This window comes from Oryza sativa, chromosome 7 (assembly GCF_034140825.1).
Source record: "Oryza sativa Japonica Group chromosome 7, ASM3414082v1".
NCBI lineage: Eukaryota > Viridiplantae > Streptophyta > Magnoliopsida > Poales > Poaceae > Oryza > Oryza sativa.
In genome coordinates, this window is record NC_089041.1 from 2516160 (window position 1) to 2657909 (window position 141750).

The window sequence follows — 141750 nt, forward strand, 5'->3', positions numbered from 1 at the left end:
GGTTGTTCAGGTGCAGGGCTTAATGAATCATGATGCGGTTTTGTAGACTGTTGAGTTATGTCCTCTAGAAGATTCAGATTCCTCTCTTGAAATACCAGCCGAAATTTCTCAGCTCCTTCATGAGTCAATCTTCATCCCTACCGTTATAACCCAGCCCAGAAGGATGAGATTGAACGGCAAGTGAAGGATATGCTGCAGCAGGGAGTTATTCAACCAAGTTCAAGTCCCTTCTCTTCTCCGGTGCTGTTGGTGCAGAAAAAGGACCTCACTTGGCAGTTTTGTGTTGACTGCCGTCACCTGAATGCTGTTACAGTTAAAAATCGCTATCCCCTTCCAATCATTGATGAATTATTGGACGAATTGTCAGGTGCTAGTCTGTTTACCAGCTTGGATCTGCGCGCGGGGTATCATCAGATTAGAATGCGAGCTGAAGATGAGTATAAGACGGCGTTTAAAACGCATAATGGTCATTATGAGTTTCGGGTTATGTCCTATGGACTTACAGGAGCCCCGGCCACTTTTCAAGGGTTGATGAACATGATTTTTGCACCGTTATTGAGGAAGGGAGTTTTGGTGTTCATTGATGATATATTGGTGTACAGTCGTAATTTGCAGGACCATGTCATGCTGTTGCGTCAAGTGTTCTAGCTATTGACGACTCACCAGTTAAAGGTCAAACGATCTAAGTGTTCGTTCGCTCAATCCAGCCTTACTTATTTGGGTCATGTGATCAGCGCTGCGGGTGTAACTACTGATCCGAAGAATGTCAGGGCTGTTCAAGCTTGGACAGTGCCGCAGAATGTTAAGGAAGTCCGGAGTTTCTTGGGACTTGCCGGATATTATCACAAGTTTGTCAAGTCTTTTGGGATCATCAGTCGGCCCTTAACTGATTTGTTAAAAAAGTAGGTGGTCTTCGTTTGGACTTCAGAACATCAAGCTGCATTTGAAGCTCTTAAGGCTGCTTTGGTTTCTGCCCCAGTGTTGGCGTTGCCCGATTTTTCTGGGACCTTTGTAATTGAGACTGAAGCTTCTGATTTGGGGGTGGGTGCGGTGTTAATGCAGGATGGACATCCCTTGGCTTTCCTTAGCAAATCCCTGGGTCCACGCAACAGAGGCCTGTCAACTTACGAAAAAGAGTGTCTCGCTATATTGCTGGCTGTTGATCATTGGCGCTCTTATCTGCAGTTTGGTGAGTTTATCATTCGTACGGATCAGCGCAGCTTGATTCATCTTGATGATCAGCGTTTGGTGACATCTTGGCAACAACGAGCATTAACCAAATTACTTGGCTTATCTTACCGGCTGGTATACAAGAAAGGTCTTGAGAATAAGGCAGCTGATGTGTTGTCTCGTTGCAGATCCAATGAGGTGTATCAATTGAGTACTGTGTCATCTTGCGTGCCCTCTTGGTTGGAGGAAGTTCAGAAGGGTTATGATTCTGATATTTGCACTTCTCAATTGCTCGCTAAAGTGTTGCTCTCTCCTAGTCAATTTCCTTCTTATTCTCTGAAGAATGGTATTCTCTATTATATGAGGCTCATTTGGCTGGGTGCAAACTCTGAATTGCAACTTAAAATTCTGTCTGCTTTCCATTGCTCTGCCGTGGGTGGGCATTCTGGTATACAAGTTACTTACAGCAGAGTGCGGCGCTTGTTTGCATGGCCGGGTTTGAAGCAGGCCGTTCGCCAGTTTGTGTCCAACTGTTCGATCTGTAAGCAAGCAAAAGCTGAACGTGTGCGTTACCCCGGTCTTTTGCAACCTCTACCTGTGCCGGAGCATGCCTGGGTAACTGTTTCACTTGATTTTATTGAAGGGTTGCCTTCTTCAGCAGGTTTTGACTGCATACTGGTGGTCGTTGATAAATTCAGTAAGTATGCCCATTTCCTGGCTTTAGTGCACCCATTCACCGCTTTTGATGTTGCTTTGGCTTATCTGAACAATGTTTATAAACTTTATGGATTGCCACATCATATCATTTCGGACAGAGTCCGTATTTTTACCAGCGCCTTGTGGACAGAGTTATTTCAGTTGACGGATACTCGTCTGAAGTTAAGTACTGCTTATCACCTACAGACGGATGGGCAAACGGAGCGTGTCAACCAGTGTTTGGAGACATTTCTCCGCTGTTTTGTGCATGCCTGTCCAAAGAAGTGGTTCCGTTGGTGGGCTTTAGCAGAATTTTGGTATAACACTGCTTATCATTCAGCGCTTGAGAGGTCTCCATTTGAGGTACTTTATGGGCATCCTCCTCGTCATTTTGGGGTGTCGAGTACAGCTGAATGTGCAGTTCCAGATCTTGACAAGTGGCTGAAGGAACGGGCAGTAATCTCCAGTTTGTTGCGTCAGCATCTTTTACGAGCTCAGCAACGAATGAAATTTCAGGTCGACAAGAAGCGTTCTGACCGCGAGTTCGCTACGGGAGATTGGGTTTTTTGAAGGCTCAACCTTATGCACAGAGTTCTCTTACCGGGCATACCAATCACAAACTTGCTTTTCGCTATTTCGGACCTTTTCAGGTACTGAATAAGGTGGGAGCAGTGGCTTATCGACTACGATTGCCGGATGATTGCTCGATTCATCCCGTTGTTCATGTCTCCCAACTTCGACAAGCTGTGGCACCAACCACTGCGACTGATGTTCGTGCTCTTCCTACCATGGCACCAGAGGAGGTGGTTCCTGTTCAAGTTCTCGCCCGGCGAGTTTCGAAGAAAGGAGCTGGAGCTGTGGAACAAGTCTTGGTTCGTTGGACAGGTCAATCATCAAGTGAGGCTACCTGGGAAGATGCTGCGGCTTTGCGTCTTCGATTTCCGGATGCGCCGGCTTGGGGGCAAGCCGCTTTCGAAGGGGGAAGGAATGTTACGGGTGCTGCTACTGTATCTGAACCGGTAAGGGAGAATAATCCTGTGAAGTCTGGGAAACGACCTCAAAGGGAGAGAAGGCCGAATGTCCGAGTCTCTGGGCCGGAGTGGTCTTAGGCCAGCTGTATGCCGTGCATGTATATAAGCACAGGTAGAGAGAGGAAAGGATATCAAATATTTGAGCTGTAAACTTGAAACCAAACTCTGTCTCTACTGCTCTTTCCTCTGCTCAAGTATTTCTCTCTCGTTCTGTTCTCTGTCATCCTCTTCCTTCCAAAATCCCCAAAATCTCTAGCCCGATCGTAACACGTGGCCTCCGCATCCCGCGTCGCCGCCGGCTCTTCCCACGCCGCCGCGGCCTCAGTGTCCAGCGCCGTCGCGGCCTCCGCATTCCTCTGTGTCCCACGACGACAACGCTGCTGTAACCGCCGCTCTCTGTGTCCTCGCGATCTCGCCGAGAGAGTGAGTGAAGAGAGAGAGAGGGGAAGAGGGGAAGGGTAGGTATGACACTTGGGTCCCTCTATTTTTTTAAAAGAAAATGTTGACTGGATGCCACGCGTACGCCAAGTAGGATAAAACCGCTCTGAATTGGGTCCAGGGGGGTAATTCGTCCAGTATTGAAAGTTCAGGGTGAGTAATGTCCGGTTTTGTGGTTCAGGGGGTAATTCGGTCGACCACGATAGTTCGGGGGGTAATTCGTACTTTTTCCTTAAATAAATAACGATTTGCTATATATTTGTCGACAAAATTTTCCTCAAAAATTTGACAGATGTAATTATAGTACAATCGTAGTGTAATTACACTGTAACTTGTATGTAATTACATTGTAACTATAGTGTAACTTGTATGTAACTTTCAAAAATCTCTCCGTAACATGTTATTTCGGTAAATTGGAGGTCGTGGGAACAAATTCTTTTATATGTGTGTGCTATGATTTGTTTTCTTCCTCACCAAAACAAATCTTGTAATAGATCTAACGATTCAAAATTATGTGAAACTTATATATAAGTTACACTGTAGTTACATGCAAGTTACAGTGTAATTACACTACGATTGTACTATAATTATATCTGTAAAATTTTTAGGAGAAAATTTATCGACAAAATGTATAGGTAGTCCCAATAAATAAATGTTTCTCATGTGGTATATGAGTTTTCTTAAAAGAACGGCTTGGAATTGGATCGAATCTGAGAGAATTGGCCATCGATTGGACAGCATAACAAACGGGTAACTTTTCTTTTCTTTTCTTTTTTCTTTTTGCTTTTTCATTCCTTAATTAATTTGTTGTGTACGTTCGAGCTTTTCGATCTGCGAATTATTTTTGGGGGTCAGTTGGGACATAGCTTTCAGGAGTGATAGGCGAGACTGCCAACTATGAACCACATGAAACAATTAAGATATAGTCTCTTTGATTCTTTTTCATATTATAATATTGAGAAAGAAATATCTAAACTAGAGACATGAATATTCAAAACATAGTTAGAAAAAGGTACTTGCGTACCCTTATAAATTGATGGCTCAAATTATTTCTTTGCTGACACTAATAAGTACACACCAAGTGATGTGGTGATAAAGTTATCTATCACACACGCGTGTGTATGTTTAATTTCCAACTTATTCACTCGATCTAAATATATATTTCATAGAGTCGCTCTGGTGATAGAGCGTGCCATCTTACAATAATAATCTTTACATACCTCTTTACATACACTTCAGGAACTTCGTCGATGTTGTAATCTTTATTTATGAGAGTTTCAACTAATTAACGTGTTGATCACGAGAAAGAGATGCCTGTTCCATGGAGCTTCTCATTCATGATAGCGTCCAAACGTCGAGCCATCTCTGGTGTCATGTGGTTCGTCCAGTCTCCTGCTCCACCTCTTCTAAAGAAAGAGTCATTCGCAAATGTGTTGTTACGAGGCACATGTACAGGAGATGAGTCTGCCTTGTTGACCTTCAGATTTTTCATCTTCTCAAAGCTGCACAACCTCACGATGTCCATGAGTCCATCACGACACCAGCCTCCTCCTCGTCGGGCGAGAATGGTTGCCCGACGAATCGAGCCAGCTTCCTAAAATTGTCGATGGGGTACTGCAGCATCTCTTCGTACCTCAAGAACAACACCGTCTCCGGCCTCGCCTTGCTCGCGTTCCAGTAACCGACGATGTGGTTCCAAATAGGGCCGCTCAAGCAGCGACCCTCACAAGCAAAGCTCAAACACGTCATGGAATTGGAGCTCAGGTAGTATTCTTCTGGCGAACTGCCACATACTCCCTCCTTCCCAGAAAAAGACAAATCGTGGTTTCCGTGTCTAACGTTTAACTGTTCGTCTTATATGAAATTTTTTTTATAATTAATATTTCCATTATTGTTAGATGATAAAACATGATTAATACTTTGACTTACCTTTTTAATTTTTTTTATAATTTTTTCAAATAAGACGGACGGTCAAATTTAGATACGGAAACCCAAGGTTTGTCCTATGATATGATACAATCATGTCGTATATGAGTACTAGATAATGTTATTGTAGTATATAGTGGTTCTTATTATTATATACTCCCTCCGTTTTAGGTTATAAGATGTACGTTTTAACTTTGATCAAAGTCAAACTGCTTCAAATTTAACTAAGTTTGTAGAAAAAAATATTAATGTTTTTTACTCAAGATAAATTTATTATAAAAATATATTTAATTATTAACTTATTAAAAATATTTTGGTAATTTAATTATTACTATACTTGGCTATAAACTTAGTTAAACTTGAAACAGTTTAACTTTGAACGAAAGTCAAAAACATCTTATAACCTAAAAAACTTAGTTAAACTTGAAACAGTTTAACTTTGAACGAAAGTCAAAAACATCTTATAACCTAAAAACGGAGGAAGTAGCAAAAAAATCATTCACCTGCATATGTATATGATTTCGCAGTCAAGGTTGTCGCTGATGGAGGTGGGGAGAAGCGAGTGGTGCATGTGCGTGGCCATGAGCCTCGGCGACGGCAGCGCGTCCATGATCTTGCTCCCCAACCCGGCGGCGAACAGCTTCTCCATGAACGGGACGCAGTCGTGCGGGTTGAGCCGGAGGAGCGGGTGGTGCAGCAGCTGCGCGTCGCCGTCGCCGACGGCGGGCGGCGGCGGGTGCGCGCGGCGCGCCATGGAGGCGAAGGCGAGGGCCTTGAGCCACGTGGTGCCGCACTTGGGGAGGCTCGCAATGGTGGACAAACCCTTTTTAATACCGGTTCACAACGTCCCTATAGTCCCGGTTATACAACCGGAACTACGAATCCGGAACTAAAGATACATATTTTTAGCCCCGGTTAAAATAACCGGGACTAAAGATGGATCTTTAGTCCCGGTTAGTGTTAAAAACTGGGACTAAAGATTTAGTCCCGGTTAGAATTAACAACCGGGACTAATGTTTTTTTTCTTTTTTTTCCTGCTTTCATGATTTCGAGCACCACCATTCATATTATCCACGAATCATTTTAACACCACAGATCATTCGCAAAATCCCCAAATACATCAAGCTACATTTTTATCCCCAAATACATCACAGATCAATCACAAAATCCCCAAATACATCAAGCTGCATTTTTATCCCCAAATACATCACAAATCATTCAAAAAACATCTCCACAAATTCATTCACACATCACACATCACACAGATCAGAAAAAAAATCGACATCGCATAGATCGGCCGCACATATCACACAGATCAGAAAAAAAACCATATCACAGAGATCGGGCGCCGGCCGTCCACCGCCTCACCGGCCTCCCGCCGGCCGCCTCGGGCTCCGCTGCCGCCTGGGGAGCGCCGCCGCACCGGGAGCACCACCACCCGCCGCCTCGCCGCCCGCCTGGGGAGTGCCGCCACGCGGGTCTCACCGCCCGCCTGCCCGGCCGCCTGCCGCCTCGCGGGCCTCGCCGGACTCGCCCGCCCGGCCGCGCGCCGCCTCGCGGGCCTCGCCGGCCTCGCCCGCCCGGCCGCCCGCCGCCTCGCGGGCCTCGCCAGACTCGTCTCGCCGGCCGCCCGCCGCCTCGCCGGCCTCGCCTGCCGCCTGCTCGGCTGCCCGTCTCCCTGCCGCTGCCGCCCGGCCTCACGTGGTAGGAGGAGGAGGAGGAAGAGAAGAGAAGGGGGAGGAAGGTGAGAGGAGAATGGATGGAGGAGGTTGAGGCTGAGAGGGATAAGCTAGCTAGCGAAGGGATGGAGAGGACGGTGGGATCGAAGGGATAAGGGATAATTAATGAGAGGGGAGAGGACTGTGGACTGGCGCGCGCGGCTCAGTTGATTTTTAGTCCCGGTTGGTATAAACAACCGGGACTAAAGATCTATGTTTAGTCCCGGTTGTTTATACCAACCGAGACTAAACATGAGCTGGGACCTAACTCGACCCGACAACTTTTTGAACCGGGACTAAAAATGATCTTTAGTCCTGGTTAATGTTACCAACCGGGACTAAAGGTCAAAAAGTTTTTAACTGGGACTAAAAATCATCTTTAGTCCCGGTTTCTATTCGAACCGGGACTATTGTGAATTTTGGGTGACCAAGCAAAGATGGTTTCTCCACCAGTGTCGCGAGGACGATGTCGCCGCCGCGCTGGATGGCGATGATCCCGGGCACCCACGTCCTCTGCACCCACGCACCTTGGTAGCAATTCAGGTGCATCTTGGGGTTGCTAGGGAGCCACCCGTACTCTTCCATCAGGCCGGGATCCACCGCCGGCGTGTCGCCGGCGGCGATGGCGTCGTTGAACGGCAATGGCACTGGCCCCAAAAGAGTAGGTTGGTTGGTGGTACTAGCCAATGTTTTAAATAGCGGGCTAAACCATTTAGCGATTAGCTTCTTAAACAGCTATAGCGGCAGCTATAGCGGGCTAAATGAAGCTATAGCTGTTAAATTGTATATGAGAGCAAATAGCTAGAACCCTTCTCAAATAGTTATAGCGGTAGATAGCGGCAGCTATAGCGGGAGATTTAAAACGCTGGTACTAGCCATGGTTAAGTATAATAATGGCAGCCTCCAGCATGTGTGATATATATATATATATATATATATATATATATATATATATATATATATATATATATATATATATATATGCTTGCTGGTTATTATGCATGCGCGAATAGTCGTTATCCACCTAGCTAAGGCTGTGTATGGTAGGTCGAGTTTCCGTACTTAGAAGGTAATTGTTTATTAATGGACGTGTCTACAACTAAACCGTTCTCTGTATGTTCATAACTAGCTACCTCAATTTTATATCTAGTATACTCAAAAGTGTATGTTTTTTTCTTGTTATGAAATTTTCTCTTAGATTTACTCATCCGATTTACGATCCGATTACACCATTGTGTTCATAACAATTAAATCTTTATAAAAAGATCTCACATAACTATATTTTTATGAAAAAAATTCAAATTACTTATATATTATATCTAAATTACTTTTAGATTTCATTAAATTACTTCTTAGTCATAAAAGTAATTTAATAAAGCCTGAAAGTAATTTACCTATATTAATATAGAAGTAACTTAAAACAAAAGTGAAGTAACTTGTTACGGCAAAAAGAAATCAATACATTCATGTTGTGTGTTGTTTATTTTATAATCAGTTTTAGTCAATGACGTAATTTGTGCTGATTAAATTAATTTCTATATAGACTCATGTTTTTACCTCCGTAACGGATTTACTTTTAATATCGTGATAAAGTTACTTTCTTTTTTTCTAAGTTACTTCTATAATATATATATATATATATATATATATATATATATATATATATATATATATATATATATATATATATATATATATATATATATATATATATATATATATATATATATATATATATATATATATATATATATATATATATATATATATATATATATATATATATATGTGTGTGTGTGTGTGTGTGTGTGTGTGTAAATTACTTTTAGACTTTATTGAATATACTTTTATGGGTCTAAGAAGTAATTTAGTGAAATCTAAAAGTAATTTAGATATATTATAAAAGTAATTTATAATTTCATCAAAATATAATCATGTGAGATCTTATTATAAAGATTCAATTCTTACGAATACAACGGTGTAATCGGATCGTATATCGGATGATTAGTTTAAGAGAAAATTATTTTTGAAGCCGGCGTAGTGTAGAGCATCACATGGCTTCTAATTTGGATTCATCTCACGTCCGTGGATCACCAGGCCATGTACGGACGCACCAGCGCTCGTGGGATCGGACGGCCGATGAACATGTCGCGCGATAGGGCAAAACAGAGAGCGCGCGCGAATTAGATTTTGCCTTTATTAATGTATAATTAATTTAAGTATTAGCTATAAATAACTTAAAAATATATTAGTATAATTTTTTAAAACAACTTTCGAATAGAAATTTTTTTAAAAAAAATGTACCATGCATTTAGTGATTCGAAAAGCATGCACGCAGAAAACGAGATAGTTGAGCTAGGAAAGTGAAGAAAAGAATTTGGTCTAAATCGGTCTATCTCTCGAAATATGCAAGGCTTGTCTATTTTAGCATTACATTAAATGTCAATAATTTTTTAATGACACGTGCGATATTTGGAAAATGTAGCTATATTGGATAAAGATGTGCATTGTTTTATTTATGACCACATGCATGATAACTGAAAGCAACAGATAAACAATAACAGTACTGGTCATAATTAATCATCAGACAGTACATATGAGATTTATAGATAGCTAGAGACTTGATCTATTGTGATTGAAAATAACGAGATCCATTGATTCCGGTCAATCTAACGATTTGAAACACAAAGTACCAATTAGAAGGTAGTACTACTTGATATGTGGGCTGGAGTAGCTAGGGTATTAATTTAAAGATTTAGTGGAAGGTTAAGTAGGTTATTTGCATCATTGCCACGTCAAAGTGTGAAGGGCAAAACAGTAAAAAGATATTAACAGTAATTTAAAGATCATCTACCAAAACTAAGTAATTGATAAGAATTACGAAATTAATAGTACAACTAAGCAATTGATTGGCTGATAGGTCATGTAACTATTAATATAATAAGTAATTAATCAATACGTAACTAAATATTAAAGAAATCATTGATTAATAGTCACTACTAGAAAAAATTTTCTATTTTTGCTGGCGGCCTACGGCACTGTCAGTGTCTAAAGGCCAATAATAATATAGTATTTTCGTTGGCGGTAGCCGGCCGCCAGCGCCAATTCATTTTCTCTCGCGGTTTTCTTAAGATAGCCACCCATGAAAATTTATTTTCACAGGCGGTGCACTATACCAGCTGCCAGTGTTAATATTGGCCAAGGTTAAAAAAAATGACGGAGCGACACCGCTCCATCCGTCTCTGTCAACGCTCGATCCACAAATCCACAGAAATTTACATCAATAATTTCCAGTAAAAAATTTCCATTCACAATCACAATTTTCCGTTAACAAAAATTTGAAAATGGATATTAATAGAGCATTCAAGCATCCATATTAAAAAAAATTGAACATCATTCAAGCATCAATCTAAATACGGAGCATCACAAATATCAACAATTCAACACATTAACAGCAACAGAATAGACGAGAACCATCGTCGTCGGCGTTGTCGCACTCGAGATTGTCGGCGTCGTCCTTGAAGTGGCCAACAAGAACCACCGCCTCCTCCTCGACGCCGCCGTTGTCGAGCCCCACCGCAGCCTCCACCGCGACGATGCCGCTACCGAGCCCTGCCGGCCTCCGCCTCGCCACCGCCGCTACAAAGCCCCGCCACAGCCTTCACCGTGGTCCGCGCGCTAAATCTGAGAGAGGGAGAGGGGGTGATGGTGACAGGGGAAGGGGAGGAGAGAGGAGAGGGGGAGAGAGAGCTGGGACTAGGCGGCGGCGGATCCGCCGCTAAATCCACCTCCGAACGCCGCCGTGTGGCCCGTCGCTGGATCCGCTGCCCGCATCATCCTCTTCCTCCACCACGCTGCCACCCCGCGCCGCCGCCAAGCCACCTCCTCCCCGTGCCGCCGCCCACCGAATGGAGAGAGAGAGGAAGAGGGATTTTGGGAGATAGGCGGAGAGACCAAGGGAGAAGAGGGAGAGAGGCACGGTGTGGGGGCGCGCGGTGGATTTTATTAATTAGCCTAAAAAATTTTGTACAGCGGTCCTTTTTACGTACCGCCATCGAAAACACTATTTTCGCTTGCGGACACTTATGAGCTCCGCCTTGAAATTTTCTAGAGCAACGCTATGAAAAATCGCTTTTTAGTAGCCAGTCGTTCAAGATGCAATAAATCTATAATGATTAGGTGAGCCGGAAGATGAGAATCAGGGATAAGTTAGTTGTGACACTGGATAAATTATTATATTAGAGACGCTTAGAAATTTTTGTAGATTGAGCGTCCTTCAAGTAGAGAACAGAAGCCTCGCCACGGGTGGCACCTTCGGTGATGGCTGTGGTATTGGCGTCGAGAGCAGTGTGTAGATGATGGTAAAAGTTCTTCTGTGAAAACATCACACGTTTTATGTTTATCTGATCGGACAATGTAAGTTTTCTACCCATTTGGGGCGGAGCCCAATGGGCTGGAGTGGGTTCCAAGGCACCTGGGTCCAAAAAAAAAAAACAGCCCTTACCACCCCAATTTGACAAAGAATAAGTTTACTTTTCCTACCTCAACTGTTGCAGACCAGGCATGAAGGATCCCTCGACTATGAAAACCGAATCAGTTTACCTCCTCAAGTAGTTTGAACAGCGGTTTTATCCTACGTCACTGCGTGACATGTAGACTAGGTCTTTATCCAGCATGGCGCCTACGTTTTATCGTAGTCAAGAAAAAAAAAGATGGGGACCTACTAAGTCTCCATCTTCTTCCTCCATCTCTCCCTACTCTATCCCTTTCTCTACGCAACACGCCGTTTTCGCTCCTCTCACCGTGCACCCTCCCAGGCTCCGTTTCTGCAGTGGCAGCGGCTGGTCGGCAAAAGTCCCCGGAGAGCTTTCACGTGGGCTGTAGCCACCTGTGTCACTGTTTTGTGGTACAAAAGGAGGCCACGCACTGCGCACACCACACAATGGATGCAAATTCTACGCAGTTCACATGTCAGCCACATGTCAGCCACTGCTACTGCATCAGCACTTCAGCAGTAATCCCCACTGCCACGCGACTGATAATCTGAACATGGTCTTTTTATTCATCTATTCTCTTTCTTTAGTATGCACATATTTTCTTTTCTTTTTTGGGCTGTATGCACATCTTTTTGACCTCGTAAGTGTGTACACAACTATCCCACGGCTACACCGTAGGGCATATGATAAGGATTGAAATCTCCCATCAGTTGATCGTCACTTGTTGGTGCTATAGACTTAATTATGTGTGTAGCAGTCCCACACGTACTTCATCACAAATTAAGGCGCAATAATACATTTTCATTATGTAATCAAGGCATTGTCCAATAAAAGATAGTATTACCTCTGTGTTTTAATATATAACACCGTTGACTTTTTGATAAATAATTGACTATTCGTCTTATTCATTTTTTTCAAATATAAACAAATTTTATGTCATATTCAAAGAATATTTGACGATAATCAAGTCACAACAAAATAAATGATAATTACATAATTTTTTTTAATAAGATAAAATGGTGAACTGTATCTTAAAAAGTCTACGGAGTAATATTTTAGTACTACATTTAATGTCAATATTTTTTTCTAGCATGTGAGATAAAGGTAGCTATTGGATAAAGATATGCATCGATTATTTATGACCACATGGATAATAACTGAGAACAACATAACATAGCTAGATAAACAACATATATAACATGGAGTATTTAGACAGTACATACGAGATTAACAAATATAGCTAGTGACTGCACAACGGGCATTTTATTTTTACATGATTCCTTAGTAGATGGCATAATCTTTATTTACGAGTCATAAACTAGCATGCCGAGATCATGAGAAAGAGAGGCCTGATCAACGGAGCTTCTCTTCTACGATGGCGTCTAGCCGCGCGTTCAGCCATCTCTGGTGTCATATGATTTGCCCAATCTCCTGTGCCCCCTTTCCTGAAGAAGGACCCATTGGTGTAGGCGTTTTGCTGGAGCGCAGGAGACAGGCCAGCTGCCCTGTTCACCTCCAGGTTCTTCATCTGCTCGAAACTGCAGAGCCTCACAATGTCTTCCACGTCGCTGGCTTCCTCCTCCTCGGGCGAGAATGGCTGCCCGACGAACCGAGCCAGCTTCCTGACGCTATCAGCCGGGTCATGTAGCAGCTCTTCGTACCTCAGGAACAACACCGTCTCTGGCCTCGTCTTGCTCGCATTCCAGTAGCCGAGGATATGGTCCCAGATTGGGCTGCTCAAGCATCTGCCCTCGCAAGCAGACTCGAACAGTTCGAGGAATGGGATCTCCGGTAGCCTTCTTCTCACGAAGTGCCACAGGGAAACTATCATGTCCTTTGGATCCCTGTCGTTTAATTTGATACATAGAACCATATATATATATATATATATATATATATATATATATATATATATATATATATATTTAGAGGATGTTGTATTACTTGGTGGTGGTTGTTATAAGAATACAAATACTAACTTTAGTTTTATACGTAGCGTTGTAGATATATGGACATGGGTTGTTTGACCTTTTATTTTATTAAAAAAATACTACGTATAATTTATTTTAATAACTTGTTTGATCATTAAAAATATTTTAAGCATAATTTATCTATACTATTTATAAAAGGGAGTAGTGGTGGTGGTTGTTCTCCCACCAACCCCACTACCAACTCCTAACTTTCTTTTAGAGGAACAATAACATGTGGGGCTAGAAAACTCATATGTCAACCATTTCCACCAACTCTGTACCTTTTAAAGATGTGGGGCTAGAGAACTCACATGTCAACCACTTCCACCAACTCTTTATTTTTAAAGGAAGAAAAAATAATAGTGTAGGACTAAAAGGTCCACATGTCACTAACAAATACATGCAACAATTAATGTATGATAATAACAAGTTAATGGTAGTTTTTTAAAAAAATTTAAAAAAAATCACTATTTTTTACTAGATTAAAAGGACATAAAAAGCAAATACTTATATTGGATGTTCATAATAAAAAGATGATTCACCTGCATATATAGATGATTTTACAGTGAGGGTTATCGGTGATGGAGGCGGGGAGAAGCGAGTGGTGCACGTGCGTCGCCATGAGCCTCGGCGACGGCAGCGCGTCCATGATCTTGCTCCCCAACCCAGCGGCGAACAGCTTCTCCATCGACGGGACGCAGTCGTGCGGGTTGAGCCGGAGGAGCGGGTGCTGCTCATCCCCGGCGGGCGGGTGCGCGCGGCGCGCCATGGTGGCGAACGCGAGGGCCTTGAGCCACGTGGTGCCGCACTTGGGGAGGCTCGCGAGGACGACGTCGCCGCCGCCGCGGCGCGGCGCGAAGCCGCCGCGCTGGATGGCGATGATCCCGGGCACCCACGACTGCAGCAGCCACTTCCCCTGGTAGCGCAGCAGCTGCAGCTTGGGGTTGCTCGGCAGCGACGACACGAAGCTCTCGTACTCTTCTTCCTGCGGCAGTACGACGCCCGGATCGGCCTTGTTGGCGACGGCGCCGCCGGCATTGTCGACGACGACGTCGACGAACGGCACTGGCCCGGCCATGATGATGGGTTCGTCGCCGGTGCTACCCATGATAGGCTAGCTGTGCTATATATCGTCCGCGCTGACTATGGCGAGTACGTATATATAGCAGAGTTTTAAATATCTAGTTAAACTGCCGCTGTCTTCCGCTATAGTTGTTTGAGAAGGGTTTTAGCTATTTGTTCTCATAGTCTCATGTATAATTTAGCCGCTATAGTTGTTTGAGAAGCTAACCGCTAAATGCCTTAGTCTGCTATTTAAAACATTGATATATAGTCATCAGCCACGAGCCTAGATAGCTAGCTAGCTACTCCCTCCGTCCCAGACTAAACTGATTCATGAGACCGAGCGGTTGTCCCAGAAAAAAAACGACTTGTGCCCAAAAAACGAGGGAATTTAACTATTTGCCACTTTTAGGTTTGCCAATTATCCAAATACCCCTCTTAGGTTTGCATAAAATAATTTGCCACTGGAGAGAGGTAATTTCTTAACTATTTGCCACTTTTGCCAACGTGGCGTGCCACCGTGCGTGCCAGCGTGGAAAGGGCCCCACCCGTCAGCCCCTCTTCTCACCTTCTTCTCTACCTCCAGTCGCCGCCCACCTCCCTTCGGCCCGCGCCGTCGTCGGCCGCCAGCCCGCGCTCGCCCATTCCCCCGCCGGCCCCGCTCGCCCCACGCCGTCGACAGCGTCCACCACCACCACTCCCCCGGCTCCCATCCGGCGCTCCTCGCCAACCCACGCGGCGGCGGCAGGCGAGTTCACCGAAGCCATTCGGAGCTCACCGAAGGTCTTCTCCTCGGCGACCAACTCCTACTGCGCCAAGCTCCGCCGCCTCCTCTCCACCCCGGCCTTCTCCGCCGCCTGCCTCCTCTTTGGCCTCGCGGGCTTCCTCGCCGACGCACTCTCCATCTCTTGGTCACCAGGGAGCACGTCGCGTGCCCGCTGCCCGAAAACCTCCCGCCTACTCTCTGTCTCCATCGCATGAGACTGCGTGGGGCCGGCGGCCGACGATGGCGCAGGGCTGCGGGAGGTGGGCGGCGACCGGAGGTAGAGAAGAAGGTGAAGAGAGGGCTGACGGGTGGGGTCCTTTCCACGCTGGCACGCACGGTGGCACGCCACGTAGGCAAAAGTGGTAAATAGTTAAGAAATTACCTCTCTCCAGTGGCAAATTATTAAGTGCAAACCTAAAAGAGATATTTAGATAATTGACAAATCTAAAAGTGACAAATAGTTAAATTCCCTAAAAAACCGAGAAGCAATGAACGTCTGCTGCATTGGTGTGATCGAGAAGGACAAGTCCTCTCTCTCTCCCCTCACGTTCACATTGATTCTTACTCTACTGGATGGTCTCTGGATGTACTGTAGTACTACTACTAATGAGTGGGTACAAAGAACGATGCTGATGAATTGATGCAGTAGTAGTAGTTAATAAGGTCACTTTGGTATTTTCACTTGAATCCTAAACTTGCATTGGGATGCTAGCAATCAGTATTTTCCGGGACGGAGGGAGTACTTAATTGGAGTTTATGGTTTTTGCTTTCAGAATTTATCGGATCGATCAAAGCTAGGTTCCCTGTTTACGTCTAACATTTACTCCCTGGTCGATCGATATATATATATGTATATGTATACATGTATATATATATATATATGTATATATGTATATATACATATACGTATATGTATTATATGTATATGTATACATATGTATATATACATATATACATATACATATATGTATGTATATATACATATGGGGGGCAATTGTATTCTTGCCCCTACTTTCATTTGCAATTATGATTTTACCCTTACTTTTTAAACTTTGTGATTTTGCCTTTACTTTTTGATGTTGAATGGTCTGTTTGCCCCTGTTTAACGTCTGTTAGGTGGACTCAGATTAAATGAGTTTAAGAAAATAAGAAATTGACTTGCAAAATGTAAAAAGACATCTCTATCCCAAACCTTTCAACCTAAGCCACTGCTGACTCCTCCCGATCCCCATACCCCATTCCGACCTCCGTCCCCGATTCCTAACCCTCGCGAGCGGTGGCGGCACACGCGGGCTAGCGAGAGCGAGGAGCGCGCGGTCGTCGCGGAGGAGCGCGGGGTGAAGCAGGCTGGGCCGGCGCGAAATGGCGATGTCAAGCTGAGCTAGCCCGTCGCCGTCCGCCGTGGTGGGCACTGGGCTCGTCGGCATCGGCCTCGGCTATAGTGCCCGAACCGCTGCACAGCAGATGATCGAGTACATACGTACTGCTGCATATGCGTAGCTAGCTAGGCTGCCTTGCCTCCATTAGCATGGCCGCGAGGAGCTCGCCTGAGGCATGATGGTGACAAGGAGGAGAAGAACAGCAAGGAGAGGAACATTTGAGTTTTATTGTCTTTTACTTTTTCTTCTTTGTCACTCCCCCTTTAGTTTTTATTTTTCTTACTGCCTTGGACTATTGGTTGGTTCCTAAACTGGATAGGGCCAACAAAGCTATTCTGTTGTTGAAAGAAAGAGATGAGAGTAGTGTTTCTTGTTTGCATATTCATAAATCCCTTGATTGTTAAAATGATTAAACATGCAGGGCAAGTTCATACGTCAGGCATTGAGGCATTGAATTCATACCTCAGTCCATAGCGTTTCTTAATTAATAAATCCCTTGATTTTTTTTAAACATATGCTGGAGAATCGCATTTCTTGTGTAATTACAAAGTTGGATTTTGTTGTTAAAATAATTAAGCATGCAGGGCAAGTTCATACCTCCGTTTTCTACTGTAATCGTGAAACACAGCCAAAACACAAAGTCCTCACAAGCCAAATCTGCAAGGGCATAGATGTCCTTTTACCTGTCAGTTAGCACCATTAAGTCCTGCTAACGGAACAGGGGCATACCTGAGCTTCAGTTCAAAATAGTGAGGGTAAAATCACAAAGTTAAAAATACAAAGGTAAAATCACAATTGCAGTTGTAAATAGGGACAAGAACACAATTACCCCTATACATATATATATATATATATATATATATATATATATATATATATATATATATATATATATATATATATATATATATATATATATATATATATATATATATATATAGAGAGAGAGAGAGAGAGAGAGAGGGGGGGTTCATACATATGTTGTTTTGCGATTAGCATATCGCAATCGAGCCCACAATTAGGCGGTCGGCATTTCATTCCGAGACAATTTGGTATAGTATAGTAGGTGGTATAGTATAGTAGGTATTATGATAGGAGCTAGCCTGTAATATAATGTGTGCTCTCTCTGCTTATTGCTAATATAATTATTTGTCACCTAGCTACTTAAATTGTAGTTATTTCGTATTAAAATATAGCATTATGGAATATGATAAATTCTAGTAGTATGAATCTGGATAGAAAGCATTTTCAGATTTACAGTATTAGCAAATATATTTTTTGCCGGATTGGCGTGAAAGCCGGTCGAAGTTTATTAAGAAGGTATTAGCAAATATCTCATCCAATACTATGTGCTATATATATATATATATATATATATATATATATATATATATATATATTGTTTGGGACGGAGATAGTATAGTTCTGCTAGTTGAATCCATATATATTTCTCGCATTGAAGTTGTGCCTGCTATTATTTATGTCCAAACATTTATTTTGTGGTCGATCGGTTGTACTAATAGATTCATACACAGTGTTTAACGGGACCACGGTGTGATATATTGGTGTATCACAAATTCACAATCGAGCTAACAGCTGTATGGATCGATCAATAAATGCAATAGTGATCTCTCTTGGACTTACTATAATAAAATCAGTATGAATCAACAAACTGCTTAGTAAACAAATGGGAGTAGTATTTAAAACAATTAAATTTCCGATAAAATTTATCTGAAATTCACTGGTTTCAATTGGGAACCAAGTGGTGAACCATAATTATTAGCAAAACCGTTCTAGAGTTGAATTCGATGACCTGGCGGTTTTCTATACCCTGCCTTGAAAAGAGAGTGAATAGAAAGTTGCTACGCATGCATGCAGCTTACAGTCGATCATCCCATTTCCAATTCGTTGAGCAAATCTAGCTAGGAGCAGAAAGCAATAGCCATGGTGGCCGCTGTCCACCAAAAATACTTGGTTAGGATGAAAAACGAGCCGAAGCAGGCTTGTCTTGGCTTGGCTCGTGAAAGCTCGGTAGAAGAGGGGCTTTGACTCGGTTTGGCTTGATAGGTTCAACGCGGATTTGAACCTATCAAGTTGAATTAAAACTGAAGGTTCGGCTTAGATATTTAACTGATTTGAACAAGCTGATCAAGTTGTCTCGTGAACCTGGCAACAAATAGACCAGCGTCCAACACGGAGAGTGGGAGGAGTCGAGGAGAAGAGAGACCAAAGGAGCCAAGGAGGAGAGCAACAAGTCGGTGTTCGAGTCGAGACTCATGAGGCGGCCAGCCACCAGACACTAGTTGTGTCACCCCATAAACGCCACGATAAGTCGGCAACACAATGAGTGGTGATTCTTCAGTCTGCTTAGGGAGAGGAGGACTGTGTGATAAGTTTGTGGAGGTGATAGGCATCGTGAATTGCTGACGATGGCATGCGACATCATTGTTTGCATCGTGTGTGAAGCGGTTGGGAGGGAATGACGGGATGAAAACTGGTAAGGAGGGAGGGGTGAGGATTGGCTACAAAATGGGCTATGCTGGCTAGGCTAGATATGCGAGCTAAACGAGCCAAACGAATGGCTCGCGAGCCAGCTTGGGCTCAACTCATTTCGAAAACAAGTTGGGAAGAAAGCTGGGCTTGTCTTGTTTGAGCTTACGAGCGTGAGATTTTCTTTTCCGCCCATATTTAGAGAGCTTTCATGTCCGATGTAGCCACTGTGTCACTGTTTGTGGGCCAACCTTTTCTTTTTTTTTTCTTTTTGGTAACACACTAAACACAACATGGCTGACATTGTATCTCGTTCCCATTTTTTTCATTCGCGTGCTCGCTTGCTTTAGTTCTGAGCAGAAATAATCCCAAAACTTATTAAAAGTGGATGGATGCATACATATGAATATACAAATCTTTGATGTGTTTCATAAAAAAGAATATTAATCTGGTGTGTTCGCGAGTTAGCGTGATATCAAAATATTCAAGTCATCTAAAAAAATCTTATTAAATTGCTAACTACTAAACAATTTTCTTTTGTTAATTTATTCTTCTACTTTTGAATGCACATCTTTTCAAAGTCGTCATTGTGTACACGACTATCTCGCAGCAACACAATGGGGAGAAAGGGCCCTGGAGCTCTAGAAGAGAGAAGAGGCACCGACGAAGCATCAGTAGCAGAAATTTATCGGCCTTGCTGCTTGGTTCCCCTCTCTCCTACGGTCCTACCCCAAAGCTCACCGCCCCGTGGCCTACTCGGCTGCCGCCATGTCATGGAAAAGAGGGGAACTGCAGGAGGAGATGAGGTGGAGAGAGAATTGAGGGAGGAGAGAGGGGAGGAGAAAGAGAGAAGTCACTGACATATGGGCCCTGCGTGCTGACTCAGCAGGTTGTGATGGAAATAACATGCTTGGAGACATTGATCATTTCATCAATTTAAATGCCTAATGCTTAGCCGCACGATCAGCATGTGTTGATGAAAAGATGCTTGCATACAACAACCTCTGCTGATCGAGTCAATCACTGAAGACTTGGTTCTCACGTGAAGAGAGAACGTGCGCTTGTGGCCGTTTGGCGGCTGCGTTTCTCACGGAGCCGATCCGGCTTTGACGCGGAGGAGCAACGGATTGAGCATGGACTGCCGTTCAGTGTTAGCTCTATATAGGAGTCAAGGAGACGTCTTTGAAGGACACAGAACACAACAGCCATCTACTCTGAAATTCCTCAACTGCTGCCGTGTTGCGTCGCCGTTGATCCAAGCCGGCCGTGGTGCTCGTCGTGCAACGAGCATTCCGGCGAGCGGTGTCTCCGAGCCTTCGCCGCATTCGCACCTGCACGGGGGCGGTGTAAAGGTTTCTGGACAGCGTATTTCTACGCTTCCACTCGACATCATCGATTGACTGCACTGCTTCGACTCGCTGATCTCCGTCGATCCATTCAGTGAGTGAATTCTTTCGTTTACAAAGGAAAGGAACCAGTGCATTTCTAATCTAGTTTTGTTCGTACCTGAGTTTTGTATATGCATGGTACTGTTCATCTAGATTAAAATATTGCGGCTAGATTACCATTGTGATTAGCCTAATGACCTACTTGGCTTGGTTATTTATATCTTGTTTGATATCTAGCATGATAGAATTTATGAGTTTTTCTTGTCCTATCATGTCGCAAGTAGGTTATGCTTACTGTATATGCTCTCAAATAATAATGCTTGGAATAAAATTAATGGCGAAGTATGCACTACTTCCAACAGGTTGGACTTTGCCAACTAGCCACGTCAGCAAAAGAACACCTAGGAAGTTAGTTTGCATCAGTTCTAATAGTTCAGGGGTCAATATATCTGCTACTATGAGGGATTCGAATTAGATTGGACATCTCTAAAGGATTCAAAGTGGACTTATTCCGCTTGAGAAACATTGACCTTTCGGCCCATCTACGGCCATAATCCATCATCACTAGTACGTGTACAGTGGGCCCTTGTGTGGGCCGGTGCCACAGTTAGTGTGTGGGCCTGGCCCTTTTTGTTTTATAAAAGGCCCAAACAAAAGTCACTCAAGAAGTCACGATATGGCTTACCTTTCTTTCTTTCTTTCTTTCTTTTTTCCCCTCTGAGCAGAAATCATCCCAATCTATCTTGATTAAGCAGTCGATACATACCTGACCATTCAATTTAGATAATCAAATTAAAAGAAACCACCATCTTGGATCACACATTCACACCAACATAATGCCGAATCGGATTCAATTGCTCTTTTCTTCTTATGCGTTGTCAACTTTGTTCTTTCTCTTCTAGCAAAAACAAAACAAAAAGAAAGAAAGAAAGAAAGAAAGAAAGAAAGAAAGAAAGAAAGAAAGAAAGAAAAAGATCTTTGTTCTTTCTTATCTTCTTTTTGGAACGGACTACACGTATATACTAGTACCATGCATGCATGTTTGTACATATGCAACAACCTCTTAATTTGATCTTTTCTCAACTGTCATCATTGATTGGTCTCGTCTTCTCATCGTGCCACAAGTTGGCTAACCACTTTAATCCGTACGAACTTGTAACTAAAAACAAACGAAAGCTAGACTAATCGAGGTCTAATTTAAGTTGCAACATACTTTGCTCTACCAGATACTAGTATGATTAGTAATATACTAATATTACATATATAATGTTTGTGTATTAGTGGTCATGACTCATGAGCTGGCCACCCATAATACCCAAAGAAAATCTTGCAAGTTGTACACTAGAAAATGCATGGATTAATTTAATTAGCTATGGAGACTTGTATATATATCTGCTTGATGGTTGCTGCAACGTCTAGCTCGTGTGGCCCATTCATAAGCATGTATCAGGAGAGAGCAACCATATCTTTTCGCCCTAAGAAGAGACTAATTGATGCGTTGTGTTGATGGTTACTAGCATCCTACCACCCTTTTGCATCACAACTTTGCAATTAGCTTTTGTTGATGGAATAGTTAATCAGACAGATAGTTTAATTATCTGTTCTTTATGTTTCTAGCTTCCTCTTCACTTTTGTCTAGCTCTCTTTGCTTCTGAGCCATCCTGATTCTTTCTTAAAGGGAAATCTTAGGAGTAGATTTATTTGACTTAACTCCTTTTCCTCCTTTGATTTGGCAGCCCCTTTTTATCTTTATGTGTGCTGGGTATACATGACAGTTTTGTAGGTGAACTTTCTGACTGATCAGTGGATTCCTGCACTTAATTAGGTAGCTATAGCCACTCTTGCATATGTTACACTTAACTTTACACATGCATTCTTCAGACAGCCATGAACACTGCTAGCTAAACTTATTTATATGTATGTGCACACCCACTATTTCTATTTCCATATAGTTACATATTAAAGTTGTGTTTAGAAGGAGGGGTTGGTCTCCTCTCCGGTATACAAAACGAAGCACGTATTAATATATGATTAATTAAGTATTAACTAAAATAAACTTAAAATATATTAATATGATTTTTTTAAGTAATTTTCTTGTATTCTTTTATAAAAACATACCGTTTAGTTTTTTGGGAAGCGTGTAAAAATCAAAAGATTTGAAGTAGATAAAGTAGACTGAAAAACACGACTACCCAACCAGTACTGCTATATCATTAATTGCCGTAAAAGAACTCTTATGTTTAGCCATGTCATCAAACTACGCCAATCATTATGAGATTGAAGTGTTGAGTTAGACCCATGCTTTTTTCTGTAGAGAAGTTCTAAAGTCCCACTACAACGCGAGGGTCCAAGATATGCACTAGTATGCATATATGGACATGTATACAAATATCAGTGTTGCATCTCCCAATCCGAGGGCTATAGCTGATAGAATAAGCTCTTTAAGAGGTGTGTCTCTTGAATTGTTGAAGCCTCTACATCGTGACAAGGATGCTGGTCTTGTCACGTACTCCTACTCATATTGGAGAAGAGTAGAGGCATCGATATCATGCAGCTATAGCTAAAGCTAGTCACCTGCAAATGCTTATACAGTTATTGTGCACCAGTAGCAAGGGACAAATTAATAATGCAATATGTACAGCAGCATGATACTTTGTCTAGTACTATCTGACATGGTACAGTGGTACTACACTGGATTCATGCATGAAGAGTAAATACTGAGTTGTACTCCCTCCGTTTCGAAATGTTTGACACCGTTTACTTTTTAGTATATGTTTGTCCGTTCATTTTATTCAAAAACTTTTATGAGATATGTAAAATTATATGCCTACATAAAAATATATTTAACAATGAATTAAATGATAGGAAAAGAATTAATAATTACTTAATTTTTTTAATAAGATAAACGGTCAAACATGTGATAAAAAGTCAACGGCGTCAAACGTTTTAAAACCGAGGGAGTATAATTTTAGGTTCCTCTTTGAGCATAGTATGAATAGTACTTAAATAAATACCATAAGGACAAGAGAAATGTAGCAGTGTATATTTGTTTGGGGGGTAATTAAGTTACATATAGGCATTATAGCTTAATTGGATTAGTGTAGCTAGTCTGGAATTTGGAGAATAATTGTCTTGATGATTAAATTTGTGTCAATAAAATTAAACAAGCTCCTAATAAAGCCCTAATCAACATAAATAAATCTATAGGCACATCTGATGATATCTGAAGAATGCACGTACTGCATAATAATTTAGCGTGCTTAACCAATCTACTCCCTCCGTCTCAAAATAAGTGCAGTTTTACACTGTTCATATCTCACTTTTGACCGTTCGTCTTATTTATAATTTTTTTACGATTAATATTTTTATTGTTATTAGATGATAAAACATGAATAGTACTTTATATTTGACTAATTTATTCTAATTTTCTCATAAATTTTTAAATAAGACAGACGGTGAAACGTTGGACACGGATTTCTACGGCTGCACGCATTTTGCAACGGATGTAGCATGGTTCATAAAACCGTGCAACTATATTTATTAATGGTTTGCACACGCACGATTATGCCGTGATCAGACGGTGGCACTGAGCTATATATCCAGTACACAAGCTTAGCTAGGACGACGGTGATCGAGTTAATCATCATTGTCATTTATTGCACTTAATTAAAATTACCCACATCAATCGATCGATCCATTCAAGGCCGTGCATGATCCATCAAGGACAAATTAAAACCCATCATTATTTAGCACACAAACCTTTTAATTATCCTAATCCAAGGCCATCCCAACAATTAATCTTCTCCCTGTTCATCGCCGTGTCGGCCCCGTTTCCCACGGGCTTTGCCTCCTAGCTACTGGTGGGCCCAGGATGATCGCATCAGGATGACAGGTGGGACCGGGCCCACATGTCAGCGAGAGGAAGGGGAGGTAGGTTTCGTTAGTACTAGTGCCTTGATTGGCTTTCGATGGAGCGGTCGCCGGCACGTCGCTGGCGATGGCGAGCTTATCCATCGCTCCAACGCTAGCTCGTCTGTCTCACCTACCACTTCTACCTGTAATTAACCAATTTTTGTGATTTGATTACTCTCACGTAACTTCTAGGGGTGCAAGCGGGCTTGTCCGTGAACCTGCTTATAGGTAAAATTAGTACGTAACCCGCTAGTTAACTACTCCATTCATTTCAAATTGATCTACATATTTCAAAGGTACACCAATACCAAGAAAAGCTAATAACTCTCTTATACTATATTTACTCTAGCAACAAACTCAATGCATGCACCATCCCCACTATTTCATAGCCAATAGCAAATCAAGATATTACATATGGGCTATAAATGCTTGTGTGCATAGATGCATGCGTCAATGTCCATTTACTCTAATACACAAATAATGAATAGACCTAATGGATGAACACAAATATGTAGACCATTTAGGAATAACCTCAAAAAAAAACTATATGTAGGTCAATTTGGAATGGAGAAAGTATTAATTTGACCTATAAATAGGTTTATGGATTGACCCACTTGCATATCTATATGCGGTAAACTGGACCACAACACAAAAACTTATGAATTATCATTTATTTGAACTCGCAGGTTTACCTGCTTGCATCCCTAATAATTGCTAGATTTATCTATATCTATCTGTCCATGTGTTATGCATCCTCCTGTCTCGAAACAAAAATCTTCGATGCAATCGAGGAGGGTTCAATCAGCTGGAATGGTCGATTTTGTTTGCACTGCTTGTTGCATTCCGTTTGCAAACCTAAAGTTTTGTCCATACGTACATAGCAGTGGACTTGCACATTAGAATTTAGAGCCAAGGTTTTACTAGTTTTTAACTTAGGACTTAATTAACTTCAAAGTTAGTTCAAGGCTGCGGCCAGTATTACATTTTTCCAACATTTTCTTTCTCTTTTTCCATGTGCACGCTTCTCATACCACTAAAGAGTGTTTTTTTTTCTAGAAACTTTATGCAAATAAAGTTACTTTAAAAATCATATTAATTTATTTTTAAATTTTTTAATACCTAATTAATTTATACGCTAATTCACCGTTCTATTTCACTTGCTGGTTGCCAAACACTTTAAAAGAACACAACTGTCTTCGTATATTTTCTCTCTTATGTTTGCCTTTAAAGTAGCTCAAAGTAGATGTGTAGTAAAAGTTATAACACGATAAACTCAGTGCTCGCGATGCACCTCTTTATCATCGAATTTGTATGATATTTTGGCATTTATCTCTTTTAAGCGTGTATTGAAGGCTGCACTCGTGTGCGTTAGTGTGTAGTACGAGCGTAGCTTTTGTGTTTAGTGCGATCAGCGTTAATTACGGCACTTAATCTCGAGATTACCCTCACGAAACCAAGCCAAACAAACAAACAAACAACGGTAGAAGCGAACTCCCCGGGTGGGTGGGCCCCACGGCGATTCCACGCCGGCGACGTGTGCGCTGCCTCTGCGCACCGACCCCCGGCCCTTCCCGTCACATTTCCACAAAAACCAAGGGCTTAAACGAAAAAAACCCCTGATATTTCGTTTTCTTGGAGTTTGGACCAAAACCGAAACTGCAAAAGCGCGGGCGGGAGCGAAACTTTGGCGAATTTACACCTAAGCCCCTAGGAATTCCGGTAATTTACCAAGTGCCCCCCCGCCTCTCGGATACTTGTGCGCGTTTCGGTTTCTCCCCCCTTTCTTCTCTGCCTCTTCTGCTGCTGCTGCTTCTGCTCCAGTGTCTGGTTGGCTTCCACTCCTCGCGCGCGCTCGTAGCCCGCATTGGTGGAGGCGGCGGAGGGGCTCGGATCCGGCTGCCGCGGCGGGGGGAGGTGAGGGAGATGGGAGGCGAGCCGGCCCCCCCGTGGCTGCGCGATGTGTTGATTTCATTTTTTTTGGGCATTTTTGTTCTGGATTTTGTTTTGAACTCCATTTCGGATCGATTCGAGTTTGGAGAGGGTGTATGTGTGTGTATTTGTGCGCGTGTGGGTGGGATTTCTCCGGTGCTCGTAGTGTGGCGGTGGCGGTGGGTTCTCGCGGAATGCGGTGGGGTTTATGTGCTGGATGGTGCTAGGGTTTTACGAGCATTTTTGGGGGATTTTTCGGGTGTGGTTTTGATCCTCTGTGATGAATTCTGATCCGTGGTGAGTTTGCCTGTGGGTTTGACCGACGACTTTGCTGGAATTTTGGTTTTGAATTCCGACCCAAAACGATGGGTTCCTGCTCTGTTTCTACATTTGACAAAAAAAATTATGATGAAATAAATTTTTTGTGCTTATTTTGTCAAGTTTTAATGCTTCGCTTTTTTGTACGGGCCATATCCACCGGCTTCGTGCTTCCGCAATTCCGTCTGATTTGGTACCGCCTCGCGTTGTACTTCCCTATCTAGGCGTTGACGAATTCTGCGAGCAATTCAAAAATTCTGTACAAGCGTTGTTGGTTGCTCAGTTTTCGTATGAGGCTGCAAATTCTGAGAATTTTTCCTTTGCATCGAACTTTTGGTGATTTCCCAAATATTTGTAAGTGCTACATTGATAATTTGGTTTGTTTACCTGGCTATCCAGGTCAGGCATGTGTGCAATCGTCAAGAGGTTCCTGGTTTGACTAGAAAGCAAAGACTGGCGGTGTACGGCTTGAGGTTTTGATTGTGGTTGTCAGGAATGGAAGCACCACCGGAGACCTCAAAGCCGGCGGAGGCTAAACCGTCAAAGACCCGGCTGTCTGTGCCCACCGGCAGGTTTGCATTGGGGACAGCTTCTTCAATCAAGAAGCGGACTGATGTTGCTCCCTCAGCCGAGTTGGGGATGTCAAGGTCATCGTTGACGAAGTCTACCTCGTCTATGAATGCTGCTCCAGTTCAGAGAAGAAGCAGCACAGGAAGTGCGGGGAAGCAACAGGATAATGGGAGCTCAGTTGTTGCTAAGAAAGCTAGTCCTTCTCTGTCAGATGGGGTGAAGAAGAGTAAACCAGTGACAGCCTCCATGGTCAGCTCAAAATCATCACTGGAAAAGAAGTCATCTGTGCAGTCTGAGAGGGCCAAGGTGGATGCGATGAAGAAGCCTGCTGTTAAGTCATCACCAATTTCTACTCTGAAGAAAGTCCCATCACTGACAGAGAACTCCAGCAGTAGCGCTAGCAGCAGCTTCAGGAGAGCAGCCTCAAATGCTACTCTCAACTCACCACGGTCACCTTCAGTGACAAGCAGCGTCACGAAAAAAGTGGGTTCTCGGACATCGTCGATGGACAAGGGTTCTTCCATGCCTATTCGGAAGAAGAGCTCGACTGCTGATAGCCGTGATTCACGGTTTATGATGCTGCCCCAGGTGGATTTGAAGGCTAGTGATGAAGTGGTTAGTGTTGAAAAAGTTCTTCATTTATGTGGATGATCTTGATGCTTTCATCATGTGGTGGTTTTTCTTCCATTCAATATAGTTTCATGCTTCTGCAGAGACTTGATTCAAGAGGTCATAGGGTACGAACTCTGAAGCAGTTGAGATTAACACCTGTACTTGAAGTAAGTGCAGTCAGGTTCTCCTTTTATCTATGCAGTTCTGCAATAACTCAAGCCACATGACACTGTTAATTTTTTTGCAAGTTGCAACACCTAAGATTTTGGGAAAGATATATACATCCAGCATAGCCCATGATTAAGAAATATTGGGAATGACATGTCTGCTGAAGTGCTTACCATAGTTTCTGTCTGTAGTTTGTTTATCTCAGGGACAATCGTCTATCAAGTTTGGAGGGTATTGAGATTCTCAAAGGGGTTAAGGTATCACCTCTCTCCTTTTTATTGGGATGTATTCCATTTTGGCACTTCCTGTTCTTGTGGCCTAGCTCTGTTGATTATGTGTTTATTTTGTTTTTTCTGCCTTTTGTCCTCCTTCATATTTGCAGGTTCTTGACTTGAGTTTTAATGAATTTAAGCTCCCTGGGTTTGAGCCCCTTGAGAATTGCAAACTTCTCCAGGTTTGTGCTTTCCTCATAGTATTGACTATGCTCATGGAGGTTTTTTTTATGAACTATCTTTTGTATTCTGACCTGTGTAGCAACTTTATCTCGCTGGAAATCAAATAACATCCCTTGCTACCCTTCCCGAGCTTCCTAACTTGGAGGTATGCTAATGTTACCAAACTAGTCTTAGCAGTTGATCTTTACTTATGTCAACAATGCTAAATCTATTTTTCTTATCTCTCTTGCTGCACCAGTTTCTCTCTGTTGCTCAAAATAGGTTGAAATCACTCTGTATGGCTAGTCAGCCTCGACTTCAAGTGAGTATGCTGGTTGTATCTGCCTTGAGCATAATCAAAATATCAGTTAGCCCTTAACTTGCTTTGCATTTTTTTTTGTGTGTGTAGGTACTAGCAGCCAGCAGAAACAAAATATCAGTTTTGAAGGGATTTCCGCATTTGCCTTCTCTGGAGGTCTGCTTTTACTCATTATGTTTCTTATGTTGTTGAACGATGCTATTTCTAAAAGCATTTGAATCTCATGGATGGTGCTTAACAAACAATAGATTATTTTTCTAGATAATGAACAAACAATAGATGATGTGCAGTACAAATAATAAGTATTTTGGTAATTGGAAGTTTGAAGCTGGTAATAATCAATTGCGTTGCTCAATGTCTGATGTTACAGAATAGACCTTATATGCATGAAACAGGCAATTCATACCATCCATGATCAGTTATTACCAGTCCACTGTGGCATATAGATATATTTGAATTTGAAGAGATATGTTAAATTAATGAAGGCTATTGACACATGAAGTGTTAACGCAATTTGCTCACTGATGGCAAAACTAAAATGTCTGCAGCATTTACGTGTTGAGGATAATCCACTTCTTGAGATGCCACACTTGGAGGCTGCTTCTATTCTGCTTGTAGGCCCTACCTTGAAAAAGTTCAATGACCGGGGTATGTTTAACATGCTTTTCATTGCATCGCTGATCACTATTTGATTTGCTGAAATGGTAGTATAGAATAATATCCATCACAATGGCTTATCTTAAGCTTATCGCTGTTGAAATATCATCGAATCTGATTACTTTCAGACTATTAATGGGATGGAAATGAAAATAACGCCGGTACTTGATATAGACAAGCCGCATTCTGGTCTTTCTTTCGGCTTACCTATTAAGGTTCTGATAGGACTAGAATGACTTTCCAAATGCTCAGAAATGAGTGAGTTCACTTTAAATACTTCACCTGCACATATAGTAAGAATTGAGAACAGGGCCGGCCCAAGGTTTTGGTGGCCTAGGGCGAAACTAAAAAAGGGCCCTTAATGTTATATGTAAATAAGAATTAATACATACATGTATATGTAAAATGCTACCAATAAATATTTAAAGTGCATTCAAAAGCAATATTTAGATGTAGAACTTTATGAAAATTATCTTAAATATTTCTTTGGACTTTTCTAGATACAAAGTAATTGATGATGGTATCAATATCAATCTCATCTAGCAATTCTTAATGCATAAAGTTGTCAAATTCAACCGTTTAATTTATTGATGACATGATATCAAAGAGCTAAAAATTGAAAATATTAGCATATTATGGTCGAACTCATAGATTACAAAAAGTAAAAGCATGGATTAGTTCTAACAAATCTTTCTTCTGCAAACGTGTAAATAGATTGCATGTTAATGTATGAGACATTAGTTCAGCAGGAACCCACAACAGAGAAGAGGCAAGAAACCGGCCAGGATAGCAGCAGATAACAGAAAATTCAAACAGATATGGATCATATACCAATTTAATTTGTTGATTACGAGTGAGGAGTAACGATAGGTGGATGGATTGTGGCGGATCGATACTCATACTCGTGGAGGCAGCACACGGTGTCTCAGTGGACATGACTCGCGTAGTGGTTGATTGATCGTGGAATCGGGAACATTGGTTGCTAGCTACGTCCACGGCGGCAGCTCTAATCCTAACTGCCTAATCCCATCCGTAATCACTAGAGGGTAGGTGGGGGCTCCAACATTTTGGGGGCTCAGTGCGGCCGCTCCACCCTCAGGGCCGGGCCTGATTGAGAATATGAAACAGGAGCGCATATTCTGGAGCTTTACAGTATCTACACCATCATAATGCCTAGATTTTATTTTGGATAAATTAATCTATCATGTGAGTTGATACTGTTGATTAATAGGTCTGGTCAGATAAATATACTGAATTGTTTGATGCAACCAGAATGTAGTATCTTATTACTTTATGGTTTTGGATATTTCTTAAGTGGGAACCTGTTGCAGATCTGAACCCCGGTGAGGCTGAAGTTGCGAAGCAATATCCTGCTCATACAGCTATTTGCATTCGTGATGGTTGGGAATTTTGCTCTCCTGAACTTGCTGCTGGTATGGTTTTAATGGAGAGAAAAAAACTGCTATTTTGTGTTGACTTCTTTTATTGTTGTTGACGCATTTCCTACTGATTACATGTTCGTAAATGAATCTGCTGATGTATTACTTCAACAGTATTAGATTCTTTTAGTTCTCTTCTCATATACAAACATAAAGTGATCGCATGAACTAAAGTGAAGTTGAATGATTTGTTTGTTTCCTGGTTCTCGAGTATCCATTTGAGTTCTAAGTGCACACTTATGGTCCTACTTGCTTGGACAGATTCAACATTTTCCTTCCTACTTGAGCAATGGAAGAATAAGTTGCCGCAAGATTTGATAGTGAAGAAAGCTCATGTTGACCATCCATTTGAAGAAGATCCCTGTCATTGCCATTTTAGCTTCACAAATCAGTGTGATGAGGGTGAACTAGTCCTCAAATATCAGTGGTTTATAGGTGACAAGACACCAACTGATTTTGTGCCTCTTCCTGAAGAATTAAGTGAGGTAGAACACTCCTTTGACTTACTTGAACACACTTTTAACTGTACTTAAAGAGCTTTTGCCTGGTTAGTTATCTATCTATTTCTTAGAACTACTTGAATTTGTGGTTTGCATCACTTGCAAGTTTTTAAGTCCCTGCTGTTATAATTTGATGAGTTTTGCCACATCCTTTTGCAAGTTATAAACTTTGGTTATTTGTAAATCAAGGTATACTGGCCAAAGCGTGAAGATGTTGGAAGATGTCTGAAAGTTGAATGCACTCCAATATTGAATGATGCTGAATTCCCGCCCATCTTTGCTGTTTCCTTACCTGTTTCTCCAGGTATTGAACAACTGATTGTATATAAAGTATAAATAGTACTTTGTAAGCCGGATTTATCTTTGTCTAGTTAGTTGTTTGATGTATGCCTACATTGCAAGCAGTAGGTAGGGATAAAAGATATATTCTAAAATTATGGTGCCTTTTCAGTGAAACTTTATTTGCCTTCCCATATGTTTTCTAGCCCTACTTTTATGCTGGGGACTGGGGAGGTGATAGATACAGCGCAACATTTATTTTTTATAGTATATATGGATATTTCACCCATTTACCTAAATTAAATTATGCACTAGAATGATATAGCCAAATCCTTTAGTCCTTGATCAGTTTTTGTTTACCAGGTACTGGTTGTCCAAAGGTCATCAATCTGACGGTCCATGGTGATTTGGTGGAAGGAAATGTACTCAGGGGTGTTCCTGAGATTGCCTGGTGTGGTGGGATGCCAGGAAAAGGTGTTGCAAGGTTTGTTTATCCTAATAACTTCCATCATGTTTCATTTTGCAAATGAATATTCATTCTATCAGATGAATTAATTTCTTTTATGCTAATTTTTGTATCTAGTGAATACCATTGATTTTGTTAAACCTTCTTTTGAGGCTAGTTGGTTAAGGAGAAGATGGAACGGCAATGCTGTTGTAATAGATGGAGCTGACAGGATGGAATATCAGCTAACCCTAGATGATATCGATTCAAGTTTGGTATTTATGTACACCCCTGTTACAGAAGATGGTGTTAAGGGAGAGCCCCAATGTACAATGACAGATTTTGTAAAGGCTGGTAAAGTACTTCATCCCATCAAATTATCTTAGCTTCTGTTCAGATATATTTGTGAAAGGGTTGCCAATGCCCATTAGTTTTGGTCTTAAATTACTTTTATTCATATACTGGGATTGCACCACCCTGTAGATAGAATATAGACCATCTGGTCTATTGTTTTTTGTAATGGCCTTTCAATTAAAAAAAGTAACCAATGATGGTTCATCCCCAAGCTGTTTAAATAAAAGAACATTGTCCATTTGAAATAAATTCCAGAAAACTGTTCATAAGTTGTTTCTTTTTTTCTTTTGAAATATTCAAAATTCTCAATAATTGTTTGCCTATGGCATCATTTCAGCCACACCATCAGTCAGCAGTGTACATGTTGTGGGAGACATTGTTGAAGATAACACAATCAAAGGGAATGGAAAGTATTTTGGTGGCAAAGAGGGATTAAGCAAATTCCTCTGGTTTAGAGAGAAGGAAAATGGGTATGACCGTATGAGCCATACTGCCATTAGTTTGTCATCTTTGAGTATTGATAAAACACCTTTATGGTATGTTTAAACATTTCATTACTAGCTGGGCAAGTGAGCATTGCAGTTATTAGAAGTTTGAAACCATTCTCGGTCTGATATACAAGTAATGTGAATTCTGAACACGTGATTAATCTATTCTCTATCATACACTACTATGCAAACAGTAGATCTTAAATTCTTAATGGGTTGTAAGAAAAACAATTTGGTCAAACGTTAATCTTGGGTACAGATTGCCCTTCAAGTTTGATCCTCCATACATTTATTGTCCTCCTTGAAGCAATTATATTTTGATAGTTCCATGCATTACCTGTCCATTCTAGGTGAAGTACTTAGTTCAGTAGAACTTGCCAAACTTAGCTGTTCTGAGTCTGTTACTCAATAAGTTTTATCTGGTTTGTTATGCGATAGCACTATGATAAGTTCGTAATAGGTCTTACAGTGCACTTCCATAACCAAATATTAAAATATTAGATAGTCCTATAGGATATCGGAGCTATCACTTATGTTGTCTCCAGAAAAGGCTTATTTACATCCACTTGCCATGTTTGAATAACTCCTGATTTATTTATAGAATTGTAGTCCAAGTGGATGGCTAGATTCCTCAAGCACTGTAGTTTGATCAAACTTCGATGGCCATACCGACTTAACAACTTGCACCAGGATTAGGGATGCAAGCGGGTTTTTTCAGACCGCTTATCTTACTTCTAGTTCATTTTTCCTTCTAAATTTTGTACTACCATGTGGGAAATGAACTAGCAAGTGGGTTTTTATGTGGGTAGCGGGACTACCCACTTGCATCCCTAACCAGGATAGCTCCTGGCAGCAATATAAATTCCTGCCATTTTAAGAAGGATCATTTTGGGCTTTGGTAACTGAACTTAACTCCAGGCCTGCTAAAACTCAATTATAAACTGAATATCCTGAACTAGAGCTACTAGACAATTGGATGAACTATTGCTGTAGTCTACAACAAACGGTCAATAGTTTTATAGTGTGGTAATTTGGACAATACTTTTTTTTTGTGCAGCAAGTTTCTTCTATACACTGTGGTAATTATGGACAAAATAATTTCATTTTATGCAGTGAATTTCTTCTAGTGCTATCAAATAGCACGGAGTACACGCTAACAAAGGAGGATGTGGGTCGGCCCCTCAAATTTGTATATGTTCCCATCAACCTTGAAGGTTTGTCGAACCATCCATTGCTTGCTTGCTTGCATCAGTATTCTATTCTATTGTATCAACATCAGTCGGTGTCTTCTCCAGGTCAGGAGGGTGAAGCTGCTTATGCTATGACAGATGCAGTTAAGAAAGGTTAGTGGAGTTTGTGCCCATTGTGTTTCAATAGTCTCGATATTTTTCCCATTTGGGATAAAGTTGCCTGTATATATTTTTTTGGAGTATGCTAATAGAAATGTTACCACTTTGCTTTAACTTTTTTATCAGCACCTCCAAAAGTCTTGGATTTGAAGATAGTTGGGGAAGCAAGAGAAGGAAGCAAGGTGTCTGCTACTGCTACTGTCAAAGGTGGCACTGAAGGGTTCAGCAGGGTTCAATGGTTCATAGGATCTTCATCCAAATTTTTAAATGAGAATGAACTCAGAGTCCTCACTACATCTAAAGTTTCTAAGGTATGATAAGTTTTGCTCTCTATTACTGATAAATCTACCTACTTTTTATTTGGTGTATTTGTGTCATGATAATATGGCTGAACAATTCTCCTTTTGATTTTGCAATAGACATTCCGCATTCCTCTCAGTGCTGTTGGATATTATATTGTTGCAAAGTTTACCCCCATGGCACCTGATGGTGAAACTGGTGAACCAGCCTATGCTGTGTCTGCTGATGTTGTGGAAAGTAAGTCTATTTTGGTTAACCATAAAGCTTTTGAGCTAAAGAAGTTCTTGCTTTGCATTCATCTGTCCAGTCTTTTACCAACTTCAATTACTTGTGTCCTCTTTTTCAGTGCTACCACCCAGCCTGAATTTTTTGACAGTCACTGGTGAATTCTCAGAGGGCCAAATGTTGACAGCATCATATGGTTACATTGGGGGACATGAAGGCAATAGTTTATTTAGTTGGCATCTTCATGAGGTACAAGCCATATTTGTCTTGTTTCTAAATTAAATCCTGGATACCCAGTAAATAGCAATATAACACTCACTGTACATATTATGCTTTTGCATAAGTGGAGATTTATAATAATTAGTGAATTGCCGAATTCATTTTTCTTTTCTCTAGAACGCAAGAGAGCTGTGTTTCTTTGTATTATAGAAAGGAGAAAAAGAATGCCAAATTCTGATCGCTAGTTTTACTCAGTAGCACTTTGTGTTCTTTATGTCACACTGGTTCTTAACTGGCATAAAGTTTTGCAGACTGAGGATGATGAAGGCAGTCTGGTTTCAGAGGCATCAGGTCTGCTACAATACCAAGTTACAAAGGAAGCTGTTGGAAAGTTCCTTTCTTTCAAATGCGTACCTATTAGGAATGATGGTATACTTGGTGAGCCAAGAGTTTTCACAGGAAAGGACAGAGTCACACCAGGTGTTTTGTTTTCTCTTTTTGCCTGAACAACCTTGACAGTTATATATTTCTTTCTTCCTTAACTGAAAGACTGTAGATGTTTGTTTACTGGCTGTCTGGGAAAATGAACAGATAAATGAGGATTCTGTCTGAATAATTCATATACTCATGTAATACGAACCATGAGGTTACAAAGATGTATTTTTTTTAAAAAATAATAATTCAAGTACACCTTTTAACTCTCTTTTGTGGTCTAGCTGCCCATTTTATTGCTGGATTTATTTTCTTTGTTTGTGGTTATGACATGTCCTAGATGCTTGTGGTTATGACATATTCTAGATGCCTGCTGATTGAAATAAAATATATCATATTTAATTTCAATTTCACTAACTGTTAACAGGAAGGCCAACAATACTTTCTCTTGAACTAACTGGTGAGGCCATTGAGGGGACCACAATGGTTGCCAGCAGAAGATATTGGGGAGGAGAAGAAGGGGAGACCATATTCCGTTGGATATTGGTAGGTTCCTCTTATTAAAACACTACTCTTCCCTTTCACGTAACAATGGCACAGTGATTTGTAACTGCCTGGATGTACCAAGTTACCAGCTACATCCTTATAAACTTTTTTTGTGTCCACAGACTAGTTCAGATGGATCACAAAAACAAATTGAAGGGGCTGCAAGTTCATCATACACCTTGAACTGTAATGATATTGGCTTTTACATATCTGTCTTGTGTGAGCCTGTTAGAAGTGATGGAGTTCATGGTTCTTTGGTGTCAACAGAAGAGTCTGGTCCTATCTTACCTGGTAGATAAACTGATAACTTGACCACTTTGGCAAATAAGTGTTCTTATTTGGTTGTGTGGTTCAGCGTTTGTTCTTAATTTGAAAAACAATAAGTGGACTAAACGGAGGACTAACATTTTCGTAATTTACCTGTTTACAGGACCACCTACATGCTTATCTCTTGAGTTAGCTGGCCCTATGGTTGAAGGTGGCTGTTTGACCTTTCATGCTGAGTATACAGGAGGGTGAGATACATTACCTCCGTTTTAGATTATGTCTAATGCCGCACATTTGATGACATTATTTTTTTTTCTTTCTTATCATTCTAGTTTCAAGGGAGACTGCATCCAAGAATGGTTCAGATTACATTCTGATGGCAGCAAAGAGAAATTGTCTACTGATGGTTAGTTTACATTAAGCATTCTTTCATGGCATGCGTATAGTATCTATCTTTCACACACAGCTGCAATGTTTGTTTGTTCTTTTCTCTTTGCATAGCAAACTAATGGTTGATTGTTTGTATCTTAATAGAATGTCTAGATCTTACTCTAGACGATGTTGATTCGCGCATTGAGCTTATATTCACACCTGTACGAGATGATGGATCACAAGGGTCACCTAAGAGTGTTCTATCGGATACAATTCTACCTGGTTAGTTTTCCTCAGAATGTTATATTTTTGCGCTAGGACCTGAATATTTTATGTCAGTATGTATCTTGTCCACCAAAGCAGATAAGATGAATATAGTTTTGGGCATATTTCAGCATAAGCATAAGTGTGCTGTTGCGGGTCCTAGTTTTTTGTGCTAGGACCAGAACTAAACATAAGCATGGATGCCTGCTTATGTTTGCTGTTGCGGGTCCTAGTTTTGTTTTGACAAGCCTGTAATGGTCCAGGGGTAGCATTTCGTTTGTGGAATCTTCTGAACTAGGGCCGGCAGATTCTGGAGTGACCCTCATGTTTAGTTTCTAATCTTTTCTCTTTGCTTTTGTAAAGACTGCTGTTACTAGCCTATCATTTCTAGTAAAAGAAATGGGAGCCTTCTGGCTCTAGTTCAAAAAAAAAAAGTTTTGGGCATATTTCATCCATAATTTAATAATATTATTATAATCGATGTCATTAATTATTTGTTGGTCCATCATTGGCACAGGGGACCCCAAGGGTGTTGATCTTGTTCTACCAGAGTGTTTTCAAGACAATGAAATTTCTCCAATCAAAACCTACTTTGGTGGTAAGGAAGGCACTGGAAAATATACATGGTACCGAACTAAAGAGAAGCTTGACAACTTGGAGGCTGATCTGGTGGCTTCATGTTCTGAAGTTGGAGTAAATTTGTGCGTTCTCCTACTGATTTCATCAAGCTTGTTACTTTTGAATGGTTTAGGTTAAGAACTAATCCTCTTTGATCTAATGGAATGCTGTCAGGATGTACAAACCTTCGTTAGATGATGTTGGTTTCTACTTGATTCTTCACTGGGTTCCTGCACGATATGATGGAGAGATCGGTGACCCGTTGGTGGCTGTTACCAGTGACCCTGTCATGGCAGGTTGCCCATTGATCTTTTCCTTGCCAGTGTTGTGTGTTTACTACTACTGCCTGCACATCCTCAGTCCTTTACCAACCTTGCAGCATTTCCATCTGTTTCGGATGTTCACTTGAAGCAGAAAAGTTCATTGTTGTATAGCGGAACAGGAGTCTATTATGGTGGATATGAGGGGTCAAGCTTGTATAAGTGGTACAGGGAATCTAGTGATGGAACCAGGCATTGTATAGATGGTGCTGATTTAATTATATATGAAGTGACAGATGCAGATTATAGCCGCCGTCTACTGTTTGGGTAAGGCACTTTAATTTTTCTATTTTGAACTGGTCTTGCTCACATTTAAAATGACTTGGTTACATTGTGTTACTGCATAACCGATCAGGCTTCCATTTGTGGAATATGATATTTTGTAATTCTTGATAGGTACATTCCCGTTCGTTCTGATGGGATCATTGGAGAAGAAAGGCTCTCTGAGCCATCTGATATAATTCTCCCTGGTAATTTTAATATCTGAACCTATTACATACTGTTCTATGTTCACATTTTCCATGCAACTACATGTATTAATTCTCCTTTTCTTTCCAGAACGACTTAAAATCGAAGCACTCTCTTTCAAGGGAAATCAGGTTGAGAGAGAGACACTGACTGTTCTTGAACAAATTCCAAGCACTGCAGTTCAACAACATCTATGGAGTAACTACAAGAAAGAGATAACATATCAATGGTAATGCAAAGAGGTGTATGTCGTGAGTCATGACTTTGTCACATTGTTCAATATGGCATATAACACTTGCTGTGGATCTCTGGATGCAGGTTTGCTTCCAGTGGATCTGAAGTGGATCAGACTTTTGAGCCACTGGCTAACCAGTGCTCTCGCTCATACAAAGTACGTTTCGAAGATATTGGCCGATGCCTGAAATGTGAATGCTCAGTCTCTGATGTATTTGGACGATCCAGCGAATTGATATCCATTGTGACTGCTCCGATCTTACCAGGTTGGTTGTCTACCGCTTATGTCTTATTGATTAAATCAGCATGCGTATTGTAACTTTGTGAAACTGATGGATATTTTAGTTGAGCAAAATATTCATTATTTATTTCAAAATGGATAGGCCTGTAGAGGATCAGTCCATAGGCTTGCACTTCTGCATCTTGACTCCCTCTTTGCAGTTGGGGTTTGGATGCATCATGTTGTATTAGTTCAATTGGTGCATAAGTGTGTACTTCTGTCATCTTCATTGAACTTCTTGTGTATATACTACTAAAAGAGGCTTGGCTAGTTGGATTAATCTCTATTGCCAAGTTTGCTTGATGACCGTACTGATATCCATCCTCATGCAAATCATTAAAATTTGCAATACCACTGAAGCGTGATGTTTGATTTTAACAGGAAAACCTAAAATTGAAAAACTGGAGATTGAAGGAAGAGGTTTCCACACTAACCTGTATGCTGTTCGGGGTACCTATTCTGGAGGCAAAGAAGGCAAGAGCAAAATCCAATGGCTCAGGTCTATGGTTGGAAGCCCAGATCTTATCTCTATACCTGGTATGATTATTTGAATTCTACATTTTTTTTAAATGATATAATATTTACCACTTTTAAATCCTAATGGGCACAAGATGATGCCCACTTATTTTTGCTTCAATTCTTGGTACTTATATTCTTATATTGCAATTAACTTCTTGTGCAGGCGAAATTGGAAGAACATATGAAGCCAATGTTGATGATGTAGGTTATAGACTTGTTATCATTTATACACCTGTGAGAGAGGATGGAGTTGAGGGACAACCTATCTCTGCTTCAACGGAGCCAATTGCAGTTGGTATAGTCCATTCACCTATCTTGTCGCCTACTAACATTTATTATTATCATCATCTCAGTTTTTTATCCTTTTGGTGATCCGGCAGCGGTTAGCTAAACAGTTTCTTCTAGCCTCAGTTTACTTTCTGCGATAGTTATATTTATTCACTATTAAGTTTAATCTTCAGAGCATTACTTAAGGTTGTCAGCCTGGTCTATTAACTGCTTGGTTTTTTCTTATGCAGAGCCTGAAATTTACAAGGAGGTGAAGCAGAAGCTTGATGATGGATCTGTCAAGTTTGAGGTAATATTCATTTCAATACTGATGTTAGTTCCTTTTTGGTAGTATTAGACTACTGGACTGTCTCACTGTCATGGATAGCTGGGCCTCTTATTCGTCAAACTATGGAGAGCATACTTGTTTCCTATTTGCACAGCTAATGTTTCCAAATTTGAGTGCTGAGCAATTCTGCAGCAGAGTGATTATTTCAGTCAATAGTAACTGTCTCAAGCATAATTACATTTCTACTTGGGCTATCTTTATTATCTAAAGAAATGGGCTACCTTCACAGTAATGTTTTTTTTATTGTTATCATTGCAACAATTAATACTTTGTTTAGTAACAAGTGCATAAAATTTGCATTGAACAGGTTTTGTGTGACAAGGACAGAACACCAAAAAAGGTATTTCCTCCTACATGTAATATATTTTTTAAATCACAATTCACCAGGATAATAAGCGTTGCAATCTACAAGTTACATTCTTTTCTTTTCTTTTTTTGGAAAAACAAACAATTTAACAGGCACAAGTGATGGGACATTTGGAGCGAAGAATTTTAGAAGTGAATAGGAAGAGGATCAAAGTTGTAAAGCCTGGATCCAAGGCATCATTCCCAACTACAGAAGTGCGAGGAACATATGTTCCACCCTTCCATGTAAATTCTTGCATGAACTTGGAAAATAAAATGTTCATTTTAGAATGTATAATCCCTGTCCTACGCAAATTTATAACTAAAGCTAACTGTTCATTGAATCTTTCAGGTTGAGCTATATCGCAACGATCAGCACCGCTTCAAGATTGTTGTTGATGGTGAGAGCGAAGTTGACTTGATGGTGCAAACTCGGCACATGCGAGACGTCATCATTCTGGTGATTAGAGGTCTTGCTCAAAAGTTCAACAGCACATCTCTCAACTCACTCCTCAAGATAGAAGCATGAAGATCGAGTTGCCAACCTGATATAACTTACAGTATGAAACCGATTAGAAAAGGTTGTTCAGTATCGATTCAAGTTGTTTAGTTTGGAGGATGTGTAATATTTATAGGATTTGGAGCGTGGCAGCTTTTGTGTATGGGTGTGGTTGAGTGTGTTAAAGTTTTTCTTTTTCTCAAATCAGGAGCGGGTTGCTCTTCTGACCCTGGTTTTCCATACTCATGAAATGTACATAGGAAAGGGAGGGTTGGTGATATGGTGTTGCATTAATATACAAGTTGTGTATGCAATTCTCATATTAGGCTATATGATTGATTGGGAAGATTTTCTGTTTTTTTTGGCTCGTCATCGTTGGTTTCATATACAAAATTCGAAATGGAAATATGTACGAGTGATGGTTATTGAAGTGTCCATTCTATTTTAATTCTTTGCGCGTTGTGAGGTAATCTCATCGTGGTGTAGGCTTACAGCAGTAAGATGCGTCGCCACGTTGTTTCACATTGCAAAATCCATTTCTGCAATTGCAAGCAATGGGCTTCAAGTTCTTGATTATTTCAGTTCATGACTCGGCATAGCACCAGCAAAGGAGCAACTGGTAAAGTGGCACATCCACTTCAGTGTCGATGCAAGCAACTCATTCCAGCCTACAGGAACAGTAAATCCAGGTTCATTTACTCATTTTTCTGTGGTTGAAAAATACCAAGATTTCCATTTTTCTTACTGCTCCACATAATTCCTATTTCCCATTCTCTTGCACTTATTCCAGCCTACAGGGACAGTAAATCCAGGTTCATTTACTCATTTTTCTGCGGTTGAAAAAATACCAAGATTTCCATTTTTTTTTACTGCTCCACATAATTCCTCTTTCCCATTCTCTTGCTCACTATATATGCCTGTCAATTTTTTTGACAGAACATGCATCAAGTCACCACCAACAACATTTGCAGCTGCATCCAAGAACATTGCATGCAGAGGTGAGCATCTTATCCACATTGGCAGGCTCTAACCAGGAGATGCCACATCAGCAGCAAGGATCTGTAACCTATCCATGAGTGGCCACTGCAGTCCACAAGCTCCCCTTGTGGCTCCCATTCCACATCTCCTCCAAGAATTAAAGCCCAATGCATCTCCATGGTGGCACTTGACATTATTTTTTTCCTCGAAACTCAGCTGCAAGGAGAAGGAGAAGGTAGGCTCCAGCCATGGCTTCCCAGCTCTCCGCCGCCACATCCGTGCCGCAGTTCCATGGCCTCCGGACCTACTCCTCTCCTAGGTCCATGGTCAGTTCCTTCTATGATCCAATGCTATCAAATTATTTTCCTTTGTAACGAAAAGTATAACTAGAGATGCATACAATTACACATTCCTAATTGTCCCTGGTTCTTGATTAATCACAGGTGACGCTGCCATCGTTGAGGATGAGCAAGAAGAGGTCCCAGGGCATCCGGTGCGACTACATCGGCTCAGCCACCAACGTTGTAAGAACACACACACTGAATTAATTTATCAGTGTGGTTAATTAGCTGAATTCAACGACGTGATTAGGCTTGATGTGAATGGAATGTGATGGGCAATTTATTTGGGGGGGCGATGCAGATCATGGTGACGACGACGACGCTGATGCTGTTCGCGGGGAGGTTCGGGCTGGCGCCGTCGGCGAACAGGAAGTCGACGGCGGGGCTGAAGCTGGAGGCGCGCGACTCCGGCCTGCAGACCGGCGACCCCGCCGGGTTCACGCTCGCCGACACGCTGGCCTGCGGCGCCGTCGGCCACATCATGGGCGTCGGCGTCGTCCTCGGCCTCAAGAACATCGGCGTCCTGGACCAGATCATCGGCTAATCAAATTCATTAAGCTAGTCACACGAATCAATACTCCTATGTGTAATCGATGCATGAGTGCCTGTGTGATGGACGATGTAATGATCATGTAAATTGTGCGTGGAATCAGTGCTTATCTAGCTTAATTTTGTTTCTGTCAACCAATGGAATGTTTCTTGATGCAGAGCTTTGTTGTTGGATCTTCGAGGAAGAAAATGTTTTTGATTGCTTGGTTTTAAAGTTCTAAACACGAAACCTTTTCCTCTTAATGTTTATTTTGTACATCCCTATGCCATTTTTTGTCACCTGAAAGTTGTACATTTTTGCAACTGCAAAATTACATGAGCTTTCACATAGGCTTCAAGAGGCAAGAGCTAATTGGTTTCTTTCTGCTGAGCAAATCCTGATTAATTTGGATACTGAAAGATTAATCAGCAAAGATGAAAGGAAAGAGGAGGACAACATGCATGATTCCACGAAATAAATCAACAAGATACTGAAATAAACAAATTTTGGGAGGAGTCAGAATTGGAACGACATTCAGCAGTGTCCCTAGACACTGCATGCACGGATCCTCATGACTGGGCGTCAGTTTAGTATCGATTCAAGTTGTTAGTTTGGAAATCACCAAAGAAGAAATGAAAGAGGAGAACAGCATGCAAAATTCCACGAAATATAACAAGATAATAAACAAGAGCTGCAAAAAGAGATGAAGTGCAAATTTTGGGACGAGTCAGAATTGGAATGATATTCAGCAGTGACACAGTGTATCTATCTTCATCCTCCTCCCTCAAATTAACCAATGTTATTTCATACAAAAACTATCTGACAGAACAAAAATCACATCATCGAGAAAAAAGAATTGCATAACAACTACTGACACCAAGAAAAAAGAGCAGACCAAGGAGTAGAGAAAGAAAGTCTAAGGGTAATACGGAACTTTTTCTAATATAAAAGTAATGGTAAAATTAAGCTCCAAAAATTTGAACAAGTCTTATCGTAAACATCAAATATATATCTACAATTGAAGCGAGGTGTGATAAATATTGTCAAACCCTGTATTTTATTTTATTTCGATCGGGAGGGTTACTGGAATTTGCGTCATCTTTATGCAGGTTAGAAATTCCGATTTAGGTTGTGAGATCCATGTTTGAAAACATGGCGGTCGAACGAGGGAGAAAATTGAATGTACTTGTTCTAAGTACACATGGCATTTCTTTTTAATTTCCATGCATATATATATAGTCTACTCTCTCTCGGTTTCAAAATAAATCAACCTAAGCTTAGGATGAGATATAAACCTACCATAGTAAATTTGGAGAGATGCCTGAATCTATCACCACGCAATCTATACTTTCTGTAAGAGTTTGTGTCGGTTATATGTATAAAGTCGGTTACAATTTAGGACTTGGAGTTGTAATAGGTATTAGGACTAAAGTATGAGTCGGACTCTATCCTAGGATCTCTCTCTTAAATACAGAGGTGTGCCTGTTATAACCGCATGGCGACTTAACATAGCGAGAGGGAGCGGCTGCCGGCGGCGTCTGGCCGTGAGTCGTTGTAACTCTGATATGTTATATATGCTAATCAGGGAGGAGCGCCCGTAATCAGTGCCCCGGAGATGTAGGCCTCAGCTGAACTCCGTGCCAAATATCGTGTCTTGGTGTCGTCATTGTGTTTGGATCTCCTATGGCATTTCTTCTGCGTTTAGCTACTGATGTCAATTTCGGGGTTGGTTTTATAACAAGTGGTATCAAAGCATGCGGGAGATCCATGGTAGAGGTACGAGTGAGGTGCTCCATGCTGCGACAACTACACAGGGTGTCAAGAAACGGACATGGACGCTAGGTGGAACATGGTGGCGATCAACGGAATTTGATCGATGGAATCGGATACTTCAGACGGCAGTCTGAACAGTTTGATGGTTGCTTTCAACAAGGAGACGACCAGATGTGGTGCTCGGGTTGATGGCGGCGGAAGCGATTGGTGAACCAATCTGTGGGTCGGACACTTCGGGCGGGTGGCTCGAACTTTCCGGTGAGCTACTCTCAACAGGGAGACATGTGGCCACACGCTCGGGGTTGATTGAAGCTGGAGGCAATCGACGTTCTCGGTCGGTGGAATCGAACACTCCGGGAGGGCTGGCCCGGGTCTTTCGATGAGTTGTGTTCGACAGGGAGACGGCTAGACGTAACGCTCGGGTCATTCGGCGACTGGAAAGACGACATGCGATTTGTCGGCTTCCGCTTGCAACTAGATTGACGGTGGTCAATCGGAGGTCAGAGCGGATTTATTGGTGACGAAATCCGGACAGCAGGAACACGGCATGGTGTGGTTGTTGTGTAGGTGCTGACAGTATTCGGCGCGGGCCGGCTCCGGTCAGCGGAGGCGGCGACGGCACGCAAAGGAGCAGCACACAGAGGAGGCCAGAAGCACAATTGGATGGCACGGTGATATGCTGTCATGCATGATTAGCGATGCATGGTTAACTAATTTTGCATGCATGCATGCTGGTACATTAGTTAAATGCATGTAATGATCCATAGGTGCATGCGCGCGGCAGGGAGGCCCATTGTGCTTAGGTCCATGCATGGAGCAGCAAGTTCTTGGTATCGGATCGAATCAGGGTCGCGGATGATGTACAGTTTGTGTAGCTGTTGGAGGTCGATTCGGTTGCGGAGTTGCTTCTCAACTTGGAGTCGTGATGGACGTGGAGATCAGCACGGAGGCTAGGTGGCTGGGATTGGACACGTATTTCAATGGGACTCGTTCACCAAGCCGAGTTGATCACTCACATGGACATTTCGTCTAGGGCTAGATTGAGATCATGGATTGACAACAAAAATAACTGTGCATCAGGGCTTCTGCATTATGATTCGAAGGCAAGGCTGTGGTGGGGCAGGAGTGTGGCAAAGGTGTGTGAAGGAAAAATCCTGGACAACAACGGGTGAAAACGTTAAGGGTATCAACGGACTGTTTGGCAGTACAGGATATATCCAGGATCTGTGGGGTTTGCATGATGGGGATATATGAAATATGCGTCGCTGAAGAGGAAGAGTGAGCGCTATGGTGGTAATTTCTTCGGATGATTCAAAGCAACGGTGATTTTCCCAGATTATTAGGAATTCAGTCTACGGATGCGGGAAAGCATGGATGTTAGATTTATTAGCTCGGTTCATAAGACGACAAGGAAGAAAGGGTTCTCTTCAAGTCTGGTGAGTTTGATTTATCTATTTGGTGGTGACGTGGGTTATCTGGCCATGGATTAGATCAAGTCAAATTTAAGACGGTAGATGGAGTTGAACATGGTCTTTAAGAAGTCTATGATGTGAAAGCTAGGAAGGAATTCAATTTCGCTTGGCAAGACAACTGTGGTGATACGAGAGAAGGTGGAGCACTGTTGCAGGTGGAGTCAAAAGGAAGAAATCGCAAGGATAGTGAAGTCTCTTGTTTACGGTGAGCCTGGTAGAGGCTTGTCGGGGTAGAAATGCGTGAGTGGCGAAAAAGGATCGACTCAAGTCCGGGTACACGGAGGTTCGCGCAAGGAACAAATTCAGGTTGGCATGGCATATTCGCCAAGGTGGAGTTTGTTAGAGTTTGTGTCGAATATGTGTACAAAGTCAGCTACAGTTTAGGACTTGGAGTTGTAATAGGTATTAGGACTAGAGTAAGAGTCGGACTCTCTCCTAGGGTCTCTCTTAAATAGAGAGGGGTGCCTATTGTAACCGCATGGCGACTTAGTATAGCGAGAGGGAGCGGCTGCTGGCAGCGTCCAGCCGTGAGTCATTGTAACTCTGATACGTTGTATATGCTGATCGGGGAGGAGCGCTCGTAACCAGTGCCCCAGAGATGTAGGCCTTGGTTGAACTCCATTACCAAATATCGTGCCTCGGTGTCGTCATTGTGTTTGGATCTCCTATGGCGCTTCTTCCACGTTTAGCTACCGATGTTAATTTCGGGGCTGGTTTTATAACACTTTCTATAAAGCTATAGCCCGCTAAGTCCAAAGCTTAACATGCAACCATGCCACATCATAACCCACTAGCAATAATTACATATTTAACCTCATGCAAACATACATCATCTACAATTTATTCAATTCTACAAATCAACATGCAAGCATACCCAATCATCTCTAAAGCTCAACATGCAACCATGCCACATCATCATCTACTAGCAATAATTACATATTTAACCTCATGCAAGCATACAACATCATCTACAATTTATTCAATTCTACAAATTAACATGCAAGTATATCCAATCATCACCCCTCATATCATTTGCACAATATTTTAACAAATTTATTTTTTATTTCTATAATATTTAACATATAATTATCAATATGCTTCACATTAAAGAACGGGTATCATTTGTTTGTTTCATGATATGTATGGAAAAACCCTAATATTTATTTTTTTCCTTTTTACTTCTAGCTTGATTGTTGAAAAAATATATTGAGAAATGGTTAGTAATTCCTGCAGTAAAGCACGGGGAATCACCTAGTAATAATAATAATAATAATGGTTGTCTCCGTTTGGGGAGGTACACGAAGATTCAAGTAGAGGAACGGGAAATTCTATGCATGTGCAATTAATTAAGCAGTACTCCCTCCGTTTTATATTATAAGACTTTCTAGCATTGTCCATATTCATATAGATGTTATGTCTAGAACTTTCTAGCATTGTCCATATTCATATAGATGTTATGTCTAGATTAATTAACATCTATAGAATATGGACAATGCTAGAAAGTCTTATAATATGAAACGGAGGAAATACTAATTAATTTGTAAATCTAGACTAAAGTTAAGGGTATGAAACTAATTGGGAAAAAAGAAAAAAAAAAGAGAGAGAACATACTACTACTAACAAGCTGGTAGAGTATGGATACTAGTCTGTATATGCATGGAACTAGTTGGAGTAGTAGTAGACTAGCAGTACCTGTAGATACGGCCGATTTTATTTTTATTTTTTTGGATGGGTGGGGGGAGGTGGCCTATAGCTGCTGCTAGTACTCCTCCGAAAGCAGATCTTCTGACTTACTGCATATGCAGTTGAGTCACTGATATGTGGGTCCCATTTTACTATGGTCCACATGTAAGTGACTCAACTGCACAGAGGATCCCACCACGTACTCCTCCTGTCCTCCCCTAGGTAGCCCTAGAGTACGAGGAGCAGACTATGTATGGCAGCTTGTTTCTGGCCGAGGCCAGCCACGCTAGACGATTGCTCAATAGCTAAAACTTAAACTTTAAAAACATAATTTTAGTATATGTTTTTTCTCTTTTTGATTCATTTTGTAGCATTTTTAAGTCATTTAACGATTCACCATGTTTAATGATTATAAGGATATGCCTCCTACAAGCTAGTTTTAGACATGTAGGGCTCATTTAGAACACGGTATTCTAAAAACAAAGAAAGATAAAAGACACGGGGAAAAAGTGTTATGCTAATTGAATTCTTATGGACATTAATAATATATATAGGAATGCTTCGAAACTGTTGTTTGGATGACACAGCGAAAAAAGTTACAAAGTTAACTTTGTGCCATAGGAATAAGAAAATATGATAATGCTAGTTTTCTTTCGAAATTCCTACATATGAAATGGCCCATTTCATAGGGACTTTAAATGATTTGGAAGACATATTCTTTTGTTCCAAAGGAGCACATACGAAATTTTTCCATAGGAATCTAGTTCTCCAAAATTCCTTAGTTTCCCATTGTTCAAAAGGAGCCCCTGATGACATTTTCGTGAATACGTGACTTCACAAATATAGAGCCAGAGAATGGAGAATTAAGATGCCATTTTCAACCAAGGTCCTTTTTTGATGGAACAAGATAGGATTGCAAATCCCATAGGATGTTTTACTGTTCATGCCTTTGGATGCAGGAATTGGCCATAGGCAAATCATAGGAAGCAATTCCTTTCCTTCAGTGGTTACTGAATCAACATCCCAAATCATAAAATCCCCACAAAATATTCACAAATCAAATTGTTGCCATGCTGGTGAGAACCACCGTCGGCTCCATGTCAGGGAAGGGGGGGAGCAGCACCGCCGGGAAGGGAGAGCAGTAGCAGCTGCCATCGCCACGCTGGGGGGAGGGGGAGGGAGGAAGCAGCACCAGCCACCGCCACGCCAGGGAGGGGGAGCAGCAGCAGCCGCTGCCGCAACACCGGGTAGGGGGAGCAGCCGCCGCCTCCATGCCGGTGGAGAGAGAGAAGGCGGAGAAAAAGAGAGGCGAAAAGACAAAGATGTGTGGGTGAAGAAAAGGAGGAGATAAGGGAGACAAAAAAAGTAAGGGTGGCGAAAAAAAAGGTTCGTTTGATTCGATTGGATAAGATTGGCTCAATCCGCATAAAAGTGTCGATTTATCAGCTCGGAACAACACCTATGACTGACAGTCATATATGTGTCGGTTTTTAGCTGGAACCAGCATCTTTCTCTGACAAAAAATATGTGTCAGTTCCAATTAAAAACCGGCACCTATTTATATACAAAGGTGCCGGTTCTTGCTATTGGTGTCCTTGTGGGCTCTTAGGTGCTGATTCTTGCCATTGGTGTCCTTGCGGGCACATGTTTAGGACGAAGGTTATACCATTTCCATCACCTATAGTGCCGACTTAATTATATGTCCCTTTCTGTAGTAGTGACCGCTTTACATCCACAATCTTACCATATTCGTATGTTTTATCTATTCCTGTTTTTTTTTTCAACCCTAGAGCCCAGCGTGAACATGGAACACCGATTTTTTTAAAATAAAAATATCCTAGGGAATTGCTAGATTTCATGGGCGGGCTAGCTAGCTTCGGTTCTTTTAAGTTACAATTTATCTATTATATATGGTTTTATTTTATTGAAATTCTCTTTTCATGTATTTTTAAAGTTTTTATGAGTGACTATAAGTTTATTTCATGTATTTTTTTATTCTTTTTGTTAGGATAATTTATTTAGAGAAGAGACTTCGCCTAAAATCTAAACACTCCGTAATAGATAATGTACATGTTTGAGAGCTTCTTTGTAATGCATGATTCACAGGAACATGAATAGGAAAATGTAATTTTTTTTTATAAATGATGTAAGTCGTAAATTTGAGACGACGATCATGTAACTTTTTGCCAACTTTGGATGGAGGTTCTCTAATAAAATTCTATAGTTATAGGATCTTTATCTTGTGTTGGTGTCTACTAGTTTGTGCTTGCCATTTGTTTTGTTTTTGCAATTGTGAACTTTAGGTGTGAGTTTCTTTTGTGTGAATTCTGTAATAGTTGGCTGTAGCTCTTGAGCAAAGGCTGACTCATTCCATTATTAAAAAAATGAATAGAAAAATGCAGGAATTAAATGCCATGCTTTTTTGAATACCAATGTCCTCGTTGTTTTGCTTTCTGCTGCTTATTCCAGAATATAAAGATTTTTAGAGTTGGATATGGTATTAAGAAAGTACGTAAAATTAAATAGGAAAATGTTATAAATGTATGAGAAGAGGAGGTAGGTGAAAAATAGGTTGTGATTTGGTGGGAAGAGAATATTGTGAATAATTTATTATATTTAGGACAAACCTTAAGGGCTACAAATTATAATATTTTGGGATGAAGGGAGTACTTATCAGCCGTGGCTAAAATTTAAATTTTAAAACTCGATATTTTTAGTTGATTTACAAAATTTACCCTGCAATTTTTTTTAATTGTGTACATGCTGTTTTTCTGCAATTTGAGTCACAGGCAAAACGATCAGAAGCCCACATGATTTTTGAAACACAAGAATATTTGAGGTAATGACGCTGGATGGTTCGCACGAAATAAACTTTGTTTTCCTTTGAAATGAAAGGGTAGGAAATTAAACTATTTCATAAGCTTTATCAAGCTTAGGCCCATATTATTTACCGAATTATTACATCGGATTATCTATTTGATAATAGAGATAAATTATATATTTTTGTAAATAAATTTGTATAGTATAGAAAAATTAATCCCAACGATACGGTAGAGAAAGTTTTTTTTTCTAAGAAAACATATTTCTAGAACTGTGGATAAAATATAATCCGACGAAATATATAGAAAGAACAGGGCATTATTCTTCTAGTCCAAAAGAGCGTGCATGCAAGTATAAAATCCTTGTGAACTCCAATAATCTAAAGTTTTCATGAGAAATCCTCCAAATCCAAATTAAGGAACAGCTAGAACGAGCTTCGCTACTAGTATTCGTAATTTCGTACGAAATCTATTGCTAGTTCCTATAGTCATGACGCATTGGAGCATGGCGAGCCACATAGTAGAGTAGACTCTAAGGAGTAAGGGTGTGTTCACTTTTATTCGGCTTAAAGTTTTTAGATATATGGACACATATTTAAATTATTAAACGTAGACTAATAATACAAATTACAGATTCGCCTGTAAACTGTGAGACAAATTTATTAAGCCTAGTTAATCCGTTATTAGCAAATGTTTACTGTAGCATTACATTATCAAATCATTGCGTAATTACTAATTAGGCTCAAAAGATTCGTCTCGTAATTTACATGTAAACTGTGCAATTGATTTTTTCTCACATTTATTATCCTATGTATATGTCTAAATATTTGATGTGATGTTTTTGAGAAATTTTTTTTTATATAAACAAGGCCTCACTAGCGCGATAGATTTTTACACGAATTGTTGCTTGCTCGCTCTCGGAGTAGAGTGACTAGCAATAGGCATATGCTTGGGCAGGGCTAGGGCATGGTGTAAATCAATCATCCGACCGAAGCAAGCAAGCAACAACTCCCAAGGGAGCTTATAGCCACTGTGGCACCCATATCAGATCCACTCTTGTCTGCCACACTCATCATCATCTAGGCCCTGTTTAAATCCCTCTCAAATTTTTTTACCCTATCACATGGAATGTTTGAATACTCGCATAAAATATTAAATATAGGCTAAAAAATAACTAATTACATAAATTGCGACTAATTTACGAGACGAATCTTTTAAGCCTAATTGTTTCATGATTTGATAATATGGTGCTACAGTAAACATTTGCTAATAACGAATTAATTAGGCTTAATATATTCATCTCACAATTTACAGACAGATTATGTAATTTGTTTTATTATTAGACTACGTTTAATACTTTAAATATGTGCCCGTATATCTGATGTGATACTCCAAAACTTTCCACCCCTAATCTAAACACCCCTCTATTACTCCAGTCACCATGCAGGGCAGGGGGCAGCTGCTCAAGGTATGCATGTCTGACTAGATTACTGTGCGTGTGATGAGTATAAACTTGACATGAACATTCATGCAATATTTTATTGCTACTGTGAGCATTTGAAATGAAAGATTTGGCAAAGGTCCTGATTTCAACTTTTTTTTCTTCAAACTTTTATTTTTTTCATCACATCGAACTTTCTACGCACACAAACTTCTAACTTTTCCGTCACATCATTTCAATTTCTTTAAACTTTCAATTTTGATGTGTAACTAAACACAGCCAAAGGATTTTGAGTAGATTTAAATTTTCTGGTCTTTTTTCTAGATACACCTAAGATTCATAGAAAACATGCATGACAGAAAATTTTTTATTGGATCGTGTTCCTACTCAAATTCATAGAAAAATAAGCAAGAGATTAAACCCTTATGAAAACTTTCTTCTAATTCAATTTGTCAGTGATGCAACCAAGGCACCTCTTCTCGTTTTTTCTGTGTTTTTAATTAATATTGTAGAGTTGATGAAACACACTCATGCTAGTACTTCAACTCTGTGTGTTTTCGGTGTTTTGATATGGATAAAAGAAAATTTACGATAATAGTGTGGGTTACACATCTTTTTCCTATTGGGAATGATTACTTCAATTCGATTTTATATGTCCCATTTAGATTTGATTGATTCTTAGTATTAAAAAGTTGAAGAGGTGAGTTGTAAAATTTGCAATGAAATTAGGTGGAATGGCAGATTCGCTCCCACCACAAATTACTGATTTTAAAGGAGTATAGATCATGCATTTTAACTAGGCCTTAATTAATGTGTGCTAAACCAAATTACTATAGCAAATAAGAGTAGGTGCTATGTCAGTACTTTCTCCATCTAAAAGTCTTAAGCATTTTTTTTCTATTTGTTTCAAATGAGATAGTTATATTTATAGTCTCCATGCACCCAATACTTAGGCCCCTGTTAGTTTCTAACTAAGATATATATTTTACCATAGTTTTCATTAGCATGTTATTCAAACTACCATGCGAGAAAGAGCAGGTGATGAGTTTGTGAGCAGGAGAGAGAGAGGAGCTGAGGATATAAGTATGGGTGACTTATTAACTTTTAAAAATATTGAGAGGGAAGAGAGGACGAGAGGTTGACCTTGCAGCTAGGCGGGCCTCTTAATAGGTTCACCTGAGAAAAAGAATTTTCATAATTGGTCTTTATATTACTGGGAACCAAAAAAAAATTTTTAGCCCCGCCTGGCACCTACGAAAAAAAAGGTTGTCCATGATAATCTCTTTTACTAGTGAAAAACAGAGACCAGATCCTCCGGTCAGTATAAGTAATTATATGCAGGCATCTCTCTCATTAATATTGTATGTCGTTGCATCAGACGTAAAGAAATTATTCGTTCGAGAGGACAACGAATTAATTCCTGAACGACGCCGAGCGACAGTATAATATTAACCTAACGCAGGACAGTGCGTGCATGGGAAAAAAAACTAATTTAATTATCGACAAATTAAAATTCAATTTGATTTTTAAAGCATAATCGCAAATTAAACCAAGTGATATTTGGCTTGGTAAGTCCGATTTACTTTTTTTAAAAAAAAAATTTCGTAAGGTCTGGTAAACCCTACGTCAAGCTAGACGGTGACTGCATGCGGGCGTGAACTCAAGCAGATCCTCGATCGGTGGTTCTTCGCCAGCTTACTACTCCAGTACTCCTACGTGCTTGATGCTCAAGATCATATGTTACTCCCTCCGTTCCAAAATGTAAATGTTTAAATTTATAGCTAAAAATGTTTACATTTTAGGACGGATTTAGTATAAAAAACCAATATACGAGAGTGTTTAGTTCACGACAAAATTGAAAGTTTGATTGAAATTAGAATGATGTGACGGAAAGTTGGAAGTTTGTGTGTAGGAAAGTTTTGATGTGATGAAAAAGTTGAAAGTTTAAAAATAAAAGTTGGAAACTAAACTAGTCATTTATCCATATTCATTGTATATACAAGAATATGTCACATCCAATTTTTTTTTTACCGAGGGATTAATTAGCTTTTCGCAGGAGACGAGTCCGAGGTTTTGTCGGTCGGGTAGTGGCAGTTGGAGGCTGGAGACCCGAGTCGCGCGGCGTCGCTGGATCGCCGTGCACCACAGCCACCAGATCGACCGCCGATCAGGGCCGTCGATGGGGGTGTGCGAGAACGGCGGAAGTTTGCAGTCCGAGGCGTCGCGTCGCGTCTCGCGAGCGTAGTTGCCTTGTTTTCATCTCAAGCGCGCGGTGATTGGTGATCGCTCGCAGCATGCATGCGTTAGTCGAGGCGTCGCCGCGATTCACCGACTCCAACTCGCGAGCGTTTAGTGTTAAGTTGCTGTGTTGGTCTGTTGGATGGCCATGGAGGCGTGGACAATGGACTGAGCAGCCGAGGCAGGGAGGACGCGAGGCTGCAGCGCACGCGCAGGCAGACAGCACAACAATCGCCGGCCAATCGAGCGGGCGAGCGCCGATCGAGCGGCAGCGGCGGCGTGGCTAACTCCGGCATGCGGTCGCGCGCGGCAAGCCGGCAACCAGCAAGCGCGAGCCGGCGAGGGCGCCCCTGGCAACCAGACTGAGGGCCCTTTGATTCGCAGGATAGAAAAAACACAGGAATAAAAAAAAACACAAGAATTAAAGTAGTAGGTTTCTCAAATCCTATAGGAATTAGCGAACACAAGAAAAACAATAGGAGTCTTTGATAGTGCTATAGGAAAAATAAAGAAAAGTTCACAAAGAGGTCACATCTCTTGCTATTTTTCCTATGAAATGGAAAGCATAGGATTGTAGTTTCCTTTCTTTTCTATAAATCAAAGGGACATGTAGAAAAAAGATCCATAGAAATTTGAATCCTATGAAAATCCTTTTCCAATTCTATGAATCAAAGGGAGTTTGATCATCAAGTAATTTGACGAACGAACTAGACTTTCATCTGATCTCATCTTATCTAGTCATCTCTGATTCTCTAATCAAGTGTGTATACTGTATGTATGTATGTATGTATGTATGTATGTATACGACATATGTCTTTTTCTTTATTTTGTTTATAAAACAGGAACTCAGGAAGGCTTTTATTTCCTCAATTGCTTTAATTCCTCATCACTTCATCACTTCTAGAAACAGAAAGTATGATTCAGGTGCTGAAAAACGTAGGAAGAGACAGGCTAGATGCAGCAGCTCAATCTCGATATTAATTATGAAGATATAATTTAAGATTTCATTCCAAGAAACACTAGAAGGATGATGCTTTTCACTTTTCAGTACAACATGAGATCAGTAGTACTACCTTTTCTCTTTTAGCATTAATATTTGTATAAAATAACACATATTAAAGTTATATAGTTGATTGAAAGTATGCTTTGTTTATATTAGTTATATAAAATTTTCAAAATTTAGGATCCAATTAGCATTTCGTTCGGTGGCCCCAAATATCTGGAGACGGCCTTGCCGCCGATCGATATATCGTCGCGGATGGCACTATGGCAGAGACGTCGGTCAGCTCGGCAAGGGGCGATTCAATTCAACAAAATAACCGCCGCCACCCCGTACGCGTGCACGGTGCACATGCACGAGATCATCTACTACTAGCTGTTTGCACGGGGTCGGACTTTGATCGACGTCCCCTGACATACTCCATCCGTCCTATAATATAAGAAATTTTAATTTTTTTTCTTGCACTGTTTGACCAAATTATGCAAATATAAAAAATAAAAAGTTGTGCTTAAAATACTTTGGATAATAAATAAGTCACAAATAAAATAAACAATAATTCTAAATTTTTTTTAATAAGACGAATGGTCAAACAGTATAAACAAAAAGTCAAAATACCTTACATTATGAGACGAAGGGAGAATATATGAGCGGCTTGCACAGCCGCACCAGCCGGCATCTCAGCGAATTGCATCGCATTGGTTCACCTCCATCGGCACACATCCACACGACCAAAAAATAGCACATCATCCGCCGCCCACGACCCGAGCTCTGCTACCGCCAACTGTGGGAGAAACTCTGCCCACGGGCTCCCCTTGCCGCGGCCGCTACCCCTCCCGTCGAATTGAAAGAGGAAGAAGATGTTGAGGGAGAGGGGAGAACTGGATCTAGGAGGAGGGGAGAGCTAGGACATGAGATAAGAAAGAAAAAGAGAGAGGTATTCCTCTATTCCTCTCACGCTAGTTCGGCTCCATGTGTGACCTCGCTCCCGCCTCGCTGTCTCTGCTGGAGAAGTCCCAGGGGCAGACCGCAGACCGCGACGAGAAGCAATGGCAGGGCGGCGAGGACGTGGCGAGGCAGCCGACGTAGCGGCAGTTGCAGGACTCGCCTGAGGCGTGTGCGGCCGCCGTGCCGGCGGCCGTCGAAAGAACCGTTCCTTGGGCCCCGTCGTGGTCGCACACCTTCACCACCATCACCGCCGCCGCTGCCGCCGCCGTCTCCGTCGGAGCAGCATCATCACGAACTGGGGGAAAAAGCGGGGGATTGGGAGATGAAGTGGGTGGGGAGGCGATGCGTCGAGGAGAACAAAGGGGTAGTTGGGGAACATATTCCTTGGCCTGGGATATCAATGCTAACCTTGGTAACTTGCATTGTGCCAAAACAGATAACGCCCACTGTGTATAAGCTGTGTTTAGATTCCAACTTTTTCATCACATCAAATGTTTGGACACATGTATGGAGCATCAAATGTGAACAAAAAGAAAAATTAATTGCACAGTCCAACTATAAATCGTGAGACGAATCTTTTAAGTCTAATTACATCGTGATTAACCATAAGTGCTACAGTAACATACATGTGCTAATGACGGATCAATTACGCTCAAAAGATTCATCTCACAGTTTACAGTCGAAATCAGTAATTTGTTTTGTTATTAGTCTACGTTTAATACTTAAAATATGTGTCTGTGTACATAAAAGAAAATTAGCCAAATTTTTACAGCATCTAAACACGGCGATAGTAGGGAATAACAGAAGACACAGAAGGATGGCTTTGCATTGCTACTGCCCTAAGCGGAGTAGGCGGAGAGCGAAAGAGGAAAGGGTGGGTGGAGACGGAGCAAGCACTGGTGGAGAAACCATCTTTGGTCGGTCGGCCGAAATCCACAATAATCCCGGATCCATTTAAAACCGGATCTTTAGTCCTGATTGGTGGCTACAACGGTCATATGTGATCTTTAGTCCCAGTTGGTATAGATCATCTTTAGTCCCAGTTGTAGAGATGTCAGACGTTGTCAGGGCCCCCGGGATCTTTAGTCCCGGTTGGTGTTACCAACCGGGACTAAAGATCCCCCCCTTTATATATGCCTTCTTCCTCCTCCAGCCCGAGAGCAAGCTTCAAAATTTCTCAAAGAAAGAGGGGAGGTCATGCCAAAATATGTTGTGAAATTCTTTTAGTGATTATATACAAATCGGAGGTGTCTAAAAGGTTAGTAACTTCATCATCCAAGATTTTTTTTTGTTGTTATATTACTTTTGGAGCTATGTTTCACACATTTTTTTTCTCCAAAACTTTGTTGTAAGTTGATGAGAGAGAAAATTTGTGTGGGGAAGAAGAATATATAGAAATTTTATTCTCATAGTTTAAAATATGATGAAAATTACTTAAAAAATAGAAAACAAACTAAATTGAAAATTAAGAGAAGTACAACATTAATATTAGTTTAGAACTTCAAAAATTGTTAATAAGAATTGCTTGTCGAAAGAGTTTTTAATTATTTTATCATTACTGTTTGACTGTCATTATTGTACGAAAATTTATTTATGTACAATTTTTTTTCATTTCATGTAGATGGATCGGCAATGGATGTACGTTGACCGGCGGTCCAAAGAGTTTATCGAGGGCGTGCATTATTTTTTGAGAGTGGCCGAAGCTAACAAGCGTAACGGTTTTATTTGTTGTCCATGCAATAAGTGTAAGAACCAGAAGGAATATTCTGCATCCAGGACTATTCATTTCCACTTGTTTGAGTTGGGGTTCATGCCAAGCTATAATTGTTGGACATCCCACAGTGAGCAAGAGGTTGAAATGGAAGAAGGTGAAGCGGAGGACGAGAACATTCCCGACTGGGCTCAGTACGCTGGATTTGAAGAAAATCAAACGGACGAGGTGGACAGGGATGCTGGCGATAATGACGCTGCAGATGATCTTGGTCAGATGTTGCAGGACGCAAAGGAGGACTGTGAAAGTGAAAAGGGGTCCCATAAATTGGAGCGGATGTTAGAGGACCACAGAACGTCGTTGTACCCAGGTTGCGAGCAGGGGCACAAAAAGTTGGATACCACTCTGAAGTTCTTACAATAGAAGGCAAAAGATGGTGTTAGTGACAAGGCATTTGGCGATTTATTGAAACTCGTCAAGAACATTCTTCCGGAGGAAAACAAATTACCCGGGACAACGTACGAGGCTAAGAAGATAGTCTGCCCTCTAGGACTGGAAGTTCAGAAGATTCACGCATGTCCGAATGATTGTATCCTATATCGCGGTGAGGAGTACGAGAGCCTAGAAGCATGCCCTATTTGTAAAGCACTACGATACAAGATTAGACAAGATGATCCAGGTAAGGTTGACGGGCAGCTAACGAAGAAGAGAATTCCTGCTAAGGTGATGTGGTATTTCCCTATAATACCACGGCTAAGGCGTTTGTTCAGAAACAAGGGGAATGCTAGAATGATGCGTTGGCACGCTGAAGAACGTCAACAGGACGGGATGCTGAGACACCCCGCCGATGGTTCGCAGTGGTGAAACATCGACAGAAAATTTAAAGACTTTGGAAAGGACGTACGAAACATACGGTTTGGTTTAAGTGCGGATGACATGAATCCTTTTGGAGAGATGAGCAGCGGCCATAGCACTTGGCCCGTTATGATGTGTATCTACAACCTCCCCCCTTGGCTATGCATGAAGAGGAAGTACATAATAATGCCGATTATTATTCAAGGCCCCAAGCAACCTGGTAACGACATCGACGTATACCTAAGACCACTGGTCGAAGATCTTAAACTGTTGTGGAAGAAGGAAGGTGTCCCCGTGTGGGACGAGGACAAACAGGAGGAGTTTAACGTACGAGCGCTGCTGTTCGTAACCATCAACGATTGGCCTGCACTTAGCAACCTATCCGGGCAGTCCAACAAGGGGTACAAGGCTTGCACACACTGTATGGATGAAACAAAAAGTACGTATCTTAAGCACTGTCGGAAGGTTGTGTACATGGGTCATCATCGATTCCTTGCAGCAAACCACCCAGTACGGAAGAAAGGCAAGCACTTTGAACATACGGCGGACCACCGTACGAAGCCAAAACATCGCAGCGGTAAAACAGTGTTTGCTATGGTGAAAGATCTTAAAGTGGTGTTTGGAAAGGGGCCTGGCAGCCAGCCTATAGAACCTTTGTAAGTTTTTAAAGTATACGAACACGTAGACTAATAATAAAACAAATTACAATTACAGATTCCACGTTGTAAACTGCGAGATGAATTTATTAAGCCTAATTAATCTGTCATTAGTAAATGTTTACTAGAGCATCATATTATCAAATCATGGTGTGATTAGGCTTAAAAGATTCGTCTCTCAATTTACACATACAAACTGTGCAATTAGTTTTTTTTTTCCACATTTAATACCCTATGCATGTGTCCAAACATTTGATGTGACGTTTTTGCCTAAAATTTTTTAAGATCTAAAGAAGGGATACACTCAACTTCTACCCTCACCTCACTTTTATACCTCCCACGTTAGTTTTAAACAAAACGGTACATTTTTCTTTCAACAAAATATTTACATAAAATTTGATTTTAAAAAAATCACACCAACCTATTTTTAAGTTTTCTTTACAGATAATACTTCTTCCATCCAAATTCAAATGGAACTTATCCTAATAGGTTTTAACATTTTGGAACGGAAAGAATACTAAATTAATTATGCGCCAACGAGCCACCCAGTTTTGTGGGTGTGGCTCCTAAATTCACCCTTGGTATTTTTACAAACATGGATACATCTATATATATAATAATAAAAATAAATATTTTTTTTAAAGAAAATAGTACTAACAGAAAGAAGAAAAAGATTAAGGTTTGAAATATAAAGCAGGAATTCGATCGATACGACAATAGCACATCTTCCCTCCGTCCCGTCCCAAAAATATATCAAGTGTATTAGTTTACGTACGATCTTTGTTTGTTGTACTTTGACCAATTTCTCACCTTCCATTAATTATACTTATAACATTAATATAACATCACTTGAAGGTATTCTCTAATATATGAATTTAATGTCCTTACTTACTCGTGTGTCACTACACACTTGCCTCAAGGAGTCAAGGGCTCCTTTAGAACCAACAAAAAGAATAGGAATTATGAATGCGCTAGAAAATATTCCAGAATGGCTCATTGGAACAAAGGAAGACTAGGATAACCTATGAAATGGCTTATTCCAATGAAATTTTGGAGGGCAACTAACATGGCTCCTTTAGATCGATCTCATGTTTTTTCTTTCCGTGTGACTCGCAATGCCTATCCTTTTCCTATGGAACTACCAAACATTTTTCCTTTTTTGGAAAAATCACGTGGATTCATTTTCTATAGGAAGGGTTTGTTGTGGCATGAAATTACATTACTGTATATTTTATATTCCTATGTTGTCAAACATCAAAGGTTTAATAGCAATAATATAAGGGATTTTGAGTTTTTGCTTGCACTATTTGAACACTCGTCTTATTTAAAAAAATTTAAAATTATTATTATTTTTGACTTACTTTATTATCTAAAATACTTTAAGCACAATTTTTCGTTTTTTATATTTGCATAAATTTTTTGAATAAGACGAGTAGTCAAAATAGTGCAACAAAAAACTCAAAATCCCTTATATTTTGGGACGGGGGGAGTACTATTTAGTACAGTAGGAGTAATCTAATATTAGAAAAAAAATGTTTAAGACAATGATGGGTGGTAATTGTGATTAGCGCGTGTGGCGAGTTTGACAGCAAGCACGCACAGCAAAGCTACCCTTCCTCTCGTCTCGTGTCGTCACTCGAAGCCGCGCGCTAGGGTTCCCGTCTCCATCCCGCCGCGCCGCCGCGAATCCACCCCGCCGCCATGCTCGGGTTCATCGCCGGCAGGTTGAGGCGGCCCTCGACCCTGCTCACCGTCCTCCGTCCAGGCCCTGCAGCTGCCGCCACCAAGAGGAGCATCCACCACCAACTCGTCGACCGGCAGACCAAGAACGCTCCCTCGGCCGCGGCAGGCTGCATCTGGGCCACCACCGTCGCCGGTAGCTGCAGCAAGGCCGGACCTGCAGCGCCCAAGCTGCCGCTGTTGCCCGGCAACACCCCCACCCTGCGCTCTCCATCGGCCGCGGCAGGCTGCAGCTGGGGCCTCGCCACCGCCGCCGCCGCCACCGGCCCCAAGTCGACCGCCCTCGCCGCCGTCTGCAGCAGGGGCCTCGCCACCGCCGCCTCCGCCACCGCCGCCAAGTCGACCGCCCTCGCTGCCGTCTGCAGCAGGGGCCTCGCCACCGCCACCGGCAAGTCGACCGTCCTCGCCGCCGTGCGCGCCAAGATCGTCGGGGTGGCCGTGGCGCTTCGACGCGTCATGGTGGGATCCCAAAGGGCCCACATCGCTTTGGCTCGCCTGGCAAGGATCTACCGGGGCGATGGTTCCACCATGCCGCGGGTGGCCACCGCCGCCGACATGTCCGTCGTGGAGGCGCCTTCATCTTCTTCTTCGCCCTCGCGTGCTCACTGTGAAGGCCAGCAAGGCTGTGAAGGATGGAGCTGGAGACCTGGGTGTGTACGCAGACAACGATATCATCAAGGCAATGAAAGTCCTCTTCATTCAGCAGGAGTAAGAACTAAACCAGGCCTATAAATTCTTGCGTTTCTTTCTGTTTTATTCACATAAATAGTTAGGCTATGTTTAGTTCCACGCTAAAATTGAAAGTTCAAAAAAATTGGAATGATGTGCCGGAAAAGTTATAAGTTTGTGTGTGTAGAAACGTTTGATGTGACGAAAAAGCTAGAACTAAACAAGGGCTTATTTTGTTTATCCCAGAACGTGTGCTCGACATTCTGTACCTTTTGCTTTAATTTATGCTTGGTTCTAGGTCTTGCTAGGAGATAAGAATTCTTTTCAAGTGCGAGCCAGGGAGATATGAGCAAAATTTGAACCTCTGAATTTATGTTTACCGTGCTGAAAATCGTCTGCTTTTAATACAAATCATCATCCGAAGCTGAGGATCTGTTTGCCCATTTGTTGTGGTTTGTGTATGACTGCAGTTGCTCGTGTCCTGTCCAATCTTTTAGGAATTTAATCTGTTGCTATGCTTTGTGTACGGGTGTGTTTAGTTAACGCTACAATTGGAAGTTTGATTGAAATTGGAACAATGTGATGGAAAAGTTGGAAGTTTGTGTGTGCAGGAAAGTTTTGATGTGATGGAAAAGTTTGAAGTTTGAAGAAAAACTTGGGAACTAAACCAAGCCTTAGTTTTCAAATTTTTCTTCAAACTTTCATCTTCTCCATCACATCAAAACTTTCCTACATACACAAACTTTCAACTTTTCTGTCACATCGTTCTAATTTCAATCAAATTTCCAATTTTGATGTGAACTAAACACACCGTAAACCAGGCCTAACTCTCCTCCTTTTTTAATCACAGAATCCTTATTGGGAAAATGCTCGCAAGTTACCTCGAAAAGACTAGGCGTCGACAGTCGACTATATCACTTGGCTTTGCAGGCATGCAGGTGCTTGTATGCACCTTTGTGGCTGTGAGGTTCGAAGGGGCAACGCCAGCTGAAGCCATCTACAAGAATCTGAGTTATCTGGAGGTGTTCTTCAAGACCTCACTTCTGGCCGTGGGAGATGCTGTGAAGCTGTGGGTGCAGCAGCAGCCATCGCATGACTGCGACATCAACGATGGATTTTCTACTTAGTGAATAGTTAGTTAATCTTGAAGTGTATTTTGTGTCTTGGGTGCTTTATCTGATTGAACTTGAACCATACCTTGTTGAACTGGCCAAAGCGTGAAGATGTTGGAAGATGTCTGAAAGTTGATTGCACTCAAATCTGGCAGGCCATGGTGATTTGGTGGAAGGAAATGTACTCATGGGTATTCCTGAGATTGCCTGCCTGTGTGATGTTGCAAGGTTTGCTTATATACCATGTTTCATTTGGCAAATGAATTATTCATTCTATCATAAGCATTATTTTCTTTTATGCTACTTTTCGTACCATTGTTTTATTTTAGGACAAAACCTTCTTTTGAGGCTGGTAAAGTACTTCATCCCAATCAAATTATCTTAGCTTCTGTTCAGTCATCCCGCGGCAGACTGATCGAGTCATGCATGTCGAAATCTGCTTCCAACGTCCGCTTCCTTCAGTTCGTTCGTTCGCCCGGCTGGTTGCGCCATCGTGGAATGACTCCCGCGAAGCAAAACAAGCGATCGCCCGTGTGTCTATATATATAGCTATAGCAAGCAGATCGATTCGTTAGTTCTGAGAGAGACACACACAGCGCCGGAGAGATGATCGAGTAGTAGTAGTAGTAGTAGTAGTAGTAGTAGTAGTAGTTCTTCCTCGCAGGTTGAGATGGTCAGGAGATCGAATTAATTGCAATATATGGTTGAATTAATTGCAATGGCAATTAAGCTAGGAAAAAAAAAACCAAGCTAATCAATCAATCCTGTGCATGGTATGGCAGTCTTCTCCAATACAAAGATACAAGATCATGCACAGTATATTCACAATGTAAGTCTGTGCATGCATGTATGTATATACAGTTTTTTGAAAGCAAATACAAGATCGACGACATGACCGGGATACAGGCTGCAGGGTCCGTGTAGCTAGGAAGATCATGCATCTGTACTGGGTAATGTTCAGTACAAAGACACCTCAAGGACCTGTACTGTACTAAGGTGGTATGGCAAACAATCGTCAAGAGCTCCAAGTAGGACATCCTGATGACAAGGTTCTTGATAGATCAAGAATGGCGGCTGATCAACATGGTGAGTTAAAAAAGATAGACATATTTACGTGGAGATCTCTTGGATTAAGTAATACAGGAATTCAGGATTTGTTGCTTCACGAGAAAACTTAGGCCTGTGTAGTCAGTGGCGAACCCAGAACAAAAATTACCGGGGGTCCAATACATACTAACTATCTAATTATTGACTAATATATTAATTAATATAGTGTAATTTATATAGGATTTGAATAATCTACCCGGTGTCCTGTGACACCGGTAGTATAACGTAGGCACACCCCTGTGTGTAGTTCCCACGCAAAAACTTTTTACCATGTCACATCGAATGTTTGGACACATGCATGAAGTATTAAATATAGAAAAAAAATTAATTACACAAATTGCGTGTAAATTTACGAGACGAATCTTTTAAGCCTAATTGCTACATGATTTGACCATGCGGTGCTACAGTAAACATTTGCTAATTACGGATTAATTAGGCTTAATAAATTCGTCTCCCAGTTTACAGGCGGAATTTGTAATTTGTTTTGTTATTAGTCTACATTTAATACTTCAAATGTGTGTCCGTGTATCCGATGTGACACGCCAAAATTTTGCACCCTGAATCTAAACACAGCCTTAATTTTTCTACTTTGTGTTATAGTACATCAGTACTAACAATACTCGAGTGCAATTAATGGTACTAAGCCAGGTTTTGCCTAAAGAAATTGTTGTAGGTGCAAACTGATTCTCTTTTAGATGCCTTGACCTAGCATGTCAATTGTCAAAGACAACCATCAATACGAGCAAGTCTTGTTCTACATTGCGCGCTGGTGGTGAGTGGTGACACCGAGTATCTGTAATGGATCAAGAGCAACATTAAAATAAACCGATCGATTTGGTCTACATATTGCTATATTCCGTGAAGAATGTGTTTTCATAGGAGATTTAGATAATGATTTCATTGTAATTTTAGCTTTTCCGTTGCAATGCAGTCACCTGTGCTAGCGATGGTAAAATATTCAAACATCAGTACTAAGATGTCGATGTAATTTTAAAAAACCTAAACGCCGTGAAGCTGATGCTCAGCTGCTGCGGTAGTGGTAGTTTCATGATGAGGTTGAAGTAATAGATTTGTGAATTCTCCTCGAAATGGTGGAACGAACATCATTGAAATGTCTCCAAATGGCATCACAGTATTTGAATAAAGTTGTTCCTGAACCTATTCATATTATAGAAGGTAGACAGTATAGAGTGTAGCATTGAACGCGATGAAGTTGCCAATGATTTCATACCACATCAGCTTCCCCTGGCGCTTGTCCCCTTCTTCCATAATCTGTTCAAGTATGCGCCTTGCAGGCAGAGGGAAAATGAAAAAAAAAAGCCATGAGACGCAAGCTCTAGAGTTAAACATGCATGTTGGCAAATTAAAAGGAGAAAAATGATTATTAGATATTAATGCTGAACTAGAACCATGAATCAGCGCCATACCTGCCCTCTCCAGGAACTGGAGTGCCATCTTGGGCAGTAGCAGTGCTGCTAAGCTTACCCTTAGCCTATATATATAAGGCAAGAGAGACAGAGAGAGTCAGATGGTGGTGCAATGTCAAACACAAACCAATTACTACGAATAATTAATAAACTCAGATGGAAGAGACTATATACAGGTACAGGTAAATAACTGAGGTTTGCATCTAACATAAGTTAGAGTCACTGGTTTGATCATAATAGAGCTGAAGAAAATAAGCCCAGCGCGGCGAGTATCATATGAGGACAGTAAATGCTAGTACTTGTTATTGGTAGATAATACTGATAAAAAACAGCTCGATCTGTTCATCTCGAAGGGGAAAAAAAACAGAGATCGGGGTTTGTTCATCTCAGGGGAAATAAAAGATTTTGAGTTAAATTAGGTCAACCAACACAGAGACAACAAAACACACAAGGTACTATAGGATAATTTGAATGAACGAAATTAAGGGTCCAAAGGTTCATTAGGGGTAATAACACTAATCTAATCGGAGAGGTGAATCGCTAGAACATGTGCGTGCAAACCGCGAGATACAAGAGAAGGTGGTGATTGAACGGGCCAATTATCATCGCACATCATCAGAAAGAAGGGATTGATTAGGTTAATAGCGAGGGGAACGAAGCGAACCTGAGGGGCGGTGGATGAAGAGCGAAACGGCGGGAGAGTCCGGCGGGAAGCGGCCGCCGGGATCCGCAGCTTGGTGAGGAGAGAGCGCATGGCCATGGCGACACGGTCGGATCGGGAGGAGGCGGCGGCTAGGGTTTCGACGGCGACGGCGACGGCGGAGGCGGCGGCTAGGGTTTCGGTCTTCGCCCCACCGGGGATCTGTTCCCTTTATAATAATTATTAGTTTATTTGTTAGAAAAAAAATCTCCTCCGTAACCGAAGTACAGTAGGACTAGTGGTAATGGGGATCTCCGAACCCGACCTCTTCTGGCCTGGCCCATGGGCCCCTTCCCCTACCTTGCGGGCCCCACCTTTCTCTTTTTTTTTTTCTTCTTCTTCTTCTTATTATTATTATCCGTTACAGCTTCAAGCCTCCAACACAAGCAAGATAGTTTATGGCTCTCATGTATCAATGGCAAAAAAAAATATCCGTACATTGCAATAGGTGAAAACTATTTTAATTTTATTATTGTTACTAGTAAAAGTATCCGTGCGTTGCAACGGGAAATATAAAGACCAGAAAATTAAGGAAAAGTTAAGAAAGATTTACATTATGTAATTAATTGAAATACAAATTTCCTAAGATATCTGGGTATTTTTTAAGTAGCTAGGTGTATAATAATTAAATTACTAGCTTACAAGTAAAGTAAGTGTGAAAAATAAAATGATATGGTTGGAATTAATTTTATTAAATTCCCCACGATTAATTACGCTCTTTGGAATTTTATTGGAATTTCCGAACTTAATTGCTAATTTTAATAATACAAACATCATTTCAACATTTATTTAAATAAAAATCTTCCTTTCTATTTGGGCCTTTTTCAGCCCATTTTGTTCTTCAGCCCGCAACCGAGCCGACTGTAGCGCCCGTTCCGTCGTGGCGCCTAGCGGGAAAAATTATCTCTTAAAAATCCTATTTGCGAAATCTGTTTCTTTGCTTGTTGTCTAGTGTCCGTGCTTTCTCAGATCTTAAATCCCAGATCAATCGTCGAGTTCAATCCCGAATCCAAATCCTTCCCAAATCAATTCCTCCGCAAAAGTCTATTTTGCCTCCCTCGGGTTCGATGGGCCGAATCTCTCTCGGCCCATCTTCCCCTCTCTCTCTCTCTCTCTCCCTCTCTCCCTCGCTCTGCCCGCGCGCCGCGCGCGCGTGCGCGTAAGCCGCACCGAGCGCCCCCCCTCGCTCTCCCTCTCCCCACCGCCATCCCTAGAGAGCTCCCCGCCCCAAAATCGGCCCCCGCGCGCCGTTGCTCGCGTGCGCGCGCCCGCGTGGTCGCCGCCCGTGCCGCGCCTGCGCCGTCTGCGCCGCCCGGGCCCGCTGCCCTGCCGCACCTGTAGCCGCGCAGCCGCTCGGCCCCGCGAGTCAGCACGCGTGCCGAGCCGCGCCGCTCAAACCGCCGCGTCGCACGTTGCTTTCCGCGCGCGCGTGCCGTGGTGGCCGACCGCCTGGTCGCCGCCGCCGTCAGCCTCTGCCGCGCCTGCCCGCGCCTGCCGCCCGTGTCGTCCCCCCGCTCCAAACCACCCCACCGTCATCGTCGTCGTCATCGACTCGGCCCGCCCCTCCACGCGCTAGCTTCCAAGGAGAGGAGGCAGAGCTCCTCCTCCCTCTGCCGCGTCACCCCCCCGCTCCCTCCTCCTTTTCCCAAAGCGGCAAGGAGGCAAGCCCCCTTTCCCTCTTCCTTTCTTCTTTTTCCTCCTCTCGCCGGCGTCACCTCCTGTCGTCGTTTTGGCCGCTAGCCGGGCGCCAGCTCGCCGGCTTGACCGTCCAATGTCGGTTCCCCTCTCCCAAACCGACATTGTCGCCCCTATAAACCCAAGCTCCTCCCTCCTCCAATCTCCCTCGTTTTCGTCTCTCGCCGCCACGCCATTGTCACCGCCTCCCGTGCTCTGTTTGCCGTCCCCGTTCGTCGTTGCGCGTGTCGAAGGAGCCGGCACGAGCAAGGACGCGGAAGGGGACTCCGGGCACGCCCTCCCCCTCCTCTTCCTCGGCCAGAGGCCGAAACGATCACGTTTCGTGCCGTCGGCTCTCGTCACTGCGCCCACCCGCACGGTAGTGCCTCCCTCCGTTCTTCCTCCTCGTTCCACCTCCTCCCCTTAGACTCGGGTAGTAGCACGAGTAGCCTCCCCGTAGCTAGCCGGCGCCGCCCCGACCGTTGCCGCCGCTCGCCGTGTGCTCGCCGCCGTCGCCGCCCAAGCTCGGAAGCGCCTCTCGTCGCCGGCCTCCCTCGATGCGTTTCCTCCTAATCCGGCGCAAGGGACGGATTCCCGTAGCCGCGTAGAAGCTCTCGCCGCCAGGAATCGGCCCCTCGTGACCTCGTCGCCGTTTTCCCCTTTTCTCTCCGCCGGTTGCCGCCGCCGCAATCCGCCGCCGTCGAGCTCCCTCCGGCGAATCCGAGCCGTTGGCTCGACTCCTCTCGTCCCGTGCAACCACCCGGTGTGCTCGTTTTCGCCTGTATCGCCGTGGTTCGCTCCGCCGCTCGCCGCTGTCGTCCGCCGTCCGTTCCGGCCGGCGTCGTCGTCTACCTCCCGCCGGCCCGTGTGGCAGCCACGTCGGCGCCAGCTCGGCCAAGACCGGGTCGAGCCGACCCCGGTCAGCCGCTCCCCTCGGCCCCACTCGCGGGCGCGGTCCACCGCGAGCCGTGAGGCTGCGCGTGGGCCCGCCGCATCCGCGTCCTCCGCGAACCGCGCGCGTGCACCGCGTCCCTCCCCCAAACCCTAGCGGGCGCCGCGTGCGCGTTCCGCACGGTGAACCGTGTCACCAACAAGCGGGTCCCACTCGGGACCACGCGAGGTGAGCCCGGTCCACCGGCTCCCTCTCTCCTCCCCGCCCGCGCGCGCGCTCTGGGCCGCCTTGTTGGGCCGGCCGGCCCATTTAGCTCGGCCGAGCCGCCCCTTTTCTCTCGGGCCGCGCCCTAGCCTCCCGAGGGAAGTCTAATTTTCCCCCTCCTTCTTTTCTTTTCTTTTCTTTTTCAAAAAAAGGATTTAAGTAAATCCTTTTCCTTTAGACCAAAAATCCAATAATCTTATAAATTCAATATCTTCCCAACCGTAAGTCCGTTTGACTCCGTTCAACTTCCAAAATTCCTCAAATCTCGAGATCTATCTAATGGCACGCTTAGAGGTCATTAATAGGGCTTTATTTTCGCCGTTTGTTGAGTTGTCCCGTTTTGCGTATAGTTTCGGAGCCCGAAGACCCGCAGTGCGAGGATTTCGAGGATCAAGCTCCAGATCTCGAGCAAGGCAAGCCACCTTTGAATATCTTGAGCCTATATTTGAACTTAATTATGTTGCTTGAAAGATTATTATGCATTGATAGGATCGCACTTAATCTGCTTGTCCCGTCTGCAAGGCAGATTGACGGACCTACCTAATTTGTTGCATTTGATCCTTCCTTTGTTAATTGTTATACCATGTTCCCTTGTAACCACCCAGTTGCGCCTCGGAAATCGTGCACTCTGCACGAGTATCGACGGCCGCCTTCAAACTTAAAATCTGAAAAAAACATCTTGGGTAAAACTTGGGTTTTACAAAAGACTTGGAAAACCCGACACCTGGGTCGGTGCTTGCGAACTAAATGAATTTCCAAAATCGCGGACCGGGGAACGTACCGGGTGTACGGTTTCCCGCTCTTGCACCTAAGGACCGTTTCCTTGGAATTTCATCCGAACATAAGACAAGTACGACCACATGGGTGGAATGGGACACCCCTGGCTGAGTAACTAGCTTATCAGGGGAGCCTTGATGCCGAGAGACATGTGGATTCGCCGGGGTGGTGTCGGGGAGGACCCCTGGGCTTCCTGGCACAGTATGGTCTGGGACCTAACCTGTTGTTGGTCTGGGACCCCTCTCGTCGGCATATGGTAAACCTGTGTCGGCTTTGGAAATGCCTTGTCATGAAAGCTTGGAGGTCTCCCGACGTGGCTGATCCCCACGGGCTGGGTGATCCGGGTTAGTAATGTCGTGTGGGTAAAGTGTACCCCCTCTGCAGAGGTTAACAAACTGTTCGAACAGCCGTGCCCACGGTCATGGGCGGATGTGAGGTGATTCCTAGCGTAGTTTTGTTTGACTACTGCTTGTGAAATTGCTGTTGTGGAAAGGGGATCGATGTTTGGAAAATCTGCAGCTGATGGGATCAGCTAGGCCCGGGTGGCCGTTTGAAAGTTGTTGGCCTGGGTGGTCGTTTGAAAGTTGTTGGCCGGGTGCCAATCTTGATCAATTCTAAAGACTGATACATTTGCACATACTCCGACCGGACGAGACGCACTGTCTCATCCGTGTCGTTTGAGAAGCACTCACTTAGTTATTTTCAGAAAAGAGTTCAAATAAAATCAATTGCAAAAACAACAGCCTTTCCTTGAAGCCTGCATTAAACACTTATTTCCCATGGCTTGCTGAGTACTCCCGTACTCACCCTTGCTCTATATAAATAACTCCCCCCAGTTGCTGAAGAAGATGAAGCGGATCCCACTGACGAGGAGTTCTTCTAGGAGCAAGCCGGCTACGTTGAGTTTTAGGGTTTCGGCCTAGTTCCCAAGTCGCGCCTGTGTTGTTTGGTCCAAGTCTTGGCTTCCGCTTCCCTTTTGTAATGCAGTTGTGAGCTCGGGATCTGTCCGCAGCCCAACATGACTGTACTCCTTCTCTATATTAAAGAGACCTCTGTTGCTGTGATATTCTGTCTTCCTATGATACCAGCACTGTTTCCTGGGACTGGTATCGATTAACAGGTTAATTTGGAGCGTCACGGGCTAGTTCCGGTCGGGACTAGTTCGGGGCGTGACACCGACCTACATGCGGCTCATGAAGCGAGCACGGCCTAGCAGTGATGCGGCCCGATGATGGATGCTGGCCCGACGCGGGAGCGATCTGAGCCGTTCATTTTGATGGACGGCTCAGATCGGCTCCTAATCCATCAAAACCCCCGGACCAAATAAGCCCTAATCCTAATTCCAGTTTTCCCCTTCCTCCCCTCCACGCAGGCCGCCTCTCTCCCCACCGGCGCACCTCTTCGTGCCCCTCCCCACCGGCGGTGCCCAACGGATGGCGACGGTAGCAGCCTTCCCCACCGAGCAGCGGCAGTGGTGACGGCAACCTTCTCCCCCGAGCAACGGCAGCGCCCTTCCTCCTGCGAGCATCGGCGACGGCGGCAGCAATGCCTTGCCCTCCCGCAAGCGGCGGACGCGGCAGCCTCCCTCGCGGCGAGTGGCTGTGGCGGCGCCCTCCCCCACCACGAGCGGCGGTGGTGGTGGCTCCTTGCCAGATCCGGCGTCGGCTCCTTCTCTCCTCATCGGGCAGTGGTCGCCGCCCCACTCCTTACCAGATTCGGCCGAAGGTGAGGTGGCAAGGAGCAGCGCGTGGCGGCCTCTGGCTCGCCCCTCCCTCTCCTCTCGTCATCTCGTGTTAATATTCTGGATGTTTTTTGATGATTCCGATTTAGATTTGGACTAGGATTTTGTTTTTGATTTGGAATGTGATGATTTGAGATTTGGAGAGAAGGTGTGCTCATTGTGGGATTCTGTTTGTGTGATGATGGAATTCCGATTGGGATTTTTTTTTGGAGGAGGGGTGGGACGGATGAAAAACCATCGCACGGACGAGGTGACGAAAGGAAAAATACGAATATTTTAATTAGTTAAGAAACGATTTAGTTAAGGTGAAATTCACTGTGAAAATTCAATTGGATATATATGGCTCCTGCAGTTTACTCCACTTTGTTCACAATAACTTGTTTAGGCTGTGTTTGAAGGTGGAGGTTGGGAACTCCACCTCTCCGCACACAAAGCAAAGCGATCTATTAGCAAATGATTAATTAAGCATTAACTAAAATAAGCTTTAAAAATAGATTAATATGATTTTTAAACAAATTTCTTGTATATTTTTTTTAAAAAAACATAATGTTTAGTAATTTGGGAAGCGTGCGCGTGAAAAATGATGGAGTATAGGTTGGGAAAGGTGAGTGCCGAACTCGACCTTAACCCGGTTATAAATATTTCTAGTCTATACATTATCTCTATTATTTTAAATACACGGTCATCATCCCCTACCGCTCGCAGCGCGAGAAAGGCTGTGTTCAGTTCTACGTCAAAATTAGAAGTTTGAAGAAATTGGAACGATATGACAGAAAAGTTAGAAGTTTATATGTGTAGGTAAGTTTGATGTTACGAAAAAGTTAGAAGTTTGAAGAAAAAAAATTAGAATCTCAAAAGAGCCAAAATCATGTAAAAAACCAAACCAGCCCACCTCTCCTGACTACGTGGGAAAATCCCATAAAAGCCAAACAGACCCACCCTCCCTATCTGAGAAAATCCCAAGAAAAAAACAAACCGACCCACCCCTCCCACCAGTATTACTCCAAATTTTTTTTTTAAGAATTACACAGTACAACACACACTCACAACGCACGCGCACTCATCCCTATAAACACACGCACGCAAACCTTACCTCGAAGACTGGGCCGGCAAATCCTGGAGAGATTGACGAAGTCACTATAGGCGTCTCACTGTCGACGGGTACATCGCCTACCACTGAAAGCACAGCGCCATTAAGTATTACTCCAAATTCGATTGCAATGCACATGTATAACACTAGTTTAGTTAAAATTCCAATGTGTTTCCAACGGATTATCTTGTGAAATTAGGCTTAGGGATATCCACTAATTAAGCGGCGGCAGTGCGCAGTGGTATGCAGAATGAAGCAGGCGTACAGAACAGCTAATACATGAGCAGTAATATAATACGGTCTAGACCCACGCAAACGCGTTTCGATCACGAAAAAAAAAACCTTTTTCCTCTGATTTTATAGAAATATACACGTTTAGAAGAAAATTACAGAAATGGTATATACCATTGTGGTACTGTCGCGGAAGGAAAAGTGCGAGACCGCAGTCTCGCATAAAGAGTGCGCGACCCCGCTGTCTCCCGCGCTGGTGGCGCGCGAACTCACGTCTTTAATAGATTAATTAGTGTCATTAGCAATTAATTAGTTATTTTTGTTTAACTAGTTATTATTATTAGTAATTAATTTGCCACTAATTAGGAAGATTAATTAAGTCATTAGCGTCATTTCCAGCCATCTCGCTTGGCCAATATGCGAGACCGAGGCCCCATGTCAGAGCGATCTCGCACAGTCGCCCTGCGAGACCGCACAATAGCGCGTTGGTTTTGCGATTTTGTCGCGCTTTCGTCAATTAGTGTAAATTCTTTCGAATCTCGTATATTTCTAAGAAAAATGAATTTCAACGGTATAATTCTAAAATTTTTCTTTCGGTCACTACTGCAATAACAACTTTTTCTCACAGCCAAAACAGGTTTTTTTGGGCAGTCAGCGGCGCCGCCAACGACCTAAGATTAGTGAAAATAATAAACTTTTGCTGATGAGCAGCCGGCCGCCAGCGAAAATCAACTTTGACAAGTGGCTAAGGTAAAAAGGTCGCATATGAAAAAGTGATTTTCGCTGATGGTAGCTAGAGAGACCCACCATCGAGAATGTTTTTAGGAGAAAAAATATTAAAAATCAGGATCCACTATCACTGTCTCAAATTCCCAATCCCCAAATCCACACGTCTTGGTCGATGAAAAAGTCGACGTCGTCGATGGCGGTGTCGCCAAATGGGTGGAAGACGCCCTTTCGGGAGCCGCCGAGATCACCGCTGCCGGTTCAAAGAAAGGAGGTCAGGCGAGCTCAGATCTGGTCGGGAAAGATGAGGAAGGAGGTCTTGGTCGATTTCGCTAAGCCATTGTCCTTATTATCGCTAACCTGTAGCCACCAGCAGATCCAGAGCTCCCAAAGACCGCCACCACTAGAACTAGAGCTCTCGATGCCTACCACCACTGGATCCACAAGCTAGGACTCCCCTTCCTCTACTACTACCGCCCTCCCCTTCGTCGTTGTGGTTGAGCTCTCCTCGAGTAGGGATTGATGGTGGAGGCAGCACTCCCCTTCACCGCCATAGACGAACTTGTCATCACCGGATCAGGTGTCCTGCTCCTCCACCATCACTACCTTCTCCTTGCCACCGCTGAGCCCGCCACGGTTCCCCTTTCCACTGCCGAGCCTGGCCGTTGTTGGTCCTTCCTCCACCATGAAGTCTCCTCCCTATGCTGCCACCACCGAGCCCAGCCATGGCTTTTCTTGCCGCCGTCGCCGCCATCAAGCCATCGAAGCAAGAGAGGGAGAGGAGAGGAAATGGATGAGGGAGGGGATATCTAGGAAGTGGTTGAGGAAGTGGCTGATGGAAAAGAAAAAGAGATAGTTGAGGGATGGGATAAGGACGACTTGATCCACACGCCCTTCTCCTATGATCTTTTTGTTGGTGGTAACCCTTAGACTCCGCTAGTAAAAATGGATTTTCATATGTGGGGTTATTTTTTTCAAGTAGTGCTCTTAAGACTCTGCTTGTGGAAATCCATTTTTATTGGTGGGACCAAGTTTTCAGGTCTGTTTTTATTTTACAAGCGAGGTTTTTTATGGCCGCTAGTGAAAATAAATCTTAAGGGTCATGAAAGATCCTTATTTTTTTTAAGTAGTAGTGGCTGCACACGTGCATCCGTAGCTAACCCAGCCCACATTGTTTTTCTTTCTTTCCATCTCGTCTCATCAGTTCTGTCGTCTTCTCGCTCCACATACAGATCTAGCAAACTCGAAAGTGAAGTTAGGTGAGAGACTACGGCCCTGTTTAGATTATGGGATATTTTTTAGTCTCAAATAGCCCAACAAATCTAAATGGGTGAGCTATTTGAGGGCTATTTGGAAATAACCCATAAAAAAACTATCCTATCCAAGAGGTGCTCATTGAAGATATTTCGGGTAGAACCCACTAAAAAAGGTGGCTTTCCTCTCTCTCCGCATGGCCTTCTTTCTGCCTTATCCACGCGCACGCGCCTCATATTTCACCGCCGCCGCCGCCGCCTCCACTCCTCGTCGGCGCGGCGGCCGTTGCCCGCCTCGCCGCCGGCCCCCACCAGCGCCGCCACCTCCACTCCTCGCAGGAGGTGCGGCCGTTCACCCGCCGCACCGCCGGCCCCCACCAGCACTGCCGCCCCCACTCCTCGCATGATTGGGAAAGTGCATTAAAGGCCAAATAGCTCTTGGATCTAAACAACTCAAGGGCTATTTTATTGGGGGGCTATTTCTTGTGCTAAAAATTAGATCTTCAAATAACTCTTGGCTACTTCTCCAAACAGAACCTATGGGGATGTGTTTGGTTGCTGCTTGCCCTAGAGAGGAGTTGCCTAGCCTAAAGCCTACCTGAGAATTCTTAGTTGCTTGTTTGTTTATTACTACCCTGAGGACCACCCACGCTCAGGCCAGGGCCACCAAAGTTGCTCGCCAGACTAAGGAACATGCGTGTCTGGCTTTACTCCATTCAATCTCTCTTTGATAATAGTTGTCACAATCTAAAGTGGACATGTTTTATCTTAGGTATAGGACTCCAACCAAACAACAAGACGAGGGGTGTGCCTGATTAGTTAAGCGTCATCATATATTTCCTTCCACACAGGCATATATTTCTCTCAAGCATCTTGCTCAGGGCATAGGGGTAGATAGCGAGCTAGCTCGGCTCGTCTCGGCCTGGTCTAGCTCATTAGGATAATGGATAACGAGCTAGCTCGGCTCGGCTCGTTATCCTAACGAGCTAGAAACCTAGCTCGGCTCAGCTTGTTTGAAAGCTCGAGCTGGCTTGTTAGGCTCACGAGCTATGGGGGCAAGCAAGAAGGGAGGCGACCATGGGGATGAGCTCACCGGTGAACACGGGGAGAACCGGAGGAGCTCGACGGTGGATGGAACAAGCTCGACCACGCCAGTACTGCAACCACGAGGAGGAGCTTGACGGCGGAGGAAACGAGCTTGAGCTCACCAGCACCATGGGGAGGAGCTCATGCTCACTGCTGGGCGGCGCCATAGGTGGGTCGGTAGGTGGCGGGCTGGGGTTGTTGGCGGGCGGTGGCGTCGAGCGTTGTGGTCGAACGCTGGGGGAGAGCAGCGACGTCGGGCACTGGGGGTGGGTGGTGGCGACGCTGCGTCGGGCGCTGGGGGAGAGCAGCGACGTCGGGTGCTGGGGTGGGTGGCAGCGGCGCCACGAACTTGTAAAATCAAAGGTGTTTTTGATTATTATTTTGTGATGAACAATTGGCATTGGAGATTATTGGTTTTGATATTTGGAATATTATTCTCGAAGTGGTTTTGGAGATGATTGGATTTGCAGGTAAATTACAGGTGTTGTTATTTTATGTGACCGGTCAGACCGGGTAGTGGTTGCCGGTCAGACCGGTGGTATACGCGTGGTCAGACCGGCCAGCCCGCGGTCTGACCGGCCGACACTATGTCGGTTTCGTTTTCGGATTGTTTGTTTGGATATCTGAGTTTATCTCATGAATATGACTTCTAGATGGATACTATCCGTATGTAATACTGTTGTTTGCTAACAATGAGTCAAGTTGGGGATAGCTTGGTCTCAGAATATGGTTTCTTTGTTTGTTTCATGTGTAGGTGAATTGATACCGGGAGAGTATTTGCGGTGATGGACCGGGAGTCGGCTTGGAGATAAGACAACGTCCAGGGTGGTCAGAGATCATGCGGGATACTAAGGCTAGAGTTCAATACACATTGAAAGTGTCAATTAGGCCTAGAGGGGGGGTGAATAGGCTAATTCAAAAATTCAATTAAAAGCGGAAGCAGTAATTTTCAGATATTTCCGAAATTTTCGGATATATCCAAAAATTTTCGGAGTCAGCACAAGTAGCAAAGTAAATCATAGATCTAGTTGCCTACAACAAGAATATGCTAGCACAAACAGCAACTATACCTATAGCGGCTCAAGCAAGCTAAGCTAGTGGAGAGGGAGGAAGTAAAGTCACCAAAGATGAAGCTCACGAAGATGTTCCCAAAGTTTGAATCCTTGAGGGGATTCTACACTCCGTTGAGGAGCTCACTAAGAGCCGGGTCTTAGCTAACCCTTTTCCTCTAGAGGTTGCACTAAGCACTCCTCCTTCCACTAAGGGTATCTCTTCCCTTTCGGAGGTGAGATCCGACCTTCACAAACTTCTCCCGGCCAACCACAAGTAGATCGGTGGCTCGGGGGCGACACCTAGCCACCTTGGAGTCCTCAACCTCCAAGAGTAACAAATGAAGCAAAGAACTCCCGGAGATGATGCAAGTGCTCACAAATCTTCACGAAGTCAACAACAAGCACTCACACAAACTCGAATCCACAACTCTCACACACACACCAAATCCGAATCGAACACGGGTGAGAGGGGAAACAAGAAAGCAAGGCTCAAAAGTGTTAGAGAGAGAGCAAGCCAAGGGCACAAATAATTGCAATAGAACCAGCAGCCCTCACAAGTGAGGGGAGGGGGCTATTTATAGCCACAGACCAAATTCTGCCCGTTATGCACAATAATTGAGATTTTCGGACATGTCCGAAAATTCCAGCTCAGCACCAACAGCAAAGTCAACGAGAGATTTTTCGGACATTCCGAAACTTTTCGGACAAGTCCGAAAATTTTCAGAACCAAAAACACGGTTCTAACCAAAAACACGGTTTTGGATGTTTTCGGAAAAGTCCGAAAATCGCTTTCGGACAAGTCCGAAAAAACACAGAAGCGTTTTTGGCTTTGCTGAAGTTTTTTGGAAACTCCGAAAATCGATTTCGGAAAAGTCCGAAAATAAACAGAACCACATTTGCCTTCTCAGTCATTTTCGGAAAATCCGAAAATGTCTTTCGAACATATCCGAAAATTTCCATAAGCGAAAATTGGTTCTGTGCATTTTCGGAAAGTCCGAAAATGACTTTCGGAAAACTCCGAAAATTTCCACAACACATCAAACTAAGGAGAAACACTTTTAAAAATTGATTTTGAGCACTTTGATCACTCCTCATATGTCAATGCATCATCCCTCTTAATAGTGCAGCATACCTATTGACTCAAACAAAAAGAAAAGATACAATATACCATTTGCTCATTTGCCGCATCACATCTCATCAACGTATTCGGCGGGAAATGCATTACTCTAACTCATTGAGGACATAGCAACCTTCACCTTTGCTTAAAGAAAAATGTTAGTCCTCTCTAATCGCATTGTAATTAATCACCAAAATCGTTAGGGGCCTAGATGCACTTTTAATCTCCCCCTTTTTGGTGATTGATGACAATACGATTAGAACATAAGAGAAAATGAATATAATTTAAGGTTTTGGTGCAAAGGTTTAGCGAAAGCTCCCCGTGAGAGTGTGCATAAAAGCAAGTAGAGAGCTCCCCCTAAATCTTTGCATCCACATTGAAGCTCACAAGAGAACAAATATATCACATATGCTCATCACATCCAACACATCATATGCATAAGAATAATTACATCTCATCACAAGCACCATATAAATAGGATAAGGCATTGCACCACATTAAACATAATAAGATCCATTACATCTCAAGCATCCATAATTAAACAATAAAGTCTTACAAAGCATTAAACTTAACTTAGCAACCACACATAGTCTCATACAAATAAAAACCAAATGTGCTCGACCATAAAGACATGATAGATAGAGAGAAAATCTCCCCCTTTGGCATCAAGACACCAAAAAAAGAGAGGACGATGCGACGACGACTCAAGCGAAGGGCGCCTGAGGAGGATCCTCTGGAGGTGGTGGAGGAAGATAGCCATAGCCATGGCCATAACCGAAGAAGTCGAAGTTAGGAGGCAACCCAGCAAATGGATCCTCAATCGCTTCCTCCTCTGGCTCATCGGGCTCGGCCTCGAAACCCGGAGGAGAAGGAGGGACATCAATGTGGTGGTCCTCATAATACCTTGCCTTGAGGAACTTGACGTCGTGAGCCGTTTTCTTCGCCGAATTCCGCCGGCGGTTCTTTTTGGCCTCCGCGGAGCAAAGACCAAAAAGACTCCGCAAAATGCGGAATAAGGGAGACGGCTCACGACGAGCCACAGGGGCAGGGCGCTCAGGAGCAGGAGGTGCCTGAGTGGAAGAGGAAGGGATGTCCCGAGCAGCTGAGGAGCGGGGGGCCTTATCTAGGCGCAAGTGAAGCTGAGAATGAGTCACATCATGGCGAAACTGAAGCTGAGTGACAGTCTCGATCATCCGCATAATGTGAGGGGCATAGACCAACCCCTTCTTGTACTGAATGGAAGCCATGCGGATTTCCTCCCACACAAAGTGATAAACATGAAAGCGATGAGGAGGGGGATCAAACCTAAGAAGCACGGTCCGAGAGAGGTGGTTAATGCTGCTAGCATCACCATCCTTAGGCACAAAGGACCGGCGAAACATCCGGTTCAAGTAGGCAAAGTACGGCTTGAGACCATCGACCTTGCCCAACACCACATTAGGATCATTTGGAGAGTAAAGAGGGAGTAACTCAGTGTTGGCAGGAATTTGAAGATTATGCAGGTCATCAAGGTTAAGTAAGGAGCGAAGACGAAAACCCCAAATTTCAGCCAACTGCTGATAGGAAACAGAATACCAGGATCCCTGAGTCATCCAGTGCATGGCACGATAATGATCAAAGTAGACGGTGGCATAAAACTGAGCAATGATCTCGTTGCACCAATTTTGCTGCAAAGTCATGAAAGAGCGAATACCCATGAGATCACAATTTGTAATCACAGAATTTATCACCGAATCATTGTGCGCCTGCAACTCCTCCCAATTGATCCATTGCATGGGAACAGTGGGATGAGCTTTGGACTTGATCACAGACTCATAAAAGTCTTGCTGAAAAAGAGTCCAAAACCGCGGATCCGTGGCAGTGCGGCGAAGGGAGCGTGGATCCTCATCGCGGCGAGGAGCAACAACCTCAGACTTGCGCCTCCAATCATACACGTGACGAATCACCGCCGGATCCCTCTCGGGGGTATGAATGCGGAGAGGGCCAATGGGAACATTGGGTTGGTGCGGCGGCGTTTGCGGTTGACGAGAGGAGCCCTCACCATCACCACCACCACCAAGAGCTTGAGTAGACCGCCGAGAAGGAAGATTGCCGCCCCGAGCCCCCCGCGCAACCTGAGGAACCGCATCCTCTCCACCGGACCAATCACCGTCTGAATCATCATGAGAGGATGGAGTGGGAGAGCGGTCCCTCGGGCGCTTGGACTTATGGGAGGTTTGCTTGCGGGGAGGCATCCTTCAAACACAAGAGATACAAGGGATCAGTGAATGGAAGCCAAGGAAGCAAGAAACAAGTGAGTGAGGGCAAGAATCGTGCAAATCCAAAGTGATAGGGGTCGGCCAAGGATTTTCGGACAAATCCGAAAATTTTCGGAAAAGTCCGAAAAATTCCGGCCGAACCCTATTACTCAGATGCCGCACAAATCCGCCAACAAAAACTTGTGAAAATGAATCTGCAGGTCCTATGGCACTAGGGGAACATCTCCACCAAAGGAAATCGCAAGATAAAACTTGAGGAATCAAAGGATTTGATTTTAGGGCGAATACCTCAAGAACGCAAAGAACACTTGAAGAACGTGGTGGAGATCGACAATGTAGGTCCCAAGGAGTGCCCCAAACGCGCTCCCACGAGGTTGGAGAGGAGGGGAACCGCGGGAGGTCACCAGAGAGGAGGTGGTCGCCGGTGGGGAGGGAGGAGGGAGTCAATCCCGTGGGGAAAAAGAGTGGAAAGGAGAGAGAAGGGAGTCCACGAGGTGACATAAAAAGACCCCGAAATTTTCGGATATTTCCGAAAATTTTCGGATAAGTCCGAAAAGATCCAGAAGGTTGTGCACGCTTTTATAGATTTTTCGGATATATCCAAAAAATTTTCGGAATGTCCGAAAAATCCTGGGATTGCTTTGATTGAAGAGCGATAGGACAGGAAATTTTCGGAAGGTCCGAAAAATTTTCGAAAAATCCAAAAAATTTTCAGAAAGTCGGAAAATTTCTGGAAAACACAGTTTTGCAAGGGGAATTTTGAAGAAACAGTTTTCCAAACTTTTTAAAGGAATTTTGCAGGGGACTAGCTCCGGGAAATTTTTGACAAAAACACATTTCGCAAAGATTTGGATAGGATTTAGGAATGGAGGGATGGTCGAGCACTATAGGCTCCAATTGAACTTGTGACTAGCACACAATCAATCACACAAAACAATAGCCACAAGTCAAATGGATGATCCGAGGGATCAAAAGAGAGGGAATTACCATGAGACAAGATAATTCACCCTCGAGATAGGGAATGTGTGAATCTATTTCAAGTTGTGCTAGGACCAAAATTCATTGAAAAATGAGATCCCCATACACATAGATTCAAGTTCTCCACAAAAGTGACCAGTGCCCATCCATGAGTTGAATGACCATTTTGTCACAAGGTGCTATGCAAAACCTATTATACCAAGCAAACATGCATACAATAGATCAATCCACATTCCGAGAATCCAAAATATTTAGTTCACTCCTCAACTCACAAAACCTAGCTTCATCTAGAGGCTTGGTAAAGATATCCTCCAATTGTTTGTTGGTTCTCACATGTTGAATGTCTATGTCGCCTCTTGTGGAATGATCTCTCAAGAAATGATGGCGAATATCTATATGTTTGGTTCGGGAGTGTTGGACGGGGTTGTTGGCTATCTTAATGGCGCTCTCATTGTCACATAGGAGTGGGATTTTGGATACATTGAGGCCATAATCTCTCAAGGTTTGCTTCATCCAAAGAAGTTGAGCACAACAACTCCCCGCCGAAACATATTCCGCTTCGGCGGTGGATAGGGCGACGGAGTTTTGCTTCTTGGAAGACCAAGAAACAAGGGACCTACCCAAGAATTGGCAAGTACCCGATGTGTTTTTCCTATCCACTTTGCACCCGGCATAATCCGCATCGGCATAGCCAATGAGATCAAACCTAGCTCCCTTAGGATACCAAAGACCAAGGTTAGGAGTGTGCACTAAATATCTAAGAATTCTCTTCATGGCCACAAGGTGACACTCCTTCAGACCGGCTTGAAATCTTGCACACATGCACACACTAAGCATAATATCGGGCCTAGATGCACAAAGGTAAAGAAGTGAGCCAATGATAGAACAGTATACCTTTTGATCGACGTCTTTACCTTGCTCGTTGAGGTCGAGGTGGCCATTTGATGGCATGGGAGTGTGGATTGGCTTGACATTCTCCATCCCAAACTTCTTGAGCATGTCCTTCAAATACTTTGTTTGGCAAATGAAGGTTCATTCCTTGAGTTGTTTGATTTGAAGGCCGAGGAAGAACTTCAATTCACCCATCATGGACATCTCAAAACGTTTGGTCATCAACCTACTAAACTCTTCACTAAAAGACTTGTTAGTAGAACCAAATATAATGTCATCGATATATATTTGGCACACAAAAATATCATTATCATGTCTTTTAGTAAAAAGAGTTGAATCGGCTTTCCCGATTTCAAAGCCGTTTTTCACAAGAAAATTTCGGAGACACTCATACCAAGCTCTAGGGGCTTGCTTAAGCCCGTAGAGTGCCTTGTGGAGCTTGTACAAGTGATTGGGATACTTCGGATCCTCGAAGCCCGGTGGTTGCTCCACGTATACCAACTCGTTAATAGGCCCGTTGAGAAAGGCGCTTTTGATATCCATTTGATATAGCTTAAAATTGAGGTTAGTAGCAAAAGTAAGGAATATGCGAATCGACTCAAGTCTAGCTACCGGCGCAAAAGTTTCACCAAAATCTAATCCTTCGATTTGGGTGAACCCTTGCGCCACTAACCTCGCCTTGTTCCTTATTACGACCCCGGCCTCGTCTTGCTTGTTGCGGAAGATCCACTTTGTGCCAATTACATTTTGCCGAGGTCGCTACACCAAAATCCACACTTTATTCCGGGTGAAATTGTTCAACTCCTCTTGCATCGCCATCACCCAATCCGAATCATTAAGGGCTTCTTCCACCCTTAGAGGTACAAGAGAAGACACAAACGAGTAATGCTCACAAAAATTTGCAATACGAGAACGAGTGGATACTCCCTTGTTGATGTCTCCTAAGATGTTGTCGGTGGGATGATCTCTTTGGATACTTTGTTGGATCCTTGGGCGAGCTAAGTTGATCGGTGAGGGTGGCACTTGCTCGCATTCTTCACTTTGATCCAAGCTTGAGGTAGAGGGATCGTCGGCTTGGGTTGATGTAGGTGGCTCCACTTGTGTTGAGGAAGACACCCCTTGTTGTGGCTCCCTAGGACGTACGTCCCCAAGAGCCAACCTTTTGATTGCTTCGCTCGGGTCCTCCTCTTCACCTAACACATGTGAGTCAACTTACTCTACTTGAGAGCCATTAGTTTCGTCAAATGTCACATCACGCGCGATCTCAACAATATCGGAGGTTTTGTTGAAAACGCAGTATGCGCATTCATTTGATCCATACCCAAGCAAGAATCCCTCATCCACTTTAGGAGCGAACTTAGATGATCTAGCCTTCTTATTTAGAATGTAACACTTACTACCGAAAACACGAAAGTAAGAGACATTAGGTTTGTTACAGGTAAGAAGCTCACAAGGAGTCTTCTTAAGAAGGCGGTGAAGATAAAGGCGGTTGATGGCGTGGCATGCGGTGTTGACGGCTTCGGCCCAAAACCGGTCCGATGTCTTGTACTCATCCAACATGGTCCTCGCCATCTCAATGAGAGTTCTATTCTTCCTCTCGGCTACTCCATTTTGTTGAGGTGAATATGGAGCTAAGAACTCGTGCTTGATGCCTTCTTCATCAAGGAAACTCTCGATGCACGTGTTGTTGAACTCCTTGCCGTTGTCGCTTCGAATGTTCTTGAACTTGAGGTCGAACTCGTTTTGTGCTCTTCTTGCAAACTTCTTGAAGATGGCTTGTGTCTCACTCTTGTCATGCAAAAAGAACACCCATGTGAAGCGTGAAAACTCATCAACAATAACAAGACCATATTTGTTACCTCCAATGCTTAGATAAGCAATTGGTCCGAAAAGGTCCATATGGAGAAGCTCCAATGGTCTTGTAGTGGTCATCACATTCTTGACGGGGTGATGTGCTCCAATTTGTTTGCCGGCTTGATATGCGCTACACACCCTATCTTTCTCAAATTGAACATTTGTTAGTCCAAGGATGTGATCGTGCTTTAGAAGCTTGTGAAGATTCCTCTTACCAACATGGGCTAGCCTCCGATGCCAAAGCCACCCCGTGTTGGACTTAGCCACTAAGCATGTCTCATGTTTGGCTTTACTTGGGGAAAAATCCACAAGGTAAAGCTTTCCCTTGAGAACACCCTCAAAGACCACGGATGAATCATTCCTTCTATAGACGGTCACATCAACATCGGTAAAGAGACAATTGTAACCCATAGAACATAATTGAGAAACGGATAAAAGATTATAGTTTAGAGATTTTACCAAGAGAACGTTGGCAATGGAGAGATCATTAGAGATTGCAATCTTACCCAATCCCATAACATTTCCCTTTCCATCGTCCCCAAAGACTATGTTATCTTGTGAAGTGCCATTTGGATCAAGTGTTGAAAACATTGATTCTTCTCCGGTCATGTGATTGGTGCATCCACTATCAATCACCCAACTTCTTCCACCGGAGATATATTCCTACAAGAGATCAATTTCTAGTTTTAGGTACCCATACTTGCTTGGGTCCTCTCATGTTAGTGACAAGTGCCTTAGGCACCCAAAGTACTCTCTTGATAGAAATATTCTTGCCCCTCGGGCCTACATACTTAGCAACAACACGACCACTAACATTCTTTCTAAGAACATAAGATGCATCAAAAGAACAATGTGAAGCATAATCATTAGGAAGGATACTTTTGGCCTTAACAAAATTGCTAAGACCTTGGGGCCTCTTGATCATCACACTCTTGTCCACCTTTCCTTTTGGTGGAGGAACATACCTAAGACCCTCATGGTTGAAGTTGTCCCTTTGATAGCCTAGGTACTCCTTTAGGGCCTTACTACCCATATGGCACTTAAGTAGGCCATTGTGAAGGAGTCCCATAAGCTTCTCATTTTGCTTTTGCAAGGCACTCAAAGAGATAGAGTTAGTAGCATAAGCTTCAATATCAATATCTTTGCATCTCACACATGGTTCATTACTTGGGACAATTTTGGAACAAGATGGCTCACTAGGAAAAGAGACACTATTTTTTAAGGTTTCGAACTTCTCTTCAAGAGAGAGGTAGGCTTTGTCCAAGCCATCCACTCTATCTTGAAGTTGAGCGTTCGCCACCTCAAGATTAGCATGAGACTCTTTGGTTTACTTGTAAAGCCGTACCAAAGCCTCATTTTTTTCTCTCTCCTTAGCAAGCTCACTCTTGAGTTCATGAGACCGCTCTTTCTCACGAATGAGCAAAGCCTTTTGCCTCTCAAGAGTTGCATATTGGTCCTCAATTCTCCCAAGCAACTCACTCAAGTGTGGTAGGGATTCCTTAGTTATGGACTTGAACAATTCGTCATCCATAACTTCATCCTCAACCTCATCCTCCTCATCACTAACAAGATCAACATTAAATGACTTGAGAGGAGAAGGTAACTTAGGCTCCTTTGCCATGAGGCAAATGGGAGCATCCTCATCACTTGAGTAGTCGAAGAGTCTCGGTGGTGATGAAGGCTTGACGGCGAACGTTGCGACTCCTTCTTCATCACTTGAGCTTGACTCGGAGTTGGAGCCGAAGATCATCCCAAGGTGAGCTTGGCCATAATGTTCCCGCTTGCTATGCTTGTACTTCTCCTTCTTCTCATCCTTCTTCTCACCCTTCTTCTTATCTTCCTTGATGTGGGAACCATCCTTGAGGTGTGGGCAATCCGCAATGAAGTGTCCGGGCTCTTTTCACACGTAGCACACTCTTGCGGAGTGTCTTCCACTTGACTTGTTGGAGTAGTGCTTGGAAGAACCTCCCTTGAAGAAGCCGCTTCGCCTCATGAACTTGCCGAACTTCTTGACGAAGAGAGCCATCTCTTCATCATCGATCTCCGCCTTGCTCTTGCTCTTGCGATTCTCTTCTTCTTCTTCCTTCGCCTTCAATGCCAAGTCTTCCTTCTTGATGCTTGTGGTTGAGCTTTGGTTGATGTATTGGATGACATCCTTGGACTCTTGCACGAGCATGTCATGGGCAAGAATACGTCCGAGCAAATCATGAGGTGTGAGAGTCTTGTAGTCCGGACGGTCACGAATGATGGTCACCAAGGTAGAGTTCCTTGGAGTGATTGCTCGAACCATCTTCTTGACCACAACCTCATCGGTCATGTCCTTGGAGCCAAGTCCCTTGATCTCATTGACGATCTTGCTCAACCGGTCGTACATGTCACTTGGGCTCTCACCATCCAACATCACAAATCTCTCAAATTGCCCCTTGAGGATCTCCACCTTGGACTCACGAACACTATCCGTGCCTTCATGCAAGTTCCGAAGCATGTCCCAAATCACTTTGGCACTCTCAATGCCATCCACACGGTTGAACTCACTTCCACTCAAGGCGCTAAGTATTGCATTAGCGGCTTGAGCGTTCTTGTGCTTGTTCTCGTCGTCCTCCTTGGTGGGATCTTCGGGATTCTGCAACACATAGCCTTTTTCGACTATTCTCCAAATAAATGGGTTAATAGACTTCAAATGCATATTCATCTTATGCTTCCAAGCGGCATAGTCCGTACCATTGAAGTACGGAGCTTTGCCGCTATAGGTACTCACATAAGATGTAGATATAGGTGGATAGTCATAAGGAAATATAGCTCCCTTATCACCATCTTTGCCTTCCCCCGTTTGGCCCGACATGATCTCTTTAAGCGGTTAAGCCTAATTAGGAGATTAGGCTCTGATACCAATTGAAAGTGTCAATTAGGCCTAGAGGGGGGTGAATAGGCTAATTCAAAAATCCAATTAAAAGCGGAAGCAGTAATTTTCGGATATTTCCGAAATTTTTGGATATATCTGAAAATTTTCGGAGTCAGCACAAGTAGCAAAGTAAATCCTAGATCTAGTTGCCTACAACAAGAATATGCTAGCACAAACAGCAACTATACCTATAGCGGCTCAAGAAAGCTAAGCTAGTGGAGAGGGAGGAAGTAAAGTCACCAAAGATGAAGCTCACAAAGATGTTCCCGAAGTTTTTTGGACATGTCCGAAAATTCCAGCTCAGCACCAACAGCAAAGTCAACGAGAGATTTTTCGGACATTCCGAAAACTTTTCGGACAAGTCCGAAAATTTCCAGAACCAAAAACACGGTTATGGATGTTTTCGGAAAAGTCCGAAAATCGCTTTTGGACAAGTCCGAAAAAACACAGAAGCGTTTTTGGCTTTGCTAAAGTTTTTCGGAAACTCCGAAAATCAATTTCGGAAAAGTCCGAAAATAAACAGAACCACATTTGCCTTCTCAGTCATTTTCGGAAAATCCGAAAATGTCTTTCGGACATATCCGAAAATTTCCAGAAGCGAAAATTGGTTCTGTGCATTTTCAGAAAGTCCGAAAATGACTTTCGGAAAACTCCAAAAATTTCCAGAACACATCAAACTGAGGAGAAACACTTTTAAAAATTGATGTTGAGCACTTTGATCACTCCTCATATGTCAATGCATCATCCCTCTTAATAGTGCGGCATTCCTATTGACTCAAACAAAAAGAAAAGATACAATATACCATTTGCTCATTTGCCGCATCACATCTCATTAACATATTCAGCGGGAAATGCATTACGCTAACTCATTGAGGACATAGCAACCTTCACCTTTGCTTAAAGAAAAATGTTAGTCCTCTCTAATCGCATTGTAATTAATCACCAAAATCGTTAGGGGCCTAGATGCACTTTCACACATGGAAGGTGAAGGTTCCATATGGCTTAGGATGGAGGTATTGTGTGCGTATGGGATGCGGAGTCGAATTTGGAAGGAGTCCAAATTTGGTGGAATTGGTTTTGTAAAGTTTGTTTCTTGTACGAGAAGGTTTCCTAGGGTGATTAGGACTTCTAGTATGAGTTTGGTTCGTGGCTTTAGGCTGCCTACCTTGGGTATAAATAGAGAGGGAGCGTGAGGCTTCCCGGTATCGCTTTGGAGAGTAATTAAGTTGATAGTTGAGTTAGGGTTTCGAGTTTTCTCAAGATTTTTGTAAGGAGTGTTGTTGTTGCACTTTGTAAACACAGAGAGAAGTAATAAAGTTATCATCCACTTTAAGAGTTCTTCGATTTGTATTTCACCGGGTTTCGGCGGTCCAACCGGCAATACACCGGCGGTCAGACCGGCGACGAGTGGCGGTCAGACCGGCGGCATAAGGGCGGTCAGACCGGCGACGAGCGGTCGGACCGATCGATCTACACCGGTCAGACCGACAGCATCAGGGCGGTCAGACCAGCGAATCATCTTCGGTCAGACCAATCTCGTGAATTTGAGGGTAACTTTTATTTCTGCTAAAAGTTTTTGTTTTTGGGCATACCAACCATTCACCCTCCCCCCCCCCTCTGGTTGGCTTAGTTCTTGCGTTTCGATCCTACAGAACTCAGCCGCCAGCCAAAGGGAACAGGGAAGGGAAGGGATAAGGGAATGACCTAGGGTTTTCACTTTTAGTGCTCACTATTGTCTATTGGGCCTTCTAAATAAATGGGCCTATGGGCTTTGTGGCCTGGCAGATTGCTGAGGGCTCGTTAAGGCTCACAAGCAGCTCGCGAGCTGGCTCGTTATCTCTAACGAGCTAAAATGCCAGCTCGGCTCGTTAGGAAAATGAAACGAGCCGAGTCGAGCGAGCTAACGAGCCTCGAGCTTTTCGTCCGCCCCTATCAGGGTATCAACCAAACAAGCCTTATACTCCTCTCTGACAATCCCACAGTTGACCTCTCCGATTCAACCGCTGACCATGTTAGATTTTTGCCGCATTACTGTCTCCTCTATTGGCCCCATCCCCAACCTCTCCCTCACCTCTAGTGGTTAGAGTTGCCGCTGCCACCACTTCATTGTCTACTTTCTCCACCATCGTCCTCTACCCCACCCATCCTAACTAGTCGACAATTTTACCCCCACTATCAACCCTTTCCTCCATCCTCTCCTAACCTCATGGCTCCGGCAGTGATGTCAGCTGCCATCTCGTTGCCCGTCATCAGTCAATCTGCTATCGTCCCAGTCATCCCTCTAAGCCCGAAACACGCCCCAAACACTTCTTCTTCTAACCCTACCCTATAATGCTAAGTCGTATGCCCATTATTATCACGTCGTGATGTGTTCAGAATCTGTTAATACGCTCGTCATCCCTGGTTCGTGTGTGACACAAAGTCCTCAACGTAGGTATGAGTTGGATCAAAACTCCGAACAAGAAAAAAGGGGCTGAATGTGTCCGTCATCGCCACCAGGAATTAATATTCACGCGACATGCAGTTGCATAATTTGAAAGTTGGATCTAAAATAGAGTAAGCTGAATTTTATTTCTTTTTATCTAAGAATATACCGGGTTTTTAATCCTATAATAATTAATTATCCTGAAATTAAATATTTAGTAAGTGAGAGGTACTAGTGCAAATTATGAAAATAGTAAGGACGCTACTAGGACTAACGTCCAGGCGCGGACGCTAGAGCGAACAGCGTCCTGTCTCGAGCTCTCTGGAGATCCTAAATTGTGATGATATGCTTGATTGTTATTAGGTAGAAGGATCGTAGATTAAAAAAGTGCCATAAAAAAGGCACTAAAAAGCTTTCCTTAAAAAAACATGTATGTTTTAAGCATAACTAGTGGCATTAATTCAGTTTAAAATAGGAATGTAAAAAAGTTATGCCGCGTATGTGAGGTCTAATTGGTGAAAATACAAGGGTGAAAGATTCTTAATTGCATTTAAATGCATTCTTATTGTTAATTAATTAAAAAATCTTGAACTGAGTTTTAGCATATGCTTAGTGGCGTACAGACGTGGCTACGTTCACTATCTCGGGGTCACGGACCCCGGGTAGATTATTTAGTTCCAGCTAATTTATATCATGTTAATAATTAATATATTAACCAATAATTAGATAATTAATATGTATAGAATGTTGGTAGCTTTTGTTATTGGTTCGTCACTGCGTATGCTTGTGGTTGTGGACGATATGATTGGCGTTTGTTGGAGCCAAAGAAATAGTTAAAAGAGAGGACGTGATGTTGATATGAGCTGTTATAAGATTGGCCTTATGGCTCCAAAGTACTACTAGTAGATTACAGGGTGCCTAACAAAAAAAGAGGTGCACTAAACAAATTATTATCAGCAATGCACAATATATAATAGGACCTGATTGGTATTAAAAAGTGAAGCAGAGAAGAAATATACAGCAACTTGTTTGTAAGAGAAAACAATCTCAGGGGCTGAAGTGAAGTGCAGACAACTTAAGTATGAGCCTCCATCGATGAAGCCATGGACGACGATAGCGCAAGAAAAAACTTGGAAGGGGCAAAAAGAAAGAGCCGAGGGCATAACTGCTAAGAAAACAATGGGCAGCACTAAAGAAGGAAACAGATGAGGGTCTATTTATAAGATAAAAAATCTTCAGGGGCTGAAGTGCAGACAACTTAACTATGCCTTCATACACGAAGGACGAGAACGGAAGAAAAAGATTCAGCAGAAGGGGCAGAAAGAAAGAACCGAGGGCATAACTGCGATAAAAAGTATAAGCTCCAGGGACCTGGGCAGAATTCTCAAAAAAATTTGGACCATTTCTCGATTTGTGCGTGTCATCCTTGCGCAGGGGCCATGCTAATCTTCTCTGTATCGTTCCAATTTTATCGGATGTCTCCGAAGAGATGACCAGGCTAGCGCGGGCGGGTATATAAGCTGGTGCTTCTCCGATCGAATTCTCGAGGTGGTACTAAAATAAGCGCGCGCGTCCGTGCGTGACGTGCCGACCGTCCAGATTTCAACCTACGGATCGGATCTGACTATGCGGGGCTTTGTCACCTTGGGCCTTGTGGGCCTCACCATATTGGGCCATATGGCTCGTAATTGGCTATTGTGTTTGTGTACGCTTGTGACCTACTCCACCTCTGCGGCTATGCAAGCGAGAGCTTTCTGAAACAAAATTCAAAGAATTAACCATGCATTAACCCTCCACAAACTCTTGCTAACTATTTACTTCATTATTATTACAGAGTGAAAAACACGACCTAAATCATACTCCCTCCTTCCCTAAATGTTTGACACCGTTGACTTTTTTAAACATGTTTGACCGTTCGTTTTATTCAAAAACTTTTGTGATATGTGTAAAACTATATGTATACATAAAAGTATATTTAACAATAAATCAAATGATAGAAAAAGAATTAACAATTACTTAAATTTTTTGAATAAGACGAACAGTCAAACATTTTAAAAAAAAGTCAACGGCGTCAAACATTTTGGGATGGAGGTAGTAATATATAATCTTCACAATTTTACACGAAAAAACTAGCACTGTTCCTTGCTTCTTACATAAGTAATATACTACAAAGAGAACCAAACCACCACAGGTACTAATTACTTTGGTAGCATCGACCCAATTCACACGGATTGGAAAACTCTCAGATGAAGAAACATCATAGACGCAGCTGCGAAGATCATCCACATGCTTCCTCGAGTCAGTGCTGATGCAGCAGATGTCCTGCACCAATCCAGCAAAATTTAATTAATTTACCAGTCATATGTAATAAGGAGAAAGAAGAACATCTGAAACAATTATGGACTGAACTTACTCGGATGCCAGGAACTTGCATGATCCAAAACCTATCAAGAACACAAAGAACAGATGTAAATTACAATTACAGATGTCACTGAACAATGCTGAATTGTAAAAATGTAAACAAACTGTCTGTTGTTGTGTTACTTGGATTTCTCTTGATGATGGTTCCGGCGCCACCGAAGTTGCAGGCGATGTCGGAGTTGCCGTTCTGCTGGTAGAAGATGTTGAAGGCGTAGGAGGCGTGGGAGAGGAGGGTGTCCGGCTGGTAGCACCGACCACCGGGTTGCAGCGGGGTGCAGTCCGCGCCGCCCTGGCCGCACGCCCAGTCCAGCGCGTTCTGGAGGTCCTCCTGTGACACCCCCGGCCGCGCCACGCACCACGTCACGCCGTCCACGAACGTCATGTTCCCCTCCGGTGGCGACAGCGTCGGGATCGGCGTCGCGGACTCCGCCTTCTCCTGTGGCGCGACGCGTGCGCCTGCTGCTGAGACTGATCACAGAGGAAATGACAGAGTGAGAACATTGTGATGATCGGATTGACTGAACATTTACAGCTAAACGTGAACAAACAAAACAGTCAGTGAGAACATTGTGATGATCGGATTGACTGAACATTTACAGCTAAACGTGAACAAACAAAACAGTCTGTTCATAGATACAGCTAGTTCTGAGATTATGCATATAAAGTTTGCAGTGGTACTACTAACAGATCAAAGCAAGCTCATTCAAATACTTAGTATGAGAAATATTTGTGGAGAAGACACGGGCAAAGAACAAGAGCAGTGCAGTTACCCACCTATGAACCATCCCAGAATCAAAAGGCTGTGCATGATCAACTGCTTTCTCTTCATGGTTGAAACCGAACTGAAAGCAGTCACTGCTTTTCACTCAGCTCTCTCCCTCTTTGTCTATCTACCACTCTCTCCTCAATGTGAGGGCCTAGGGAATATATTGAGTGTCTGAACGAAGGGCAGCTGTATCAACAGGAAAGCTTGTCTTGTTCATGGGAAAGGGTCAGGGTTTCACTCGAATTACTAAGCAAGCAAGACACGAACTAAAAGAAGTCCCCACCGTGGTGCATATTTATGGCCATAGCAGGGAGGAGATGGCTTGAAAAGTGGCACAAAGATCCCATATTTCCAATGTACAGAGAGAAATGCATCTTGTAGCTATCAGAGAGCCACCCGCCCAGTTCCTATGGCCATATGGTCACCATTTGACTAATTTGGTTCGAATCTACACAAACATGACTTTACCATAATTCCTCTTACAAAATTGTAATATCTGCAGACCCTACCGACGTTTTATATGCTGTCATTGAATTGATAAATGAGTGAGCTTTACCATGATGAGAATCGCCATGCCGATCGTCTATTAATTTATGTTGCAGTTATTGTAATGCCTGGAGCAGAACATGTTATAAATGATTATACCAGCAGCTGCTGGTTCTTGGATTGTGCAACCAATGCAGGGACCTTTATGAACATAATAGAATAATATGGATGAGAATGACTTGAAGGCCAGGAAACCATGAGATTCCTTTTGCCTTCAAGATGTGCAAGCATGGACATTATTTCTAAAAGAACAAAAAGAAACTTAGGCAATAGATTCCATAAGATTGAAAGGGGCCAAGTGCATGTTCTAATTTCTTTTCTTTGTTGTTTCATGGTAGCATATGTCGGGGCTTAATGAGAAAAGCTTTCCTTGAGGATTAAGGGAAGAACCTTGATTCACTTTGTAAAGAGTGAAGCCTAATGAAGAGGTTTCCTGAAGATTACATGGAGAATGCTGCATGTTTTAACCTGGGACAAGGGTTCAATACAGGAGAGAACCTGATAAAGAAAATCAGATCTTGAAAAAACTAGGTCCAGTGCCCCTAGGGCCTGTACTTTTTTACCCCTTGTTCAATGAAATAGCACAATCTTGTGCTGATTCCATTAAAAAAACTAGGTTAAGTAAAATAACTTATCAAAACTGAAATGGCATACGTACAGAATGCAACAAAACGCACTAGTAAGACATTTTACATAGTGAATTTGGGATGGTGCTGGAAACAGTTTCCAAAAAGAGGATAAATGGAAGTGGTGCACACAAATGTCAACAGTAATCCCCATGAGTAGAAAGTAGAAACATATGGAACAATGCAACATCCATTAAAAGGTTAACACCAATGCATAATATTAAGATAAAAACTTTAGTGTTTTCATGATGAAAGTTGTATCTTAACTTTGCTCTGGAAGCTTTAGACAGTTTGATGTTGTATGAAAGAAACGAAAAGAAAGATCTTATAGTTTAATGCAGTGCAACTTTTCAGCATCCAGTTCTATAGCATATCGGTAGCCAATGAGTGGAAACATTTATTGCTTACCAATATACATAAAGGGAAGCCAAGCAATAAACTACAGTAGTGCTTTGTATGGAATTAAATTTGTAACTAGAATCATGCCTGATATGTTCTTTAAAAAAAGGATCAGGTCCGATATAAGTGGAACACCCAGAATAAAGTTTGATAAAACTCAGGCAATTTTATAAGGCTTATTTCAAAGATGTATGTATTCAGAATCAAAACAGTTTTGAAAATTCGGTATGATAATTAAAAGGAAAGAAATGGATCCCAGACAAAAGCCACAGTTTGGTACCTTATAAGCATATCAACACAATAATTGGGGGTCGTCCGCATAACATGCCTCATGTCTCTGTAGTTTTCTCGCTTGTACTGGTACCTTATAAGCATATCAACAAAATAATTGCTGGGTCGTCTGCATAACATGCCTCATATCTTTGTAGTTTTCTCACTTGTACCATCAGGTAGTGTTCAGTGTCCATCGTCAAGGTTGTACTATCAATATATGATGATGCTACAGAACATGTTATGCAACAAGAACTCAGCACCAGTTATCTGATTGGCATGGAACCTCATAAACCACGCTTTTATCACTGTCAATCTTTACATGAATCAACTACCAATAATCTTTGCACGAACATGCCCCCCCTTGGAAATGATGGAACCTACTTCGATCCCTGACAATGATTTCACGATCATAAACTTTTGATATTAGATTAAATGCAACATGACAGTCCCCACACATCCTCAAGTTCTTTATTATCCTGATAGGAATGCCTGGAAGAGACTTCAGCAAGGCAAATGCAATGGCTAGCCTCTCACTATGGTAGTTTAAGGCGGTCTCTTTCTCTTCCTCCTCTATATCTGCCAATACGTTACTTGTGCGAGGGATGTAACCTTCTCGCCTCAATCTCTCAGCTATCTCAGCCAGCATTTCATATATCTGCTCACTCTCAGGATGTGACCTGTCTCCCATAACAAATTCATATACAGAGTTTCGGAGCTCAACGAGACTATGCCCAGGGTTTTTCCTCACTCTATCTTTTACCATTGTCTTCCTAAGCACATGAACATCTGCCCACATCCCAACAGCAGCATAAAGGTTGGAGAGGAGCACATAGTCTCCACTGTGCCCAGGGTCAAGCTCAACCAACCGTTCCCAAGCAACCTTCCCTAGTTCCAGCTTCTTGTGCATAGCACAAGAACCCAGCAAGGTCCTCCATACCACAGCATTTGGCTCCAATGGCATTGTGATGATATAATCGTAAGCCTCCTCAACTCTTCCTGCTCTCCCCAACAGGTCCACCATACATCCAAGATGCTCAATCCTCGGTGAAATGCCATAATCCTCCTTCATCCTATCGAAATACCTAAATCCATCATCAACCAATCCACAGTGGCTACATGCATACAAAACTCCTACCATAGTAATTTCAGTTGGCACTAACTTCTCCCTCTCCATTAGACTGAAAAGCTCAAGTGCCTCCTTCCCAAACCCATTCGCTGCCAGCCCTACGATCAACGACGTCCAAGAGACGACGGTCCTCCCCAACCCCATCTCCTCAAATATCCTCCTTGCATCGTTGACACTACCACACTTGGCATACAGATCAATCAGGGCATTGCTCACATGCGAATTTTCAACCAACCCAACCTTTTCCACATACACATGAACCCTCCTCCCAAGAGCAAGCGCCCCAAACTCCGCACAAGCGGTTAGAACACTGACTATGGTGAATCCATCTGGCGCAAAGTCAACGCCCAACATCTCCCAGAAGACAGTGAGAACCTCGTTAGGTCGCCCGTTGGCCGCAAAGCTGTTAAGCATCGAATTCCACGAGACAAGGTTCCGCCCACGCACCGGCATTTCGTCGAACACCTTATGCGCGCTCTCGAACAGGCCGCACGCGCCATAAAGGTGGACGAGCGAGTTCTGGACGAAGACGAGCGTGACGAAGCCGTTCTTGGCGGCCTCAGCATGGAGGCACTCCCCTTCACGGAGTGCGAGGAGGCGCGCGCACGCCTGGATCAGCGGCGGGTAGGTGTGCGTGTCGGGCAGCGCGAGGCGGCGGCGGTGGAGCTCGAGCGCGACGCGCGGGCGGGGCGAGCCCGCGGCGATGCGGAGCACGGTGTTGAGGGGGAACGGGTCTAGTGGCCCGTGCGGGAGGAGGCGGGAGAGTACCGCGACGGCGTAGCGGAGCGGCGGCGCGCGGAGGGCGGCGAGGTGGAAGAGGAGGTGCTTGGCGAGGAGCGGGTGGGAGGTGGGCACCCCGGCCCGGAGCGCCCGCGCGTGGATCTGCTTGGCGGCGGCGAGGGATGGCGCGGCGAGGTGGAGGCGGAGGAGCGCGACGCAGTGGCGCAGCGCCGGGCGGGTGGACGGGATCGCCTCGCTCATCGGAGGGGCATCTGGTCGCCGGCTCGCCGCCGTTCGTGCGCCGCCGCCCGCGCGGGCGCTGTGGATTTTCGCGCGATTTCGAGCCGTGCTCTTCTGCAGAGTGGGCCGGGAATCTCCGGCCCAACGCGGTGGGCTGGTTAGATGGGCCAAGGCCGGGCCAATATGTCTGGGCCCAAAAAGGCCCATGCCAACGGGGAGAAACGACGACGGCGAGGCCACCGTCCGCTGGCGAGTGCAGCGGTTGCAACTTGCAACTCACGACCTGCCTGCCCTCCAGGGTTAATACACAAGATTCTAGCAAAAATGACAACATTCTCGGACACCGAGTCAGCCATGATACTAGCTTCAATGAACAGTAACAATGAGTAAATCAGTAAATTATCAATCAGGTTACGGTGCACTAGGCAACAGATTTCTGAGTTTTGTTACACATAAGAGGACTAGATTTAGCAGTCACCACGAGCATGAACATATGATAGAAACTTAAACTTAAAAAGGCGCGATATCCACAGCAGCTACCTAGAACTATGAAGTAAAGAATAAACCTCAACACACACATTAAGAAGGCAAGCAATCCCGAGTGCATATTATGTACACGGACATGACATAAGTTTTCCTATCCTGGCAATAGCAGATTCACACTTCACAGGGGTTCATTTCAACGTGGAAATTCATCAGAAATTCGTTTGCAGTGATGATGAGTAATACTCTCCGGTCTCGACACAAGCAACCAGCACTTGCATTAGATGGATGGGGCTCTGGAGGTGGTGTGCAACTGGGCGTCTTCGAAGATATCCACATCCTCTAGCTTCTCAGGCTTCAGGCAAGCCGGGATGTAGGAGGTGTAGACGGCATCCATGTTCGGCGTGTCTTTCACGTTGTGCTGAACCACCTCGAGAGGGGTCTTGGCGAACGCCGGGTAGAACCGCATATGGCAAATGTAGGCGAAGATGAAGCTTATTGGGATGAGGGGCACAAGAACAGGGGAGTACAAGAACTTCTTCAGCAGGATGACACCAACCATGGTGATCTGGTAAATCAGTAGAGCTGCAATGATCCTTGTGTGCATATGTGGCCACATTCGCCCGTTGCTCTCGTAGCTGGGAACATAAACTCGGAGAACCTGCGTTAAAAGAAAGGTTACCCCGTCACAAAGTTTATCTAGCAATGGCTATCATCAGAGACTCAAGAGTATTAAAAAGGATTGAAAGCGGATTTCAGAAGTTCATGCTGAAGTAGGTTTCATAACCTACATTCGACAATGGGAAACTACTAATTAATTTGTCCTTTCCAATTCAGTTTCAATATTAGTGTGTTAAAACTTCGGTTAAAGCAAGTAACTCTTGGCTCACCTGATTTTTCACTATAATCCATCCAAGAGCAAAGTAAGCAACACCAAATGGAATAATCAGAGGTGCAATGACAGAGTAGCACAGCACTATTGTAACTATGAGCATGTCATTCGGAACCCTGGTGTTATATCCTAGGTCGCCTGGAGCCCAAGCTGCTCTCACTTCATCCTCGGTCTTGCATAGGTACTTCCTCTTCAGGTGGAAAATGATAAGAGGGACCAAGCGAGAGAGCTCAAGCCCATAACCAACAAAGAATCTGGCAACAAAAACAAATGAAAAGTTACTTTCTGAATTGTACAGACGTGTAGGATGGAAATAGCTGACAATACCAGGTACATAATGTGAGAAGAAAGCATTGCTTACTTCAGTGCAACAAATGTAAGGAAGAAAGTTGCACTTCCTGGAAGGCTGCTGGCAAGCATGTTCACAATCCCAGGAGGGTTATTGATTATGGTTGTCAAAGCACTGAACAATGTGGAACTAATAGTAACCCCAAGGAAGACATTGAACACAATGAAGTAGAAGTACTTCCCTGCTGCTGCCCTAACTGTATGACCCTGTGAAGGAATCCCCTCCAGCTTTGAGAGGAACATTAGAAGACTAGGCAGCAAAGCAAGGAAAACAATAAGTGCAAGCTGCGGGAGGTAAGCCTGTAGGACAGTCTTGATTTTCGGTTGGTCCACCACCACCTTCAGAAAGGGAAGCTTCTCCCTCAACTTCTCCAAAGTTGTAAGAGCAGAGATAGCAGTAATAGGAATCATATAGAAAACCACTGTGAGAAAGACAATGGTATAGACCACAACCTGTCTGATTTGCCTCTCATATATTTTCTTGGAAAGATTAGACCATATTATCTGGCGTGGTTCAGGAGCCTGCTCAACAGTCCATTTATCAAACATCTGAGCATGGAGAGTCTGAGATGCAGAAGCTGCAGCAGATCTTCTGTTGAAAAACACAATTGCAGCCTGTTGCTGTTTCTCACGAAGGGTAGTCTTCTGTTCGGCCTCCAGTTTGGGCAGCAACTCCTTGATTTGGTCATTACAATACTCAATTGTATCAACCTTTTTACCGATAAGACCAAGAAATCCAATCCGATGCGTAGGCTTGGTGCCCTCAGGCTTGCCTGTTGTTTTAGACTCCGCATAGACAACTTCAGCACGAGCAATTTTCTGTTTGTGACCTTCAATCTCTTGATAAATTTTGTCAGCCTGCAAAGTGCATTATGATCAGAATACATGGATTTTGGGGTACATTCTGAGACATGTCGCACAAGTATACAAGAAAGATAAAACAAGGACCATCAGTCCCCCTAAAAACATCTTAAGAGTGGCAATACCTTTGTGTGGTCAGTCACAACCATTGATCTGTAGAAGGTATCAGGATGAAGTGCTCGGAAATATGAGTCTACAGAATCCTTTATAGTTTGATCAGGAGGTGGCTTAGGAACATCTCTCACCAACACAGCAAACTCCTCCGGTTTAACATCTGGTGTTGATCTTGCAGCCGCTCTCATATTAGAAACATGCTTGTAGGACTTCCATAGTACGAAGTACGTGACAAAAGAGACCCAATAGACTGATAATAGAAATGCCCACAGCCTTCGGCTATGTTCCTGTAGAAAATGTAAAGGAGTTTGGCTGTGAGTATGATTATATGATAATCAGGATCTTGAATGCTAGCCTTGACTGGAGATTAGGAAGTTCTATCTCTACAATTTCTACAGAAAAATAAAAGACCAGTTTCTGTACTAATTGATTGCTCATAATTTACACATGAACAAATTCATAATACAATGTTGAGAGACTTTACAAGCAGCCACATCAAGAATTCAGGGCCTGTTTGGCACAGCTCCAACTCCAGCTCCACCCCTCCTGGAGTTGGAGTTCAGCCAAACAGTTTCAGCTCCACCAAAACTCCACCAAAACTGGAAGTGGAGCTGGGTGGAGCTCTCTCACAAAATGAACTAGAGTTGTGGAGCTGGGTTTAGGCAACTCCACAACTCCACTCCAGACCCAACTCCTGGACTCTTGGAGCTAAATTTAGGAGTTGGAGCTGTACCAAACAGGCCCTCATACTGGGCTACAAGCCAATTGGCCATAGGGCGTAAACTGATATGGCAGTTATTCAAGGATATTGATCATCACAAATCCATTTGGATCAAAACTTTGGAAATGGCGGAGCTAACAGAACAGAAAGGAACACTAGGCTGATCAATGATCATACAGTGACATGTAAATAGTAACAAGCAATCAGGGAATATGGTTGCCATGTTTTTGTATATAACAACATGCTTATATTTGTTCCTTTTCTTTTACAGAAGGGACAATCTCAGCAAGCAAAATACTGGTGCCGTGCGATTCCTATAGTCATATACATCATAAACTGGTAACAAGCCAAGCCATGCAAGTAAACTCGAGTTGAAGGGCCACTTACTTGAACATTGCCCAGTGCTAATTTCTCGAGCTCTGTGAAGTTCTGGGGTGTTTTGCCATTCTTCAGGCCAATAGCCCTTTCCAGGTTCAGGTTATCGTCAGTAGCAGCAACAGGTAGCAGAACTGGAAGCAGCACAATCCCAGAGAACACCAAGATGGACAACACTGTAACATAAGAGAAAATTATTAAACAAATTGTCATAATAGGTGGCAAGTCAATATGTTATATCAACTTAGCTATTTTTAGCCAAAATGGCACCTTAGCCAAATTTAATCAGTAAAGTGCAGCATAAATCAATTAACATGCTGAATTTCATACTTGGCAATCCTCCATGCATCATAGTTTTCTATAGCCAACCTTTCATTCAGCACGACTTGCCCCTATAAATTGGCCCCGTTTTGTTAGCGAAAAGAAAATTTTTGGGTGTCACATCGGATGTTTGACCAGATGTTGGAAGGGGTTTTCGGACACGAATGAAAAAACAAATTTCATAACTCGCCTGGAAACCACGAGACAATCTTTTGAGCCTAATTAAGCCGACATTAGCACATGTGGTTTACTATAGCACTTATGGCTAATCATGGACTAATTAGGCTCAAAAGATCCATCTCGTGATTTCCATGCAAACTGTGCAATTAGTTTTTGTTTTTATCTATATTTGATACTCTATGCATGTGTCCAAAGATTCGATGTGACGTTTTTGGGAAAAAAAAATTGGAAACTAAACAAGGCCTTACAGAGCCACGCAATTTTCTCCAAATAAATTGTTTAGTCTAAGAAAGCATGAATTAGTAGTAATTGTTATCTTTATGTTGGTACATGAAACGGTGAAACATAAAAATATTTTTTATCAGTTTTTTTATATATAATACACGGTACTACTACTTCTGCAAACAAAAGGATAACAAAAAAACAAAAGTGAGAAGAAATCTCTGGACCAAATTTCCTGGGATTCAGTACTACAGGGGCACCTAGAAATTAAAATTTAGAACTCCCCGACCCGAAAATACTCGAAGAAATCGCACGAAACCATTTTTTTTTTCCGTTGGAGCAAAATCACAACCAACTCAACTCCTGAAATAAACTGAACTGAACTGAACTAAGAGAGCGCAGGGGAGAGGGATGTTGTTGCTATTATTATTATACCGGAGGAGAGGAAGACGAGGTAGACGGCGGCGTCGACCCCGCCGGCGGCGACGACGTCACCCTCCGAGGCGGAGATCGCCTGGCGCAGCCACCCGACGGGGCTCCTCGTCCCCCGCCCCCGCCCCTCCCACGGGTCGAGCCCCCGCAGCAGGACGCTCGGGTAGTACACCGGCGCATTGCCCGGCCTGCTCGACAGCCACGTGAACACCAGCACCAGCACGACGAAGATCACGAACGACGTCAGCAGCGACGTCACGAACGACGCGGTGTCCATCCCGCCGCCGCCTCCCTCCTCCGGCTTCGATTAGTGGTGGCGTCGGGAGCGATTAGCGGGGGTGATTAGGGAGGAAGGGGGGAAGCATTGGATGCTTGCTTTGCTTGGGTTTGGTTTGCGAGGGGAGGGGAGGAGTGGAGTTGATGAGTTGTGGAGGTTGCCAAATGAAGGAAAGGGAGAGGAGGAAGAAGACACTACTAGACAAGCAAAGGAAGGGGAGGAGACAAAGGAGGAAAGCGTGAATTACTGTATTGCCCCTATATCTGATTGTTAATTTTGTTTCGCTGCCCTCGCAAAAAAAAAAAAAATTTGTTTCGCTGCTTTTGCTGCTGGAAAGAAGCAGTAGGGCCTTCTTTTTTGACTTCACGGGTGGAGTGACCGTTTTACCCTTTGAAGCCGTGTCCTTGGCGATGGAGAGTGATCGAGGTTGACAGGTGGTGAAGATACGGGGAGTGTTTGGGATGTATTAAAAAATGGTGTTCAATTTATGGAAAGATTAAAGTATTTATCAAGTGTATTAAGTGTGACAAGTAAGAAAAACACGCAATAAGTTATTTAGATAAATAGTACAAACTACATGTTTAAGTATGAACTCCCTCCATCTCAAAATAAAAGAAACTGGATGAGGCATTTTCTAGTAGTACGAATATGGATAGCTTATTTTTTAATCCTAGATTCTTATATTTTGGGATGGAAAAGTATAGGGTTAAGAAAATTTAAGTATGTATCCGTTTAAATTAATACACATTTATAATTATAAATGATGACCGAAGTGTAAACTTTTTTTTTGAAGCGGGGAGAAGATGAATTTCACTAAATATGTACTACTATATATTACATTTATGTAGAACCATTCGACATCGTGATATTAAACTTTATTAAAAAAAATTAAAAGGGGGAGGGGGACGAACTTCAGTAAACATGTACTAGTAGTATATTACATTCGTATAGAACAATTCAACATTGTCATTCTCTTAAATTCTCATTGGTACTTATTATCTATTTAAAAAACAGAACGAGCTGTGATGTTGACATGAACTGGAAAGAAGCGCATATGGAAAGAAAAAAAGAAAACATAAAAAACAAGCAAGCATGGGTGTGTGTACATACTGGCATATATGGATAGGCTTGGGCATGCATTTTTTTTTTTAAAGCTTGGGCATGTCCATTTGTCCATGTCGGCATATGCCGCGCTAACAAAGAGCCATACTTGGCATGAAAAAGAAAAAGGAAAAAAGAGTAGTCATAACAGAAAGAGATTTGAAGGAAAAACCTAGGATCCAACGGGCAACGGGCAACGGCAACGGTGCTGTATCTGTGGGTGCACCGGCCCACGTGCAGTTGCAGCGGGGCGCTAAATGGCACAGCAGGGGGGCAATTTGGTCACGAGAATAATAATAAAATTGTAAAAGGAATTAAAGAAAGCCCAGTGGATATGAAAGGACCTGGCTTGTTGTGGGGCCCATTCGTGTGGTTCTACTAGTACTTCTCCTGGGCCTTTCGCTTTGCGAGAGAGAAAGCCACGTGGCGGGGGAAGCCTGGGCTGCCGACACCCCGCCCACATGTCGTCCAACCGCCCGCTCACACGCGCCGCGCATGTGCCTGCCTACGCTACGTGACGGCGACGTCGACGACGGCGAGGCGGAAGGGAAAACGCTTGGGACGCGCTGCGCACACGCAGTCACGCACAAAATTCAGGCCTTGTTCTTGGTACGTTGTCACATTGGATATACATATACACATTTAAAATATTAAATGTATTCTACTAACAAAATAAATTAGATTTCTAAAAGAAACAGATTAAGCTAATTAATTCGTCATTCTCAAATGTTTACTGTAGCACCACATTGTCAAATCATGGTGCAATTAGGCTTAAAAGATTCGTATCGCAATTTACACTTAATCTATGTAATTTGTTTTTTTCTATATTTAATACTCCATATATGTGTCTAAACATTCAATCTGACAGCGTGAAATTTTTTATTTTGAGAACTAAACACGGCCTCAATCGTGCACTCGTATATATCCGTCCTTAAAAATAACTCAACCATAGGTGCTTGTCCGGACTTCTTTTTTCTTTTTTCTTTGAAACACACATGCACGCCTACAATACGCACACACTTGTTTTTATGAACGTACACACATGTACGTCCTATTTTTAGAATATTTTCTAAAGGCTGAATTGGTATATATTGAGATTTGACAAAATCATCGTGGACATCTCATTATTAATGGATATGTCTTATATCACTGAAAGAATAATTATTGCCATGAATATGTCATAGTCTAGACTCGAAATCATGCTCCATTAGCTATAGTCTAATGAATACATCCTTCCTTGTGTTACTCCCTCCGTTGAAAATTAGTTTTGTTCTTTAGTCAAACTATCATGAGCTTAGCCAAAATCTTTAGAAAAATATTTATATATCAAATGAGCATAATATCCATTATAAAATATAATTTTATAATTTATTTATTTAAAGTTATACATGCTAATACTTTTCTTTGTGAACTTGATTATTGGAATAGTCCGACTTAGGACGAAACTCACGTAAGTTTGACTCAAGATAATGCAACGCGTGATACGTAAAGCCTAATTAACATATGCATTAAATTGTTCACGTTCGATCTTGGTGGTATATGTCAATGGATTTCTTATAGCTTTTTCAATTGCTACTGTGCACACATATGGCTGGATATCAAGCCAACTGGACTCAGTTCTGACTTAGGATAACAAATTGATAGAATAACAAAAACTAAACTAGCTCGTTAAGCCTAGCTCGACCCGGCTCGTTTGCCTACATGAGTTGGCTTGTTAATGTCAGGAGCCAACACGCTCAAACCAACATTAATCTGTTCAAGTTTACAAAATGTTTGTATACAATCCAAGCTATAGTAAATCATAGTTTGCTTCATATTTTCATACAATCCACCAAACACATGTATATATAGCAAGGTCAGTCCAAATTTTCAGGTCTATGAATAAGCGGAGCGGCACGAGACGACTAGTAGATGGGAGGGATCGATCGAGAAGGCCAAATGCCACATATGAGGATGACGGATCATCTACAGTACTGCAGAGAAGTACTGTTCATGCGACTATGCGAGGAGAACAATGTGAGCTAATGCGATTCCTTCGATCCTGATCAAACGGTCTCCGTTCTCCCTAACACCGGGAACGGTAGATCCTGTGCATTACAACTGGATCCCAAATCGAGGATAACACATGTACTAGGTTGGAGTTCTTTTTTTTTCTGTTAGAGATTACTCTCTCCGTCCCATAATATAAGGGATTTTGGGTGGATGATGTGTCACATCCACCCAAAATCCCTATTCAGATTCATTGTAATAGGATGTGTCACGTCCACCCAAAATCACTTATATTATAGGGAAAATTGGAACCATGCCATTATAATTTTGTAAAATTTGAGATATGTCATCCTGACCCACATATCATTGACTCATGTGGGTTTTACATGTCATTGAGATATCGATGACATATCTCAAACTTTGTAAAATTATAATGGCATGGTTCCAAATAACCCTATATTATAGGCCGGAGAGGGTAGCATTTTAGTACTAGTTAGACTGCTGGTGTGTTGCTAGCTTATGTTGCTCGTCATGGCCTTTTTTTTTTTTGCGAGGCTTGTCATGGCTCATTTGACTCGTGAGCTAACTCACCAGCCAACTCAAGGCTAAACCCTTAGCTCAACTCATTTGCAAATTCAAACGAGCCAAGCCACGAGTTTTGCACATCCATATGATTAATATGTTAACAGATTTTTTATTTGGCATTTCCAATTAACTTGTCAACTCAAACTCCTAGCTTGCATCAATATACGATGGATATTTCAGTGTCAAAGTGGACAAGTCAACTTTGTAATCTCGACGCAAGGCCGTACGGTAGCATCTGTGAGGTGTGCGACTGTTTAGTGCCTCCTAAAATCAGGGCCCTCTAAATCGTAATTATATGAAATATTAAAATACTTAATTAATAGCATAACTAGAATGCTAAATCCCAAAATATCATAACTATGGTCGAGAACTAAAATTAGAAGGGCATGATAGGCCAACATAAGCTAAATTAGCTTAACAATGTTTTGCGAGTCGTCGTGATTGGCTGTCTATGTGTCTTCCGCCATTCTCTACCTGTCGATTGCGATAATAATACCGTGGGATATGCATGGCTATCAATTTTAGGCTTCATTATGTATTTCTCTCACTATGGCCTCCCATTCCTAGCCACGGCGCAATACCCCGTTTATTGTTATTATATGATTTTATTTTCGGTTTATGTTTGGCATATGGCACCCATTCGGGCCTATTTGTTTTCAGAGACTTATTCCAAGTCCCTATCACATCAGATGTTTGGACATTAATTTGGAGTATCAAAGATACACTAATTACAAAACTCATTCCATAACCTTGGACTAATTCGCGAGACGAATCTTTTAAGTCTAATTACGCCATGATTTTGACAATGTGATGCTACAGTAAACTTTTGATAATTATGGATTAATTAGGCTTAAAAAATTCGTCTCGCGGATTAGCTCTCATTTATGAAATTAGTTTTTTTATTAGTCTATGTTTAATATTCTAAATTAGCGTCCAAACATCCGATGTGACATGGGCTAAAAAGTTTTAGCCCCATCTAAACACCCCCCAACTAGACATAGCAAATACTACCTATGGAGTTATTATCCCGAGCCTACTCGCACGAGCTGAACTGGCATATATAGTTGGATTACTATATGCAAAAGCTGCTCCGTACATACTAAAGTACTCCCTCCTTCCCTATATGTATAAATAAAAGTATATTTAACAATAAATTAAATGATAGAAAAAAACTTAAATTTTTTAATAAGACGAACGGTCAAATATTTTTTTAAAAAAATCAACGGCGTCAAACATTTTAGGATGGAGTGAGTACTTTCTTTCTAGGTCAAAAGAAAAAAACAAACCGGCCCTTTTCATGATCAAAATGCATCGCTAGTATACTTGGCTAGTAATCACGCCACGTCCTTGAGCTGGTGAGATGTTCCATTCCTGACAGTTGGGAGCTCGCGTCTAGGTCATCATTATTCAAAGAAGGTTCAACTAGATTGACGGAGCGTGGGGCTCCTCATCGGGAGACCGCGCAGGCCCCCCTTTGCCGGTTCGGCCGGGGGCGCTAAGTGAGGTTCTTCGCCCTCGATCTGAGGAACGTCCGCGAGAGAGGAAATGCACAAGACACGAGCGACGTAGACAGGTTCGGACCGCTGAGAAGCGTAACACCCTACTCCTGTGTTCTGGTGGATCTGTGCGTGAAGGAATCCAGAGAGCCGGAGAGCGAGCAAGAGTTCAGGGTCTAGAACCCATTCGCCAGAGTCTCAACCCCTCTTCCCTTTTTTTCTCTTCCCTCTCTCTCTCCTAGGCCTGGGCCTCCTTTTTATCTAGTCAGGGGTCACCACAAGGGCCTCTAGCTGGCTAAGAAAGGAAACATGCTTTTTACAATGAGGACTAGTCTATAGCCGGAAGTGACTTCTGACAAGCAGAGCACACGCCTCCTGCCCCCCTCGCCAGCTTTCCCGGTGGACGCCCATTTCAACATTCATTCAATGGCCAGCGACTTCCTTGCCATGCTTGCGCTGAAGCCTGGAATGGATCTGACCGGGACTGACATACCAACTCCAAGAGTTAGCACGCCGGCTCCGGCTAGGGACGAGAGCCAGGAAGCTCTCATCATTCCGACGGGACGGGGCGAGGCGTGTGACAGGCCGCCTGTTGCCACCTAACCCGCGATCTGACCGGTCTGTGACCGGTCATACACCGCGACCGGTCACAGACAGGATAAGTGTGCGCTGCGCCGCATTAAATGCGGTGTGGCGCGCTCGTCCAACCTGTTATAAATGCGGTTAGGTGAGCCCCGCTGTGCTCATCTAACCCACACACGTGGCGCCAAAACCACAGGGGGTCGGGGCGCCCCAGCCCTCGGGGCCGAAACGGGAGCGGCCCGACCCCTCGGGGGGACAGAGGGAGGGGTGGCCACGTCACCCTCGGGCCCTCAGGCCACGTGGGTGACCGCGGCTACCCAAGCCTCTAGTCACGATACCCCCGGCCCCATGTCACCGACATAGATATTGTCAAATTTGCCAAGGTTAATTATAGATTATTTTTACCTCCTAATTTGCAGCAATACAACGTTTTTACCTATTATTTCTGGCAAAAGCTCAAAGCTAGTTCAAACTTCAAAGGTATACCAACCGACAAATTTTAGGATTCTTCTAAAGCGAACAATATATATATATATACCAACTTTATACTCCTTTTTTCTGAATAAAAAGAATACCAGCTTAATTTGGCAGGAGATTTTCTCCTTTCCTTGGGATTAAAGCAAAGCACTATAATTATCTGCCTTTCAGTTTCATGCAACTTGGAGGCAGAGGAGAATTGGGAGAATAAAGTAAGCCACTAATTATTTTGATTAATTTATTAAAGTAGGGACTAGAGGGCTTTGCAGTTTACAACCTTTCACATCCCATGATCCCAAGCTCATGTTTTGCTGGATAAATAAAGCAAACTAATTCCATGTTACTATGTAATTCAGACCCACTTACATAATTATTATTTCTCGATGTGTATTGGACCACGTCATCTAGAAATTATTATTTCTCAATATGTATTGGACCATGTCATCTAGAAAATAAAAAGTATTGGATTATTGACATGCTTAATCACAATTCACAACCATTAATCTATAGTGCGCAATATTCGTTCTTCATCGAGCATTATATAAAAAAAAAACTTACTCCATCCAATAGTATAGGCCTCCTTCGAAACCAAAGTTTTTTTAAGGAATTTTGCAGGATCTGAATTAATTCATGTGAAAATTGAGTATTTCATTTTCTCATCTTAACTTAATTTGATTCTTTTTTGAAGTGTGCGTATACAAGAATTTATGCTGTGCGTCCACTAGTTAATTAAGTAAGCCTTTCTTCTCCCAGCAATAGTATGTGATCATGTCGTTTTCAAGTGGTATTGTCAAATATCATCGTGTAGCCCACACATTGACATAGCCAACCAGAGAGGGAGACTTAAAGCTCAGAGACAAATGATCTTAATCAAATAATTACTAACTATATGTCTAAAAAAAAATCTCTCACCGGCTACTTAGAGTGGGGATGAACTATGGCCATAATGATTCATAGAGTGCCACTTGTGGCAGAAATATCTTTGCAAACACTAATTAAAACTGTCACACATGCATCATGCATGTATGTACGCACATGTGTTTGGCGCCCCATCTTTCCTTTTCAAGGAAGAAACAATCAATGGATTATATTATTCTCCTACATGGATTTGTTCTGATTTCTTAGCACTAATGACACATCATTAGACCAGTGTTCTGATTCTGAAGGTGACATATGTAGGGCCTGTTTGGGGAGCTTAAGATTCTGAGAAGCAGCTGCTGAAAAGCTAGCTAGTGAGAATCTGGAGAAGCTGGGAAATCCAGCTTTGGCTTATAGTTCATTTTCTAGATTCTACAACTACAGATTCTCAAAATCTGGATAAAAAGTTGGACTGTTTGGGGGAGCTTCTGGCAACTGAAGATTTTAGAAGAAGCTGCAGCTGCTAGAAGCTCCCCAAACAGATCCGTAGTCTGCCAGAGCTCATCCACAAAGCACCACAATTAGCACAACAGAGTGAAAGCCAGAAGAGCCCATGACTCATCTTAGGTGGGCCATGAGATGGGCCGGCCCATGTGCATCCCTGCAACACGTGATGGGCCTCATGTGGGCTCAAAAGGCTAACTCTGGACATTATGAGGCCCAATTGGGGAGCTCCTCGGCCCATCAGGGCCCGATAGTGAACGCGATATATAAGAACACCTTCTCCCACGCGGCTCACTCCTCACCCTCCTCGCGAAAACCCTAACCCCGCCGCCGCCGCCGCTCTTCGCCACAAGGTAGGCGGCGCCGCCGTTGCTCTTCTTGTTCCTCCGCGTCAGTGCGCCGGCGGTCGCTAATCGTGCTGAGAACGCTTGTTTTCCTTGTTGCAGATCGTTTCGTCGCAGTCGGTGTTCCGGTCTTTTGAGCGCGGAGATGGCGTAAGTTCTTGCAACCAACTTCTTCTTGGCCTCTGCTAGTTCCATGTTTTTTCTCTCTCTATCCTCGTAGCATTTTGGATCTAGCCTGTTCTTGCTGTTGCTGCTGTTGGTAGAACACTGTTATTACTGTGTAATTGTTGCTGAGCCTTGGCTGCGCTACTGCTCGCTCAAGAATCGTTTGGTCTTATCATGTTTGAGTTGTCCTTGATTGGGGAAATTGTCATTTGGTTTCCATTTCGATGGGATCATTGAGTGAAAGGATGTGGGAGTCATGAGTGCGATTGCTCGGATTTCTGCTGTACTGGTATGGGGTCTTGGTGATTTAGAATTTGGCAGCTGGTAGTATAGTTGGTGGATTCGTTGTATGTGAGCCGTCTAGTTTAGCAAATACAATCATGATTCATATCAGATGATATGTGCCTGTTCTGTACTAGCACCAAGGAGTGTAGACGGTAAATTCACAGCCAGATTGAAAAAAAAAGCTCAATTGCTTATCAAACTATGTTTATATGGAATTGAATTATCCAACTTAATTGTCTTGTTTGCATCCAAGAAGTACTGAATTTGTACAGTGTCACCAGTAGTGAGAAACAATGCATTTTTTATATTATGGGTGCTCAATTCTTGTATAAATGTAACACCACGTACATGCCAAAGTATTTGGACCTCCATTATTGAAAGAGCAGTCAAATTAGAAGAGAACTAAAAATACCTTGTAAAGTGTATTACTAGTAATTGTTAATAGATCTTATGTGCATCTCGGTCTTTGAAACATTGATGTATTGTAGCGAGCCTATTCATTTTCGCTGAGATCTAAACACTTTTACAGGGAGGAGACCCCAGTTGAGACTCCAGCTGCCCCGGTTCTTGGGGAGCCCATGGATCTGATGACTGCTCTGCAGCTTGTGATGAAGAAGTCAAGTGCTCATGATGGGCTTGTGAAGGGTCTCCGTGAGGCTGCCAAGGCCATCGAGAAGCATGCTGCTCAGCTTTGTGTGCTTGCTGAGGACTGCGACCAACCTGATTATGTCAAGTTGGTTAAGGCTCTGTGTGCTGAGCACAACGTTCACCTTGTTACCGTGCCTAGTGCTAAGACTCTTGGCGAGTGGGCAGGGGTGAGTTACAGGATTCTTCTAAGTACTTTGTCAATTGTTTTTCTTGATATGTGTTAGTCTGCTGCCTATGTCCTAATAGCTATACCTTGTTAATTGTTGTCCTTTGTTTGTGTTAACTGGTGCCTATATGGCCATCACCCATCAGTGGCGGAGTCAGGATTTAAACATGGGAGGGGCCTAAGACTCTTGGAGGGGGCCGAATACACTGTCACTTAGCTTAATTACCTAACTACTTAAATGATTATGTGAAAAAAAATTGTTGGAGGGGGCCAGGCCACTGGCCATCCCTCTTGTCTCTGTCACTGAGGGCCATATAGGATGTAGGTTCAATTGATGAGTAGACATTCTTTCACCAGTGTTTAAAGGAGAATGTGCCTACTATATGTTAATATTGATATTCTTATACTCTGTTCTTTTCTATATGACGTTGGTTAGTTCATTTTTCAACTAACCACCGTCATATATTTAGGGATGGAGGTAGTATATTTGTTTTATTTGTGGGGAAACTTTGAACATTTCTGTTGGCACGTATATTTATGATTTATCATTGTCCACCTTCCTTTGTTCTGTGTATTTCTTTTAATTTACAGTTATATGAAAAGCCTTCTTGTCCTGGTTTTAACAATACATATTGTCATTTGCAGCTTTGCAAGATTGACTCTGAGGGCAAGGCAAGGAAGGTTGTGGGCTGCTCCTGCGTCGTTGTCAAGGTAACTAATCGATCCCTCACCTTAACACTTGGAATTATTCCTTTGAAGATGGCAATTTGTAATGTTTGGCTGTTCATTTTCATTTCCCAGGACTATGGTGAAGAGTCTGAGGGCCTTAACATAGTGCAGGACTATGTCAAATCGCACTAGATATAGCATTCTTATATCCAGAACGTGTGCTCGACATTCTGTACCTTTTGTTTTAATTTATGCTTGGTTCTAGGGCTTGCTAGGAGATAAGAATTCTTTTCAAGTGCGAGCCAGGGAGATATGAGCAAAATTTGAACCTCTGAATTTATGTTTACCGTGCTGAAAATCGTCTGCTTTTAATACAAATCATCATCCGAAGCTGAGGATCTGTTTGCCCATTTGTTGTGGTTTGTGTATGACTGCATTTGCTCGTGTCTTGTCCAATCTTTCAGGAATTCAATCTGTTGCTATGCTTTGTGGTTTGGTTTTGAATTTTAGTTGTGCTTTTGCTTAGTATTTGTTTAATTGTTTATGATATTTGTAGTGCATGCATTCTATTGAACCAGACAGTAAAAGGTGCCATTGGAGAAGGCTACATGCAGATTTTAATGCCCTTGGTATTGACAGCTTAATGTCGCGTGGCAGTCACATTTGTTAAGCTAAATTGGCATCCTAAGCACGATCTTTAATCCTGTTATTCGAACCTTATGAACCTAAACATGAACTTGAATATTATGTCCTTGGTTGCTATGTCACTGAAATTTGCATAGTGGTTACTGTAATTTGCTTAAAACCACAGGAACTTGGAGCATTCCAAGCCATTTTGTCAATGAAGTAATGTAATTAGTAGAATCCATGAACAATTATTTCTTCCTTTGTAGGTACACATTGCAAAACTCGAGGATTTTTGGGTCAATTTTTGCTTTGTTTCTCTCTCGCTTTCATTAGAACCGCGAGCATTGGCTTTCAGTATTATGCTACGTGCATTTTTTTTCCTTATTCTTCCAGCAATATAAGGAACATAAGAAAAATAATCACGAAACCAATCCTCAAGATCAAACAGAATGAGACATAGGGCGGCCATGGCAAAATATACACCCAAAACTGTAGTGGACAGTATTTTTCTCATCGCGTATTCCCTCCTCCCTAGACAAAAAAAAAAAAAGTGAGGCAAAGACATGAAACTTACTCCCGTATGTTCTTTCTCAAATAGATGTGTGCAGTCAAATTATAATTTGACTAGATGTGTAATTTAGATACATGAATAATAATGGGATAAGTCAAATTTTCGATAAGAAAAAAATATGTAAGGTTTATTTGGTACTCTCGGTGTCGATCTTATCCTAAAGTTTGTGCCTATAAATAAATAACAGTAATCTTTTCTTCTATCAAATAAATACGCAAAGCTTCTAAGTACTATTCTATTAAAAAATAAATACGCCAAGCTTCTAAGTGATGCATGATTGTGCTGTTTGATGGTCATATACACATGCATGCATACATGGTAACATGATCAAAATAACTATATATGGTGTGCTTGCTAGTACTTGGTGATAAATCCCATATACTTTCTAGAGAGAAAAAATCTAACAATTATCGATTAAAATAGCATTCACCCGTTGCAATGCATGGGTGTTTTTCTAGTAATATCTTATTTGGAAGAATTATTGGTTTATTTGATGTAGTATTTAATAGAGAAAATTTAACAAAATAACAAAAGGTTTTATGGTTAAATTAATAAAAGTTGTAGAAAACCTTGGTTATTATGGCATTGGCGTTTGCTTCTTCCATTTTTTAATTGATGATGTCGTTGAGTTTTAGACGTTGCGTCTAACCATTTGTCTTATTTAGTGTAAATAGAAAATAAATTTGTTATACTTAAACTACCTTTGATAATAAAAAATCACAATAAAAACAAATGATATTTAGACATTTTAATAAAACTAGTGAACAAACATGATGTCGAAAAATCAATATCACCATCTATTAAAACATGTAGGGTGTATATAACACCAATTATGTGGCCCTAATGCTTTATAAAACTGCAACTATTGGCACATATTTAATTTCCAAACAATACAATATATTGGCACATATTTACTTAATTAATGCTCATGTAATAAAGTGTCCACAATTAATATTTGAAATATTGATTTCTTCATGAAAATGATTTGGTGATCACCTGAGCTAGAGAAGGTGTAGAAGGCCGAAGGCTTCTCTGGTGAAGTGGTGAGTGATGAGCGATTCGCATAATTTATAGGGAAAAAATCTTTCTAATTTTCTACATTTAAAAAGTGAAAAGGAAACTTCGTGGCTAGAGGCAGCAAATATTTACTACCTTTCTTCCAAAATAAATTCATTTTTCATTGATTCGACACATGCCAATAAACCAAAAAGATTAAAATATCCCAAGGTTATCAAATTTCAATGCAACTATTTTCTACTTTATCTACTTTCAACATAATTATTCTCTTCTTTTATAAACTTCGACACAATGATTACTTAAAAATAAACTTATTTGAGGTGACAGCTTTAAATGCTTTTGAGAATACATAGAAGAGCTGAAGTTTCTTAGTCCAAACCGTTGAAGAACATCCCTCACAAATGCTCCTCTCTTTGCGACTGGATTGCTACAGCATCCTTTATCAACCTGTCGGTTTAAACGTCACAACAATTTATCAGCAGAGAAGGTTAAAATTATCAGCAGAGAGCATCTAAACTTAACAACAATATTTGAGCAATTAATTAATTAATTCTATCGAGAAATGGGTATCAAAAGGTATATGATCAATGAAATGCACATGATAGTATAGCGAAAGGGGTACGCCGCCTACACTTTCTTAATTATTTGACACGAAGTTGCTATTTGGTTGTCCAGTGTTATTTATACTATATAATTATTACTATTATTGTTGATTGCATCTGATTATGTGATTAATTAACTGCATATCGATATATCAAGGGAGAAAAAGAATATATAAATCACGATTTAAGAGGCTGGGTTGATCGATGACGAACTACATACGTACCAACCTGCCTGAAGATGGTGGAGAAGTACATATACCTTAATTTGATTGGGATATACTATGATACTATCTCCATCTTTTTAAATATGATGCAGTTTATCGTTTTCTCATACTTTTTCACAAACACTTTTTATTCAAATGCTTAGTTAAGCAAAGTTCTTTCAAAAATTTAAAACTACTTTAAGCATGCCTAGCTGCCTATTTGCAAAAAAAAATATTTTATGAAAGAGAATAATGTAACGAAAAAAAAATTCAATTACATCATTTATTAAAAAAGAGTTAATTACACCATTATAACTTTCATAGTTTTTAAATAAATCACTATTATTCATTTATTTGGAGTCATAGCATTACAATGTAATATATATTTAAAAAGTCACTACATAGCTTTTCAATGCATTGGGATTTATTTTTGGACCAAATTACCTATATCTTCGTCCCCTATCCATCCTCTTCTCTCTCCACTCATTCCTTCCCATTCTCTCTTGGATCTCAGTTTCCCTTGACCTAAGCTAACTAGGTCTCTTCTAGATCAAGAGAGAGATGGGACATAGGAGGAAGGGGAGTGGAGAGAGAAGGGGATCAGGGGAAGAAGATAGGAGAAATTTGGTAATAAATAAATAAATTTCGGTTTATGAAAAGGGTAAGTAGTGATATTTTAAATATGTGTTAAATTGTAGCGGTATGATTTTAAATAGATAAATAGTAGTGGCATACTTTAAATCTGTAAAATTAATAGTGGCATGAATCTAAATAACCCATTATAAAATGAGATATACTATATTCATATACCATATACCAAAAGATATGATAAAATCGTCGATCGATGGCTTGTACTGCCTCCATTTCAGGTTATAAGACTTTCTAGCATTGCCCATATTTCTATAGATATTAATGAATCTAGGGACACATATATGTCTAGATTCATTAACATATATATATATATATATATATATATATATATATATATATATATATATATATATATATATATATATATATATATATATATATATATATATATATATATATATATATATATATATATATATATATATATATATATATATATATATATATATATATATATATATATATATATATATGAATATGGACAATGCTAGAAAGTCTTATAATATGAAATGAAGGAAGTATGTACTCACTCAATCCTAAATATAAGGTGTAACTACCTCTAACGTAAAAACCAAGAAATAATTACTAAATACGATGTATGTATCCAATAAAATTATCTTGAGGGTGAAGGATTAAAAAAAACAAATTTAGAAGAAGATATGATAATTATTTTGATGTATAAATGCACGTCTTGTATTACCAAACATGAAGAATAATAGTTGCGTCTTACATTGTTATGTTTTCAGAAACACAGTACAAACGCGCAGACACTTATAACGCGTGGAGTAATAATCAATCAAGCTAGCTTGCATGAATATAATTGCATGTAAACTGCAGATCAAGCGGTAGAATTGAGACCCATGGATCTTTCAGCTAGCTCCATAAGGTGGTGGGCTAGATGACCTGAGTTTGAAGCCTCACCCATTTTAAATTATTTGATATTAGGTTATTCTTTAATATTCACGTTTTTTTAAGCGATAGTAATTTTAGGCCGGTGATGATCGAACTACGTTCTACGTACGTACGTACCAGCTGATGACCCGAGAGAGTGGCGAGACCGCGGAGAGGACCGGCCGCCGCCGGAGAGCAGCCGAGGGCGGCGAGGAGCCCGGCCGGCGGCGGCGGCGCTGGCCGGAGGGTGGCTGACGATTTGGGGATAATAAACCTCGTCCTCGTGAGCATGCAGCGTAGTAGCGCCATGATATGATCGATCCACTCCAAATCAAGATCGAGATCTAATTAATTAACAGGTCGACGAGAAGCTTATTTGTCTCGGAAATAACGCAAATAATGACAAGATCGATTATTATTGTGTCGTGTCGGCGACGTATAGGGTGATATTGATATTTGTTGACGGTTGAATTTTGAGCTAAGTTTTTCTTTTTTGAAAAAAAAATCAAATTTGTGCAAAGACCGGTCAGTCCAAAGTATGCTAGGACCGAACACTAATAGAACACTCGATTACTAACCCCACCACATAGTTACTACTACCTCCGTACTAAAATAAGTACACCCGTGGATATCCGTGTCCAACGTTTGACGTACCATTCATATATCTTATTTGAAAATTATATTCACCACTCGGCATCCTAGCTACAACCAAAATCACAAGAATTAATAAATCATAGACTATCACAGATCTAACCGAACATCTCCTAGAATCGTCACACGCAGAATTGAGCAGTAAAACAAATTATGGAATCAATCATGCAGTAGACAGGGGCACATGACGAACCAGCAGTAAGTACCAAGGTTCACCTTAATTTGGGTGATGCAACAGATGTAATCGTCGTCGATGGCGCAACGCAAAGCGACGCGAGAGAGAGAGAGGAGAGATCAACAAGGCTGGTGTATAGTACTCCCTCCATTTTTAATGTATGACGTCGTTGACTTTTTATCCAACGTTTAATCATTTATCTTATTCAAAAAATTTATGTAACTATCATTTATTTTATTGTGACTTGATTCATCATTAAATATTCTTTAAGCATGACATAAATATTCTCATATTTGCACAAAAATTTTAAATAAAACGAATGGTCAAATGTTAGCCAAAAAGTCACCGGAGTAATACATTAAAATACGGAGGGAGTACGTGTTTCTGTCGATCGATTGGTACGTAAAATCAACGTACACTCCGATGGGATGGCAACAAAGGAAATTAAATGTTGTGGGAACTTTTTTTTTAAAATAACACGAGCTCACAACACTTGCATATATAATCATCCTATAAACACATCCGCACACATTCTATCTCTATAAACACTTTTGATGGGATGGCAATAAAAAAAATTAATGTTGTGTATACTTGGCAATAAAGAAAACTAATGTTGTGTGTTTTTTAGAAACAAATTACAAATGCATACGCTCCAACATATGCACAATCACCTTATGACGTACGCGCGCACAACTTACCCTTATGACCTTATGAGAACCTTCGAAAGGCCGAGCCAACATATTTTGAGATTAGGATAAACTCATCACTACCTTAAAAAGAATAATTAGCCGTATATATGAGCATCCTTCTCAAGTCTAGGACTTGAACTCTAGTGAGCAGGTTCCACCACATAACAAGTTCGTGCATTGCCAACATAATAATTTACTTTTTTTATTACCAAATCAATTAAGACCTTATCAGCTTGGACCCTGTGAAAAAAAGACCTAACATACACCCTTCCCTCCTAACAGAACCACATTTCAGCCACCTACCCCTCTCCTTTTCCCATCCTCCCCCTCTCTCGTGCATTCCTTCCTCGGGCAAATCAAATCAAAGAGGAACGAATGACTCCCATCTAGACATTGCCCCTCCCTATCTCGCTTCCACCGCTTCCTTCTTCAGTTGCTGCTGTTGTCCATCCCTATCTCGCCGTCGTCGTTCCCCTCCTCTCTCTTTCTCTCTCTCTCCCCTCCAATTGATCTGGTGACGATGAGCATGATAGACGTAGATTGAGAACAAACTCGATTGTGGCATGCGATGGTGGGGGGCTGGACAGCAAGAAGGCGAAGATGACAAGGAGGGCACTTATGGACCAAGATCTGGAGTGGTCGAGGTCATTGCATTGTCACCTAGCTTGTTTCTTGCCCACCTAGGCGGCGGTAAGGTGAATGCAGCGGTGGCGCTAGGAAGATAGACCCCACTTATTTCCTCTTTGTGCTTCCTCTTTGGCCGCTAGTGCCCGAGGAAACACCAGGAAGTGTGTATGTGGGGGTGGGTGTTGGGGGTGCAAGGGTCGCACCGCGTCACGGGTGGGGGTCCTTTATTAATGAACAGTCAAGGTGGAGTTAGAAAAAAAAAGCTGGCTTCCTATCCCGTCATCACAATGGCCAAATTCCCATAAACGTTGTTAAATTACCAAGTGATAACGGAAAGTGTATGATATAATACGAGCTAATCAAAATTTCTCTGTAAACTAATCCGTTGCACTTAGGTATTCCGTTTTCAACAAGTAACGGAACAACCTATATTATTGGAGATCAGAAAAAGACTATAGGAGACTATAAAATAACCAACTACATTATCATCAACTTGACAATCACCTACAATGTTTTTGAAACCGTGGGTTTATTACTTAATCACTGTTGGTAAAAAGTTGTATATCTTGTAACGGGGTATGGTGTGTATATATGTGTATGTTTATAGATGTGAACTTATACATGTTGTGAGCGCCTATATTTATACTGTGTTTCTCAAAACAAAAATGTAGATTGCTGGAATAATCCACTACTCCCCGGCCTGTATACATAATTATTTTGATCCTATGTGCATGCATGGTTGCACAATGTAAAACTTGTTCTACTAAAAGTTTCTAAGTTTTTGTTGGCTTCAGCTTCTTCTTGCTCTCTTCAGAATCATCAGCATGATCATCTTCTAGGCTCTTTTGCCGTCGTTCCTTTTGCATTTCTACCATTGCTTGAAGTAGAGCCAGTAGAAACAACAAAACAAAAGCTTGGGCAAGCTTCTCTAGCTGGGCCTCAAAGTGGGGCTTCATAATGCATCCGACGACGGCGACGACAGCAACCAAACCCAGCATTGCAGAGACATTCAGTATCATCTCACGTGTTTCTTCATGCCTTCAATTCAAAAAAAAAAAAGACAGACGCAAATTAATTACTAGTACAAGTGCATATACACTCTAAATAAATTATCTGTAATTTTTCTCAGTTGTGAGGACTGGAATTTAAATTTTTTTCCTTAAACTTTAGTTGTCTACATACCGGATTAATTTCTATTTATTACTAGAAAAATTAATTAACAATTCGAGTGACTACTTAATTCTTCCTCAGAACACAAAACATGCAAGTTGCTCTAAAGTATGTTAATTCTATAGTCATGTTAGTTTCCTGTTTCACGGCCGTTCCTTTCATGTCGATGATCAGGTGTAGATGATGCTTGCATTGTTTTTTTCAACTCCATTTGAATAGTTACTAGTATTGTCTTTTTTCATTGTATTCATCTTATATATATATATATATATATATATATATATATATATATATATATATATATATATATATATAATTCTTTAAAAGTAAATGTAACAATGTTTATAAGTGACGTAAACACATATTATAAGTAACTATATATAATGTGTAGATGGGGTAGTTACATATATATAAACATTTGCTTGAAGTAAACGTGCAAATTAAGTGTCACCCTCAATTTTCATCTTAATTTGAATAGTGAAAAAAAAAACTTGTTACCTCCAGGTTTGGATAATTTTGTCCCTAAATCGACGCAGTAGTGTATTCGCATGCCTTCGTTGTTGTGGAGAAGTAGAGCTGCAGTAGGCATTTTTCTGTGCTGATGATAATCCAAACCGTCCAATAATCTGCAGTACGTGGCATGCATTACATATATTTAAATATGTTAATTAATTCGATCTGGATTAATCAAAATTAACATATCTCTATCTCTACTACTTAAAACATAAGAGGTGCTTCCATTGTCCGTCAAAAAAATCGGGCGAAAAAAACCAAATTTATCCGATCTAAAAAACTGAGCGAAAGAAAACGTCCAGAAAAAAGAGGCAAAAAAACCGGCGAAAAAAAACCAAAATTGTCCGATAAAAAAACCGGGCAAAAGAAAACGTGCGAAAAAAAGAAAAACTAAATCTGCAAATCTGTCCTATCCAGAAAAAGGGGCGAGAAAAGACCGGCGAAAAAAACTAAAATTGTCCGATCCAAAAAAACCGGGCGGAAGAAAACGTGCGAAAAAAGAAAAGAAAAACCAAATATGACGCGGTAAAAGAAAAATCGGGGAAAAAATGAATTTGTCTGATTCCCAAAAATAATTGTCCGATCAAAAAAACGGATGAAAGAAAAAAAAAGCGAAAAAAATAATAAAAAAAAGTTCGACTCCTATCCGATTCCCTCTCAAAAACGGAAAAAAAAGTTCGATATAGATCCGATTCCCCCTTAAAAACGAAAAATAAAAGACGCCACTCCTTTTGAGTTCGATATACCCGCCACCACTCTTTCATTCTATACCGTGATATCTCACACATTTTGGTGAAACAAAATGATGTGCCAGATTGAAAATATGTTTAAAAAACGGAACCTATAGGTCAAGAGCATTCCATTTTTATATGATTTTAATTTTTGGGTTTGTACTTTTGCATTTGAGTTACTGTAACTTTTATATTTACATTTGAGTCCCTATAATTTTGCAATAAGGTACTTGACATCGTTTTTGTTAAAAGTAATAATAAAAGAGAGAACAAAAGGAGAAAGGTGCATAAAAAGAAAAAGAAAAGCTGCAAAAAAAAGAAAAACAACAATTCCCCTAAGTGGCGAAAAAAAACCATAGATCCGAACGGAAAAAAATCGATTCCTATAAAAGGCAAAAAAAAAAGTGGTGACAAAAATATTAGATTCGATTCCTTTAAAAACGGGAAAAAGTCTGATTCCTATAAACGCAAAAAAAAAGGAAAAAAACATCTTAAAAAGTTCGTCCGATTCCCTAAGAAAGTGGCGAAAAAAATAGTTCTAAAAAATAAAAAGCTGGTTCATATAAAATAAATAATGCACACAAGAAAAAAAATGAAAAGGACAAAACAAAGTCTGATTTCTAATCAATATATATCTCCTCTATCTCTAATATAACCTAACTATTTAAAAAGAGAAAATGCACGAGAAAATAAAAACGATTCAAAAAAACACGTGAGAAAAAAGTCAAAAAAAAGTGCAAAAAAAAAACATGCTAAAAAGGCTTTCCATCTTCCATAAAAAAACGCGCAAGAAAAATATTTCCATCATCGGTAATTTTTTTTAAAAAAACATAAGAGGAAAAAACTATCAGAAAAAACGCGCCATTTTAAAAAATGGTTTTAAAAAATCGTGCAAGAAAAAGACACCGTCTATTGAAAAAATCGCTCTGAGTAGAATAGGATCCATTGATTTTTTGCCACCTACTACACGGCTTTTATTTCATCATATATTCTCCTCTATTGATAAAAAGCAAAAAAAAAGAACATTTGAAAAAAAACAAGCAAAAAAACGCGCGAGAAAATAATTGTAAAAAAAGGCAAAAAAACACACGAAAAAAGAAAAGAAAAAAAGGGAGAAAAATATGGTTTTCGTTGTAAATAAAAAAGCAAAAAAAAACATTCTAGAAAGAAACTTTAGAAAGAAATGCGCCATTTCTGAATGGTTTGAGAAAATTTCGCAAGAAAAAAAAGACCGTTTATATAAAAAACAAGCTGCTCATTAAAATACAAACATTGTGATTGGCATGATTATTCATGAAAAAAAGTATATTATCATTACAATTTTTTCACCCGTTGCAACGTACGGGCATTTTTGCTAGTTTTGAAAATAAAATAAATAAATAAATAAATTATTAACTTTTGACGTGATGTTTGAGCATTTGTCTTACTAAAAAATATATATAATTTATTTTATTGTGATTTGTTTTATCATAAAAGAAACTATAATCTTTAATTTATACTATTACATATTCGTTATACTAATTTTTTAATAAGATAAATGGTCAAATTTTATGTAAAAAGTCAACAACATCATACATAAACAAACGGAGGTAGTATTTAGTTAGGAACATTAGTGGTAGTATATATATTCAAGGATAAAATTTTATAGTGTAAATTTTGAGCAAACATGAAACGTTTAATAGTTTAAGTCGCAGAAAACCCTAACAATGCCACGTAGCCCTAATTAGTATAGCCCTAATTAGTATAGGTCCTAATGCCTTAAAAAACCACACGTCTATTTAATTCCATGACCATACAATACATTGGCATATGCATTTTCTTTAATTTTTCATGTCATAAAGTGTCCATAAAATTTGGAATTATGGATTTCCTAATTAAGATGATCAATTGGTATAGATTGCATAAAACCAAATCATATTCCCCTAGAGTTATAGGAGAAGGTGGGCAAATCATAATTCTCGTAAGCCAGCTATATATTGAATATGCTGAACTCCTCATAAATTATTAGCATGGCCTAGTAGTATAATGGTTTATTAAGCCAGTATATGGCAAGGTAAGGCTACCCACCACACCACTTAATTACTGACATAGTGTTAAGGCATAAGGCTTAGTGACACCCTACACATATCCTATCTTCATACAGATTGTAGCATATAAAGCAGCAATTTAGATAGTTAAAGGTCATTTTTAACTATAGTGTATATTCAAAGAGGAGCTGATGTCTGGGTGGCGATAAAGGGGATTTGGATTACCGACGCTACATCTAGGGTTTCTAGGGGAGCCATCTATTTCTTTTTCTCTATTTCTCTCACTCTATTAGGGATCCAACGTGTTTGGACTTGGTGAGTTTATATATGTCCTTGGCTAAAAATTTTCCCCGCACTCTGATCTGTAGTGCATACCTCATGACACCACAACAACGACACGGGGTCGCTTTTACCCTTAAGGCGGACGCCATAGGCTCGAGACTGAGGCGGCGGGACACCCTAAAAGTCGCTGACCGCCACATTGTTTTCGCGACGCCACGGTTAATAACCATGGTGCAACATCCTCCAATGTAATAACAAGATTAACACTGAATTGACTCCACAATGCTACTATTTGTTTTAACCATTCAAAACTGAAAAAAAAAACGTTGTGCCAGAGGCAGTAAATATTTACCTCCTCAATCCAAGTTCCAAACTCGGATCATGCCTGATCTTTGAATACTGTGCAGAATAGGCAGAAGAGCTACAATTCCTTTTATGTGTTAGTCCAAACCGTTGAAGAACATCCCTCACATATAATCCCCTCTTTGCGACCGGATTGTAGCCTTCTCCAATCTGTCATTTAAAACATCATGCACGTATATACGATCAAAGGGAGTGTAATTTGGGCTTATTATTAATTTGATTTGGGATCGTATATACCAATATATGTAGTTAAAATTAGGGTATAATTTGTTAGCAGTAATCTTGTGTGCCACGGTTAGTTAGTTGATTAGTTATCTGCATGTTTCCGTTTTTTTTCTGAATAAACGCATGAGCTCACGTGTTGTGTGATAGCCATCGTGTGGAGTCTGTTATGAGGGTATCCGAGTTTAGCTCGTTGCCCGCGTCTTGTGCTGGGAGCTCGGATCACGTCGTGTGGTTGTGGGGATGGACGCAGCTAGAGCATGGCGTGAGAAGTGGTCTTGGTGGTTAGTTGTTTCCGTTGTATTCGTTCCTTTATATATGGAAGTAAACAGAAAAGCAGCTGAGAAAAGCGCTGCACAAAATTTGCTCTGTTTCCTCTGTTCTGCGAATTTGCAGGTTTAGCCACAGTACGCGTGCGTTGTGTCGTCTGGTTTCCTGCTAGCGATCGCTGGGGAAATTCCTAACAATTGGTATCAGAGCACGGTTTAGGAAGTGGACTCGTGACCGCGCATTGGAAGGCGTCTTCATGCCGCGTCGTCGCTCGTCGTCACCGATCGTGCGCACTCCTCATGACTCCGGCGGCCGCGCCACGGGCAGCGGCGGGGGTGACCGCGGGCTGGTGATCCACCGCGTGGTGAAAGAAGGAGGCGGCTCGGTGAACTACCCGCTGCTGACCAAGACCAACTACAACGACTGGGCGCTACTGATGAAGATCAAGCTGCAGGCTCACTGCCTGTGGGCGGCGATCGAGCCCGACGGCGTGGACGTCCCTCTGCATGAGGACCGGATGGCTCTTGACGCTATCTGCAGTGCCGTGCCGCCGGAGATGATTGGCACCCTGGCGACCAAAGCGTCGGCCCGGGAAGCCTGGGAATGCATCAAGACAATGCGAGTCGGCAACGACCGGATTCGCAAGGCGAGTGCACAGAAAGTGCGCGCTGAGTATGAATCGCTTGCGTTCCGCGGTGACGAGACCGTGGAAGATTTCGCTCTATGGCTCACAACCATCGTCAACCAGCTTGCAACCCTCGGTGATCCTGAACCTGCTGATAAAGTCATCGAAAAGTACCTTCGGGTAGCTCGTCCCAGGTTCAATCAACTCATCTTGTCTATTGAAACTCTTCTCGATATCTCTACTCTGTCCATGGAGGAAGTTACTGGCAGACTGAAAGCCGCTGAGGATTCTGGGCAATCCTCGTCGCACACCGCCGGTGGGAAGCTGTACCTAACTGAGGAGGAGTGGGCTGAACGTCAGAAGAAGAAGGATCAAGAGGCAAAGCGGGGTGACTCGGGCGGCTCTGGCGGCCGCGGCAAGCGCCGTGGCGGGAGAGGGCGCACTGGTGGCGGCGGGACTGCGAGCCCCGAGAGCACGAACTCTGGTTCGGCGCGCAAGGGAGACAAATGCCGAAATTGCGGCAAACTTGGGCACTGGGCGAAGGACTGTAGGAGCAAGTCCAAGCGCGAAGAACAGGCTCACGTCGCCCAGGAGGATGAAGAAGAGCACACCTTGATGTTGCTCACCGGCGGCCGCGTTGACACGGTCGACGCGGCGGCGCCGGAGGGCGACACGCCCACACCGCCCCACCAAGCCGTGGTGGAACTCGTGGAGATGAAAGTATTTGCAGCGCTCGACGACGTGGCTGACCATGATCCCGGGCGCTGGATTATGGATTCCGGCGCGTCAAACCATATGACGGGCAGCAGGATGGCGTTCGCCGACCTCGACACGAACATCACCGGGAACGTGCGACTCAGCGATGGATCCGTGGTCCGGATCGCAGGACGGGGCACAATTCTCTTTGCCTGCAAGAATGGTGAGCACCGCACTCTGTCGAACACCTATTATCTTCCCCGTCTTGCTGCCAATATTATCAGCATTGGGCAATTGGATGAGACCGGCTTCAAAGTGCTGGCGGAGGATGGCATCATGCGGGTCTGGGATGAGCAGCGGCGTCTGCTTGCCCGGATCCCTCGCACCCCAGGGCGACTGTACATGCTTGACATCAACCTGGCGCGCCTGGTCTGTTTGGCGGCACACGCCGACGAAGACGCGTGGCGCTGGCATGCTCGCCTCGGGCACATAAACTTCAGGGCGCTCTGCAAGATGGGCAAGGAGGAGCTGGTACGTGGTCTACCATGTTTGTCGCAGGTTGATCAGGTCTGTGAGGCCTGTCTCGCCGGGAAACACCGGAGGTCGCCGTTCCCGCGGCAGGCACTTTGCCGGTCTGACGAGCCGCTGGCGCTGCTACATGGAGATCTCTGTGGACCGATCACGCCGGCGACACCCAGTGGCAACCGCTATTTCCTTCTACTCGTCGACGACTACAGCTGGTACATGTGGGTCGCCCTCCTCTCCACCAAAGATGCGGCGCCGGCTGCCATCAAGCGTATTCAGGCGGCGGCAGAAAGGAAGAGTGGACGCAAGCTCCGCGCGTTGCGGACGGATCGCGGGGGAGAATTCACGTCTACACAGTTCGCCGAGTACTGCGCCGAGCTGGGAATGCGGCGCGAGCTCACGGCGCCCTACTCTCCGCAACAGAACGGCGTTGTCGAGCGGCGAAACCAATCCGTGGTGGGCACGGCGCGGAGTATGCTCAAGGCGAAGGGGCTACCAGGTATGTTTTGGGGAGAGGCGATAAATACCGCCGTGTATCTGCTCAACAGGTCGTCGTCCAAGGGTATCGGCGGCAAGACCCCGTACGCGCTGTGGAATGGCGTTCCGCCGGCCGTGCACCATCTGCGCACGTTTGGGTGTGTGGCACACGTGAAGACGACCACCCCGAACCTGAAGAAACTGGATGACAGGAGTTGTCCAATGATCTTTGTCGGCTACGAGCCGGGGTCCAAGGCGTATCGCGCCTATGATCCGGCTACTCGGCGTGTTCACATCTCCCGTGACATCGTCTTCGACGAAGCGGCCCAGTGGGACTGGGATGCTGAGGCGGCCGCTGATCTCGACACCGACTTCGTCGTTGAGTACACCACGGTGTACCATCCTGGCTCGCTGTCAGGAACACGCCAAGATGCTGGGGAGCCGCCTGCTCGATCTTCATCATCGCCGCGAACGCCATCAGACTCACCGACAGCCGGCCGAACACCTTCGGTGCATGGCGATGCGCCGGCGGTTGATTTTGTGTCGCCACCAACTGGAGCAGCTGCTAATCTTGATGCAGACCACGACGACGCACCACTCCGTTTCCGCACGATGGACAATGTGCTGGGGCCGGCCATGCTGCCAGGTCTCGCTAATCGTGAGGTCCAGGAAGAGCTGATGATGGTGAGCGGAGAAGAACCGGCAACGTTCGCTCAAGCTGAACGCGACGAGGATTGGCGTCGGGCAATGCTCGATGAAATCTCTTCGATAGAGGAGAACAAGACCTGGAGGCTCGTCGATCTGCCTTCGGGACATCGGCCAATTGGGCTGAAATGGGTGTATAAACTGAAGAAAGATGCTCAGGGCGTCGTCGTCAAACACAAGGCGAGATTGGTGGCAAAGGGCTACGTGCAGAGGGCTGGAATTGACTTTGATGAGGTATTCGCTCCTGTTGCTCGTCTTGATTCTATTCGTTTGTTGCTCGCTCTCGCTGCGCAGGAAGGTTGGATGGTGCATCATATGGACGTTAAATCAGCGTTCCTCAATGGGGAACTGATTGAGGAGGTGTATGTTGTTCAGCCACCGGGGTTTGAGATCGATGGACAGGAGAACAAGGTTTACAGGCTTGATAAGGCGTTGTATGGTCTTCGCCAAGCACCCAGAGCTTGGAACACCAAGCTAGACTGCACACTGAAGAAACTTGGCTTCAAGCAAAGCCCGTTGGAGCATGGGCTGTACGCGCGCGGCGATGGCAGTGGGCGACTGCTCGTCGGTGTGTATGTGGATGATCTGGTAATTGTCGGGGGTGACAGTGGCATGATCAAGGGATTCAAAGAGCAGATGAAGGCTGAATTTAAGATGAGTGATCTTGGTCCTTTGAGTTTTTATCTTGGGATCGAGGTACATCAAGAAGCTGGAATCATCACTTTAAAGCAAGCAGCGTATGCGTCGCGTATTGTGGAGAAGGCTGGGCTCACCGGCTGCAACCCCTGTGCAACACCGATGGAACCATGTCTAAAGCTGAGCAAGGAAAGTGCAGGATCGCTAGTTGATGCGACAGAATACAGAAGTCTAGTGGGAAGCTTGCGCTATCTGGTGAACACCCGACCAGACCTTGCATATTCGGTTGGTTATGTCAGTCGTTTCATGGAGAAACCCACGGACGAACACTTGGCGGCAGTGAAGCGCATCATAAGGTATGTTGCTGGTACCATTCATCTTGGGTGCCGCTATGTGAAGGAAGGTGAAGGAGGACTGCAGGGTTACAGTGACAGTGATATGGCTGGAGACATTGACACTCGCAAGAGCACCACAGGAGTAATTTTCTTTCTCGGCAAAAATCCTGTTAGCTGGCAGTCTCAAAAACAGAGAGTTGTAGCACTCTCCTCCTGTGAATCTGAGTATATTGCAGCTGCAACAGCTGCATGCCAGGGCATTTGGCTTGCCCGGCTCCTCGGTGACCTCAGGAATGCAGCAACTGAAGTCGTCGATCTCAGGGTGGACAACCAATCCGCTCTGGCCCTGATGAAGAACCCTGTTTTTCACGATCGAAGTAAGCACATTCAAACAAAATTTCATTTCATTCGTGAAGCCGTGGAGAATGGGGAAATCACACCGAGTTACATCGGCATAGAAGGGCAACTTGCAGATATCCTGACGAAGCCGCTTTCTCGAATCAAGTTTCAGGAGCTGCGGGAACAAATTGGTATGTTTCCTGTATAATCGGCACATCAAGCTTAGGGAGAGTTTTGTTAGCAGTAATCTTGTGTGCCACGGTTAGTTAGTTGATTAGTTATCTGCATGTTTCCGTTTTTTTCTGAATAAACGCATGAGCTCACGTGTTGTGTGATAGCCATCGTGTGGAGTCTGTTATGAGGGTATCCGAGTTTAGCTCGTTGCCCGCGTCTTGTGCTGGGAGCTCGGATCACGTCGTGTGGTTGTGGGGATGGACGCAGCTAGAGCATGGCGTGAGAAGTGGTCTTGGTGGTTAGTTGTTTCCGTTGTATTCGTTCCTTTATATATGTAAGTAAACAGAAAAGCAGCTGAGAAAAGCGCTGCACAAAATTTGCTCTGTTTCCTCTGTTCTGCGAATTTGCAGGCTTAGCCACAGTACGCATGCGTTGTGTCGTCTGGTTTCCTGCTAGCGATCGCTGGGGAAATTCCTAACATAATTTATCATCCTTAAGAAGATATCAAGATGTATAGGTAACAAAATATTTTAAGTTAATTTCTCAAAGTATCCTAAAATTTCTTTTGAAATTAATACACGTTGTTGATGGAAGGAGAAAAGTATAATTAGTTACGATTTACGAGGCCAAGCGATCAATGACGAACTATGTACGCACCTGCCGGAAGAGGGTGGAGAGATGGCGGCGAGAACTCGCCGCCGCCGCCGCCGGCGATGTGTGGGGCGTCATCAGCACGGCCGCCGGGGAGCGGAGGGCGCCGGCGAGGATGCTCGCCGGAGATGACGTCTGTCCTGACGACGGCGGTGGCCGGAGAGCCGTCGTCCTCGCCCTCATCAGCATGCAGCGCAGCGCCATGATCACCTACAACTACAACATCATGATCAAATTAATGATGATTAATTATACTACACAGAAACAGCAACGAGATCAATCGAACTCAATAATTAATCAAGGCGAGCGCGCGGAGGAGTTGATCGGTAATGGAGACGAAGCTTGATTACTTACTTTGATTGATTGAGATCTGAAGCGATCGATGGAGGTCTCGTCAAAGAATGGGATAACCCTAGATCTCTCTAGGGTCGCTGGTTTAATTGCTGGTTTAATTGATTGATTTATAGTTTCCAGATAATTATCGATAGGTTAGTTAATTAGTTATGGGCCGGGACATAATTAAGCTGGATATAACTTGGAGGTAAAGTTTTGGAATTTGGGGATCGTGGTTTTATCTTTCTTTTCATCTGTTTTTTTTTAAAAGAAACTATATCTTATTATTTTGTGAGCCTTTGAATACGCAGGAACATTGCACATGATCAACTTGAACATTGCGTCTGGGGACACCACCATGCTATATGTACTGAAAGTTCTCTTAATAAAATTATTATGGCTGCATGCATATTGTTGGAATCATCTTTGTCGCCGAATTCTCAGTAAAAAGGATGTGCTTATCTCTGTCTCTTCCGTTCAAGATATGAATCGCCAATACGATGTAAAGTAGTGGGGATTAGTTCTCCTAAACCCTCAACATAACTAGAGGAATCTAACTCTAATTTTCGAATTCCTGAATCCAAACAGGGCAGGGTGCATTACGTTGGAACAGAAAGTTGCATTTATCAAATACAATTCCACTTTCAAACAACCTAGTGCCACGCAAGGAAATTCAGCATCAAATGTTGTTCATGACATCACGGTCATGAACAGCACGATATATGATCGAGCAGAAAATTGACGAGGTTACCATGCATTTATAGGTATGAATGAATGGCTTGTCAAAGGAGAGGGCTAATCACCGATAGCTCTGATCAGCATCGGCAACGATACCCAGTTTTGATAGCAATCAAAATACAACGGAAACTAATACTTAATTGGACAAAATGTTGCACATTTGCACAGTTAGGTCTTTGACGAAAAAGGACAAGGTTGTTCAAAGTTCTAGCCTCACTAACTAGATAATCTGTCTGTAACTTGAATAGATACAAAGAGGTTCGAAATACAAAAATACAACCAAAGGGGGCACAACTCGGCAAAAGGCCAGGCAGACTCATCTACACTCTACAATAACTAAGTTGAAGCTTAATTTATTCATCTTCCACCACCTGATCATGGATAGCTTCAAAGCTCTTCTGGACTGTCAGTGGCCAGAACCTAAATTTTGCAAATAGTATATCAACTCTGCTCAGGTTTGCATCAGTCAACTATTTGAACTGTGAAAATGCTGGTGACAAGGATTAGTTAAGTTCACCAAATGTATGTCTGTATAGGAGGAGCTTCAATTAACATTTGCTGTGGCTAGCCCTTTTCAACAGCTTGCGGCTAGGCGCCACATGGTCATCCTGCAAATAGACCATGCAATGATTCAAGCTGGTCTTTAGGAAAACATTAATAAACAAAGGATTGCATTTTGTGATTCTGCGCAAAACTTACCTTATACAGTGATGCCGCAGAGTCAGACGGCATAATTTGATTTTGGGCTTGAGCAAGAGACTGGATAGTTTCCAGTGCATCTACTGTAAGCTGCCAGCCGGAAAGTCCGGTACTAGTGCTGGAACCAGTATTGATACAGCAAGCCGCAGCAACATGTCCATTTACCCATGGGCAATAATTGTTGTGATGACTAATTGGGTCAAATTCTGGAAGACCTGCTTCATAGTCATTTCCCCCGTTTGCTGCTGCCAACAAACAAATGGAATAACATAAAAACGGAGTATTCGAATTAACTTGCAACAGCAAATGCATTTATGTCGGATTCCTCTCTAATTGTTGTGTAGGCATATCAGATGACAGCCTGACAGCTGTTTTATTTAAGCATAGGATGCCAAAATTGCTACTGTGAAATTATTATCAACACTTTGCTGATTAATAAAGTTAAGTTTGACAAATGAAGGTTCTTGGAGCTTACAGCCCAATCCCTCTGTTGATAAACATATAAAAGATTTGATAAATATAGTTCAATGAAAGGATGTGGTGCAGAATAGTTAGATTCTGAAGTACCAAGATCATCTCCTGGATCATAGTCGTCATTTGCTGGCAATTTAGCAATCTGTGTCACCTCATCTTTAGACAGATCAATGCCAGAATAAACTCTAGCATTGCGAGAAAGGGAATGCTGTAGGTTACTCTCATGACCTATGCCATGGCTCATCTTCTCTCCACTCTCAACAGAATCAGCTTTAGTTGAACCACAAATCTTTGAGCCACTGTCAGCTCTACCCACTAACCGAGATGCCACATCTTGGCTATCACCCTGAGGTTCTTCTCGGCCAACATCTTCAGGGACAAACTCATCCATCATTCCAGGTCCAGGGGCTGACTCACCAGTATTGCCCATATTTTCAGTAAGCTCGGGAGCTGGTTCCACATCTCCAACAACACTATCAGTTTTATGCTCAGAAACATCAACTCCATGAATTTCGGCTTCATGACTAGCACCCATACCAACACTCCCTCCACTAACTCCCAGGCTTAGTTGGTCCCTAGCAAAAGCAGGAGCAGTTTCTGCATTGAGGACTTCCTCCCCTCCATTCATACTACTACCTCCTATCTCCCTTGCATTACTTTCAGCAGCAGGCTGTACAAAACTGCTTTGCGGTGCTTGGTTGCTATAGTTAAGATCCAATGCCTCACTCATTCCACCACTCCTGACAGCACTAGACGGCTTGTGAACGTCATCAACATCACATGGATGGTATTCAACACTCTCTGTTGAATTTTCCTCTGCACTGTGGACTGTGTCCATCGCAATAACAGAAGATGCCCTCATCGACGCAGAGGGGTTATGAAGGGCAGATGGACCTTCAGCTTTATATGTATCAAATTTATTGACATCTATATCCAGGTCAAAACTTAAATTTCTGCTGGGACCAGCTCCAGAAGAAGATGGTTGATTCACATCGAAGAGATTGAAACCACGAGGCCTTTTGTTGCTCCGAATATCTGAATCTTGTGCGCCATCATCAACTTCATCACCGTCACGGTCAATAACAGTTCCTTCTATGCTGTCAGCAGGATGAAGCCTATTTAGCGGCTTATCAGCTGTGCTCCCACCTTCCTCCAGATTGCGCTTTCTTGAACTAGGACCCCTAGACTCAAATGAGGCTGCAAAGCCACCTAGCTCACTTCCAGTAGGCTGCCCAATCATCAGATCTCTTCCCATCCCTCCATCATTGAAATGATCATGCATAGAGGGCATCACAGAATGCGTAGATGGCAAACCACCTGCCATTGTAAGATTTAGGTCAACCTGAGCATTTGACAGTGATTTTCCCTCATCGGTACCTGCCTCACCACGTCCTTCAACATTCTCTCTTTCTGTTCCTTCAGCAACCCATCCATTGATGCCACTTGTAGCACTAATTCCACGTGTCAGCACCCCCTTCCGCATATCAGGTGCGTCAATATTATTGATACTAAGATGAGAAGGACGAGGCACCGATCTGAAATCCCATATTCTCACTGTTGCTCCACATAAGCTGCAATCAAGCAAAGGTGACCTCATGCTGCATCCAGAGTCTTTTACATGAATTTTTCCTTTGCCCTTATCTTTCTTAACTGATGCAGAGTACGAATTTTGCTTATGCTCGGGTAAACGGGAATGGATCTGATCTGGATCAGCTGAGGCTGTATGTTTGGCAGAACGGGTTGAATTTTCTTCCCAGTCCTGTACATTTGGAAGCCATCTAGGTTCCCATCCACAAAGGCTTATAAGTTTCTGTGCCTAGATAAATTAGATGGAAGTGACCTAGATTAAATAAAGCCACAAATTCTGAGGACTATAGCAGCAAAGAATAAAGATATGAGAGCATAAATAACAAGAGATTTACTTGAGAGTAGCTACAGGACTCATCTTGATGATTGATATCAATTCCTGTTGTGCTGTCTGTTTTGTAACCCAGCTCTCCAGATAAAATAGTGATTGCTTGGGATAAGACACGGTCAATCTGAGGACTCCTTGTGAGCTTCATACTCTCTATTGCAGATTTGGCAATAACAGGAAGAGATATAAACTGCAAAAGTCCATCACAGCGATCTTTGAAACCACCAACAAGAGCTGATGGGGTAAGGTGGAATTGGACTAGGCTATCAGCACAGCTATTTCCTCTCCAGGGACAATCACCCAGGTGCGATGCATCAAGTTGTTCCGCAAAGGCTTCCCCAGCATTAGCAACTACAACATAACATACAGATTGTAGTCAGGGAAAATTAGATTTCGCAGCTGAGCTTATTTCAGCTTGAGAAGAAATATGCTATAGCCAAAACGGCACATGCCTATCTCAACTAAATAGTATGGTAAAAATGAAACTGGGTAGCAGGATTTTGAGAAGCGTGTATGAAAGAAATCAAGAAGTCATGACTGTTGGTAATGCTGAATGCTAGAACACAAATCCCTTTTGTTCCATTAATAACATAAATTTGTTTTGCAGTAGTGAGAACCTAAACAAACTTTTGCTACCATGCAATAAAAGAGCTGCTCCCATGCTGTATGTACAATTGAGGAACACATCATACAAACAACATTAAATAACTAAAGGCATAATTTCATCCAACAGCAACCAACTTATTTCTCAGACTACATCTGTCTAATTCAGATGACAGTGAAAAATTATATGCACAAGAAAGCACATGGAATTTCCTGTTGCAAAATTTCATGAAACAAGCAAGCATGATTATCTGTGAGAACACAAGTATTCATATTGAAATAATGCATGCCATACATCTGCAGGACAAACCTAAACAGGAAAAAGCTAGTTCCATAGATCTGCGGTAAAATACATTCACTCAGGACATACCTTCAGCTGGGGACCAAGATGTCAATGCCGTAAATATAAGATGTGCTCCACATGACTCGCATGCAATTTTGTCCATTTCAATGTTCACCCAGCCTCTTCGAGCACAAGCCAGTGAACTAGCAGCCTGTAAAAATTAAGCTATTAGTTTCTTCTAAAACAAACTGGATTTGTCATTTTCAGTAGCATTTTTTTCCTCTTTGCAATACGAGACATCAAAATGGCCGAAAATAACTTTATCTAGGTACCATAAGGTACATGCTAAGCTGGACATTTCAGAAAGTGATGTACTGGTTCAAAAATTATCAAACATATGCCTGATCTGGATTTCAGCTGGGCATTTGGGCAAACATGTCATTTGCCCTATACATTGTAATTCTTCATTTAGACATGGATATGTAAGCAGCTAGGTATAAAGAACACATCTAAGTTACAAGATGTCTCCTGAGCATTACCAATATGCAAAAAAGGACTAAAGAGAAAATATATGAGACAAAACTTAGTGTTGTATGTGGCATATGGATAAAAATTATACTCCCTCCATTTTTATTTACATGACATTGGTTATTTCTATTTTGAACTAAGCGTCAAATAAAAAAAACAGAGGTAGTATATCTTTAGCTTCAGACTTCCATTACCAACCTTATCATGTTTCTCAGCATTCACTTATATACATCCTCTGAGCGAAAAATGTTATTCTTAATTCTAAACTGGTATAAATGCAAAAGGGTAAGATTGAGCGGCTTGCCAATTACAAATTACAATCACAGAAAATAACAAAAAAGGACCAACTAGAGAAGAGAAATGACCTTTGGCTTAGAAGCCCATGTTGAAGACTTGAATGTGGCCAGTCGCCGAAGCAAGTCTCCTCGTTCCCATGGTCTACAAGATGGTTGAGAGAAATCCACGGCAGCTCCAGCAGCATTAGTACTAAGAGAAGGCCGAGGAGCATGTGGAGCAATCTGGGATGATGATTCCACTTTGGATATTGGCTCACCACCTAACCAATCTATGCTAGCTGCATTTGTTTGTGCAGGTGGTGATGATGCACCAGCCGAACTGTAAATAAGAGAGGAATGAGCTTCAGCATGCACATACACCAGAATCTATGTGGAGAGCATACACTGAAAACGCTATACTGTTCTGAAACAAATCCTATCAATATATATCATTGGAACATTTTAATTACAACCCAACCATAGTAACCAAATAACGATAAAAAATGATAGTACAACAGTTTATTCTATCTAAAAATGGTAAGCATTCCAAATTTGGCAAATATCCAACTAGTTGGGCTCAAGATGAGACTACGTAAGTAAATGACCACAAAAACATGTATTTTGACACCAGTGCAAAGAACATGTCATCAGTGTGAAGAACCACAACAGGTGCAAGGTCAATGCCACAGTGACTGATAAGCGCCCAGCTGACCATAGGACAGCAGCAGAAAAACCATACACCCCAGAAATCTAGCTCTACAGTAAGCTCGCTCGCGAGAGCAAGGCGCACACTAGAACAGTACCAGAATTACGAACTAGTACAAAACACCAGTTTCTCCCAGAGCTACAGGCACACAGGTAGTAGTGCCTTCTACAAGGCCCCAATTCTAAGATTCCGCGGGAAAAAAAGAAGAAAGAGAGGCTTCTCGATTACCACAAACTAGATAGTAATCCCTAGGGTTTTAGTATAGATGCCCCTAAATCCCTAGGTCTACGAGACCCCTCCACCAACCCACCTACCCCCCAAAATCCCTAGAGCCACAAACGAAACCAAAAACCGAAATTCTTCCACGCGCGAGCCGAAACGCCGCGAATCCAAACCCGTCCCCTTCCCCGAGCAAAGCCTCCCCCCCGATTCGATTCGGAAGCGCACCATCATCACCAGCAGCACAGCGGGAGTCCCCCGCACAGAGACGGAGAGAGCAGCGAGAGGGAGGGGAGGTTACCTGGCGACGGGGGTGGCGGGCGGCGAGGCCGAGCGCGGCGGCGGGTCGGGCGGCGCCGCCGACGAGCTCCGCACCTCCTCGCGCATGGCGGCCGATGCGGGCGAGAGGAGAGAGAGAGAGGAGAGAGAGTGAATGGGTCGGGTACGCGTCGGGGTCAAGCTGGAACGGAAGGAAGGAGGAGCAGATGGGGAACGGAACGGAACGGGGTTGGGAGTTGGGCCGCTGCTGGTTGTGGGCCCCACCTGCCAGCAACGCAGCAACGGTCGGACAAGAGACGGGCCCACGGGTTGTTTTATGGGCCCTACTTGGGCTGCGGTATCTGTCAGGGCACTGGACGGGCTCTACTCGTTGGGTCAGGCAGGCCCAATTAGGAATGCAAGCGGGCCAACCCGTTATATAGGTAAAATTAGTGGATAATCTGCAGATTGTCTCGCGGGTAATTTGGTTTATAAATGGGTTTATTGATTCGACTCACTTCTATATCTAGTTGTGGCAAGCTAGACCATGATGCGAAAACCTGTGATTACCTACCTTCGTTTTTTAATAGACGATGCCGTTGACTTTTTCTCACATGTTTGACCATTCATCTTATTCAAAAATTTTATGCAAATGTGTAAGATATAAATCACACTTAAAGTATTATGAGTGATAAAACAACTCATAACAAAATAAATTATAATTACATAAATTTTTTGAATAAGACGAATGGTCAAACATGTGAGAAAAAGTCAACGGCGTTATCTATTAAAAAATAGAGGGAGTATTTGACATGTGTTTCGCAGGTTGACCCATTTGCATCCTAGGCCCAATGTGCCGTAGACAAGTTGGTCGCTGGTATGTGTCAAACATAAAAAAGTCCAATACAAGTAAAATACCTCAGATATAGCCCCCCCCATACACAAAGACGGATATATCGACTCATTCAACTATTAAAACCATTCAAAATGGCACTCTTGGCCATTTAAAGACGGTTTTCTATGACATGACAGTCTAGTCATCTTAAAAACTAAGGCTGTGTTTAGATCCAGGAGTGAAAAATTTTATCGTGTCACATCGGATATACGGACACACATTTAGAGTATTAAACATAGTCTAATAACAAAACAAGTTACATAATCCATCTGTAAACCGTGAGACAAATTTATTAAGCCTAATTAATCCGTCATTAGCAATGTTTACTGTAGCACCACATTGTCAAATCATGGAGCAATTAGGCTTAAAAGATTTGTAATTTTACACGTAATCTGTGTAATTATTGTTATTTCTATATTTAATACTTTATGCATGTGTCGGAACTAGGGATGGCAATTTAACTTGTTTGCCCGTTTACTCATGGATAAAAACCCTAATTGTCAGGGTTATAGATACCCTGTACCTAATAGTAGTTGACTAAATCTCGGCAGGATCCACCACATACCATGTCCTATACGGAAACAACCTGCGGATATAGGAGGAGTTCTGGATAAGGAAAGACAACCAGAGTTTTACATGGAAACGACAAGGACTACTCGGATTGTATCCATATTGGTTTCCCTAATTCTACTTGGACAAGGGGACACCTATGGGTATAAATACAAGGCCCCCTAGGAGGAGAGGGGAGACACCCACCATGGAAGCCACCCACAATCAACATACACGGAACAATAGGTCAAGACAGAAGATCAACATACAAGCTAACATACGCCAAGACAAGACGCCGGATATCGACTTCAGAGATAGGCACGGCTAGTCCCCTACGGTGTCTCCGGATACTGTCAGGAGAGACGAAAGCGCTATCTCTGATCTCGCCGAGCACAAACTCGAGGAGGAAGACTACCCTATTGTCGACTATGAGTCAGACCTTCAAACCGCCATGTCGACAACAGTTAGATAGGCTACCCCAAATATTGTACTGGTATGATTATGGTGAATAAGAGCAATACCGGCTTCGGCCAACAGGATGTAGGGTTATTACCTGACAATTCAGGAGCCCGAACCTGTATAAAAATCCCCGTCTCCATCTCTTTTACCTCAGTCTCGCGTATATCCTAGTACCAACGATCCCCATACTATGCAAATACCGGAATCACGACATAAAACGTCGACACTAATAGAGTTGGATTTGTTCTCCATTTAGTACCCATGGGTTTTTTATTGGGTCAAAACCTATACCCAACGGGTATACGGGCATGGTTCACCCGTTTACCCACAAAAACTGACTGACATGTGGTCCCTCAGTTAAATTAGTATAAATGCCACCATCCAGTAATGATGAACTTGTAATGCTTTGTATTATTGAACTTGGTACAACTGTACCTTTCTTTAAACTGTGATAATGTCTCTCTGTTTGGGGTTAAAGCGTTGAACCGTGAGTCTGTGATGGGTAAACGCGGGCAACGGGCATGGATAGTGTTCCTTGCCCGTCATGTAGTAACGGGTATACCCGCGGACATGAATTATCTCACTGCCCGTGCCCGACTGTCATCCCTAGTCCAAACATTCGATGTGATAGGGTGAAAAAACTTGCCAGGGAATCTAAACCTGCCCTAGAAATAAAGTAGGACCCACAAATCAGATCCGACAAGTTAATCATATGGGATTTTTTCCATGGTCATTGGTAGCGAGCCAAGTTTAGATGGGCCTATTATCTTTCCCTCAAGCGGGCCGAGATTTGTTGGCAATGTATGTACAGGGGCCGGGTCGGGCCGGGCGTACGGACGTCGTGCTCGACTCTGGCGACCGGAGAAGCTCCTCCGCCGCTAGCTGCGCGCTTCCGGCCACCAGCCATAGCCGGCAGACGCTGCGCCGCCTGATTTGCCGCCGGCGACGTAACAGTGTACGGAGCCGCACTCTCCGGTGAACATGAACACGCAGAGAGCAAGCAGTTTATCTGTTCCTGGAGATCGCTCTCGATTGTTGGGGCTCATCGGTTGCTTTTTCCTAAACGGCTTATTAGAGTATAAAAATAAATTTGTAGGTAAAACTTTTATATATGTGTTCTCGGTGACTTAAAAGTCAATGCTCAAAAAGAAACTACGTTGAAAATATCTCAAAATCAATGTCAAAATTAAGTTTGAAAATTTAAATTTTGGCTTTTTCTTTGGCTGAATAGGCCATCCGATGGGAGCCTTGCGATTTACGAATTGCATCAAAACTGAAATAAAGAGGATATATGTAATCTCATATCTGCTGCAAGTCTTCTACGATCGTCAGGCATCCTGCTGCAGATTTCAATTTCATTCATCGGATTTCACAGGTTACTGCTTTTAAAATAAGTCAAGGAAGCAAAACTATGCACATTCTTCATTCACATTCCATCTCCATACAAACTTTGTTTACAACCATGTCTAGATTAGATAGTAACTCAACTTAAAAGGTAAAAAGAACCAAAAAAAAAAAAACAGCCACAGGCCATTCCTTAGTAGGTTTTCCTGGCTGGTTATCTACTTTATACTATCACTGAACTTTTGGTGCCAAACTGCCAATCACGGTGACCTCCGATGCTGGATCTCATCGCCTGCGATTATGCTACTCTCCGGCTTCCACATCACATCTTTCAGGCCATTGGAGATGTTGTGGTAGAACTGCGAAACGCGTAAAAAATTACACCATGAGTTAGCCGAATCCCAGTCTGAAGTATGAACTGTGAGGTCCTGCAGTAATTTTACTGTTATGTGTACCTTATGGAATTCAAGAGTGTCGCCGTTAGATTTGCGGAGCTCAACCATGTACAGCGAGGGCGTGACTTCAAAAACCTTTAGAAATGGATGAACTGATTTCAGTCTATAAACCCAGGAAAGAGTAGTAGCACAAGCTGCACAGCATATAGAATGACAGAACATAGTAAATAGTGATGTTGTATCATTGGTGTACCTCTGTTGCAATTGCAAGCTGACCTTTCCTTCCTGGATTCTCTCCTTGCAACTTCAGCTGATTCCAATCCATAAAAGTGTCATCAGAATGTTAATTGTTTCAGATAAAAATGGTAGAAACAAGTTGTGGAATTTTGGATTAGTTACCTTGTAGTTGCGCTTCTGTACATTAAAGCCCATGGGTCCAGCAGCTGCTTCAATTTTCGACAATATCTCGTTTGCAGGCAGCCTTGATGCAAATCTTGTTTCTCGCTTCACAGAACCCTGCTAAAAGTAGAAAGAAAATTGGTTTAGCATTTTAGATTATAACTCATGACTGTAAGTGTACTTGAACATGTTTAGTTCAGACTTCAGAATGACCAATTTAAGAATGTGATCGTACCGATTGCTTTTCAAAGAGTGTGCCAAGATTGAGACCCTGAGATGTAGAGATCAACTCAAAAGCATTCATCACTGATGGCCTCTCTTCTCGCCTCTCGACAACAAGCTGTGTTTGGTCCTGCGTTAGTTAGAATAGATGTTACCAAGCCCATCCAGTGCATTATGAAGAATGTAATGCTATGAGCTGAATGGTGTGAGAGCTTACCCCAGATTCATTAAAAATAGAGTTGATATCATCCAGGTTAACATCTGCTGTCTCAAACCTTGGAGGCTGATATCCCTTCTTGAACCACTCATTGTTGATAAGCTCTGCGATGGTAATCCTCTGCACAAGGAGATAACGATGGGATAAGCTACTTATGTATAAGAATGCTCCAAAGAAATGAAGGTTAAAATGCTGCAAAACATACGGTGCTAGGATTAGGATCTAGTATTTTCTTGATGAGCTTCTTCGCACTTGTAGAGAACCAAGACGGGCAACTGAAGTCTGCTTTGAAGATCTGGATGAGCAATAATCACATTAATCTTCCAAACAAAAACTTTGTTTAGGGTTCATAAACCAACAATCCTTTGACATGGTTAAGAGGGACCAACCTTCTTGTAAAGTGACATGAGGTTTGAGTCTTCAAATGGAAGGTAGCCTGCCATGAGGACAAAGAGAATCACTCCACATGACCACAGATCAGCCTTGGCTCCATCATATCCTTTGTTGTTGATAACCTGCACAGACAATATTATTGAAACATGAGAACAAATATTTTTTTAGATAAGTAACATGAAAACAAATATTCAATCCAACGATGATAATAACTATATACTAGTTTAATGTATGAGTGTAAGAAGGTACCTCGGGAGCAACATAATTAGGAGTTCCACAGGTAGTGTGCAACAGACCATCCTCCTGCAGAGTAAACAGAAAGATATGCAGCACTAATGTAAGAACTTTATTCAGATGGATCTGAAACTATCTGTATTACCATGTGAAAAGATGTAGAAAACAAATGGAATCTACAGAAAGCAATTGAAATGCTAATTTTTTTACGACTAACAACTCTCGGCTTTTCATCACTTTGAATAAAAGGAAACTCTCCACAAAAAGATAATAAAAGAATAAATAGGAAGAGTCAAATTACTTACTCTGACTTGTTGAGACAGTGCACTCAGCCCAAAATCTGATACTTTGAGAGTGCCACTAGCATCAAGCAGAAGATTTTCGGGCTGAAATTGAATTTGTGTATCAATTCACTGCTTCTCGGCTCTCTTGCATAGCAGTAGTAAACACCGCAAACAGTTAAACGCCGCTAACCTTGAGATCCCGGTGATAGACTCCTCTGCTATGACAGTAATCGACAGCGTTGATCAGCTGCTGAAAATACTTCCTTGCATCATCCTCTTTCAGCCTCCCACGCGAAGCCTATAACAGGAATTATGACAAATTGAACATGTGTGCATAGCATAAAGAGTAATTCAGATGTCGATAGAAAAGGCCAAGCACTCACAATCTTGTCGAAAAGTTCACCACCGGTGACAAGCTCCATCACTATGTATATTTT

The 141750-nt window shown here is 42.6% G+C and overlaps 9 protein-coding genes, 2 long non-coding RNA genes, 1 other non-coding gene and 2 pseudogenes across 17 annotated transcripts in view; 3 read left to right on the top strand and 11 right to left on the bottom strand.

Moving 5' to 3' along the window:
- Window positions 1–4628: 4628 nt before the first annotated feature.
- LOC136351191 (cytosolic sulfotransferase 12-like) lies at window positions 4629–7564 on the bottom strand. Its single transcript, XM_066312336.1, has 2 exons — window positions 7382–7564; window positions 4629–6084 (listed from the first exon to the last, which is right to left on the bottom strand). Exons 1-2 carry the CDS (start codon window positions 7562–7564, stop codon window positions 5761–5763), a joined length of 507 nt encoding a protein of 168 aa, XP_066168433.1. The 3' UTR covers window positions 4629–5760.
- On the bottom strand, window positions 4633–5127 carry LOC107278257 (flavonol 3-sulfotransferase-like; annotated as a pseudogene).
- A 5085-nt stretch (window positions 7565–12649) lies between the features above and the next one.
- Window positions 12650–14589, bottom strand: LOC4342402 (flavonol 3-sulfotransferase-like; annotated as a pseudogene).
- Window positions 14590–26232: 11643 nt separating this feature from the next.
- LOC4342403 (187-kDa microtubule-associated protein AIR9) lies at window positions 26233–41185 on the top strand. Of its 2 annotated transcripts, none has more exons than XM_015791887.3 (38): window positions 26233–26356; window positions 27089–27874; window positions 27973–28038; window positions 28231–28296; window positions 28422–28493; window positions 28574–28639; window positions 28733–28795; window positions 28883–28948; window positions 29341–29440; window positions 30781–30882; window positions 31150–31373; window positions 31578–31692; window positions 32031–32151; window positions 32291–32466; window positions 32804–33002; window positions 34068–34168; window positions 34250–34297; window positions 34430–34614; window positions 34723–34840; window positions 34950–35077; window positions 35359–35527; window positions 35907–36025; window positions 36148–36316; window positions 36456–36540; window positions 36625–36698; window positions 36827–36946; window positions 37446–37629; window positions 37721–37842; window positions 37926–38133; window positions 38263–38336; window positions 38425–38563; window positions 38653–38834; window positions 39230–39385; window positions 39531–39662; window positions 39886–39944; window positions 40291–40323; window positions 40443–40574; window positions 40681–41185. In XM_015791887.3, exons 2-38 carry the CDS (start codon window positions 27185–27187, stop codon window positions 40855–40857), a joined length of 5040 nt encoding a protein of 1679 aa, XP_015647373.1. In that variant the 5' UTR covers window positions 26233–26356; window positions 27089–27184; the 3' UTR covers window positions 40858–41185. The 2 variants fall into 2 exon arrangements, with proteins under 2 accessions (XP_015647373.1, XP_015647374.1); XM_015791888.3 differs by having other exon boundaries at window positions 32804–32936.
- A 533-nt stretch (window positions 41186–41718) lies between these two features.
- On the top strand, window positions 41719–42830 carry LOC4342404 (photosystem I reaction center subunit psaK, chloroplastic). The gene is made up of 3 exons (XM_015789274.3): window positions 41719–42131; window positions 42249–42329; window positions 42448–42830. The coding sequence occupies exons 1-3, from the start codon at window positions 42054–42056 to the stop codon at window positions 42688–42690; spliced, it is 402 nt and encodes a 133-aa protein (XP_015644760.1). The 5' UTR covers window positions 41719–42053; the 3' UTR covers window positions 42691–42830.
- A 22155-nt stretch (window positions 42831–64985) lies between these two features.
- On the bottom strand, window positions 64986–66220 carry LOC9270813 (uncharacterized). Its single transcript, XR_001547433.3, has 3 exons — window positions 65988–66220; window positions 65324–65388; window positions 64986–65184 (listed from the first exon to the last, which is right to left on the bottom strand). It is a non-coding gene; the product is annotated as an uncharacterized lncRNA (long non-coding RNA).
- Window positions 66221–90622: 24402 nt separating this feature from the next.
- On the bottom strand, window positions 90623–90725 carry LOC112939753 (U6 spliceosomal RNA). The gene has a single exon (XR_003243623.1). It is a non-coding gene; the product is annotated as a U6 spliceosomal RNA (small nuclear RNA).
- Window positions 90726–91283: 558 nt separating this feature from the next.
- On the bottom strand, window positions 91284–92673 carry LOC4342405 (major pollen allergen Ole e 10). The gene is made up of 4 exons (XM_015791532.3): window positions 92430–92673; window positions 91779–92123; window positions 91648–91678; window positions 91284–91556 (listed from the first exon to the last, which is right to left on the bottom strand). The coding sequence occupies exons 1-4, from the start codon at window positions 92482–92484 to the stop codon at window positions 91457–91459; spliced, it is 531 nt and encodes a 176-aa protein (XP_015647018.1). The 5' UTR covers window positions 92485–92673; the 3' UTR covers window positions 91284–91456.
- A 1775-nt stretch (window positions 92674–94448) lies between these two features.
- On the bottom strand, window positions 94449–96423 carry LOC4342406 (pentatricopeptide repeat-containing protein At4g21065). Its single transcript, XM_015791530.3, has one exon. The coding sequence runs from the start codon at window positions 96370–96372 to the stop codon at window positions 94594–94596; it is 1779 nt and encodes a 592-aa protein (XP_015647016.3). The 5' UTR covers window positions 96373–96423; the 3' UTR covers window positions 94449–94593.
- A 298-nt stretch (window positions 96424–96721) lies between these two features.
- On the bottom strand, window positions 96722–101743 carry LOC4342407 (CSC1-like protein ERD4). Its single transcript, XM_015791533.3, has 6 exons — window positions 101304–101743; window positions 100158–100321; window positions 99061–99336; window positions 98088–98932; window positions 97725–97980; window positions 96722–97495 (listed from the first exon to the last, which is right to left on the bottom strand). The coding sequence occupies exons 1-6, from the start codon at window positions 101575–101577 to the stop codon at window positions 97115–97117; spliced, it is 2196 nt and encodes a 731-aa protein (XP_015647019.1). The 5' UTR covers window positions 101578–101743; the 3' UTR covers window positions 96722–97114.
- A 7726-nt stretch (window positions 101744–109469) lies between these two features.
- LOC4342408 (small ribosomal subunit protein eS12) lies at window positions 109470–111856 on the top strand. The gene is made up of 5 exons (XM_015789168.3): window positions 109470–109522; window positions 109616–109663; window positions 110493–110778; window positions 111423–111488; window positions 111579–111856. The coding sequence occupies exons 2-5, from the start codon at window positions 109659–109661 to the stop codon at window positions 111636–111638; spliced, it is 417 nt and encodes a 138-aa protein (XP_015644654.1). The 5' UTR covers window positions 109470–109522; window positions 109616–109658; the 3' UTR covers window positions 111639–111856.
- Window positions 111857–123217: 11361 nt separating this feature from the next.
- Window positions 123218–129469, bottom strand: LOC136357472 (uncharacterized). The gene is made up of 3 exons (XR_010742772.1): window positions 129246–129469; window positions 128898–129107; window positions 123218–123386 (listed from the first exon to the last, which is right to left on the bottom strand). It is a non-coding gene; the product is annotated as an uncharacterized lncRNA (long non-coding RNA).
- Window positions 129470–130066: 597 nt separating this feature from the next.
- LOC124629405 (uncharacterized) lies at window positions 130067–136121 on the bottom strand. Of its 4 annotated transcripts, none has more exons than NM_001402997.1 (8): window positions 135966–136121; window positions 134830–135079; window positions 134024–134147; window positions 133058–133401; window positions 131229–132951; window positions 130662–130906; window positions 130480–130570; window positions 130067–130382 (listed from the first exon to the last, which is right to left on the bottom strand). In NM_001402997.1, the coding sequence occupies exons 1-7, from the start codon at window positions 136049–136051 to the stop codon at window positions 130511–130513; spliced, it is 2832 nt and encodes a 943-aa protein (NP_001389926.1). In that variant the 5' UTR covers window positions 136052–136121; the 3' UTR covers window positions 130067–130382; window positions 130480–130510. The 4 variants fall into 4 exon arrangements, with proteins under 4 accessions (NP_001389926.1, XP_066168046.1, XP_066168045.1 ...); XM_066311949.1 differs by having other exon boundaries at window positions 130081–130382; window positions 130662–130903; window positions 135966–136110; XM_066311948.1 differs by having other exon boundaries at window positions 130081–130570; window positions 130662–130903; window positions 135966–136110.
- A 3095-nt stretch (window positions 136122–139216) lies between these two features.
- LOC4342410 (CBL-interacting protein kinase 23) overlaps window positions 139217–141750 on the bottom strand; it is a 4188-nt gene continuing 1654 nt past the window's right edge. The window contains exons 3-14 of one of the 2 annotated variants that reach the window (NM_001402996.1): window positions 141697–141750; window positions 141504–141611; window positions 141335–141415; window positions 141045–141098; window positions 140792–140917; window positions 140608–140697; window positions 140403–140522; window positions 140199–140315; window positions 139964–140080; window positions 139818–139874; window positions 139625–139699; window positions 139217–139528 (exon numbers count right to left, since the gene is read on the bottom strand). The exon at window positions 141697–141750 is cut by the window's right edge and continues 18 nt beyond it. In NM_001402996.1, the coding sequence (NP_001389925.1) occupies window positions 139430–139528; window positions 139625–139699; window positions 139818–139874; window positions 139964–140080; window positions 140199–140315; window positions 140403–140522; window positions 140608–140697; window positions 140792–140917; window positions 141045–141098; window positions 141335–141415; window positions 141504–141611; window positions 141697–141750 (1098 nt within the window). In that variant the 3' untranslated portion in view covers window positions 139217–139429. Of the gene's footprint in view, window positions 139529–139624; window positions 139700–139817; window positions 139875–139963; window positions 140084–140198; window positions 140316–140402; window positions 140523–140607; window positions 140698–140791; window positions 140918–141044; window positions 141099–141334; window positions 141416–141503; window positions 141612–141696 lie in introns of both variants that reach the window. The other variant, XM_066311953.1, reaches the window with a different exon arrangement.

Bases quoted from the DNA above. Each gene is read 5' to 3' on its own strand.
- LOC136351191 (XM_066312336.1), bottom strand. From the start codon at position 7,564: ATGGAAGAGTACGGGTGGCTCCCTAGCAACCCCAAGATGCACCTGAAT. The intron at 6,085-7,381 runs GTTCGAATAGAA...GGTATTAAAAAG, and splicing joins CAAAATTCACAATAGTCCCG to GGTTTGTCCACCATTGCGAG.
- LOC4342406 (XM_015791530.3), bottom strand. From the start codon at position 96,372: ATGAGCGAGGCGATCCCGTCCACCCGCCCGGCGCTGCGCCACTGCGTC.
- LOC4342407 (XM_015791533.3), bottom strand. From the start codon at position 101,577: ATGGACACCGCGTCGTTCGTGACGTCGCTGCTGACGTCGTTCGTGATC. The intron at 99,337-100,157 runs GTAAGTGGCCCT...CATTTTCTACAG, and splicing joins TAGCACTGGGCAATGTTCAA to GAACATAGCCGAAGGCTGTG. The intron at 97,496-97,724 runs GTGAGCCAAGAG...CTTTTAACGCAG, and splicing joins GGATTATAGTGAAAAATCAG to GTTCTCCGAGTTTATGTTCC.
- LOC4342403 (XM_015791887.3), top strand. From the start codon at position 27,185: ATGGAAGCACCACCGGAGACCTCAAAGCCGGCGGAGGCTAAACCGTCA. The intron at 28,297-28,421 runs GTATCACCTCTC...TCATATTTGCAG, and splicing joins AGATTCTCAAAGGGGTTAAG to GTTCTTGACTTGAGTTTTAA. The intron at 34,841-34,949 runs GTAAGTCTATTT...CCTCTTTTTCAG, and splicing joins GTCTGCTGATGTTGTGGAAA to TGCTACCACCCAGCCTGAAT.
- LOC124629405 (NM_001402997.1), bottom strand. From the start codon at position 136,051: ATGCGCGAGGAGGTGCGGAGCTCGTCGGCGGCGCCGCCCGACCCGCCG. The intron at 130,907-131,228 runs GTACTTCAGAAT...GTTTGTTGGCAG, and splicing joins TGATCCAGGAGATGATCTTG to CAGCAAACGGGGGAAATGAC. The intron at 130,571-130,661 runs GTAAGTTTTGCG...GTCTATTTGCAG, and splicing joins CTGCGGCATCACTGTATAAG to GATGACCATGTGGCGCCTAG.
- LOC4342408 (XM_015789168.3), top strand. The intron at 110,779-111,422 runs GTGAGTTACAGG...TGTCATTTGCAG, and splicing joins CTCTTGGCGAGTGGGCAGGG to CTTTGCAAGATTGACTCTGA. The intron at 111,489-111,578 runs GTAACTAATCGA...TTCATTTCCCAG, and splicing joins GCTCCTGCGTCGTTGTCAAG to GACTATGGTGAAGAGTCTGA.
- LOC4342404 (XM_015789274.3), top strand. From the start codon at position 42,054: ATGGCTTCCCAGCTCTCCGCCGCCACATCCGTGCCGCAGTTCCATGGC. The intron at 42,132-42,248 runs GTCAGTTCCTTC...GATTAATCACAG, and splicing joins ACTCCTCTCCTAGGTCCATG to GTGACGCTGCCATCGTTGAG. The intron at 42,330-42,447 runs GTAAGAACACAC...GGGGCGATGCAG, and splicing joins TCGGCTCAGCCACCAACGTT to ATCATGGTGACGACGACGAC.
- LOC4342405 (XM_015791532.3), bottom strand. From the start codon at position 92,484: ATGAAGAGAAAGCAGTTGATCATGCACAGCCTTTTGATTCTGGGATGG. The intron at 92,124-92,429 runs GTGGGTAACTGC...CTCTGTGATCAG, and splicing joins GATTCTGGGATGGTTCATAG to TCTCAGCAGCAGGCGCACGC. The intron at 91,557-91,647 runs GTAAGTTCAGTC...GGATTGGTGCAG, and splicing joins TGCAAGTTCCTGGCATCCGA to GACATCTGCTGCATCAGCAC.